The sequence below is a fragment of the Pituophis catenifer genome, unplaced genomic scaffold (genome assembly GCF_029215685.1).
Source record: "Pituophis catenifer annectens isolate HBS135680 unplaced genomic scaffold, rPitCat1.0.hap2 SCAF_4, whole genome shotgun sequence".
Taxonomy (NCBI): domain Eukaryota; kingdom Metazoa; phylum Chordata; class Lepidosauria; order Squamata; family Colubridae; genus Pituophis; species Pituophis catenifer.
This window is the reverse complement of record NW_027256884.1, coordinates 40,013,884-40,137,265: the sequence shown is the minus strand read 5'-3', so window position 1 is coordinate 40,137,265 and position 123,382 is coordinate 40,013,884. Positions and strand designations below refer to the sequence as shown.

General features: G+C 37.4%; 4 protein-coding genes across 7 annotated transcripts; 1 reads left to right on the top strand and 3 right to left on the bottom strand.

The window, feature by feature from the left end:
• Positions 1-2,014: 2,014 nt before the first annotated feature.
• On the bottom strand, positions 2,015-67,747 carry LOC139316594 (cohesin subunit SA-2-like). Of its 4 annotated transcripts, none has more exons than XM_070943403.1 (34): positions 67,669-67,747; positions 61,536-61,630; positions 61,148-61,291; positions 58,287-58,371; positions 56,845-56,991; positions 56,588-56,684; positions 55,395-55,471; positions 53,346-53,417; positions 51,755-51,959; positions 49,005-49,156; positions 47,944-48,017; positions 47,376-47,499; positions 46,452-46,550; positions 44,927-45,006; positions 42,095-42,202; positions 36,929-37,037; positions 35,967-36,084; positions 35,191-35,291; positions 31,555-31,647; positions 31,380-31,469; positions 30,692-30,895; positions 26,120-26,196; positions 24,591-24,678; positions 24,235-24,315; positions 21,480-21,572; positions 20,384-20,549; positions 15,059-15,210; positions 13,419-13,520; positions 10,290-10,456; positions 10,060-10,188; positions 4,475-4,665; positions 4,104-4,278; positions 3,276-3,357; positions 2,015-2,583 (listed from the first exon to the last, which is right to left on the bottom strand). In XM_070943403.1, the coding sequence occupies exons 3-34, from the start codon at positions 61,195-61,197 to the stop codon at positions 2,575-2,577; spliced, it is 3,597 nt and encodes a 1,198-aa protein (XP_070799504.1). In that variant the 5' UTR covers positions 61,198-61,291; positions 61,536-61,630; positions 67,669-67,747; the 3' UTR covers positions 2,015-2,574. The 4 variants fall into 4 exon arrangements, with proteins under 4 accessions (XP_070799504.1, XP_070799506.1, XP_070799505.1 ...); XM_070943405.1 differs by having other exon boundaries at positions 49,110-49,156; XM_070943404.1 differs by lacking the exon at positions 46,452-46,550.
• A 324-nt stretch (positions 67,748-68,071) lies between these two features.
• Positions 68,072-81,360, top strand: GTPBP6 (GTP binding protein 6 (putative)). Its single transcript, XM_070942974.1, has 10 exons — positions 68,072-68,526; positions 70,216-70,353; positions 71,820-71,890; positions 73,719-73,849; positions 75,009-75,079; positions 76,092-76,250; positions 76,604-76,812; positions 78,905-79,053; positions 79,972-80,124; positions 80,900-81,360. The coding sequence occupies exons 1-10, from the start codon at positions 68,106-68,108 to the stop codon at positions 81,036-81,038; spliced, it is 1,641 nt and encodes a 546-aa protein (XP_070799075.1). The 5' UTR covers positions 68,072-68,105; the 3' UTR covers positions 81,039-81,360.
• A 4,859-nt stretch (positions 81,361-86,219) lies between these two features.
• Positions 86,220-93,839, bottom strand: PLCXD1 (phosphatidylinositol specific phospholipase C X domain containing 1). Its single transcript, XM_070943546.1, has 6 exons — positions 93,503-93,839; positions 92,119-92,255; positions 91,686-91,814; positions 88,383-88,541; positions 87,391-87,574; positions 86,220-86,458 (listed from the first exon to the last, which is right to left on the bottom strand). The coding sequence occupies exons 1-6, from the start codon at positions 93,837-93,839 to the stop codon at positions 86,220-86,222; spliced, it is 1,185 nt and encodes a 394-aa protein (XP_070799647.1).
• Positions 93,840-108,168: 14,329 nt separating this feature from the next.
• On the bottom strand, positions 108,169-120,007 carry RGN (regucalcin). Its single transcript, XM_070943245.1, has 7 exons — positions 119,875-120,007; positions 116,818-116,985; positions 116,358-116,540; positions 114,145-114,360; positions 111,457-111,588; positions 109,328-109,482; positions 108,169-108,441 (listed from the first exon to the last, which is right to left on the bottom strand). Exons 2-7 carry the CDS (start codon positions 116,978-116,980, stop codon positions 108,391-108,393), a joined length of 900 nt encoding a protein of 299 aa, XP_070799346.1. The 5' UTR covers positions 116,981-116,985; positions 119,875-120,007; the 3' UTR covers positions 108,169-108,390.
• Between the last annotated feature and the right edge of the window lie 3,375 nt (positions 120,008-123,382).

Sequence of the window (123,382 nt, the reverse complement as noted above, 5' to 3'; positions counted from 1 at the left end):
CATTCCATTAATATTGTTACCAACAGTGTCAAAGTAGCAGAACAGCCTGATGCTTTATTTGCCTATATGAGGTGAGACTGCTTATAGGGAAGATAGATATTGCTATACTGGTTTTTAAAAAAGCATAACGTTTGTAGTGCCTTAATTATCCTTATGTTCACACAAGAAATGAAATACGGTAAAGCAAATTCTTGCTGTTAGATTTTCCCAATAAACAAAAAGCTATCTTGTTTGCTGTGCAGATTTGTTAAATATTTAAAATATGTTCGTATTTTCAAATAAAGTTTTTTTCATATATGTAACTCAGCAATTTTTTTTATTTTTTTATGTACCAGATCATCACAGAAGGTATTGAAAGTGACTTCCAATTTGAATACTAGAATCGTTTTCATATAATCTTAGTAGATGTACACATTTTTCATACTTTGTGATCTACAGCATAGAGTGACTTCAGTTTGCCTTCCAGAATTGGGGATTATAGCTCCCAATAATTCTAAAATATCAATTTTCACAAATTCAAAAAATGATTCTGATAAAGCTATGTGGCAAATAGTTCAGCTGTGAAACTACAAACCACCTTTTTATAGTTGAAGTTAATGGCAAAGTAGCGCAATTTAATGAAGACTGTCTCTATACACAACATTAGGATGGCTGAAACTTTTTTTTTTATATGTATGAGGTTCTTCTTTCAGAGCAGGTTTTGGTGTGATAGTATTCCTTTTGAATTGTTAAGTTTTCTTGTGATGATTCCAAATTACTGGATACAACTATGTAGAACTTAAGGGGTGCTGCCAGATGGCATTACAAGGCTGAGGGAAAAACCAGGAAAAAATTTTAATAATAGATTTATAGCCTGCCTTTTCCTGCAGAATGACTCTTAAAGTACCATGATGTGTTTTTTGGCAGCAGTATCTCTGTCTATAATTACCTTTTTTTTTCCTTCATGTGGACCACGATCAATATCAAACATTGTTTTAGAATTTGAACCGATTCCTTTGATGTTCAGCTTTTTAGTGTTTTGGCTACAAGTGGAAAAACATATTGCTTGGATCCCACGCTTATCAACTAAAAAAGTAAAACATTAAGATTTGCAGTTTTTCAGGCATGGATCTTTTTATCTTAATGGAGCAGCCCATGCAGCAAATCTACTGTCAAACAAGTGAGAGATATATTTTGATGCTACTGACTCTTTTGTTGTTCCTGTTAAATGTGCAAACAGACAAACTCTGTAGCTCCAGGAATGTAGATCCCAAGAATGTTGGTACAGTATGAATTTTAAATAATGGAACATCGCAATGTTAGATAATGGGGAAAAAATTTTGAACAACAAAGTAAATTCCAAACTCATTTCCTCTCATTCTTACTACACAAAACATTCTCGACCGAACGTTTATGTTTAAAAAAAAAAAAAGTTAGAACTAAGTGGTAGAACATCTGTTTTGCTAATTGGCCAGTTCGGACACAACTGAAAAGGATCTACCATAATCTGAAATATTGAGAAGCTGTTGCCAACAACAGAGACCAGTGGTTCTCAATCTCAGTAACTTCGCAGATGTGCAAAGTTCAACTCCCATAATTTTCAGCAATAGCGATACTGTGGGTAGAAATTTACATATGCCGAAGCTTTTAGGACAGGAAACAAGCAGAGCATAGGGTTTTGGATGGGCAAGCTCTTTGCCTTGGTGTAAGATACAGTAGCTTTTTAGGATGCTTTTCTCAGTAGGCTCAATAGCTTCACATGACTTATGAATAATGTGTTGTAATAAAATAGTGAATATTTTTAAGACTGCTATAGTCTGGAATATAAATTAAGCAACAAATATGCATACAAGAGAGATAGATTGTTTTACCACCAATGCTACCCATGTAAATGATAGTCACATCCTATATTGCAATTTAACCGTTTGGGAAAGGTTACTGTGATATCCATGCCTATGCCCTTCCTAATGCCATGATACAGTTATCTTTTTCATTTTTCCCATTATAAGAAAAAAAATGACTTGCTTTAAAAATATAGACAGAACAGATCACTCAGTTTATTTTACAAACAGCTGAATATAAAAATGTGAAATGAAATGCCTTTTTAAAAAAAAATGTGATAAACATGAGTGAACATTTTGTTGTGATATCTAAGGCAGCACACAAGAAGCAAAGTTTGTGTATTTTTTCTGATTTACATTAATTTCTATAATTTTGCTCTTCCTTTCAATCTTCTGGCTTTCTCTCTTGAAAACAGATTGTCTGCCTTATTTAAAGTTTCTTCTTTTCCATTTTGCCATAGAATACTGAGCTTCAGCTTCTTGATAGTCTACCGTCTAGAACTACATCTTGGATAGAAAGTCGAGTGTGCTTACAAAAATTGTGTGTGAGCTGGTAACATCAGAAACTATAGAAAATACTAGCTGAAGAAGCTTCCATTTTATATAAATTTATCAGTCCATGTTGAGTTCTACCGATCAGGCATCCGAATAATTCTCGCAAAAATAGTTCAAAACCCATTCTGCCTTTCTGGTTGGCTTTTTATTTATTTATTTATTTACATAAAAAGTAGAGGCATTTCCAGCAATCTTCCTCTTAGGTATCCTAAACAATATAAAAATAAGACAATTAGTGACAAAGATAGTATTTTAAAAGACAAATTTATTAAATTATGTTTCTTCATAGCCTCTTACAGTTACTATCATCCCTTGTAGATAGGATACTGTCCTGGAATATATATACCTCTCCTATTTTATAAAACAATTTTAATTATTATTTAATCTGCACTCACTAGATTACATGAGGTCCAAATGGCATATTTAATCTACATTTTCTTTTGACTAAAATTCCCTAGATTCAGTCCATTTTACTCTCACTAAAAAAAATTCCCTTTTACTTTTTTGTTATGAAAATTTCCAAGGGAACATATTAGTCTGTAAAAAAGAAAACAAGTATGCTCTGCCACAGGAAAAGCACCAAACCCAAGCCATGCTCAGCTAGGACAGAAGTATGATGGGATATATCAACTGTGGTCATTTTTCCCCACTTCTATTGTTCCAATGTCAGAGCGGGTGGGATTAAGATAATAGGAAACTGTTAAATCCAGGTAATTCAAAGCCTTTATACACTTTACACGTGCTAATATCTGGCAAGATTCTATTACAGGGATCACAGAAATGAACTTACATAAAACAAAAGTATTACTAAAGCAAATTATTTCAAAGGATTAATTGATGTATTCTTTCTATTAGTGAAAGAAAAAAATATTTTAAAACTATGTTAGAATCTTTCTTAACCTGCTCAGTGCCAACAACATCAATATCGGCTTCTTCAAGGGGAGCCTCTCCCAAATCCTCTTCCTTGATTGGAGCCTGGGTACTAAAATGAGAGGGAGGGGAAAATTGTTTCTTGTCTTCCAAGTGAAATTATTTGCTTGGTTCTTGTTAATTTTTACAATAATAATTCTGACAATATTTAATCATAATAATTTAGGAATCAATTAAATAATAGTTTAATGTAAGACACAAATTTCACCCCTAGCGTTGTGTTTCTTTTTCAAGAAAAGATCATTTCTGTCTGAAACTCGAAAGCTGTTGATGTCCTAAACAACGCTGAAGGAAATGGATCAATAATCTGATTTAGAACATGACAATGTTCTTCAACAAAGACTCCATTTAAATGTCATATTTTTTCTGTCCATATGCTTCACTTCTTTTAAAATAATTAAAGAAACCTAGTGTATTTAGATGTTTCTAAATAGAACTTTTTTGAATGGAAGAATTTTCTATATCACACCTGCTTTGTAACTTTCAAAAATGGCTTTCTATTCAGCAGAAAAGGCAGGAAGCATTGTTTAAAAATAATGTTTAAAAAATTGTCATAAATTTGAAAACCATGATGGAATTATACAAATATTAAATAATGTTTGGGACTGTGACCTGTAGATATTGTTTCAATTAACCCCCAGTATCAAATAATGTTTAAATTGCAGTCAGACTGATCTCAGGTCACTACAGAAATTTAGATATATTTCGAAGAAAGAAAACACTGCAACTTCTACTGTATGTAATGAACTAGATTTGATGACATATCCTGTTTATCAGAGTTAATCCAACAATTCTTACCTATGTTTTCTCTTTGGGGTTGCAGAACCCAATGGGAGAGAATATTCTTGGTGATAACTATCATGAGATTTTAGCCTCTTCCTGTTTCTCAGTCCCAAGGAAGACAGGCAAGATGGATGATGAGTCTCAGAAGTCCTATTTGCTCTGTCTATGTGACTCATTTTAGACCAAGATCCTGAAACAGATAATTTCATCATTCATACTTTAGCATACTTCAGCCATGTATCTCACTGAACATTGAAGTAGAAAGATACAGGTATTACTGAGGCCTAAAATCATCCTACTTGAAGTGGTATATCAGAAATGTTGACATGTCATCAATCCTATGATCCAAATGTAAGCTTTTTATACATATTTTGGAAATGTCATACCTTCAGATAATTTCCTTTTAAAAGAAGATGTCCTAGTAATGCTAACAGATGGCCACTCTTGTAAGCTGCTGATAGCAGAATTCTCATCATCATCACTAGCCAACAAAGAAGTTCTGTACCAAGCCACTGAGTACCAAGTATCTTCTTTACAAAGTGCTGTTTCGGGTACATATCTTAGCAAATAACTATATCTGAATGTGAAGATTGGGGAAAAAAACCATTAAGTTACTTTTTCCCTATTTTAATTAACATTCTTTAAGAAAAGATGCAAATACTCATATTACATATAAATTAGACTTAAAATTTGACAACCTCCAACATTGCTTCTCATCCAAAATGTGACAACAGATTGTAGGAAGTTAGCACCCACCCCTCTCCTAAAAGAATGAAATATTCTAGGAAATATTAAAAAGGCAGAATATTATACCTCCCTGGATGAGAAAAGAAAACATGCTCTTGGAAAGCAACCCCCACCTTTTCTAATAACCGCAGAAAGGCTGGCCCAGCTTATCTACAACACAAAAAACCTTCACCCTCAGGACAGAATAGGACTAGCCCCTACCCCTCTCACCACATGACAACTGAGAAAATTCAACCAAGCCTGGGACTCAAGACAACCTACAAAGTTACCCTGCATGGCCCCATGGGAGTCTGACAACCAATCAGGATACATTTCTTGCCATAAGAACAGGAAGCAAGTTCAAAGCCCAACAGAGGGTATAAAACTCTCTTCCTCTCTCACTCGTTCTCTTTTTGTCCAGGACCTTAAACCATCTGGTCCTGTCCACCATTAAATCATCTTCCAAGCAGCCTCCATGTTTCCAGTGTCTTTCTTCCCACTTGGAACTGAACCCAGATGGACATTTCTTCCAACAATTTGGCAACCCAGATGGGACTCCAAGCTGCCCTGACCAATAGACCTGACCCAGGTAAGCCTCCCTTGCCAGCAGCAGACCCATTGAGTCCGTGGGTGAGTTTTCCTGGACATTGGCCATTTGAAACAAAGGTTTCAAAGGGGTTTTGAGTTTTGAGCTCAAAGGCTGCTTGGAAAGAAGGTGAGTATCTTTAAATTTTAACTTTTAAAGCCCAGAAAAGCATGGGATATATGTCTATGCCTGTTATGTGAGAGTAAGAGGGCCCTTCTCCCAATCATAGTTGGGAGAGCCTTGGTAATACAAGGGTTTAAGGCACCCTGTTATTAAGCTGCTTAAGACCAGCTGCCTGCAATTACTGCAGGGTTCGAATCTCGCCAAGGCTCAAGGTTGACTCAGCCTTCCATCCTTTCTAAGGTAGGTGAAATGAGGACCCAGTTTGTGGGGGCAATAAGCTGACTTTGTATAAATATACAAAAGGATGAAGGCTATTGCTGAGCACATTGTAAGCCGCCCTGAGTCTTCGGAGAAGGGCGGCATATAAATCAAATTAACATAAAAATAAAATAAAATAAATAGTTGGATCTTGCTTCCTCTGTGTGTTCTACCAAGAGAGCCTGGAAAGTATAGGGGTCAGGCCAGAGCACAGGACCTTCTGTTAGGGAAAGGAGAGAGTGTGTGAAAATGGAATGGAAAAGTGAATGAAAGAGGGTAACCAGCTGGGAAGTCACTGAGCAAAGCCCTATGTTAGGAGGTGCCCATACTCAACTGCTTAGGAAAAGCAGGTCCTCCCAGACCTCCGAGGGTCTGAAAACTGACGGCTATGTTAGGAGGTGCCCATACTCGTCTGCGTAGGGGGCTCTCTCTCTCTCTCTCTCTCTCTCTCTCTCTGTGTGTGTGTGTGTGTGTGTGTGTGTGTGTCAAAGATTTTGTGTGCCCTCAAGGTAATTGTAACTGTAAAATGTCTCCAATCCAAAAGACAAAAATTTTAAATTGCTACCAAAAAAAAAAAAAAAATTAAAAGCACTGAAAGCTTTCACCCAGTTTAGTCTGGCCAGCTAGGCAGGGTGAAGAACACTGAGTTCAGTTTTATTTTCTCTCTGTACTTTTAAGAAAAGCCCAGCTTTATGAGGGAATGTTTTAAATTAATTTACAGTATGGTTTTTATCTGTCCATCCTTTTTCTGAAGCATGTGAATCCAGTTTTTTTCTCGTCTGTGATTTGTTATAACTGGTCTATCTGTTTAATAACTGCAGTAGATTTTTTTTTTCCTTCCTCAAACCCTGCCTGCAAGCTATCTACCCACCCCCACTCTATCTCTCCATCTCTTATTTTCTTACAATGCCTTTCCTCACCCACAAAGGGGGGAGGGGCCCTGTTCTCATGTCTTTCAGGCTTGCACAGACAACTCTGCAACATGTGGAAGCAGATAACGCTGACCCAGATGCTGCCTCCAGAGGAGACCTTCCATTCATTTGAGCCAGGACATTGGGTTTGGGTCAGGGGTGAAATTCAGCAGATTCTGACAGGTTCTGGAGAACCGGTAGCAGAAATCTTGAGTAATTCAGAGAACCAGCAAATATCAACTCTGGCTGGCCCCAGAGTGGGGTGGGAATGGAGATTTTGCAGTATCTTTCCCCTGCCATGCCCATCAAGCCACACCATGCCCACCAAGCCACGCCCACAGAACCGGTAGTAAAAAAATTTGAATTCCACCACTGGTTTGGATCCAGCCCTCCACTAGAAAGTCATCACAGCAAACAGAGTGGAGCAGACCTTCCCAAGCCTGACTCACCAAACTTACCACCAAGCCAAGCCTAATGACACCCAGCAGACATGAAAGAAAGGACCCTGACCTGGACAAGTAAAAGACTAAAAGACTTTTTTCAATCCCCAGAAGACAGCTGGAAAGATTATGGGGGAGGGTGGAAATTCATTGTAAGGTTTGCTTTCTTTCCTTCATTCATAATTGTAACTGATCAGTTAAATGGATTCATGAAGGGATGGCATTTGGAGTGGTTGACACAGCAAGTTCTGAACACCTTAGATTTCTATCTGGTGGGAGGGAAATTTGTTCAGAATGTCTGTATTGCCTGTATTTTAGAAGTAGCTGCATACACAAGCACACACATAGAGACACACCATTCAGAATTAGACCGAGGTTATCCCCTTCACCTACCTCCACACAAAATTGCTCCTAGCTTGCTGGGGTTTTTTGTTTTGTTTTGTTTTGTTTTGTTTTATTCTATGGCACTAAGACCCAAGCAGTCATATCTCCCTGTTAATTCCATGGGGGAGGGGCATCCCACTCAGGCAATTCTCTCACTTGAAGATAGCAGAAAAGAGATCTCCAAAACCCAAGCCCTGATTGTGATTCACAAATGATGCTGCCCAGCTGCCCAGCTGCCCAGTAAAGCAGGATATGTAGCACTGGTGGTCTCATGAGTAGGAGTCCCAGGCCTCATTGAGTGTAATTTTTAAAATAGTAAATAGCCTGGATTGCACAATGGCTAACCTCAATTTGGCCTCACAAAAGTAAGAGCTAGGGCAGGTTTAGTAACCATCCCTTGGAAATGGGCAGCCTGTAATTTAAAGGAAAACCATGTCTGTGAAGAATTTTGGGACTTGTGCTTGCTTGAAACCTGACTGGAAGCTCACAGAAAGTGACATCAAACCTCTGAAAATAATTGGCATGGAAAATTGGAGACTGTAAATTCCTTTTCAGAACTTTTGTCCTGGTTGCTAGACCTTCATGGCTGAAAGCTCCTCATTTGGGATACTCTTCTGCTGCCTCTGTAATTGTACCCACCCCCCAATGCCTGCCTGAACTGCCTTAAGACCTGCAGTCCCGCCCCTCCAAAACACAATGAAAAGGGAAAAAGTTTGCCTTAATGATGCTTCAAATTGACTATGAGTATTAAATATACTCTGACACTTCCCTGGATTTGTGCTGAGGGTGAAATAATTGGCAAAAATTATTTGCCCTAGCATTAAAGGGGGGCTTGTAGGAAGTTAGAATGAAATATTATAGGAAATATTAAAAAGGCAAAATATTATACCTCCCTGGATGAGAAAAGGAGAAACATGCTCTTGGAAAGCAGCCCCCACCTTTGCTAATAGCCGCAGAAAGGCTGGGCCAGTTTATCTACAACACAAAAGACCTTCACCCTCAGGACAGAATAGGAGTAGCCCTCTACCACTATCTCACCACATGACAACTGAGAAGATTACATCACCCAGCAAGATTCAACGAAGCCTGGGACTCAAGACAACCTACAAAGTTACCCTGCATGGCCCCATGGGAGTCTGACAACCAATCAGGATACATTTCTTGCCACAGGAACAAGAAGCAAATTCAAAGCCCAACAGAGGGAATAAAACTCTCTCCCTCTCTCACCTATGTGCTCTTTTGCCCAGGACCTCAAACCATGTGGTCCTGTCCACCATTAAACCATCTTTCCAAGCAGTCTCCACGTTTCCAGTGTCTTTCTTCCCACTTGGAACTGAACCCAGATGGACATTTCTTCCAACAAGATCATTGGTAAATCCCCGATGCTCCAGGTTCTTTGAAATCTCCAACCTTGCTTCTCATCCCAGGAACTTTCAGTCAGCACTAAAGAAGCTTCTTGGATGAGAGGCAAAACGTTTTCAAGGAAAAAAACCAAGAAAATCCAGTTGCCTTTTGGAAAAGCACCTTTGGGACAACCATGACCTGGATGATTGAGAATCTCCATAGACATTTAACTGTCCTGAATTTTAATAGCACTGTTTTTAATGTGTGTGGTCTTTTTTTCCCTGTAAACATTATGCGCTTTTTAAACAAAGTGTTATATAAATTAATAAGAAAACTTACTCTATTGTGGCTGGTTCCAAATTATATTCAATTGCTTAATTATGTATTCTAACCTAGACATTAAATACAGAATCATTTTTCATGACTTGCTCATCAACACCTGCTCTTCTGCATGCATAAATACATATAAATATACAGGCATTATTGAAACATGTTCATCTCCATTGATCTATCATTGTCAGAGTTACCAAAAGGTCAGCCTAAAATAATGGAAAACTCATCTGTTCAGTGTAAACACAAATGTATATAACCTGAACACTTTAAAAAAAAGCTAAAATCAAATAAAAGGTAAAACACAGCTATACCTTTTATTTGGGCACATGTGTTAATTTATTATTTATATCTTGCCTTTATTATTTTTTTAGAAATAACTCAAGGCAACAAACATATCAAACAAACATATCAAACATCTATTTTCCTCACCATAACAACCTTGTGTGTGGATTGGGCTGATGGCGAGTGACTGGCCCAAAGACACCCACATAGCTTTCATGGCTAAGGCAGGACTTAAACTCACGATTTTATGCTTTCTAGCCCAGTGACCAAACTAGCTAGACCACTAAACAAAACACATAGTGCAACAGCAAATGCATCATTCTTGACAATGCCTGGATTTCTAAAGTTAAATAATGTAGGTATTTTTAAATTGTTGAACTTTCAGAAAATTTTAAATATAGAATGTCATGTAAGTGCACCAGCATTTCAGGGGCAAAACTGTCGAATAGTCTCATATTTTATGCTTTTTCTGTGCACCTTCCTATGACTGTGTTCAGTCAATCCCCACTAACTTCTTTATATATTGGCTCCTGTAATACTCAACTTGTTTTCTCAGAGGAACTAAAATAAAAAATAACACTTACACAAGTCTTTTATCAGGCTTTAGAAGCTTATTGGAGAATTCACTGAGGATGATGAGAAAATTTAAGTTAGGAGGTAGGCACTTCCCTTCCATTCCAGCTGCCCCTTGGAAGGCGAATTCAATACCTTCCCTTTCAACAGGAGTAAGGAAGAAATGGAAACAGAAAGGATATTTACAACACGGACATCCTTCAAACAGAAGACTAAGGGACAACATGTAATTGGCACATACTTGTGTATCATAGCTACTAATTCTCGACTTTTCACCTGGTCCCAGCCAAATGTCAAAGAAAAGCGCCGGGCAAGCTCTTTAATGTTGTTGAAGGAGGTGGTGGAGGAATCCAAGTTATTGCTGCTATTGCTGCCATCACCTTGGCTTTCAACATGCTTCTGAAACAGCTGCAGATCACAGACATTGGTTTAAAGTTTATAGGCAATAAAACAATCCCCAAGAAGACATATCTGGCATAGAACCAACAGATTCCTTGCTCAGGATGCAAGCATACATTAATTTATACAATAATCCAATTATATATTTTAAGAATCCCATCAAGCTGAACAAGAATGTGAATGGCACAGATGAGAGTCAAGAGCAGGAAGTTTAGGGAAGAGAACAAGAGAACAAGATATCATTAGCATGCAAAGACATTAAAATATGTGCTGGAAAAAAATTGTTCCCATTTCAAACAAGGGTTCTGATTTTTGTAATGAGCACAAAATACACTCTCATAAGTACCAGAAAGAGCAATTATTTGTCTCAAGTTATGTGCTTCTGATTACAAAGACTTCTTGATAAGTACTTAATTGTTCATTTAAAAACCAGTATATTTTTCTTTTAATCTTGACGAAGTTCTGTTTTTATTTACTGTATTGCATTACAGCATACATTACTGCAGATTTAAATTTTAGTTCATGCCCTTAAAAAGTAGAGGACAGAATAGCGTATATAAATAAAATGTAGTTGATAAAATTGTTCTCTTCTAAATTTTGCTTTGGAAGTGGAATTTGTAGCAAATTAAATCTGGAGTTCCAAAACAATCTTTCACATGCAAATATATGCCCAAAATGGGATGAAACATTGAAAAATAATTAGGTATTCTTGCAGCCACTTTTTCACTACAAATTATCTTCCTAGGTGTACTATTTAGATATAGTTCATTTTATTATTTACATATATAATAAATACTTTAATTAAATACTTGTCTAAAACAGTTACTGCTCATTTGATGCATTCATTCTGATATATCCCTTTATTGTTTTAATCTGTTAGATGTATGTGATCGAAGATTTCTGACTTCCTGACAACTTCTCCATTGACTTTACTTGTGGGAAACCAGCAGGGAAGGTCACAAATTGTAATCATGTGATCATGGGACACTGCAACGGTTAGAAATGTGTGCCAGTTGCCAAGCATCTGGGTTGTAATCTTGTGATTGCAGAGGCTCTGAAGTGGCTGAAATTTCAACAACTAGTCATAAGTACTACACCACTGTTTTAAGTTCAAATGGTCACTGAACAAGGACCATCTGTGTTCAATCATGTGTTCATAAACACATAATGAAAAATCTATGCTGTAAGGAAATGACATTGCCAATATAGGTAAATTTCATTATGGACTTAGACCAACATATGAAAACTACCAGGTAGGCCTAAAAAAATTAGGCCTGCATGTAAGCCTAAACATTAATCTATTCCTATATTGAAAAGCTAATGTGCAGAGATAATTCCTGAACTGTCCCACAATAATGGAATTTCTTTCCAATAGAGATCAGGCATACAAAAGACTAAACTATTTTTATATTTAATTCAAAAACTTATACCAGGAAGATTTTTGGAGACACAAATTAAAGCAAATAAGGAAGACTTTTCTATTGGTTTATTATATTTTTATGTTTTATATAAATATTTTATTGTATCGTGTTGTGTTAATTAAAAAGTGCCAAATTAGAAGGTAGCAATACAACTATATATTAATCCACTATATATCCCAATATAAAAGAGAAGGCAAATTCCGTTTTCCCATGCAGATTGGTTAGATGGTTTATCACATTTTAATCTGCACTATTTCAAGTTCAATCTAAACTGGACCAGCTGTCCTTGCAATATGTAAACACAGGCTCCTGACTATGTGAGCAGAACTTACAACTTACTGAATGCTGACCCCCCCTTATCTCACGTTTCAAGCGATAGCTTATGAATCTTCTTAAGTTCATTTTGATAACATGTGTGAAATCCAGTGAGGTCATATATCAGCCATCTGAAGAGGGATGTTCTGAAGCCTGGAGGCTGCCATGGATATTAGCTTCACACAGCTCGTTCTGAGCAGTTAAGTAGGATAACTATGTACACTAAAGCAATACCTTCAGTGCAGCTTGCTTGGAAAGCATGTTGCTAGCAGTTATCTCAATGGTTTTGTAGCCTGTGAGATCATAATCTTCTCTCACTAGATCTTTAAAGAGACAGTCAGCTATCACCTTTTCTCTCAAAATATATTTGCCCAATTGAGTTTTTGTTGAAAGAGCATTTTTTCATTTATTTTGTTTGTTTAATTTTTATTTGTGATATGAAATAGCAAAATAAGACACTATGGTCCAATAGTTGTCATACATACACATTTTCCTTTTTTCTGTGAATTCTGCTCTATATACTTACTATATTTATGTGCCAATCAGTTATCTCAGTCAAATGGAAGACTGAGATATATAATCTGGTACAACATGTGAAAAATGGCTGGATGTATAGTTGAGAGGATGCATTACAATCTCTGTCAAGAAAGGTGGCCTGCTTCCTCTGAGAAATCTTGACAATCCACCAGATACAGCCATTTACATTCAATCTGGCTGCCCTAAGGAGCCAGTAAGGACGTGAAGTAATTGCTTCAAACCAGAAAGTTCTAACCACTTCCTTGAGTTCTATAAAATCAGAAGAATCTCAACCCTCTGCAATCCCATATATCTCCATTCTTCCATTCCAAGGATTCTTCATCAGTCCTCTCTAACTCTTACCAGGACTTTTCAACAATATTTTAAAATATCATGACTACAAGATTTGATAATCTCTGAATCAAGTGATTAAAAGAGTGGGATCCAGAAGTGCATGGAGCAGACTTCGATGATCTGGTAGCTATAATGAGTGCAGGGCAAGAAGTCATCTTCGTTTTTTTTTTTTTTTTTTAAAAACCCTTTTAATAAAAAAAGATTGCAGTTAGCTACCCTGAATCAGGCTACATTCTGCTACTGAAGCTCTTTTCTTTGTAGACCGTCATGATCTAACTGCAACATATTTTCTAAGGTTCATTACCAAAGCAATGTTCCTGAACTGTTCTCACAGAAAGCATAGCTGTCCAGAGGAATATTCTCACCTGCTGTAAGCAGAGGATCAATGTTCTTGCACTTTGAATTTTGTTGTTGTTCCTTGTCCGGCTCAAAGTCTCTTTAATTATATCTCCAAAATCATTATACACCTGTCAAATGGAAAAGAGGAACATAGCTTTTTAGATCAAGGTACAATGTCAAAAAACCCTCAGAAATCAGAAGCCTTTAATAAAAAAGGATACTATTTAATTGATAGCTATAAATAGGCAATATTAGAGGCACATAAAATGTTTCAAAACTGAAATACTCAAAACAAATTGTGCCCAGCGTAGCAGGAGTGTTTGACCTTTCTGAATTTGAAGTAGCTGTTTCAAAACAGGTGTTTTGAACTCAAAACTGGGTTGTTGCTTGTTGAGAACATTTGGTCTGAACAGTGTTGGAACATTTCCGATATGCCCAGAACAGCTGTCTCACATTTGAGGCAATGTTTCAGGCATGTAATGTTCTGGATACTATTAATATTTGTAGCACAATCTTCCCTATGACTAGATAAAAGTACACAGCAACATCCAAATTCATGGCTACAGTTTGGATAACCAACATTTTGCACCCAGATGTGTTGGATTTTAATTTTCTTCAAACCTTAAAAACAGCTAGGGAGCTAGAAGTTATAGTTCAAAACATACAGAAGGTAGGCATATAATTGTCTACTCCTGATTTACAGCCTTCCAACCTTAGATTACTTTGCACGTAACTTTATTCTATTTGTGAAGTAGCTAATTTCTTTAATTCAAAATCAGATTCAATTAATTTTAATAGAATACATTTCAATAAAACATGCTTAGAAACATATTTAAAGCAACACAAAACCCACAGAAGAGTAAACAAGAAAAAGCTGACAATGTTTGGATAATCACATAAAGATTAAAAAAATATTGCACTCAATTCTGTTGTACTGCAGATCTACAAGTTTTCCATAGAAGTTATGATGAAGTCATGAACCGGTGCTATCACCACACAAAGGACACAGTTATATAATTTGCATGATTTACTTCAGAGTTCCCCAACCTTTCCAGCAGGGGAGGGGGGAGAGGGGATGGTTCTGCATACACAGCCAGCAAGCACGTACGCACAGCTCCATTTGTGCGAGTGACATGCACATGCGCCCACCACTCACACAAATGGAGCATGTGTGCACGTGCTTGCCCGCTGCTCGTGCAAATGGGGATGCCTGCACCCGCCGATTCCACAGTCTGGTTGCACTTATTCCTTTTGCCCCCCCCCCCATTGTACAAAAACATATGTTTCCCTTTTCAAGCATTCATACTGGATATAAGAAACATGCTTTCCAATTAAAAACAATAGATTTCTAGGCTTTAATATGCCAAAGGTTTTCCAAAATACAGTATGCATGTGTTACTTCACAGATATGGTTGCAATACATATAAACCATATCAGAAATAGCAAGATTTCTTTCCATGCAGATTTGTTTCAGAGTGAAACAACAAAAAAGTTCATGGATAAAGTAAACATTTATCCAGTTATCATAAATTGGTCTCTCATAAAATCTGTAGCCATCTGTTTATATTGTGACCCTGCATCAATGGAATAACATTCAAGTATTTACCAAAAAATCAGAGGTTAATTTTATAATGCTTGGAAGACATCAAGGGGAATATGCCATTACCTTCATATAATGCTTATAGATTTCAGCAGCAGCTGTTATCTCAACAACATTACAGATGATCAATTTGCAGTAAGCTGCAAGGAGGCATCGCTTTAAATGCAAAGCATCTAGCTTCTGGTTTTCCTTTACCTTCACATCACTTTCTCTCATATCTGTAGAGAGGAGTTTGATTAGGTTTCATTCTAAAATGATAATGAATGATATATTTCAAAAATAACAGACACTCCAGTATTTCATCAGTTCTCTAAACCACCACAATCACATCACCTTAAATGTATTTCCAATAGAAGTGAATATATGCAGCTGAGGGTTGAACTGTGGAATTCTTAGTGTTCTCTGAACTTGATGGTTTGTTTGCAAATTGCATCAGTGTGTACTGATGATGTTACCTAGTCAGGTAATGAAATGTCCATAAGCAAACAACCAAGCTCAGAAAGCACTAAAGACTCCACAATATTTCTCTGCTTTTTAGATAAGAGATGTTCTTTGCAGACATCATAGTGTTAGTTTTTCACTTGCTATTATAAGTAGTTCTCGAGTTACTACAATTGGGACTGGAATTTCAGTCCCTCAGTGGTGAGTCATCACACAATCAGGCTTGATTTCACAACCATTTTACCATGGTTGTCAAGCAAATCACCATGAGTAAGCAAATCACATGGTCATTAAGTGAATCTGGCTTCCCCAACTGACTTTGTTTGTTGGAAGTTAGCTGGGAAGATCACAAATTGCAATCATGTGACTGCGAGATGCTGCAACCATCCTAAATCAGGGATGTTAAACTTGCGGCCCTTGGGGGCTACTTATAAACAACATATGGCACAACAGCCTCAAGATTCAACTCAACAAGCCCAAAAAACGCAAGCAGTGGGAGGAGCTAGGCCGAAGTCTAAAATGGCGTAGGAGGTTCAGCTGATGCTCTCGAAGCTTGGAACGCCCAGAGATGGCAAATAAATGTCTATCTTGGAATGTTAACGGTTTAAATTCTCCACAAAAAAGAAAGAAAATATTTCATTATTTGAAGCAATTTCAGAACGATGTTATTTGTTTGCAAGAAACGCATATTAAATCTTCAGATCAAAAGTACTTGATAAATTCGAAATTAGGTACACACTTTGTGGCATCAGCACCAGAAAAGAAAAACGGCCTAGTAATATATGTTAAAAGAGGCTTAGTGGCCAATTTAATTGAGGCTGATACTCAAGGTAGATATATTGCAGTTGAATTAACAACACAGAGTGGGAAGCTGCTTGTAATTGGGGTATATGCACCTAATCAACAACAAGATAAATTTTACAAACTTTTACATACTAAAATACTACAATGGGATTATAGATCCTTATTTTTAATGGGTGATTGGAATGGGGTATTAGATACCCAGAAAGATAAGAAAAGTCTTTCCAAGATCTCAATGCGTGCTAAGTTGCCTAAATCTTTTTTTGATATTTTGGAGGATATGGAGCTTAGAGACATTTGGAGAGAAAGGAACGTATTGGAGAGCGATTTTACTTTTTTCTCAGATAGGCACCAATCTTTTTCAAGGATTGATTTTATATTAACTACAAACGATCTTTTTTCTAGGGTGAAGAGTACGAAGATATGTCCAAGAACTTTAACTGATCATAGCCCGGTTTGGGTGGAACTAGAGCAGGAGAGAGGGGAATGGAGGTCTTGGAGGCTAAATGAGAATTTATTCAGATATGAAGACAATTTGTGTGAGCTTAAAAAACAAATGAAAGAATTTTTTATTAATAATATGAACAAAGGAACTTCGATGGAGATGGTATGGGATGCGTGTAAGGCTTATATGAGAGGAACATTAATTTTTTTGAATAATAAATATAGATTAAAACAACAAAATAGACGGAAAGAGATAGAGGAGGAAATTAAAAAGAAGGAACAATTGCTTATAATTAATCCGGGAGATAAAAAGGCAAAAGATATGATTAATATTTTAAGAGAGCAATTTAATATGTTAATGGCGGGGCAAGTCGCAACTAGCATACAATATGCCAGACATAATACGTTTTGTAATGCTAATAAACCTGGGAGATGGTTGGCTTACACGATGAGGAAAAAACAGAAATCACGTATTATAGACAAAATAGAATTTAGAGGTAAAGAGATTTATCAACAGAATTTAATAAAAAAGGCTTTTTTGGAGTTTTATACAAAATTATATGCTAAAGAAGCAATTCAAGATGTTGATATTGATAGATATCTAAAGATGGAGATTCCTGAATTAACGTTGGAACAGAGAGATAGATTGAATCAACCTATAACTTCTGAGGAAATTGTTGGAGCAATTAAATAATTAAAAATAGGTAAGGCTCCGGGAACAGATGGACTAACAGCTGTTTATTATAAACATTTACAATCCGAAATGTTAGAACCATTAAAAATTTTATTTAATAAAATACAATTAGGAGGAGGAGTACCACCTTCTTGGAAAACAGCCTTTGTTTCACTAATTCCAAAGGAGGACCGAAATTCCATTAAGCCGGAGAATTATAGGCCAATTTCACTTCTGAATACTGACTATAAGATTTTTGCTAAAATATTAGCTAATAGACTAATGCCAGTTATGCAACAAATAATTCACAATGATCAATCTGGGTTTATAAAAGGTAGACAAATGAGATATAATGTTAGACAAATTGTAAACTTATTGGAATATTTGGAAAAACATAATCAAGTCCCTGCAGCGTTTATATTCTTGGATGCAGAGAAGGCATTTGATCGTTTGAACTGGCAATTTTTGTTTAAAATAATAGAGAAAATGCACTTTGGGGAATATTTTACACAATCAATTAGAGCGATATACCAACAGCAATCAGCACAAATCATAGTTAATGGAGGTTTAACAGAGGCTTTTAAAATTGAGAAAGGAACAAGACAGGGGTGTCCTCTGTCCCCACTATTATTTATTTTGACTTTGGAGGTATTACTGAATAAGATACGTGATTCACAAAAATTGAAGGGTATTGTAATTAGACAACAAGATTACAGATTAAGAGCCTTTGCAGATGATTTGGTTATTACCTTATCTCAACCTATAGAGTCGGCTCCATATATATTGGATATAATTAATCAATATGGGAAAGTATCAGGATTTAAAGTTAATTCACATAAGACAAAGATGATAGTTAAAAATATGACTACATTTGAAAGAGACAAATTAGCAAGATTAACAGATTTTGAAATAGTTAAAAAGGTTAAATATCTAGGGGTATACATAGCAGCTTCAAATACAAAATTATACAAAAACAATTATGAGGTACTTTGGCAGAAGGTACAGAAGGATATGGAAAATTGGAAAAAATTACAGTTGTCTTTATTGGGAAGAATTGCAGCAATTAAAATGAATGTTTTACCTAGATTTTTATTTCTGTTCCAAATGATACCTGTGCTTAAGAAAGATGAAAATCTGAGAGAATGGCAGAAAGGTGTTAATACTTTTATTTGGGCTGGGAAAAAACCCAGAATAAAAATGAAAATTATACAAGATACACGTGAAAGAGGGGGTCTTAAAATGCCTAATTTAAGATTATATTATGAAGCAGCGGTTTTATCACAAATCAGTGATTGGTTTAATTTAACTGAGGGGAGAATTTTGAATTTAGAAGGTTATGATTTGTTATATGGATGGCATGCCTATTTGTTATATGACAAAAAAGTGGATAAAGTATTTAAGGTTCATATATTAAGAAATGCTTTGTTAAGGGTTTGGAAAAAATATCAATATAAGTTAAATTATAAGATACCTTTATGGGCAAATCCTAGACATGCAATAGAAAATATAAGTATAGAACAAAAACAGGAGGTGATTACCTATAAAGAGCTTCTTATTATGGAAAGGGGGGTAATGTACTTGAAATCTTTAGATATACTGAGAGAAGAAGGTATAACTTATACATGGTTTCAGTATGGTCAACTTCAAGCTAGATGGAAGGAAGATCAAAAAATTGGCTTTGTGCAAAATGAGGAGAATCTGGTAAAACAAATTAGAGATCAAAAACAAATGCATATTAAAAGGTTGTATAATGCTTTATTGGAAATAGATTCTGAGACGGAATTGGTTAAAGACTGTATGATTAAATGGGCACAAAATTTTCAAGAGCCAGTAATGATGGAAACTTGGGAAAAGATTTGGATTAGAAATGTGAAATTTACACAAGCACAAAATTTAAGAGAAAATTTTTATAAAATGTTTTATAGATGGCATTTAGATCCTAAAAAATTATCATGTATGTATTCTAATGTGCAAGCTAAATGTTGGAGATGTGACTGTGATGATGCAACTTATTATCATATATGGTGGACTTGTAGAAAAATCAAAGCATTTTGGATAAAGATTTGGTGGGTGATGCAGAATATTCTCAAAAAGAGACTGAAATTTACTCCACAGTTGTTTTTACTGGGTATAACTACGGACTGTACAGTTGCAGAGACTAAATTGATTTTGAACTTGATAACAGCAGCAAGATTGTTGGTAGCACAATACTGGAAGAAGGACTTTTTGCCTACTATTGATGACTGGATATTGAAAGTAACTAATTTAGCTGAAATGGCTAAAATTTCAGCATATCTGAAGGATCACACACAAGAAAGGTACATACAGGACTGGAGAAGATGGATAGATTATATACAAAATAAGTATCAGACCAAAAAACATCAAATAGCTTATGAATGATTTCTTTTATTTGTATAAGCGTTATATAAGTGACATTAGAAGTATTATGTTTAAGAAATAGGATTTTATATATGGGGGGTTAAGAATTTTTTTTATAGGGATGTTAGTTTAATGATTGGTTATGCAATTTAGATTATTGTTAAAGATCAATAGAAATACCTTGTGTTCTGCTCTGGGAAGTCGGGGAGGGGGAGGGGGGTTGGGGGGGTTGTGGGGAAAATATGTTTGTTTTTAAAACTTTTTCAATAAAAAAAAAAAAAAAAAACTTGCGGCCCTTGGGCTGGATGGGTCACGTGCAGGCCACGCCCAGCATGTTAGAGAATGGGAGGAAAGTTGCGATATATCACATGATGACAAGGTGACTAGGCAAGTTTGACACCCCTGTCCTAAATGAACTATAATGTTTTTGACTCATTTGTTTAATTGTGTTTTCTTCATCTAGTCTTAGGACTTGCGTGGCAAGAAGATCACATTTTATATAATATTTATGCATTAATATTTCAAAAGGATTCACAAACTTTTAAGCTCTATTTTTACCAATCTATCTCGCTCTGTTTATCCTGAATGATGGAATGCAAAGTGAAAGAAGCAAAATCAGCAGCAAAATGCATTTACTGAAAAATATTGCTGACCTTTGGTTTCTTCTTCTTCCTCTCCAAAAACATGATCCCGAATAAATAAGAGCATTTTTGTCTGAAGAGATGTACTGGGAAGGTATTCCAGTAACCCAGCAGCATCATTATTGCTTGAATCCTGATGACTTAGAATTAACAGTAGATCACACAGTATCATAAAAGCCTATAAGTACAAACATCAAAAATGACTTACACATCTTTTAAAAATATTCATCATAATATTATTCTGCCTTCCTTTTTCAACTAAGATGCAAAATGAACTAATTCTAAACTGAAATTGAAATTATAGGGATCACTGGTTTTTTAAGCAATGCATAATTTGTATGAATTTATATTCAACATACTACAAATTTGCATAAATAACATCAATAATCAAAGAAATCTAATCAAAATACATATCACAGAACATTGTATAAAGATATTGCTGTTTAAAAGAGTACTGATATTTCCTTCAATTCTTCACTTCATAACGATGACTGTGGTTTTTCGGTTAAAAGCAAGGAGAAGTTAAGAAAGACTTTAAAAGCCAATAAATGACTGGTTCAGCCTAACAATTACAGAATAGTTCAGCTTTGTGTATATAAGACCTCCTTAGAAGTTTCATAAGGTTCCTTGGGAATAATGGTCTATTCAGAAATTACTATGCTCCTGGTAGACCGGTACTCTTATTTAAATTATGGACATATCACTTTTGCATAACTCCTTCCATCATCTTGATGTTCTTAGTCCAGTTTACTCAAATTATCTTGGACCCTCAGACTGATTTCTTAGATTATGACTTGATTTGTTATCTTAGTATGCGTTTTGAGTGCCTTTTGGATTATCTCCTAATTATCTGGTTTTCTCTAGTTTTTTTACTGAATTATCTGGTTGAATATTGATTCTAAGATAAATTGTAGCCCATCCCAACTATGCTTTCAACTCTGCTAAGCCCACTGGGCTGATATGGGACATCTTCCCAATTTTCTAAAGACTTTAATATAGATTGAGATACCGCAAAACTAGGAGTGGGGACATTGTTTTTTAGCCATACTGTTATTAATTCAGGGCATGCTACAAATTTTAAAAGAAATCATGTTTTTACAACAATTACCTTTTCACGTAAGTCTCTGTTATAGTGGCTGAGGTAGCTTGTGCAAATATTGCAGTATTGCCTCAAATGTGTCCTCAAAAGAAATATATTTTCCTTCAAAAAATAGAAACCAGAAGAATATTTTTATGTTGTTGTGGTTAAGTATTATTGTTATCATTATTATACGTGATACGTCATATTAGATGTGATGAATTTAGAAAAGGCTCAAGTTTTATTTGACTTTTCTCGGTGCGCAAAGCTGAAATCCAGGCATTGTTCCAGTAGATAATGACCAACATAGTTCAAAGAGGACACCTTGTCAAAGATTATTTCAAATAGGATATCTGGCTTTCCTTAAGTTAGAAGTACATGCTGCCTACAAGCTTGAGATTTCAACCTTACATTTATTAAAACCATGGGAATAAACAGGGTGGTTTGGGAGGACTGTTAAGATAGGAAATTTTCTCTTTACTTAGGAAACATCCTTCTTGCTTTCTACAAGGCTCAGATCTCCCAGACCTCACTCAAATTCTAAAATATCAATATAAGTCTCTCAAATGCCCCTGATAGTTTGATCCTAAATTTATTTGTAGTGAAATTACCAGAGCCAGATGACCCTCTCATCTTCAGTGATAAATTTTTGAAATGGTGAATCATTTTCAACCAAGCAAGTTAGTAGATTATATGATTGCTTTTCACACCAGAAAATAACCATGGTGTCTTTTCCTCTTATATTAGCAAAACCATGGAAGAAAAAGCTATTTTCCCAAGTACTATGTATTTCTTAAATCAAGAGGACTTATCTCCATGCAAGTAGGTTTAAATTTAAATGACTCTTGTTATCAGTTGTTTCCAAGACAACAAGATGTTCATTGACTATTTCAATGACAATAGTAAGTACACTTTTCACTAAGAACAATCAGTTCAGTCTAATGGTTCTCACTTTTGAATATTTAAATGAACAGAAATGGAAATATGAAATACAACATCGATCAGATGGAAGGCATTGTTAGACACTTTCGTCCTGCCAAGTGGTAACTTTTACCTGCATGAAATCTCATCATTACAGCAAATCATAATGGGAAGTGCTAACCAAAACCATTAACTAAATATCAGAATGCTGAGTTTGTTTCTGAAAGGAGAACTGAAACAATATCTAGAAATTCCCTTTGAACTATTCAATATTTCATCTTTGAATGTTACTGGGTTAAAAAAGCTCAAACATATTTTTTTCAGATCATTAAATGGTTGATATAGGTTATGAGAAATCGTAGGAAGAAATATGAGGCAGCCTCATTAATGTAATTTCCTCTTTATATTCTGAAAGTTTCATTCCAAAATTGTTTTGATTGGTACAAATATTCAACAACTTTTCTTCTTATCCTACATTTAAAAATCTGTCACAAAATCCAGACTGCTCCATCATACTGTGGAACTAACCGGACAAGAAGTTCTACTTTACTTATTTTCCACAGAATTCCTATACCCATTAACATACCTCCTCAGAAAATCAAAGTACCCTTGCTAAGAACCAGTAATTTATTTAAAATATCACAAATACTTGCAATATATTTAATTGTTTAGGATACAATCTCATAACAAGACACATGAAAGAAATTGTACAAATATAAAGCAAGGCTTTAACAGGATTTCCTTGCTCTTTCCATTATACATCTACAGACTGGATACCCCACCTATTGGGACATCCATGTTGCTTACTAAAGCAGTTTATAATAGTAAGAGCAAACAATAAATTAAGAAATTAATAATGTATATCCCAAAATTATATACTTTTTAAAAATACTTATACAGATTATATTAAAAAGCAAACCTGGCATGACTTTCCACAGCTTGCAGTCAATATACATACGATCAAAAAATACCATGATCTTATCAAGGTATTGATTTGATTGATTGATCGATTGATTACACTGATTTCATAATTCATAGGTTATCTATACCTAAACTTGTACTCCTCCAAATTAAGATCAGCCCTGATATTATACATTGAACATCATTCTGTTGAACTAGCACGGAAAAAGTGAGATAGTGTATATTTTATACAAAAATTGGTGATTGCAACAGCCTCCCGGAATACCACCGGTCAGCTGTTCCAGGCTGCGGGGATTGCCGGCAACTATTGCTGCTGATCACCGCCATCGCCTATCACCACATCCACATACCCCATTTTCGCCCTCCACGGGTCCCGTTTTCGGCCTCTGTGCGCCCCATTTTTGACCTCCACACGTCCCATTTTCAGTCCTTTCCAGGCGGCGGTGATCGCCCCCACCGCTGCCTATCCCCACCACCTGTAAGGGACAAAAATGGGGCGTGCAGAGGCCGAAAATGGGGCAGATAGAGGCAGCGATGGGCAGTGGCAATCCCCGCACCTGAAACAGCTGATCGGTGGTATTCCGGGAGACAGATCCAACTGCCAATCAGCTACTCGTGCTAAATCAGGCTGTGCTGAACCTGACCAGTCTGTTTGCTATTTGCTGCAAGGAGACAAATTGCTGGGAGACAGAGGACAAAGGGTGGGGGCCAGTGGGTGGGCGGGGCTTCAGCAACATTCACTCTATGAGAGTGCAACTTATACACCAAAAAATACAGTAGTTAATGTATATAAATCACATAATAATATTAACAGTTTACAATTTTGAGAGGCTGTATTACTAGCTGTCCAGGGTCGTAGGTTGAACACCCCTGCTCTAAACTGACTAAGATAGATATGTAAAAAAAACCTTGGTAAGTAATTTCTAATCGTTATGAGCCTAACCTTGGAAGATGGAGACTCTGCCATTGAAGGGAGCTGCCAAAGTAGTGCAAAATAAGCACACTGTAAAGAAGGCAAAAGAATCTGCAAAAGAGACAAGCAAGCATAATTTAAATATGTCCTATTTAGAGCCCACAAAAACCTGTATTATTATGATAAATCTAATATTTTAGCTGCAACGGATTTCCATGAATAATACCAGCTGAATCACTGATTTAAGAATTTGTTTTGCCAAATTAATTAATTTCATATCAGCTGAAATTCAGTCTAATAAAATGCAAAATTAGGGATGTTCAAATTTAACAAGGATGTTCAAAGAAATATATTTGGGAGGGAATTCAATGCTCAGTTAAAATTACCTGAACAGGTAAAGGTCTTTGTTCCAACTCAGAAACAAGTAGTTTATACATCTTGTCATACAGGTTCCATTTGGTGAGATCATGGGCACTACATAATCCAGAAAGAAATAAAACATAAGACCAAATACTTTCAAAGAGTCTTAACAACTTCATTTTTAATATTATGTTCCTACTGACATGTCTGTTCTACATTCACTTAATTTTATCTGCAAAAACTCTCCGGAATTTCCCAGGCTAGCAATATTGAAAACACAATATAGATTAAATTAGCTTTTTTTTTAAAAAAAGAAATTATTTGTCTCAGGGGAGTAAATGGAAGTAATTTATTTAATCAGCGCCATTTATAGAAAACCAAGATCTCTCTTAATTTCAAGCAATTACATATAAGTATTTGATTTAACTTCTGCTAAAATATTTTTGTTATCAAAATTTTGTATTAGAATAAATTAATGTATTGTGTTGAGATCATCTAGCATACCATCTAGGAACTGAAAGGCTCAACAGGACATTTTTTAAGAAATTAAATAAGAACAAATATAAGCACTCATAATTTAATGCATGAATGGGGCACAGAATTTTGAAACCTTTGTCATTTTTCACATAAACTCTTTGTATATTGAAAAACAATTTTAATTCTAACACCGACATTCAAACCAGGGAACTGCACTCTCTCCTCTCTCCTTGTGTTTTGTCTATGGATCACTGATAGCATGTTAAGAGATCACCAAAGAAGAGGGGGCAAAATGTTTGGCCCAGTTTTCCAGTGCACTGAAAGGGAGAAAATGGATTCCATGTCTCAGAAGGCTCAAGCCAAAAAGTAAGCCAAGCAGACAATGAAAAGGAACATATGACAAATTTACAGAAGAAAAGCTTTTAATGAAAAGCTTTTCATTAGCCTCCACTCCTTAGCCTGAATTTCAACATATGGTATGACAATTTAGCCTTAGAAACCAAAGCTCTCTAGTGACAGCAAATCACACTTGAGCTATTCTCAAGTACCCCATTAGTCTTAAAGAATTCTTCCCCACAGCACTGTGCATTTTCTTCTTTCAGCCTTTTGATACTTAATTCTGGCTCAGCATACTCCTATGGGCATAGGGATTATGCCCCAAAATCTAGGCTGCTATATGAGATTTCAGGCTTGACAGGTTGGTTGCTCCCCAATAACCTCATGGGGCCTTATATTTTAATGGTTTCCCAAGCCACCCTTATTAGATCCTTTTTCTCAGAAGGCAAGGCAAAGTACTAAAGTTATTTTAAGGGTTGTAATGGATTTTAAACATTCATTTTCTTCCACACCATTACACCCTTCCAATTCAAAACCAAAAGGGGGGAAGGAGACTGAAAATTTTCATCCTTGTTCATTCCAGAGGGGAGTCTGTGATCTGTAAATGAGAGGGAATTCAAATCACTAGTTGCAACTTGGTTCCTTCTCTTGGACTGTGCAGGCAAAGCACCTAATTCTAACTATACTTGGTTACACAGCATTAAAATGTGAAATGAGCAATTGGAATAAAAAAAATTCTCACTTATGAAAAGCAGCTATTTGTCTCAAAGAGGAGGTCAGATGCTGAATTCCTTCTTCTTCTGCAGAAACACCATCTTCCTAGGATCATATGCAGAAAGGACAGAAAAGGCTGAGCTGTGCTTGAATTGTCTGTGCTCATTGGAGGCTTGCCATAAATGTCTTTCTATTGCTTGCAGCTATTTACATTTGAACAAAATGTTAAAAATCCTAAGAGGTGAAAGGGACTAGCTGTATCCCTGTCTCCTCTTCTCTCACACACCCATATCCATTGTCCATAGTCCACGCTCCAGACAGGAAACCAAAACCATATGTAGTAACAACTTATTGGTTGGTTACAGTACCAGAAACTTGCAAGTCTGAAATACCTTCCCCACTCACCCCTGCCCTTACTGTCCAGAGAACTAGGGAGTTTCCTTCTGAAACCCTTTTTCCACTCCCACACCTCCTCTGGACTGATTTTGTTTATCAGCCCATTGTCTAGGCCAGGGGGTCTCCAACCTTGGAAACTTTAAAACTTGTGAAGAGTTGAAGTCCCAGAGTTGAAGTCCACAAGTTTTAAAGTTGCCAAGGTTGGAGAGCCCTGGTCTAGGCTATATCTCTTTCTCCTGTCTCCCAAGGACATTCTCACAACCCATTACAAATAATTATTGTTTCTTTGGTCCAATATGTGGTTCAGCTCCCAATACCTCTTTAAAGGTTGCCACCTCTAAAGCCCTATAAGGCTTGGGGACCAGATTATTTGAAGGATCTTCTTTTCCCAGTCACATCTACCTGACCCACCAGAGCAAGGAAGCAGGGAATGTTATAGGTCTCCTTTTCTAAGGAGGTACATCTAATGGAACCAAAAAGAAGGGCCTTCTCTGTGAGGGCTCCTTCCCTATTATCCTCGTAAAGATATATGATTAACCCTCATGCTGACACTCTTTCACAAAAGGCCCTGAAGACCTAGTTTTGCCAACAGCTCTAGGAAACCCAGAGTGGGATGGAACCTATCAAGTGGCTTTTTGATTCTGATTGTTCTCACCAGGGGGTGGGGTTTTTGCTTTTTATTGTTTTTTATATTGGGTTTTTATCTTTGTAAGACTCCAGGAATCACTGAAAGTGATTTGGGCAGCCAATACATTTTGTTAAATAAATAAACATTCATTAACAGATAAGCAGTCCTCTTGTAGCACTAGGAAACCTACTGTCAAATCCTACAGAAATCCCTCCTACGTGGTTTCTATCCTAGACAGCTGATAGTTTGTTAAGATATGAGGTACCCCTGATTAAAGGATATTAAATCCCAAGACAGGTAGTGCTTCCTTTCCTCTCCCTGTTATCACCTGAATGGCACAAATGCCCTTGGGAGATCTGCATTCAAGAACTATAATACATCCAGGAAAAGAATAGAGTTATGCATCAATAAAATAAAATAAATGATCCTCCTTCCCTTTGGGGAGACCATTCATTTGAGGCGGCAGTTTTATATATTTTGGCTGATTAATCACATTGGTCAAAATGTGTGTGTCTGTTACGTTTTTAGTCATACAAATTACTCCTAAAACACTTTTTTAGAGGAGAGACTGGTTACACTTGGGCTGCACAGAAAGAAGCCTTTGAATTCCACTGCTCTAAAATTACAGACATACATGGAATTTTAAAGATCATGGAAAATGCAGTAGTTATCAACTATAAAATAGCTTAATGAACAAGGCAATTTTATTAAAGTGTTCTTTTTTTGCAGTCTTAGAAAGCAATGTCCAACTGCTATCTAATTTTCACAACTAAAATTGAATTCCTTTATTTTTTCCCATTCTGTTTCTGCCCTTGGTTCCCGAAGCTGACATATGTGGACATGCTAGATCTCTTTAAGAAAAATGCCCTCACTAGCAAGATGCAGCAAATTTGAAGAACTAGAAGTTAAAATTAAACAAATTTAGTTAATTCTCCTAATCTTCAAATTATTTATAAAGCCTTTATCTGTGTTTTCATTGTTAACTGCAATTCCAAAATGATTATGTGATCAAATTATAGAAACTAAGATATACAATGCAAAAGTGTGCTGACCTCACTGAATAAATTGCAAGGCTAATGCAAAATTTATTATTCTTTATTATCCACAGCCAAAATAAATATGGTGTCTGATTCTGCCTAATACATATTTTTTTAAAAGCTATCAGGATGAACTCTTACCCAGTGGAATGACATCTGTTAGTCATGGCACAGTTGATCAACTGTTGTTGAACTGAGTCTGCAAGCTATTCATATTTCCAACAGCTGCTCTTATATTCTTAGAACTAACTAAAACCTTTTCAAGTATTTTTGCAGTCCCGTCCTCCAACATATGCACAGAAATGGAAATGTAAAAGCCGTATTTAGCATTTAAAACATCTTTCAAATATTTTCAACCAGCAATTTACACGTACAACAAAACTTTAAAACCAATGCAAGAGAATGTTCTTATAAGCCACAATATGAAACAGGATCTGTTTTATTTCCAAATTAATTCCTCTTTTAATCTTTTCTGGGTAGATCTCAGTAGGCAATCAACAAAATACAGGCTTTTAAATAATCCAGTAATAAAATATAACTTCTTCAAAATGAAATAAATATAACTCTGTTCTTCTATTTATTCTTATTTTTAGCACCAAGGGGAAGAAGTGGTGCATTAGGGTTTTAGCTGATTTAATGTGCTTTCACACTATTGTATATACTTTATATTTTTATAATATGCTTTTATTTTGTTATGTAACACTGAACTATTTCTTTCAAGAAAGGAGGAGTAGGAAAGTCTTAAATAATACCTTTTTTTTTAATGTAAATTCTGGCAAGAACATTCACACTCCAAAGAAGCATATTAAATTCTAACATTTTTTTTTCTACTGAAATATGTAATGCATTAGTCCTGTAGCAAGTGTGCCGACATGTGCCTGAACTATCTATTATATACATAACTGGTTAAGGGTCGTCTATGCCCAAATCAAAATATGTGTTTTAATAATTTCAGGAAGGAAAGAGGACTATTTTGTGGTTTGTGGAGAAAAGTGGGAAGACGCACTTGAAGTTTGTAAAAGGGGGAAGGGGACGATCTATGAAGGAGTGCAGGGATGCAAATGAGACATGTCACACTGGGACATTGACCTAGAACAGTGATGCTAACCTTTTCCAGACTGAGTGCCCAAAGCGTGCACGGTCCCAAAATGCAATGCGTACATGGGCCCCGCGCATGCGCCCTGCCACCTGTTGATGCATGTGCGCCCCTGCACGCCCCCTGCCCCCCGCGTATGCATGCAGGGCCCCCCACATGTGCCCTGCCTCCCGCACATGTGCGGCAGAGACCCAACAACCAGCTGGCCGGCGAGAGGCACGTGTGCATGCGTGGCAGAGCTGAACTGGGGTGATGGCTTGCGTGCCCACAGAGAGGGCGCTGTGTGCCACCTGTGGCATGCGTGCCATAGGTTCGCCATCACGGCGAGCACCTTAGAAGCATCTCAAGGAAGGCCCTAGGAAGACTAGCTGGGAGTGTTAGCAGGATATGCAACCTTCAGATTAGCTGAAGAGACATTAAAAAAATCTTTGCTCTAGTTGCTCCATAAAAGGGCTAAATTCAGATCATTCCAGGTTTTATTTCTGCCAAATCACAGCTAATCCAAAATTGTCTGATATAACTTTCAGAATGTAATAGGTTATTCTTATGTTGAAACAAAACCTTTTCTGTACAATATACAGGATTCCTGTACATCCCTACAGGATTGTAATACATTTTTTAAAAGAAACAAAATAGTAATACTAAATCTTCAATGACTTCATACATGATCAGTCTCCAATATTTTTACACAGGAATTCCACAATGATACATATTTTCATTTTATCACATGAACTACAGACTTGCCTTAACATGTACAACACAGATATCTTTACTAATTCAGAGGTAGCAATAATGCAAGTAGCTAATTCCTTCATGGGTTGTCTGAGTTATCCTCAGGGAGGGACAGGAACAAATAAACTACAGAAGAGACAAGAATCTCAGTATTGTGACTGGCAAACAATCATATGTACAAAACATCAGATAACCTTCACTTCCTATTGACATATAGGGAGTGCAGTGACTCAGAAGTTAAAGACGCTGAGTTTGTCAGCTGGAAAGTTGAGAGTCCAGGTCCAAGCGCCACGCAATGGGGTGAGTTCCCATTCTTGCTCCAGCTCCTGCCCACCTAGCAGTTCGAAAGCATGCAAATGGGAGTAGATAAATAAGTACCACTTCAGTGGGAATGTAACAGCATTCCACCTGCCTTGTTGTCTAATCATGCTGGCCAGATGACTATGGAAATTTCTTCAGACAATATTGGCTCTCTTGGCTAAGAAACAGAGATGAACACCACCCCCTAGAGTTGGACACGACTTTTACCTATTGACATAATTTAATAGATTTTTTCCTAGTTTATAAATTAATTATATATGAAGATGGCACTTGCTTTTATGCCTTAGTTCTCTCCAATATAAAAAGTGTAACATTTTACCAAAAAAAACCCACTATTTTGTTCCAGATATCTAATTTTTGTTTCTGATTAAATACAAAGCTCATATTTACCTTATGCCAAAAAATGCCTAGTAGTTGATCTAGTTTCTCCACCAATTCATTCATCAGTTCAGCTCTAGCAAAAGCCACTTGGTTATGAATGGTAAGTTCTTCTCTGGAAAGAATACTGTATACCCTGGAGCAGGTCTCTAAGATATTAGTGTTGGAGTGTATCATTACAATGGCTTTTACCTCTCTCAATAAAGCATCGAGGTTCTACAAGAAAAAGAATTATTAATATTCTAAACAATAGTAGATTACTTAAACCAGTGTAGTCCACAATAGTATTGAATTTAGTTTGAATTTAGGAGCATATTTGTTTAGCCATAAATGCACTATAAGCTTCAAACAGTATAAAATAAGAAATATAAGATCTAATTCACAATTCAATTTATCATCAAACCTTGCAGAGCATCTAGCATAGTTAGATGTGCAGAAATAAAAGGTGAATAATCAAGAAGATTCCATATTTTCAGTCTGAAAAATTACCCTTCAAATTATTTCAAGTAAAAACGCTTTTGCAGCAAAGGCCATGTTTTCTGACCAGGTCCAGGGCATCACTTCAATTTTTAAGCAGGGTGATGAAAACAAACATAATAATGGCATTTTTTTCAGTACTAAAAATGAATCGATCAATGAATGACATTTTTTTTCACCACTTTTTTCACAAATTCTCTATCTTTCATAAAAGTGAATTCACCTTATTGAATGGACCAATACTGTACCGCTCTAAATCAAAATACTGTGAGATCTGCAGAAGGTTTGTCACTTTTTCTGTATCTAATGAATACTGCAAAGGAAAACAGGATATTAGTGTGCTGCTGAAATTCAAATTAGTTATTGAATATGCATTCACAAGCACAGCTGCACATTACCTTTGCCAAGAGTCGAGGAAGCACCACAATAAAGTGTTCAGTAATTTTAGCACAATCTTCCATTTGTATTTTCCTCTCTTTGGTAGACAAGATCTATAAACAAAGCACTTTGTTGTAATTAAAATCATGCCACTGTTCATGATTGAAATGAGCTGCATGATTCAAATTCTGTGTGGCAAATTACTAGGTATGAAAGTATCAAACCGCTTGAATTCTGTGGCTAATTTATTTAAAAATGTTATCTTTTTTTTTTTTTTTTTTGAGCATGGCTACGTACTGAAAGGAAAGTTAGCCACTTTGAATCCTTTTTCTATTCTAAGATATATCCATGTTTGAGCAAGGGAATAGAGAACACAGATAAAGAAACCTCTAGGCATTCCAAACATATCAGTGGCTTAGAAAGAGTTCAGCACTTCTACGTTCTAAGAACAAGCTGTGCATATCTCGCAACTCTTTCAATAGCAACAAGTTGGTACTCTTTAAGATCATGGCTAAATAAACTGTCCCAACAGCAAAATAGAACTGCTTTGAACTTGTAGTTAATAAACAAATCTTAGAAGGTCAGAGTGATTTGCAGTTGCAACATGATCATGGTTTGTTTCCTGTTTTAACATATGCACTTAAACTCGCATATTATTCCAAACATAACAATAAATTGTGATTTCATCCAGTTGGGAAGCATTCCATTAAGTTCAAAGGGGGGAGGGAACCTATAAATATAGGAAATGTTCCCAATCCCCTAAAATATCCTTCCCAATTTAGTGCCTTTAAGTGGTGTTGACAACATTCCCAGCCAATAAGATTTATTTTTTCTCAAAAAATAATAGTTTCTTTTTCATTTTTTAAAATCTGTTGTTCTCCAGGAAAGATTTTAAAATCTAAACAATATTTTTTAAAAAAGTTCAAAAAGCTAATGTCATTCATATATTATACATATAATTACAAATAATTGCCATTATTTAATAATTAAGATAACTCTCATCAATCAACAAACCAAACTGATTACACTGAAATATTTTTCCTCAACTTAAGCCTGATCATAAATATTTTTAAGATTTTAGAGTACCCTTGCCTTTTATAACTTGTGTAAAAAATGATGCATGTGATTTTGGACCTGCTCACTTCTGAAAACATAATCCATGCATTTTTTAAAGATGCATGAAATACATATAGTGCTGCTCATTTACTTGTACAATGTATGGGTTGCCTGACTCTCACCAAACCAAGTAGCTATCCAATAGGGGTTCAATCATCACTCTGCCCAGAGCCTGGGAGAACACCAGGTCATTAATAGTTTACTGAACATCATCAGGGAGAGATCTCTGGAGGGATATCATAACAAAGGCCAGGTACCAGGACAGTGCAGGTACCCTTCCTGGCTCTGACAAGTTGACACTCTTAATGGATGGGATCCAAAGCATGTCCATTCTTTCTGTTCTCACCAGATGAACAGAGACATCCAGTCCCTCATGCATAAAAGCCCTATGCCCTAAATAGCTTTATAGGTAATAACCAGCACCTCAAATTTCATGTGGGAAAACTGGTAATAAGTGCAGCTTGTAGAGTCATGATGCCACACAGTTCTAACTAGTCATGTCCAACACACAACTGTATTATAGGCCAGCTATAGCTTCCAAATAGTCTTCAAGGTCTTCCCCATGTAGACTGCATTACAATAATCCATCTGTGAGATGAGTAGAGAGTGAGACTGACTGAAGGGGTATCCTAGTCCCTGAAAGAATACAACCGGTATGCAATATATCTGAGCAAAAAGTCTCTTGGCCACAACAGGCACCTGCTCTTTGAGTAGGAGCTGTAAATCCAAGTCAACTGTCAAGTTATGCACCAGTCTTGAATAAGGAATGCATTCCCTATTCCCACAAATTCTTTGGATAATACACAGCCCTTTGAGTAAGCATTTAAGATTGCTTCTTTTTCTCAACTACAAAGCGAAAGGGCTCTACAATAATCCTGATATGGTATTGGTCATGATTTTGGATGACCTCTACTGTGGGCAGAAGGAGGCTGGGCATCAAGCCTTGATCTACCTCTTGGCGGCTTTTGATACCATCGACTTTGGTATTCTTCTGGATCAGCTCTGATGGGGAGTAACAAGCCCACTGATTCCAGGACTATGCCAATTTTATTGCTGGGTGGGGCTGCTCTGCCCCAGACAGCGCCAATGCACAATCTGGTGGTTGTTCTAGCCTTATAATTCCTGCTCGATGAAAAGCTGGCAATTGTGACTTCGAGGGCCTTTGCGTAGCTTTGTCTTCTGCACCAGTTCTGCCTATTTCTGATCAGTAGCCCTGCTTGCATTCACTTATGCCCTAGTCACCTCCAGGTTGAATTACTGCACTGTGCTTTATATGGGGCTACCCCTGAAAAATATCCAGATGCTTTAGAACATAGAGGGTGGGCAATTATGTGTGCTCCTAGACCAGTGTATGTCACCTCTGATCTATAAGACTTCTGGGTCCAACTCAATGTGCTGGTTTTATCTTTATCTTTTATCTTTATATTTTATTTGATTTATATACTGCCCTACTCCCGAAGGATTCAGGGCGGTGAACAGCCAACAATAAAATACATATATACAAAATTTAAAAAGCAGAGATAAAATCGAATTAAATAGTTTGGCCTAGACAAATTTAAAACCCCAATCAATTTAAAACAAATTTAAACTTTGAATATTAAAAATGCTAAAAAATATTAAAAATTAAAAATGTTTAAAAAGAGGGAGAAAGTTAGGCCAGGCCCGCCTGGTGAAATAAAAAGGTCTTTAGAGCGTGGCGGAAGGTGCGCAGATCCGGGATCCTCCGTATCTCCGGGGGGAGCTCGTTCCAGATAGTAGGTGCCCTCACAGAGAAGGCTCTCGCCCTGGGCGCTGCCAGTCAACATTGTTTGGCTGACGGCACCTGGAGGAGCCCCTCTCTATGAGAGTGTACCGGCTGGTGGGAGGCTATTGGTGGTAGTAGGCGGTCCCGCAAGTACCCAGGTTTTAATCTTTAAAGTCCTTCATGGCATGGGATTGAGCTATCTGAGGAACTGCCTCTACTTGGTTATATCAGTCTGTATCATCAGATCTGAGACACAACAAGTTGCAAGTTCCATCAGCTAGGAATCTACATTTGGTGGGTCCTAGAAAATGTGCCTTGTGTGCCGTGCCATCTGCCTGATGGAACACACTTTCCCCCAAAATTAGATTAGCTCCACCCCTTTTGATAGGGTACCAGAGACTTGCTGAGATGGCTATATTGTTGAGATGGCCATTTTATCTCTCTCCTTGCCCAGGATTTGCATATTTGGTTTTTATGATATTTATTAATATGAATTTTTATATTTTATAGGTGTGGTTTTTTACATTGTTATTTTGTCTCACTGTAATGCACAACCTAGGGTCTCTTTTGGTGAGATGGGCTGCTATATAAATTTGATTAATAAAGAAATACTAAGGTTCTATGGGAGTAACTATGGTTTTCTTCCCTGCATTGGAAAGATAAGGTATCACATTTGCTATCCACCCACCATCTGGTTCTATCATTGCAGAGAAATGGGTTGCTGCAACTATTTAAGTGCAACATAAAGCAGAAGGTTTTTCCTACTAACAAAGTAAAAAAATAAAGCTTTACTGACTTTCCTGATTCCTCCCCTGCCTGTGGGAGGACCTTCAACAGCTTGTCGAACAGTCGCTAAGATTATTTCAATGAGGGCAGTCTCCTGGACATCACTCAGTGCTGTAAACAAAACAATGGAGAATCTGTTTAGTCTCCCACAGAAAGAAGAAGAGTTCTGAGAATCTGGAAGCCCACAGTAACTTTAGATATTAAACCTAGGAATGTTTTAATGTAACTAAAAGACATTCTCTAAGTCTACTTCTTTTCCTCTATAAATTATTTTGGTTTGTCTGGTAGAACTTACCCTACAGACTATAATAAGAGACAAAGATCTAAGGGGATCAATGAATGCTAAAAAAAAAAAAAGATCAAATAAGTAAGATAGATAAAGCTAATAATCATTTATATGTCCTATGTGAACATACATGTTTTGTAGTTCAGGGTAAGTCTTAAAGCCTTAATCTGCTTCACTACATTTTATTAAATTAAAATACATACACACTATTGTGTCACAAATAATGGTATACAACACACTAAGTCAAACAAATCCTCTTACTGCTTTCCAAAATTCATGAACCAGTAACCTGCTGCAACAGAAGTCAAATTGGCTAAACTGCTCAGCCAAATTCTAAGTGGAGGTCTTCAGAGCACACAGCTTTTTAAACTAGTGTCTCTTTATGACAAAGATTTCCTGCTCCTGAAATTCTCATATCCAACCTGGGCTCATATCGCTGATACTCTGGTTTGCCCATTCAAAGACAGCAATGAAAGCACTAAGCTTTACAGCCCACTTACCTCTTTCATATTCTCTGGCATCCTCCAGTAAGAGAGCTGTCATGCATTCCCAATTTTTCAATAAACTCACAGCCCAATCCCACAGGCTGTCTATAAGATATGTGACGTGGTTATGAAGCTAAAAAATAAAAGAAATATTCCAAAAGGACAAGCTACCATTACTATCCTAGGAAGCAGTAAGATCAAGCAGAATCCTGCATGTTTTCAATATCTCCTCAAAAGTAGAAACTCCCATGACACCAATATTTGATCTATAAACATATTTTCTCTTTAGCTCTGGGAATATCCCTTCTATGATTGTAGCTTGTCATATTACTTAGCAGTTAAAAATGTACAACAACAATGGTAAACAATAAGAAATGCTTCTTTGGTCACTTTAAACATTCATCATTTCAGGACCAGTGATTAGAATACATTCAGCAAGAAGCATATTTTCCCAATGTATAAACAAGCCTAACTTTGAGCAGGTCTTAAAATAGCCATACCCACATTAAAATTGTAGACATTTATGTTCAACAGGAGCTTAACTTAATAACAGTGAAACAACTCATGTGACAAGTTAGTTGTCTGAATACATTATAATTTATCACATTCCTTAACAAAGAAAATGAACTGCCTTGGCTGTTTAGAAAATGTATATGTTGAAAAGTTAGCCTTTCAACAGTTTCAATAAATGATGTAATCAAGTGTTTATTATTAACTCAATCTTTTCCCTTCATTTCTTCAGGCATATTTCTCAAAACAAATTATAATTCATTGTATTCTTCAAATCTTCCACTATAACTACAATTATCCGAAACTAGCAATAACAATATGAGACAATACTTTCTAACACACTTTATTTAATAGCAAATAACTCAGTTAATATTTGCTGACTCTCAAACCTTCACATTTGCCCCTTAAATGTATTAGTTGTCTTTATTCAGCTGTTTCTCCTTTGTAGTCAACGCAGACAATTTTACCTCACTTTCCAAGAAAAAAACTACTAGTGTTTTCAGCTGGCTAGTAATAAGTTCCTGGTTTCCATTTGTTTTGGTGAATGATTCTGTCTCAATTTCCTGGATAATCAATCTGTCAACGAAACAAGGAGTAGATCAAAAGCAACTCCCAAATTCTGATTTACAGCAAGCAACTTCAATCAATGTTACTTCCAGTAGGTGGGTTTAAGATTGTAATAAAAACTTCCAATATTTCAATCTTAAAAGAAAAGTATTACTCGGGATCTTAGAGATAGTCTTGAAAACATGAGGGCAATGTCATGCATGCTTTCAGTCTTCCTTCTCTACAAATTGCTCTCTTTGGTTGAGTACAAATCTTAAATATTCTATTTCATTTCACCAGTGCAGGATTCATATAATAGGCAAGCTGAGGAGTACGGTGAACTATTCCAATACTGTAATGAAGCAGAACTTTGTTTGCTAAGAAAAATCTTGCCTTGCAATATTTTCAATTAAAGGAATGGTATAAATTCAGCATCATACAAATGGACTATATTTTTTTCTAGGGCTGTGCACACTTTGAAAATGATTCAGAAGTGCTTCAAATTTGATGTGAACACCACACTTCTTTTCATCAAAAGAAGTGCTGTTTTAGTTAGAGGCAATAAATTCATTGTAGTTCAAAAAGAATCTACAACATTCACAAACGGTCTATAACACTTCTTTTAAATTAATATTTGTACAGTCCTTTTCCTTATTATGTTACCAAGAGCAGTTACAAAGTTCTGCCTGGGTAAACTGAATTTTCATGGCTGAAGGAAACAGGGGTGTTTTATCCCATTTTCACACTGATAATCCTAGTTACTTTATTAGTAGTGGAATGTGGAAGAAAAATCCTTTGCGATTAATCACAAAGTATAAATTTTTCACAACAAGTTGTCAAGCAAATGTAGCCTAATGAAAAAAAATTGCACAACCAACACCCCAGATAAAGAGAGGTGGATGCAACATATTTGGTCCTTGTGAGGCTATCCCTGAGTCATATCGCATTGTAGCCATGACTTCAGTCATTGATCTTAGCAAAACATTTTTCTTTTATTTTCATTGTTGCATCTATTGAATGTTAGTAACTAGCCTACTGGTTCTTTTGGTGAAATATATAAAGATTTTAGTTCTGTTTGTTTGCTATTTTTTTTAATAAAAAAATGTTTTATTTATATAACATGTAAAAATTCAATTTCAATCAAACAGTGTGTTGTCAATTATTTTTACAATTATTTACAAGTACAATTATTTTTAGGAAATCATAATCAAAATGTTTACAATAATATTTATCACAATATTAATTCTATAATAATGATAATATTTTACTTGTCTACTTTAACAAATCTCTTTATAACATTAGTCCTTTCTATATCCCCATATTTCTAACTTCTGTTTTTATTATCTAACCATTGGTAAAATAAGTCCCATATCAAGAATATTCAGTTCCTTCTTTTTCCTTAATTGTAAGCATTTATCTGTCAATTTCCGCACATTCTAATGTTTTTTTGAATACATTTTTTGTTTTCTATTTTTGATGTAGCTATAGCTCTATTTTTCTCACATCTTATGGATGAGGCGTAAGATAGCCTTGGAGCATCTTTCATACATAGAAGGAAAGAACATGTCAACATTCAACATTCCTGCTTTTAATGAGACAAATCTCTCAACATTAGCAGCATACATGGATTAAATGTTTATCAGGGCAACCTGGCCTACCTAAATATGGGATGGAGCATACTGTGGAAAACGGAAGCAGTATGCTCCTTCCCATATTTGGGTAGACCAGGTTGCCCTGATAAAAAATACTTAATCTCTCCCCTGATATAGCCGACAAAGCTAGGAGAGCCTGTGGCTTAGAGGTTAATACATCTACCTAATATGTAAGCAGCCCAGGTTCAAATCCCAGAAGGATATTGCTAGCTGAAATAGCTCAGAATAGATCTACAGTAGTCTCCCCTTATTTCTTTTATCAGTAAATATAAATTTAACACACCATACATGGATGTCAAAATTAATTAGGTGTCCACAGAACTATGGTTTGCTTCAGTACACTGCTCCTCATCCCTTCATTCTCCCTCCAGAGCAAGATATAAAGATTTAACAGTTTAACTGGATTAGTTTACATTGTGCCAGTACCAATGCAAGTACTAAAGAAAATATATATAAAATATCACTAAAATTGGTTGGATGAATATATATTGAGACATTCTATTTTATTAGACTACTGATGTGATTCTTGCATTAGTTCATAAATGTATTTGTAGAAATACAAATCTCAAATACAAAAAGATGAATGATAAAAATCAGTTAGAAAAGAACAGAATTACTGTAAGAAAAAAGCCATGGCACTTTGCTTAAAGAGAACATGAAAGTAGTTTTGAAATTCCATCAAAAAGAAAAAGAAAAAGAAAAACAAAAAGGGTTGCGGCGAGACCAACTGGAAAAATAGCAGCCTCCGACAAGCTCCCTGAAAATCCAGCTGGACAAACCGCTGTCAGGGGGTCTTCGGAACAGAACCATCCTGTAGGGACAGTGAAGAAGGAGAGGTGCCTCGGACGACCAAGAGGAACAGGCAAGTTCCTCGAAAAGTCGGAGGCTGCTCTTCGAACCAGCAGCGGGGATGGCGGCCATTGAGAAATGACCGCTCTGAAGCTGGGGCAACTGAACTAAGTTTTTTGTGAAGGAGCGGTGTCTGAATGGAGTGTTGGTACCGGGTGAGTGATTGACCAACTAAAAAAGAAAATTTTTAATAACTTTAAAAGATGTCAGGAAGCGGAAATGAGTGGTTAATTGGCACTTGGGAAAGTTAATGGAGGGAGAAGAACGAAGAGGAGGTTAAAATACGAAAGCCCAAGAAAGAAAATTTTACAACTGGATTTAAAATTGGATCTGGAGAAATTAAAAATAATACAAGAAAAAGAAACCTGAGGGAAAGTACTTTTTATGTGGATTAAAAATATTTTTGATAGTTTTGACATTTGAAGAAGAAGAACAAAGAGGAAGTTAAAAAAACCAAAGGCCAAGAAAGAAAATTTTATAAGTGGATTTAAAACTGAATTTGGAGAAACTAAAAATAATAAAAGAAAAAGAAACCCGAGGAAAAGTACTCTTTATGTGGATTTAAAATATTTTTGACAGCTTTGATACTTAGTTGGTCTGAGAATATTGTGGATTTGAGAGTGACATCTGCTGGCGTAAAGAGAGTACTGCAATAGTGGTTGGAAGATAGAAGAGAAAATAACAACTGTGACGTTGACCAATAAAAGATAATTCAGAAACTGTGAGAATTTTTAAGGAGTATCTGTTTTTCTGAACTGCTTGGTTTCGACTCTCAACGGTTGTGGAAGATAACAAAACTTTAACTTGGAGTGGATTGGATAAATATTTGAATTGGATACTATTTGGAATTAAAAAGACACTATATGGACTTTAAAACTTCAATTAAATAGAAATTAAAAGTTCTAACAATTTGTTAAATTGACAACATGGAGTCTTGGATGTGTGAGGAATTAATTGAGATATTTAAAAACGTGTGAATCACTAAATGGTAATAAAAACTCAGAAATTTTGCTGGAACACACAGAACAGGAAAAAGAGAGCATAAATGAGAAGCAAGAAAATAATATTGAAGGAAAAGGAATTGAATGCCAAAAGCAGTTAGATGATTTCACTGGGATTAACAGAAAAAAGAAAAACAGGAAAAACAGGAAAAAAAAGAGTGGATAGGGGGGAATATTCCCCAAAAAGAATCAATCGAAGGGAAAAGAAGGAAAGCATGGAAAGAGATTAGGAGAAAGCCTGGGGAGAATTAATCGAGTAATACATTTAAAAGTGAGAAAAAGGATTCAGGAGAAAAGATATAATAAATGCAACAATAAAAAAAAGAAGTTAAAAGAATGGAATAAAAGGAGGAAATTATTAAGTAGTGAAATTTTGGAGACACCAAGAGAAAATGATTAAAAGAATAGTGGAAAGGAGGAAGGGAAATAAGGTATATATTAGTAGATTTAAGGGAACTGTATCAATCTTATTAATTGTGGATGGTCAATTAAATTAAAGGGTTTTAATGTAAGAAGTGAATATGATGATGTATATTGCGAATAGCAAAACAGAATAGCAGATGAAATTTTAAATGGCAATTGAGTTTAATTATGAAGACAAGTTTAATTAAGAGACAAAACTGAAATGTTAAAAAGTGGGATAGAGATTTCGAGAAATATATTCTGCAAATGGAGAAATAAGATAATTAATTGATGTTATTGTAAGAAATTAGGAATTAATTGGCAGATAGTGATATTGTTTATGTATTATGTATTAAGGAGAGATTAAGATAAGATAAAGAAATATGGAAAAAGAATATTATGGCCAAAATTGGAAATATGTAGAATGTACTTGGGGGGTGGGGGTGGGGAAGAGATGAAATTTTATTTATTTATTTATTTATTTATTTACAAATATTTATATACCGCCCTTCTCCCAAAGGACTCAGGGCGGCGAACACAAGTTAAAAACGTACAATAATAAAGAAAAATCTTGATTAAAAACCAATTAAAACAGGGACAAATAAATAATAAAACCCAAGAATCAGAATCAGCCCATTTGTTGAAACAGCCAAGTCTTTAGGCCTCGATGGAAGGAGCAGAGATCAGGGGCCGTCCGAAGCTCGGTAGGTAACTCATTCCAGAGGGCAGGAGCACCCACACAGAACGCTCTACCCCTGGGCGTCGCCAGCCGACATTGTCTGGTCGATGGTACCCTGAGGAGGGCAGCCCTGTCTGAGCGGACAGGACGGTGGGAGGCGGGTAGGAGATGGTCCTGCAAATACCCCGGACCTAAGCCATGTAGGGCTTTATAGGTAAGTACCAAGAAATAACAAAACATGATGAAAAATGATGAATTTGTGATAAAGAATTATATAAAAGGGACGAATATGGAAAAAGCAGGAAGATTGGAATAGATTATAAAAATTAATATATATAAGATGTATAAGATGTGACGCGGTCAACACTCTGTTCATAAAATATGTATGATGAAAGAAAAATTTTAATAAAACTTGTTTACAAAAAAAAAAAGGCAGATATCCTCGAAAAAAGTCACTTTTCAGAGTGAAATGTCTCAGATGAATTTAATAAATAAATAAAATACCTTTTGTAAAGTAATTCCCCAGCTGCTACAGCCAATGGTCGGTGGGTGCTATAAACAAACTGGTACAGGTTTTCACAGTCTTCAGATGATAAGGCATCTTCACAGTTCCTATACAGAAATCTAATGTTAAACATGGTTTACCAAAACATATTATGTTTGGTATTCTGACAGCATCATATGCATGTTTTCTCAGAAGCAAGTCACAATATATTGAATAGGGTTTAGTGATGGGTAAATGCATGCAAAAGTACAGCGTAAAACTACAATTGATAATTAATTTTCTCTGCCTCACATTTTATTCACTTAATTGCAAAATAAGCTAAATGTATGCCATATAATTAAAATTGTATATTAATTTAATGACCTTCTTCCCCCTGTGATTTTATTTAACAAGCACTGAAAATCAGCTACTATTATACATTTGACGCTGGTGTCTTTGTGTTGTGAGGCTGTAAACATATTTGACAGGGTTGGCTCTGGATTATAATGGTCCCAGGATTATTGATGGTCCCAGGATTATAATCAGAAGCATTTACAGATAAATTACTTCATACAGCAAAGTATGATAGTCACTGTTAGCAAAAAAGAAAAGTAAATAAATAATAGGATAAGTTGAGAGAAGTAAACAAAATTTTCTAAATTGTCACCGCTGATCAAACTTGCTTTGAAAAATGAAAATAATTTTTTTAAAGTTTTTCTGAGCTATACATGTAATGAAAGGTCAACCGTGCACTGAGATACACAGGCTGTCCTGTTTTATTTAGTTCTGTCATATTTTACATTGTTATATAAAAACGACAAAATGTAAAAATTATTATTCTGGAGTAGAACTTAAACATTTTGCAAACAAAGCATCTGACATTCTATTTATGTGCCTTGTATGAGAACTTCTTAACCATAAATACCAGTTTCACAAATGAGCAGCTTAAACTTGTTACCCACAAGACTGGCTTTTTAGAAAGTAATTAGTTTGTGCAACAAATATCTCAAAAAAGAAGAATATTTGTAGCTCGAGGTTGAAATGAGGGGTCCTTCCTGCTCTCTGAGCTTGGTTGTTTTCTTGCAGACATTTCATTAGTGAACTGATGATGTTACCTAGTTTGAGTAATGAAACTTCTGCAAGAAAACTACCAAACTCAGAGGACACCTGGGCATAGACATGTATGTGCAAATTGCTTGAGAAGACTCTCAAGGCTGATTCTTTGATTCTTTGGAATGATAAAACCAAGAAGTAACAGTACATAATTAAAGCATCAATTCAAATAACTCTCACAGGTCTAATGGAGGCAGGTCCTTGCTTAACAATCACTTGTTGAGTAACCATTTGAACTTACAAGAGCACTGAGCCAGTGGTACTTATTACTGATCCTTATACTACATGGATCACAGTGTCTCCATGGTCACATGACTGTGATCCAACAAAGACAAAGTTGAAGCATCCTGCGCTAATGCGACCACCATTTATGACTTTCTTCGCCAGCTTCTTACAAGCAAAGTCAATGAGAACGATGGCAGGAGATTGTAATTGCCCTCATTTAATGACCTGCCATGATGCACTTAATGACAGTAACTGGAAGTACCAGAATTTCCATCACTAAGCAACATGGTCATGTGATATCACATTTTACATCTGTACTGTTCACGATGGAAAGTCTGATCCCTATGACTATTGTTAAGTGAGGACTACCTATACTTAGTTTCAGGCTGCAGCCGCTCTGCATACTTATCCAGAGGTAACCCTTTTTATTTGAACAATATTTACCTGACCTGATAAGACATGAGATTTATTTCTAGACAGGACATTAGCTAATCACTGTTTAAATGAACAACAGAACAAATGCAAAAACAAAAGTGCTCAGCAGCTGCAGTGCCAATGCAATATTTGTCAGTTCAGAAGTTGAACAAGTGTAACATTAATGGATTCAACAACATTGTATGATAACAAAAGCACATTACTCCTCCTAGTACAGGATCGACATGAGTACAATGATAAGTGCAATGTATTTTGTTCTAGTTTCTAACTGCTAGAAATTAATGTCATCTACAGATGACATAATGCTGCTGTTTTCAAGAGTCCTCTGTTTCCAATAGAAATTGCCAGTACAATGCTATGCATGTCTCCGCAAAGCAGAAAAAAGAAGAATTGTAGCAAGAAACCGATATTATTCATTACTATATTTCTGAAAGTGCTCTACTTTATGTTAATACTTGACCAAGCAAAATAGGAATCAAACTAAGAAACCACAGGGTATTATTTAAAGAAATTAAAACTCAACTTGATTATATTCAGTTGTGATCTATGGAAAAATCAATATAGAAATGTAGTATATTCAGATAGCCCCATCCTGGCATTTAAAGCAGCAATATATGTTTCAGGTACTTTTGGTGAAGTGACATATTCACACAGCTAAATACAGAATATAGCAGTAACATACAGATGATGTTTCAAAACACTGTTGTGAAGAATCTCTGCAGATTAAAAAAAAAGGTAAAAGCAACTTGTCTGTTCAACCTATCTGGTTGAAATCTAAGAGTAACAAAAGCAAGTTAGAGTAGTAAAAAAAATTAAATTGCAAAAAACTTGTGCACATTTTTTAAAAAACAGTATTTGCCTATAAAGCATAATACTTAATAATTTGCAGAGAACACTTGTAATTCATTGTTATTCCATTAGGGTTCAGATTTTGATCAAATCTCAATTATGCAGTAAAACTTTACAATGATCTAAGGGCAACTGCATATTTGGCATGCTAATAAGGATTTAAGTAGTTACAAAATTGCATCTTACATGCATTAAATATCATATCATAGTTAAGTGAAAAGGTTATTTACTGTGACATAACCATCAAGAGTTTCATAGCTTGAACCGTTACTTCATGGTCCCTGTCCAGAGCCATGGACACAATTCGATCCTAAATGGATATAAAGCAACAAGAGAGAGATTGAATACTTTCTATTCAAATAGCTTTTTGCTACAGAAATGTATCCTTTTGACACAATGCTTCAGATAGAATTAACTGCTCCTTCAATTTCACTAAACTGCAACAAAAGTTTGAGATTTCAAAAGAACCATACATAGCAAAATAACTCATTGCTAAGTCATGTCTGGGGGGGAAAAAAACCTTATATTGTGTGGAGTAAAAAAACAACAATCCGCAACTGTTCTTTTATTTTGTTTTAGCTTGAATGCTGATGTTTAGAATTTGCAATGGATGGTTTGTAGCACCCCCTACAGGCTTGGAATATTTGGAGTCCCGGTTCAAAATAGACACAAATCTCAAACTATTGATTCCAAATATATTAGGTGAAACATATTGCTGTAGAAATGGTTGAAGAGATATTGGTTCTAATAATTGTAATCACTTACAACAGAAATTGGTAATTCTTCTTAATTATATTGTAAAACATGCCTTGCAGAAATAGTTTTTTTTATTTCCAGATGAAATTCCAAAACAATTTAATAAGTGATTTTGAATTAACTATAGTTTTTTTCTTTTTTTTACTAAATGAATCATATCACAACAAAGTTGAATGAGAAAAGTTACCAAATGCGTACCTTCAAAGGACAAAAGTTAATGTACAGGAACCTAATATATTAAACTATTAATTGGCTCTATCAAATGGCAGGGGGATGAAGAGTGTTAGGCAACCCTGGAGATGGTGGTGTTCTGAGAGTATACTCTCCACTTTTATTTATTTATTATTTATTTATTAATCCATTTTATATGCCACCCTTCTCCGTAGACTCAGGGCGGCTTACAATGCATTATAGCAATAGCCTGCATACTTTTATGTATATACCTGCTTACTAGCGCTTTCGCCCGCCCCCCTAAGCAGTGTTGTTCTATACAAAGCTGGCTTATTGCCCCCACAATCCGGGTCCTCAATTTACCTACCTCGAAAGGCTGGAAGGCTGAGTCAACCTTGAGCCTGGTGAGATTTGAACTCGCACTAATTGCAGGCAGCTGGCAGCTAAGTGCTAGCACTTAACAGCACTTAGTCCGCTGCACCACCGAGGCTCTTTTTAATAGTGCATGTTTAATTTTAATTCTGTTTTTAAGTTTATTCTTATTATGCTTTTATATTCTGACAATTTTTTATTGTAAGCCACTCAGAGTCATAAGATGGGTGGCAGAGAAATGTAATAAAAATACACTTATATATTATTAAGCATCCAAGCCCTGAAATATGTGTTTGTGTTTGGGAAAAAAATCACACTGAACACTCACAATGAAGGGATTTGTGTTTCTAATTTTCTTCCCAAATCTGAGGGCCTGTAGTGAGTCTAATTTGGTTCTAAAAATAATCACTCCTAATATCAACAAGTTCATATTGGGAAATGCTTATTTTAACTTACCTTGAACCTGCTAGTGAATAGATCCATTTTACAAACAACCTCTTTTTGACTATATATTCCTTGTAGTGCCTGAAGGCACTTCAGCCGTACTTCAGGATGCTACAAGGAAAAGTAAAACCGAGTGGGAATTACAGGCACAGGTGAAATTATACAGATATCAGTATTACTCAGTAGGCAATGGCAGGAGACTCATTCCTCAGGTGCCAATCTTTTGATAGAAAAACCTGTCCACACCAAAGATAAAAGATTTCAACATATTGCTTTGCTTATGATTCTTTGCCTACAATTTGGGAGGTAGCTTGGAACAAATTGAGATGTGTGTACTTTTCTGGGTAGTTTTTTTAATACATGAACATGTATGGCTTGGGGATATTATCTTAGCCAAGATTTATACAAGTGTCATTAAATTTGGGACAGCAGGGACACTTGGCTTTGGATTCACAATTTTTTTTTTTTTTTTTTTTTTTTGCATTTGCAATATTGACCTATACTCTTCCTTGTACTTGATTTTTTGGACATGCAATCTGTCTCAAGAGTAAACCATGGAAGTGTATATAGAATATTCTGAATTTGGAACACTTTGAATTTGAAATGGACTATTCTAACCTCAAGATGCCCTGATTTTTAGCAGCAGTGCTCCAACCTAAAACCAATCATATTATCAGTCTTGTAACAAAACTAGACAATTGTTTCAGCAACAGTTTTGATTTAAATTTATATTGCTTTTCTATTTGGCTTTCTAAACTGGAAAAAGGAAAAATAAAAAAAAGAATAACATTAAGTGTGTTGTCTTTAACCCTATTCTTCAGATTTAGTTTTGTTGTTCAATGGAAGATTATCATGTAAGCATGTATGAACGAAAACACTAACTTAATCTTTGAAAAAGGAGATGGATATTTTTTTTCAGTTAATAAAAGAACTCACTTTATCATACAGCATCCATCCAAGATATTTCAAGTAACTATCATTTAGGAATGTATCAGGATAAATTTTCATCCAGCTGCCCATTTCTTCAATGCAAATAGCCCGGATTTCTGGAATAATATCACTTTAAAAAAATGAAAACAATATTTGTGATCTTCCATGAGCTGGTTCATACATTCTTACATATTCTATACTTCGTACCATCTGCTATAAATAATCTTTATTAAAGGGACACTATAAAACTGTATGAAGTGCTCTGAATATTCTTGATGAAACCAGTCAAATATACGATACTATAGTCTTGTTCAGGCACTGTATTTCAATATAATACCTGAAGTCTGCAGAAGACTCTTTTTACCAAATCTCTCAACTGCCTAAGGATAAAGAGAATGAATGCAAGCTGAAATCAAGTGTCATGTGATGTCTTGTACTTCTTAATACAATTTATCCTAATGCTTGAATATTGTTAATTTTATATTGCAACTTCAAATGATTACATGCAAATAAGCTTCTCAGTCAATCTATTCTTAATAAATTAGACTCCTTGGAAACACATAAACATTCTTACCGATAACGTGGCAAAAAGGTCCCCTTAAAAATCGCATTCATCATATTTTCTACTTCCAGAGATTTCTGTTCATACTGAAATGAAAAAAATTGAGGGTTTTTTTTTTTCCCCCACATAGGAAAGGCTTTAATCCAGTGATTTTTTTTTTCAGGCCACACTTTCACTTCAGAGGATTTCATCACTGGCTACACTCTCAAATGTAGTTATATCAGGATAAAAAATGAGGTTTGAGTTCATTGTAATTACCGTACATTAAATTGTCTATTAAATGTTTTTTAACTTAGTTTACATTTACATTAAATATACATTAAATTAATATTAAATTAATGCTTTACTAGTTTTTCACATCTTCATTTTCTGTCATCTTAAAAGCTACAATTTGGCAGAAACTAAGGAGGATTGTGGAAGCTATGTTTAAAGCAGATACCCTCTTAGGGCAATTTTCTTTCTCCTTCCTTCCATTCTCTCGTGATCCCCACCTACTGGGCTATATTCAGTTTGCTAATACCAACAGAGCAGTCATACAGTAATCTGAATATAATGGACTACAATTTCCATCAACATCAGTTAGGCTAGCTGAGAATAACAGGAGTTTACTCCAACACACCTCCTAGACTTTGTTAGAAAAGCAGTATATAAAAAATCAGAAAACTTTGAAGAAGTTCTTATAGTTATCATGTTGTTCAATATTTCCTCCCTGGACAGTAATCTATGGCAGAAAGTAAGCTCAACTTCTTTTTCCGTTTAGCAAGCTATGCTTGCCATTTCATAGTATGGAAAAGGGGGGAAAGTCACAATTCTCCCAGTAGATATTAATTTCAGATATAATGGCTCAGTGCCATATAGATCTTAACACCTGCATCCCTAACTATTCTTCAGCTCTTATAACATCATATGAGAGCATAATTCTCCAATAAATGGCAGCTTTTGTAACCAGGGATGGCTGTGCTATGCAAATCCCAATCAGAGGCTTAAATGCTAATGGCACTGAATGGCAAATTTAGTAACATTGTCTCAGGTTCATGAATTACATTTTATCTCCCCTTGAAACATTGCCCCACCTCTCTCTTTTTTCTCTCAAGCTGGTCCAGTCTAGAATTGATTTTCTTTCCCACGATCCTCTTCTTTTCTACCTCATATAATCTTTCCAGGTTATCTTTACTTACTTCGAGATTTAGATTTAGATTTACAAGTGCTGTAAGAAGCTTCATAGCTGGAAACAAAAACAAATACAATACCAAAATCAAGTCTAGAATCTTAACATTACGAATTTAGAAACCTAGAATAAAAAAGAAAAGAAAGCTCAGGAATAACTTACTTTAGGTGTGACTATACTTTATGCCTATCACTGAATTATTTTTTTCAACAGAAGTTTGACACTACTTTTTTAGCTGCAAAAAACCCTCGGGCGTGTATGTGCATATGCATCTCTGTATCAAATTGTTTAATTTAAGAATTTGTCACTAAGTATCAAACCCATAAAATTCTAGCAAAAGAAACCCTTCTCAAACTAGCCTCCCCCAAAACATTATTTTTTCTGTCTTAAGCCAGTGTTGACGCCTGGATATTTGCCTAAATTAGTCTCTACAGGTTTTTTGGCAAGGTTTTTCAGGTTTGCCATTGCCTCCATTCTAGGGCTGAGAGACAACGACTGGCCCAGCTCACCAATTTGAGTTTGTGCCTAAGGTGGGACTGGGACTCAAGAGGTCTCTTACTTCTTATTTTATACTGCTTTAGCCAGTATACCAAAGTTCAAAAATTGGAAAACTAATATTTTCTTATCAAATATCTAAAATTGTTTTAAAGTTATTATTAAATTATTGATTAATAATAATGTTAATGCTACAGCATATGACATAAAAATGATTAGAACCTAGTGTCAAGGCTCCGATTAATGAACACAAACAAATCAGGACTCCAAGGCTAGGATCTTCCTCAAAGAACTTCTTTATTGGGTACATCATATTGGCATGCTTAAGTGTAAAATCAACTCTAAACATTTCCTGCAGTTTCTGTATAATTAAAATAGAAAATAACTCCTTCCTCAAATGTCACAGGTCACATTGGCCAATTAGGTCAATTGGCGGGCTCTCCAGGCACTCCACCTCAACTTTATCCATCACCTGTAGAGATGACCTTGGTTCCCACGAGAAAGTTCGGTGTTGTATCTAGCAAAGCATTCCAGCCTCCTTCCCCGCTCCCCACTCTGAAGAAGAGGAAAATGGCTTCTGCTAGGTTCAGTTCAGAGTTGACACATATTTTTTCCTTATAGTTGTATTTATAAGGGGTCATTATTTCAGAAATTATTACAATAATAATTCATTATTAAATTATTATATACTTAATAGTCTGTAACCTCTTTTTCCACTCCTCAATTGATGATATTTGGGTTGATTGCCAAGCTCTTTCCAACATAAACCTTGCTGCAATTAACATAACATAACCATCACAATACATTCTCCAGCAATCTATGTTTGATAGGACCCCATAATCGTGCTGGGTATTAATTTAAAATATATTTATTTTGAATGCCTTTTTTATAGTTTTCAGTAGTTCCAGAACAAATTTTCCATTATATGATCCATCATCTTAGATTGATGTTTTGCATCATTTCTGGCTACTCCTTCAGCTTTTTTTTTTCTTATCTCTCCATTCAGCTTTATCTACAGAGTGTGAAAATAATCAGTCAGCCTAAGAACCATAACACACTGTTAACAAATCCAACAGCCTTCTTTAATATGGAAGAACTGGAAAGTACCTCCTAATTAAGTGTTAGTTCTAGAGGGTGAATTCATGACACATGAAGCTGAGGCCCATAGTTTGAGCAACCTGTCTCAATTTCATTCTCTCTGGAATAAAACACACAGGCATAAATCCTTTAAAGGTGCCAAGAGAAATTACACACTGGTTGGAATAATACCAGAAATATGCAACTCAAATCTCCAGGAACTGGGACGTGAAGCATTCCAACTGGCCACATTCTCGAGCTCTGAATTTTTTGAAATGCATTCTGAGATTTCAGGATCAAAAATGGCAATGAGTCCTAGCTAAAGCTCAGACCTAAACCTGAGGTTATACCATTTTAGGCAGTATGAGTTCTTCCATTAGTCTGAAGGCTATTTGAGAAAAAGAAAAAGTCAGAAAGAGTTCAGGTATGTAGCCTGAAGGTATGGCTTTCTTACTATAAACTCCAAGACAAAGAATGGTTGAAAGAGTAAGCATAAACATTTCCATGTCACAATGATCTTGACTATCTATATTTCTACTTTATCTATTTGTCTGGACAGCATCTGTTGTTTCATCAGTGACGTTATCGATCATGTATCACTAGGTAGTTCCTCCAATCCGCAAACAGATGGAATCTGAGTTCAACAGGATCATTCTTTTATAATAGCAAATAATAGATGGGAGACTACCCCAGTGTTTGAATCAGTGGGTAACAGCCAATTACAAATTTTAGAAAAATCTTTTGGTTAAAGACTAGATAATGTTTAAAGAGTCTAGAAACTAGATAATGGTTAAAGAGTCTAGAAACTAGACTCAAGGATGATAACATTTTCCATATTAGCACTATATTCCTTAGTTTGAATTGCATAAAGTTCCATAAAGAAAAACAGATTTACAAAGTGCTACAATGCTCCTGTTAAAGGGTCACCTGATGAATTCTTTTCAGACTGCTATGTACCTGCCACCAGAGGTGGGGTTTTTTAGTCTAACTTTACCAACAATCTCTATTTTTTCACCATTTCAACAGTGTAGGATATCAAGCTTCCAACTACTAAATAGTAATAGTGCATACTGTTGTCCATACCTGCCAATGTACTGGTATGCCTGAACGCTCTGACCATGGAGTCTGCCAAACCCGTAAGGAGAGAGATTATTGTGTCCATCAAATAGCTGTCATACAAAATGCTGTACTGACATTGTTGGACTAGTACTGCAGTGAATTCACAAAAATTTGTTCTGAACTTCTTCCAATAGGACCCTGGTTTGATGAGTGGATAGTCTTCATTGCCCTGCAAGAAATGTAAAAATAGGCTATGATCTGAGAACATTTGATACAAAGCTGTTCAATTTGATGGAAAAGAATTTAAGGCATCCAGAAATAGTGCAGAAGACAACACTTTGGCATTAAAGTTCATGCAGGGCTTTGACATCTAGAATCACACGTGAAAGCAATTGTATTCAGTCTGATGGGGCTAAAACTTTATAGACACTGAATTTTAGAAGATTCTCCCAGTTGGACTTGCTAAATGCCTTTAATAACATGCAAAATTATTACTGTACATAGCATACAGTTCTTTCTTGAAATGAGTGATTGCCAAAGTCAGCATAAACCAGTGGTGGGTTGCCCCCGGTTCGGACCGGTTCGCAAGAACCAGTAGTAAAACTGGCGGGAGGCCCCACCCACCGCCCCAGATGTCATCATCAGCGATCTGCGCATGCGCAGAAGCAAGGTGCACGCGCGAGCAAACCAACGGTACGATCCCGTTGCGAACCGGTAGAAAAGGTAAGTAGAATCCACCCCTGGCATAAACCATGACTGTAATGTTAGACCCAGCTTTGTCAATCAGTTCAAGCTTTCCAACCAATACTCAGCAGTAAAGAAGATCTCCTTATACTTCACAACTTGGCTCCTTACTTCATTTAGCAGAAGATTCACACTTATGCCTAGATGAGTTATAAGATTAAGCTTAAACTGCAGATGAGAAAAAAGTCATACAAACAGTTGACTTCTCATTGCTGATTTTATATGATGAGGTTGATACATCTACAGCAACTGGGTATATGCCCTACATGCCTGGGAAAAGTAGTCTATTTGATAGACAGCCACTACCCACTTTATTAGAGAGAAAGTTGTTGTTATCTGTATTAAAGGGTGCCCTCAACCCTCACAATTAGCTCTGAGAAGGCTCACTTCAGATCCAGTATTTCATACCTTTCCTACATCTCCAAGTTGTGAAGATATGAGGTAGAATGAACAGTACAGCAAGGTAAAATTAAAGAAGCCTGCATGTATTTTTCTTGATTTTGTTAGCAATTGACCACATGTTGCCAGCACACATAAAAATAATTGCATTTGATTCAAGGGAGGAGGAGGAGGTGCATTAAGCAATATAATTATTTTCAGTTAATGGAGAAACATAAAGAATATCATTCGTAAGAATTACATTTAAAAATACATGATAAAAACTGACTAATCAGTGAAACCCTACTGGTATTTTAGAAAATGCAAACTTTTTTATCATATATTAAACAGATCCTGGAATCTTGTGAAAGTTTGAAGCAATCTTGGTTACTGTCACTACATGTATTGCATACGGTCTAAGAACCTTATTGGGTATCCCTACATACATTCCAGCAAAATAACAGGTTGAGTATATATTGAATAATTACTTTACCATGTCCACTGGCCAAGTAACAGTCAAAATCCAGGGATAAGCCATAAATCTTTTATATTGTAATCCTGTTTCCTATAATACATAAAGGCAAAACAAAACTTAAGCAGTGATGTTTAATAACATCAATGTTCTCATAATAATTAAATACAATTATAAACATCCATAGCTAAGTTCAAACAGTTTTTGTGTATGTTGACATTTCTGTATAAGGATTTCTTTATCACCTCCAAGGTATTGGCAATATACTACATATATCTTCAATTTTCATGAGTGAAACTGCCATCAATATTTAAGTCAATAAAGAAGCACATATTATGAGCTGTTATATAAAAACATCCATGTAAAGCTTTTAAGGAATAGAAAGCTAGGAGATTTGGAGGAATAATTCTGGGATTGATACATTTTATTAATAATTGACTTTTTGGGAGTTTTTAGATATTGGGATACTGGAATATTAGAGATATATTGAGTCATTTTTAATATATTAATTTGGTACAAAATGACTCAGAAGGAGACAACAAAGTTCTATGAAGAAATGTTAATGATGGTTAAAAGTTTTTATGGAAGTGTGATAAAGAATCATAAAGAGATGATGGATTGCCAAAGATTCCAAAGAAGTGAATGTAGAAGACCCTCAACAAATGGTGGGAAATGATGAACAAAATATTCAGAAGATAGATGAGAAATCAGAAGGAGTGGTAGAGGAGACAAATCAAAATAAGCTACAAGAAAACAAAAACAATGAAAAGACAATAACAATATATATTAAGAATTGAATAGATAATTCCTTAAGAGCTTGCAATAGCACAGAGGGGGGAAAAGGAAGACTTCCCAAAAATAATGAAAGGGTTATGGATGGGCATCCAAATGATGCAATAGAAGGAAATAAGGGGTAAGGCAGAGGGAACATTTAGTCTATGTAAAAATGTTAGAAAGAAATATAGGATCCCAAGAGAGAAATATAAAAGAATCACCAAAAAGTCAACAATGATGAAATTCAAAAAAGGCTGAGAGATGACAGAAAGACACATAATATCTTGTAATACTGTGATTGTATTAAAAACTAACAGAAACAAATAGAAAGTATAAATTGTGAAAATAGTAACACATATATAGATATATAATAGAATTTATTATAACCATAAAATATACTAAGATTAGGAGATGGAAGACTGTGATTAGGCATATTTAAATGTATTATGATTAACAGTGTGCCAAAATGTATTGGAATTTATAGCTTTTAAGGACTACAAATTCAGGGGATCTAGAGATATAATCCCAGAACCAATTAAGTTTTATTAATAATTGGTTTTATTGATGTTTATAGAAAATTGAGATATTAGAAATTTGGTGGAACTTGAGTAATATTTAAAATATTAAAATATTGGTGACTTAACAGGGGTGAAGAAAGGTAATTGATGTTTAAATATATTTTTTGAGAAAACAATAAAGAATCATAAAGAGAATAATACTGTTAAAGATAAAGAGGTGAATATGGAAGAACCCCAACAAGTGAAGGGGAAAAATAAGTACAAATTGGGAAAATAGTATTATACATATTGATATATAAAAGAATATATTATAATTATAATGAGCAAATCAAGGTTATAAGTTGGAAGATAAAAACTATGTATATGTAATTGTATTATTACTGTTAGCACTCTATAAAAAATGTATTGACCCAGTCATTACACTGTCCACAAAATATGTTGGTTGTTAAAGGAAAACTGCAAATAAAACATATATCAAAAAAAATATTATCCAGTAAGCTTCCATGACCGAGGGTGGAATCTGGATTTCCTAGACTTATTTCAACAGGTAAACGTCAGTGTGCCTGTCACAGTTACTTTACAAAGCTGCTACTTTTATTTATTCTGCTATTGAAGTCTTACCTAAATATAATTAAAAATAAAAGCTATGTAGTAAATTAAATTATAGATTAAAAATGACTCTCAACAGTTTTGGACTATAGCCTTCTACATGCCTCTTCCATGTGTCCCTCAAACCAATGAAGCTGTGCTCTCCTGCCTTAGGAAAGGAAGGACCTACTTCATCGAATTTCTCTGTCATTTTATGCATCACTTCACAGTTCTGTAAACTTTGGAACATCTCTGCAGTAACCATTCCTATGGAAACAACAATAGGAAATTTAAATGAGCCTTTAATGTATTGCAGTAGTATGCACATAAACTTTATTTTAAAACAATGATGGGGTCACAGTGTCAAGAGATTCAACAGTCAACAAAAAATTAGCATCCAGCATAATAGATATTCTGCACCATTTTATTATGTTGCCTTTTATTTAATTATTAGATTTAATTACAATTGTATTCTCATTTATGAATAATTCAGTGGAATGCACATCCAGGTGAAACATGCACAGGATTGATAACCTCTTGTACAATATTCATAAGCATATCTCAGATATGCTTAGCACCTCAGAATTTCCAATGTTTTCAACATTCATCTTCAGGATTCAGGATTTTGCTTATAATACAAGGTCACCAATAAAACATAACTAGATAACTTGTTTTACTGCAGACAAGATAGAAGCCATTTGGTGCAAAAGAGCTGCATATGACATAACCCAGACAGTGCTCTAGACTTGCTTGCTCCAGTGTGTAAATTCTGTAGCTCTTCTTCCACTTTTTTAAGTCAATAGAAATTTGGCAATTCCTTCTGGGAAATCTTGAAAAAAATGTTTTTCAACATACAAGCACTAATTGAAAACCATAATAGAATAATAGATTGTTAAGGGGGATTTATAATATAACTTTGTTGTTGAGTTTACCTGTTAACTGTTTTGTTTTTTTTTAATATAGTAGATAGATGCCAGGTCAAATTAGCTGGGTAACAGATATGTAGAAGTTCATAACATTGTGGATCTGTTTCACAAGGGGGGAATCTATTATTGCTGAAATATATTTATCAGTATTCAACTAGGGATGACGTTCTATGTGTATGTGTTGGGTTTATTTATGAAAATTTTTCATGTTTTGTTTAGTTTTGTTTTGTTCTTCTAATTTTTCCTTTTGTTTGGAGTACAATAGTACGCATACAGTAGTGGTTCTTCTAGTCTAAGAATGGGTGCTTCCCATTTTTGCAAGTTTCTGTCCACCCTTATATCTACCTGGAACAATCATCAACAAATATAATCTTGCACTGTAAACAAGAATTGAATGTATAATGAAAATATATTTTAATCATTGTCTCTCTTTGTAATGTAGAAAAGGGATTTTTACCTTGACAGCCTGAACACTGAATGAAGAAGTTAATGAGATCCAGAAGTGCCACATCTCTATCTTTTTTGTAGGCTTCAATCCAGTCATCTACCACAGGCTGAACCAGATTGCAAAAAAAAAAAAAAAAAAAACCCGTCAGATTAAAAACTAAAAATGGCATATTTCAACCATGAAATAAAAGAGAGCAAAGCAACAAGGTTTTCATAAACAGTTTAATTTAGAGATGTCCAGTCAATCCAGAAAATATGTAGATGTACCTGCATAGCTCTTTTCCCCATACTGACCACCTCAAACAATGTAACGGCTTCAACCACTTCTCCATTTTGCAGCTGGCTTGATCGTTTACTACTGGAAGTGTTTCTTCTTCTGTTTTCACATTGTTCTCGGACTTTTCTTTTCCCTTTCTAAAATGATAAAGATGAAAGGAACAGTATGCAAAGGGACAAATTCCTTGACAGAACTGCTATAAAATAGATACAGAGGTGTTGTGCCTTCGACCCCAAGCCCATCTTATCGGAGGAAGAAGGCTCCGAACATGAAGGAGAAGAGCCGGCCAGGCCTCCCTCTCCAGGCCCCTCCTCTCTGGCTATGCCTCAGGTGTCTGCCGAGGGAGAGGAGACTGGCCAGGAGCCAGGTGTCTCCGATGACAGCGATGACGGTGATACATCGTTCCTGGATCCATGCCAACGAAGGCGAGATAAACGTTTGCAGCAGATGAGGTGGTGTGCCAAGGATTAAGCTGAATCACTGGACCACACCCCACAGGCTATATAAGAGAGTGTGGTGGCCATTTAGACTCTGTGACAGACAAAGTTAACTTCTGGCTAGTCACTTTGTACAACACCTGAATCTGCTGAAGGTTTCTGTTTGAGCTGGACTGTTTTTGAAAACTGTGTGTATTTGTTGGTGATTATCTGGTGGAGGAACACTCCCTCTTCTTGAAGTAAAGCACTTGGCAGACGGTTATTGTATTGCTGCCAAGTTCCTGATAACGAACCTTGTGTGTGCCAAGTAATTCTTTAACCCCCGGCTGGCTGTTTGTGTGTGTGTGGGGACGGGGACAGAACACAGAGGTACCAACTACATTGATCCAGCATTATCAGCTGGGAGGAGTGCTCAATTTCACTGGGAGGGGGTATAGATATAGGAAATATAATTACAGTCCTCACTTAAACATTCGTTCAGGAATTTTTTGTAGTTACAATGCTGTTACCAGAACTGCTATTGCTAAATGGTACAGTCAGGTGTTTCACTAACAACTGCTTCAACTTACTGAAGGAAAGTCTTATTTCCAATTAATGTCGTTAAGTGAGGACAACCTATATGGGCATTTACAAAATGAAACCATTTCACATTAATAATAATATAGGTCAACTTTAGACCAGTGATGGGTTGCCCCCGGTTCGCACCGGTTCTATAGAACCAGTAGTAAAACTGGCAGGAGGTTCCGCCCACCAACTCCGACGTCATCAAAATGCTTCTGAGCATGCGCAGAAGAGCGCGCGCGTGAACAAAGCAGCCCCATTGCGAACCTGTAGTAAAGGTAAGTAGAACCCACCCCTGCTCTAGACATACCCTTGAACTTAAATATATTAATTTGACAGCACCCCCCAATATGGTTTTAAGCTATAAACTGCACCCAGATCAAATTCAGTTTTTTCCCATCTAATTTTATGAAATTAGAAATCATAGCACTTACAAAAACTTCAGTATTGCTATTTCTCAAGCAATTTCCATTTGGTGTAGTGGTTTCAGGGGCAGCCTCGTCTTGGATTCCATTTTCTCTGAACATAATTTTAAAAACATAAGAAAAACTCTTATGAGTATGAACATTTAAAAGAGTAGAGAATATTATTCTGTAATCTTATGAAAGAGATTGCTAGTTAAATCAATGTATCCACCAAAGAGAAAAAATACATTAGAAGTGATACTCAAAAGCTACTTTCTTAAAACAAATAATGCATCAATATTTGCCTAGAGTAAAACTATATACATAGCAAACATAGAGCCACAATAGATATTCCACAGAACATGCAAATAAATTTCTAACATTTGTTTTAATGAAAATTAACTAAAAGCTAGAATTAAGTTTTCCTCTACTGCTAAATATCTGTGAATGTGATTTTTCTCTCTATGAGAAATCTGAAAGAAATATTTACCAAACAACTGGCACCTTTCCTGTTATGTGATGCTCCTACATTTTATTGAAAATCAAATGTACATGAAATAATATTTTCACATTATCTGTACTGTTTATTGAAATGACTGTTTAAGTCATTGCAATAAAGCCATTTTGAAATCTACCAAACAAGGACTTAATCTTTTACTATTTATTTATTTATTTATTTATTATTTGGACTTATATGCCGCCCTATCTCCGAAAGGACTCAGGGCGGCTCACAACAATAAAACACACAAAGTTCAATTGTTTTTTTAAAAAAATACCCAATAAAACTATAAAAACCATTAAAATCCCCTCTAAAACCCCTTCAGTCCAAGCTGGCCAGGCGAAATAGCCATGTTTTAAGGCCACGGGGGAAAGAGCGAAGGTCAGGGGCCACCCGGAGCCTCAGAGGGAGTTGATTCTACAGGATAGATGCGCCCACAGAGAAGGCCCGCTCCCTAGGGGTCGCCAGCCGACATTGTCTGGCCGACGGCACCCCAAGGAGGCCCTCCCTGTGGGAACGCTCTGAGCAATGGGGAGCTGTCGCTGGCCGCAGATGGTCCGCCAAATACCCCGGGCCTAAGCCATGTAGGGCTTTATAGGTGATTACCAGCACCTTGAATCTCACCTGGAGAGCAACTGGTAGCCAATGCAGGTCCCGCAGGAGGGGTGTAACATGAGAGTGTCGGGACACTCCCATCACTACCCGCGCGGCGGGTATATATATATATATATATATATATATATATATATATATATATATATTATATATATATATATAATAAAATAAACTCCAATTATATAAATAGCATTGGTTCCATAATAAAATTATGAACACTGTTGTATTAGCATTTAAATCAAATTTCCCACAAATTTGTTTAACGTAAGCTAATATGCAGGTAACAATCTTTAATTCGGGCTTGATTTCCTTTTTGGGAGAAAAATGAGGCAGCAATTCCAAACACTAACTGTCTCACTGTCCAATTATCTATTTAATCTGAAGAAGTGTTTATATACATTCAATCAGAATAAATTAGGATAAGGTATGTCATTTGCATTCAGCTGACCTGATAGTAGGAATATTATAATTGATACTTAGTCAAGTTCTAATTTACTGTATTATTAAAGACAAAAGCAATGACATCTGTATGCAGATGGTAAAATCCCAAGAGTACAACCAAAAATAATTCTAAATCTGAAGCAACTTCAAAATGATTTTTCCCAATCCATTGTTTTGAATGTGCTAGATAAGTTTAAATTTCATATTTATTTCACAGTATGCTCAAGTGCCACTATATAGAAACTTATGATGATGATGATGATGATGATGATGATTTCTTAAACTTTTATACCGCCCTTCTTCCGAAGGACTCAGGGCGGTGTACAGCCATATTAAAACAAACATATACCTAAAAATTTAAAAACAATTTAAAATATATGAAAATTTGGCCCTTATGTTAAAAACTACAGACACCCAGTTAAAATTCATTTTCTAAGCCAGCCCGGCCTGTTGGAACAAAAGAGTCTTAAGGGCACGGCGAAAAGTACGTAAGTCGAGGATCATGCGGATCTCCGGGGGCAGTTCATTCCAGAGGGAAGGCTCTCCCCCTCGGTGTCGCCAGTCAACATTGTTTGGTATCTGGGACTGCTTACAGTGTTGTTCTTATTGCAAATAGAATTGCTGAATTATGAGTTATTAAAATAAAAGAGAGTCAAACGAAGGGTCTTTTCCACATCCCCATTCAATTTAGGTCTGTCTTTCATCAAGGTACGCCATTTCCTCTGGTTAGGTTTAGGGAGACAGAGCTGGAAATCATGTAAGACAGCAAGAGGAGCCCCGTCTTGCTCCACGCGCCCCAAAATAATAAGACCTCCCCGAAAATAAGGCCAAGCGCTTATTTCAGGGTTCAAAAAAATATAACACAGGGTCTTATTTTCGGGGAAACACAGTGTGTGTGTGTGTGTGTGTGTGTGTGTGTGTGTGTGTGTGTGTATCTTCATTCAATCTGTCCCTATCCATGTATTCTGTATTCCTTCCTTCTTCTGGCCACAGACAAAACAAGCATATTTAGGCAAAAGGTCCAGAGAACCAACACTGCTTGTGTCCTATATATAATCATCCCTCTATCTCCTTCCCTGCTGCAAATTCAGGATTGAGACATCTATTCTAAGTGGTATAGCAAATGTTCACAACCAGCTCCAGTGTGAGTATAGTGTTGAATGTAGGCAGGGAAGTCATTGCTCTTTTCTCCTTTGAGAAAAAAGCAATAACCTTGAATGGCTGGTTCTCTTATTTAAAGTAAATAAAGTACTTTTTAAAAACAGAGCTTTATTTTTTTTTTCCCCTAACTGAATAGAATGGTGTATTTAGGCATCAGGGTTGGCTAAGTACTCACCCATGATCCTCTCTGACATCATTGAACTGACATCTTTCTCCTGGAGACATTCACACTCTAAGTATGTGAAGAACAGTCTTTGAAGGTATGGAATTGTGAGTGCTGGCATTCACACAACTTTACAATAGCAAAGTACAGAAATACCTGGAAGACAAAACATATACATTATTCACCACAACTTCTCTACTGTAGAGCAATTTCAGAGATGTTGGTGGGGATTATCTGAAACATTAACTGAAAAAACTCTAGTTGTGTAAAAATTGAACAGGTCTATAAATAGATGTACAGACATTTACCCACATTTCCAAACCATAAATATAACTTAATGAAACATAGTTTTAAATAAAAATGCCAAGGTAATGTTTGTATGCTATTATTAGAGACTTACTTGTGGTTAGAGAAATTGGCAAACAAACCGGATTCTGCTATCATTAACACTACATCCTCTCAGCAGGGCAGAAAGCAAATCATCCAGAGCAGACACTTAAATATGAAAAAGAATATAAAAGAGGAAATTTCAGTTTATTCTCTGTAACATCCCTGCAAACAGCAGTCACAAAACTTCAACAGTGAAATACACAGTCCCATGAAACATTTAAGAGATACAAAAGTAGCAATTCCCAAGGAAAATGTATAATTAAATTTTAGCAGAAATAAATTTTAATCAATGTTACTGAATTTAGCAACATTTATGATGAAAGCCAGTTATCTAACTGCAGACAGCAGTCAGTACACAAATGAGGAAAAATACTACTGTTAATACAGTAGATCACATTTTGAGGTGTAGAGTTGATGTGTAGGGTGTTTAAGAGAAAAGTATGGCATTTAATATTGTAAGGAAAAAACAGGCTCTCTTTGCAAGGATTATAAACATACTCAAGCAAGATTCTCTGATTCTGCGATCAACTGATGTATATAATTTGTTGAGCTATCCAAAGGGGGTTGGAAGAGGAAAGAATGAGAGGGAAGGAAAAAGAAAGAAAGGGCACTATTTGAGGTAAATACACTACAGTACCTTAAAAAAAATTGCTTTCAATAACACATTTAGTTCCCTGTGTTCATGGTTGTTTTGCCAGACCCCCTCCTGAATAATTGAAGATGAGCATCCCATCCAAAGAACATTAGATATGACAATTTGTCAAGGGTCCCCAGCAGTCCTAGGGGTTTGAGACATGCCTCCTTTGTAATAAGCAGCATATATTCCTCAGTGCTTATCTGAATTTAATTAAAATATGGGAAAGTATGTAATTGCTGCAGTCCACCTGTCAATCTGTCTGAGTTTTCCTTTCTGAATTAAAGCTGCTTACTTTTTCTTCTATTATTGTTTCAAACCATGTTGCATCTTTACAAATTGTAGCCCTTCCAGAGGTTTCTCACATTTTAGCACTTTTTAAATTAGAAAATATTTTGTCTACTGCTAGTCTTAACTGCTAGTCTTAATCCAGGTAAAGATGGGTTGAGTTCTCATTCCCTCCCAAAGGCAATATCCCGTTTAATTCTTCATTTAAAAAAATAGAAGCAAGCACAGTCTCCATTTATTAAGGTCCCTTACCTTTCGACTTACATTATGACTTGAGCTGATTCCCTATTTATTATATCCCTTAACAAAAACCATTTCATTTTATGATCACAAATTTAATCCATAAACACAGTCCTCTTTTAAAATATGCTCTTGTGGGCAAAGTTATTTGCTATATTATCATAAAACAGTACTATCAAGAAGGATCCTTTAACATATAACATAAGAAAGTAAGCTGCTCAGATGTATGTGTGAGAGCAATCCACATAATGACTAGGGCAGGGGTTCCTAAGCCCTGGGCCACAGACCAGTACTGGTCCGTGGCCTGTTAGGAACTGGGCTACACAGCTGGAGGTGAGCAACTGAAACCATCCCCCCCCCCACGATCCATGGAAATATGGTCCCTGGTGCCAAAAAGACACCTCTGGAATAGAGGACTGTATGTTCAGACTATAGCAAACTTGCTACAATCTTGCCTTCAGCAAATTACATGAACATCAAAATGATGTGCATTATGACAACATCACACAAATGCTAATAGTATGTACTTGTATCCTAATATCTGACACAAGAACATGTCATTGTATCTGAATGACATAATCAACATGTTATTTAGCCCTGCAGATGTCTTTCCACTAAGACCTTCCATTATTTAGTCAGGTACACACCATGTTTTAGGTTAGAGGACTATCTTGGTAAATATGTACATGAATCACATGAATCAGGCATAATTAAAGGGAGTTGGAAAAATGATTTTTTTTTTTGTAATGTTATTCTTTCAAAGTTTCCATATCCTCCCTCACTGTCATTTCTGATGCAGAAAAGGTGCAGTGGCTGCTTTTTGCAGATATAAACTAACATGTACGGCAAGGTCAGACGTCAAGACAATCATAAAGAAAATATCAGGACTATGTAGCAGGTATTCCAAGATAAGTAGAGCTTTAAGATACTGTGGAATACTGATGTTGCCATATTTTATTAAGGAAGCCTTCTTGGGAATTCATTAATAAAATCAAAATTAGCATGTAAATATTGAGCATTTTAGGTAAACAAATCTGGAGACTTTGAAAAAACAGGAGAGGTGAGTTTTAAGCACTATTGTGGATAATGCTCCCGCTCAGGAATGAAGTGTAAACCCACTGAAACAATGACAACACTGTAATGAAATGTGACAGAAAAAGTGGTCCTACAAGTTCCACTCAATCACATTTAACAGTGGCTTTCAAAATGGAAATAGCATTATTAAAACAATCTTGCGATGAGATTTCTAAGAGATTAAGCCTTTTAAGAAAATCTGTTTTACTTAAAACCATAGTAATAGATGCTCTACCAGAAGGTGCTACACATTTTAGGAAAGGCAGCAGTAGGTATGAAAGCCTCCCAGTGTGGTTAACAGGCACAATCAATGAAACTATAGAAGGGGAAAAAACAATTTCCTACAACAATGGAAGTCTTGTCCAACAGATACAAAGTAAGGCAAGTTTTTTGCCAAGATAAAAAAAGATATGGAAAAATAAAAAACCAAGGTATGCTTTGTTAATAAAGTAGTCAAGGAATAAATTATCTAAATTAGTTTGTGTATTCTGCAGAATAAAAAGGAAGTTCAAGTTAAATATTGTTATAAAACAATATTTAGGACTAGGAAAGGATTAAATCTAGAACAGGGGTGTCAAACAGGGCGTTTTAATTACGGCCAAAATATTTAATTATTTTAAACAGTTTTTAGATTTTGTATGTCTTGTTTTTACTTTGGCTGTTCACCGCCCTGAGTCCTATATTGGAGAAAGGCGGTATAGAAATTTAAACAAATAAATAAATAAATAAAACTGGCGGCCCACGGGCTGGATGCGTCACATGCAGGCCATGCCTATCCTAGCTCGGCAAAGGGGAAAACGTCTTGAAACATGTGATGGCAACGTGACACTGTGAGTTTGACACCCATGATCTAGAACATAAGCCATATAAAGATGGTATATAAATCTACGACAACATTTGGAATATTATATTCCATTCAACCCTACGTAAATTTGGCCAATATATAGGAAACAATGACTAATAAAATATTATTAGCATATGGCACCTACAGAGGTCATGCAATCACTGGTATACAAATTTAGTTTAACTAAAGCGTCAGCAAATACACACACACACACACAAAATACAATATAGGAGATAAATATATTAAGATAAAACCATAATAAAATCACCATAATTTGGAGCCATCAAATTACAATGGATAGATGCTATAACATAGTATCTAAGGAAGCTAACCCTCCAACACCTTTCATATGAATAAAATCTAAAATATTTGGAGTTTTGGGGGAAAGAAGACTTATGGTATAAACGAAGGTTTTTATTCATCTACCTCTCATTTTATTTTGATCATTTATTTGATCAAATTATTTGATCACATATACTATATTCAGAACAAAGAAAATGTATCGTACTATTCTTAATGGTAAAGTATTTTCACAATGTGTCAACACTCACAAATATAACAACCGTTAGTACCAACAATAACTAAAGGGTGTTTCCAAGTGGTTTAGAATCAGGATGTCACTAGATATCATATTCTCAGAAAGGAAAACTGTAAATCTGCAGATTATTGGTCTAAAGTTTTTTTTCCCTCTGCACTCACATTCTTAAGTGAGTGTCTATTGGAAATCTCTTACCACGATCATCCTAATAATTTGTCTATGGAGATTCTCAGTCATCCAGGTCATGGTTGTCCCAAAGTTGTTTTTTCAAGAGGCAACTGGATTTTCTGGATTTTCTTTGAAGATGTTTTGCTAACAAAACGTCTTCAAAGAAAAACCAGAAAGTCCAGTTGCCTCTTGAAAACACCTTTGGGACATCCTAATAATTTGTTCTTGATGAAAGACCGAATAAAACTGTGTAACATGAAAATAAAGTCCTTAACTGTGTGCAAAGCTGGACAAAGTACAGTAGTAGCCAAAATTGTGGAAACCTTTTGGGAAAAGTGTATTTTTGAAGTTTGATGGCTTTTAGTAGTACCATAAAGTTATATATCAATAGAAAGATAATTTCATCAAGAATGTAATGCTTTTCAACCTTTGTTTTAAAAATAAAAGTGGCTTTTTTTGGTGGAATTTTAGATTTTAGCCCAAATTCCTGCAGTCTTCGCCTAACAGTCCTTGCACTCAACTTCACATTGCATTGCGCCATTTTGTCTTGTATACACCCAGATGATTTTCTTCTGTCACGCAGGCATAGTCTCTTAATTTTTCTATCATCACTTGCTGTTGTGCACCTTTTCCTGCCTTTACCAGTGTGGTTTTGTAGTGACTGAGTCTCCTTATACCTCTTCAAAAACTTAGAAATGCTACCTTTGGTTAAATTTCCACCAATTTTTCTTCTAATTTCTTTATAACTATAGCCTTGTTCACTTAATATTTTACAGTTGACCAGTCAACTGTATTTGACCAGTAAAACAGTATTTGACCAGTAAAACAGTTGACCAGTCACTATTACTTTAATTTTATTACGTTTTACAAGGTCACTAAATGAAAGAACACCAAAAAACCCAACCAACTTGATAGCGATCACATAACACACTGACAAATATCCTCCTCTCAGCTTCAATACAAGAAATCAATAACTGAATCCTACTGTGATCTGATTGGCTCATTGCCAAAACAAGATGACACCTGATTGGCTCTCTAAACACTCAGGCTACAATCAGACGAAGGAAAGCTACCTGATATCAACCTAAGCAAGTTGTGCTTCCTTTTTCTGGTTATTTGGCTATAACTTTTCATAGAATACAGATAACTGAACAAAGTTTGTTGCATTAAATTATTGATTAAATTATCTTTCCATTGATATATAATTTTATGGTACTACTCAGTGGTGGGTTGCTCCTGGTTTGCAAGAACCGGTAGTAAAAATTTGTAGTAGTTCGGAGAACTGGTAATAACATTGGCTGGCTACACCCCCGAACCGGTCCCCGGTTCTGTCTCTGCTCGCTTACCCTGCCCACCTCATCAGAGGCTTTTTTTTTTTTTACTTTTAAAAGCATTTTTTCTACAACCTCTTCAGCTGAAAAAATGCTTTTAAAAGTAAAAATAAAAGCCTCTGATGATCCCACGGCTCAGCTGGGATCCTCAGAGGCTTTTAAAAGCATTTTTTTCTGCAACCTTTGGCCGAAAACATTGTAGGAAAAAAAATACCTTTAAAAGCCTCTAGCGAACCCAGCTGAGTTGCCTAATGGTCAGAGGCTTCTAAAAGCATTTTTTTTCTGCAACCTCTTAAGGTTGTAGGAAAAAATGCTTTTAAAAGTAAAAAAAAAAAAAAAAAGTTGGCCACGCCCACCATCACATTACCCTACCACCAAGCCACGCCCACAAAATAAGCCACGCCCACAGACCGGTAGTAAAAAAATTTAGAACCCACCCCTGGTACTACTCCCAAAAAAGTGGGGTTAATCACCGTGGAACCTCAAAAATACACTTTCCCCAAAAGGTTTCCACAACGTTGGCCACTACCGTATAGTGCAGACTCTGCAAGAAAGGAGACATTTCATATCACAATGAGCGCAAATCAAAGACAAACATACAAATATGGCAGCAATGTACATGAAGGAAGGAGTTTACCCTGACCTGTCAAAAGTCGGACGCAAAAACAAAAAAACCCCTCCCAAATTACAAAGACTCTACCGCCAGCTTTGTTTAAGCTTTGAGCGCAATTAAACAAAGCCTCAGCCATGGAAGTTTTTGGATTGCAAGAGAAAGAGCCTTGAAGGGGAAAAGGAGGGGGGGGCATCCATTGCAAGATATTAAAGCCAGTGTAAAGGAGGGCGGCGGGGCAGCTATAGAAAGACAAGGAGGGAGGAAAGCTGCAGGGAACTGGACGCCTATTGCAAACCCCGCGGGATTCAGCCCCTGGCAGAACCAAAGAGAGAGCAAAGCTCTGTCCACAGCCGGATCACCCCCTCCCCAAGACCAGCCCTGCGCCCGGACAGGGACCAGCGTGCACCCCCTACCCAGCGGGCTGCGCCGGTCCAGAGAAGGACCCGATTCGGACCCAAAAGAACGAAGCAGGGCGGCCGCAGCGTCACTCTGAGCTGCCGCTGATTCAACCCCTGGCGCAGAGCCAAAGCCAATTCCCGCCCTCCTCCCGTCGCTCTCCCTTCACGCGCCTCGACCCACCCAATGAAAAAGGAATGTGACAGCCGCCCGGAAAAAAAGATTATCTGCTCGTTATCTGGAAGGGTTAGGCTTTCTTCAAACCCCGCCCCCTCGGGTTTTGTTGCTGTTTTTTTTCCTTCGCCGGGAGGGGAAGAATGGCGGAGAGGGGCGGGGCTTCTAGGCGTGGTGCACCAACCGGTGGGATCAACAAAGAAGGCACTTCCGTTCCGTCACTGATCTTGTCCTTAACGGAGGTAGAGCCCCTTGGGGAAAATAATGAGTGTTGCACATAATGATTGCCATGGGTTCCCAGTGGCGGCAATTGCAACGCTTGGTTCGGATATTGCGCCCAGAGGTTCGCCTGCTGCCAGCTAGCTGTCAGTGGCGAAATTCCGCTAGATTTTGGCACAACTCGGCTGTCCATTATCGCCAGCCGCCAGCCGGCAATGGATCGGCTCGGGGAAAGAGCGGGGCTGGTGGTACGCTCTCCTCCTGGGGGACGGAAGACAACGAGGAGGGGGACCTCGTAGACAACGACGACGATGAAGAAGAAGAAGACGACGAGGATGACCTGGACGACGTCGAAGACCTGGATGTAGAAGACAAGCTGTTGGAGGAGTCGAGATTACCTTTTGTCACCCTGGAGGCCCAAAGGGTGTTTATTGTACACCCGGCTGTGAAATGGGGACCTGACAAGCCGAAGCTGACCACAGGTGTGATCAAGATTGTCGCCGTGAGCTTGTCGATCAGAAAGGTCGCCAGTTCGAATCCCTAGTACAGGTTCTCCTGCGTGAGGAGGGGGTTGGACTAGATGACCTCCTAGTTCCCTTCCAGCTCTGTTACTGTGACTGCATAGAGTGGCCAAACCGAGATGCAGCTGAGTCTGGCTGCGTGCATGTGCCACGCTTGGTGCATTTGGACGCTGTGCAAATGCTGAAAACTTCTCCGAAGCAAGAGCCCGTTACTGAGGGATTTCATAAACTGCAGTCATATAATGTGATGATGATTGGGAGGGGGGGGGGATTTTCAGTAAAAGTTGCAGTATTTCTCCTAATGAGGGTTTTTCCCAAAGTTGCATGCATAATATTTCTAGTAATGGAAAGATGGTGTTACTATGATGTTGCAGTGGTTTTTGTGGACATTCTAGGATCTAGGGTTTTTGTACCTCTGGTTTAGAAAATGAGGCAATTTCAAGGAACACCAAGGGTAGGACTATGACCTCTGAGATGCAGAAATCCAGAGGATGCCTAAAAGACAGTATACTTTCTAGTGATCATTCACAATTTTTTGCAGTAGGTTGACCCTGATCTCTCAATACCGAAAAGGGATATCAAAGAAGCTTTCATTTAAAGTTAGTAAAGCTAGTTAACATTCTTCTGTTGTGATTTAATTTTTTTATCATATTACATTGCACTTTATTCATACTTGATGGTCTTTGGGGAAAGAGCATAGTTTCTTTTGTCCCAAATTCTTTAAAATGGACAAAGCATAAACTTTTTTTTTAACATTAATCAAATCCAAATGTGTTCATACTCTTTACCCATTCTCAGCTACTCTACAAAAGGCAGGCCAAAAATTGACATTTTAAAACAATTTTTATTTTTTAAAGATTACTACAGGTGAGCTTGTCGATCGAAAGATCGACAGTTCAGCGGTTCAAATCCCTAGTGCAGCGTAATGGGGTGAGCTCCCATTACTTATCCCAGCTTCTGCCAACCTAGCAGTTTGAAAGCACGTAAAATATGCAAGTAGAAAAATAGGGACCACCTTTGGTGGGAAGGTAACAGCGTTCCGTGTGTCTTTGGCGTTTAGTCATGCCGGCCATATGACCACAGAGATGTAAAAGGGGGGGAAATATTGAGAGGCCATATTTTAAAAGATTTGGGATATTTTATTTTATTTTATTTTTGCTACTATTATAAGATTCTAAACGAGACGAACATCAAAATCTCATGAAATTTGGTGATTTGTGATTTCAGCCATTTCATTTTTTTTAATGTAGCCATTTTTATTGAATGTTGGTGTTCCATGGGTATCATCTTTAGGAATCATATGCCATATTGCCAAACTGGTTTATATGGTGTTTCTCAGAAATCTTTGTTGCTGTTAGATGCTTATAAAGGAAAAGATAGAAAACCACTGATCCAATTTGCGATTTATCATTTAATGCATTCAATCTTGAATGAACGCATTGACATTTTACTGATGACTGTGCTATTGATATACGGAAATCCTGCTAATGACATTCCGTATTTCTGTAGTACTTCCCCTTAATTTCAAAGAAATAAATATTACAAAGTATCATTACATCCATTTTAATGCAGTTGTTTATATATAGGCAAATGTTAGAAGTATGTCATGTGCAATTATTGTTACAATTAATTTTTTTCCCAATGTTACAGCTGAATTGCAGCTAGCTGAAGCTGTTACTCTAATAAACACCCTTCAAAACTGGACCGTGATAGATACAATCATTCTGCCTATACAAATTCCTGACAAGAAATTTATCTTTCACAAAGGAAATTTTCAACTTCTAACTGGTAAGAATGTATCTCAAAACTTTTCTTAATGTATATTCCCAGGTTACGAACATTCCCTTAGTGAGCGTTTGAAGTTACATGATAAACATCCCCTAGTGTTTACGAACAAGTCCCGAAATTACAAATGTTGCAGCACCGTGGCAGTAGTTGGCCCAGGTCTCCTGCGTGAGCAGGGGCTTGGACTAGATGACCTCCAAGGTCCCTTCCAATTCTGTTATTGTGACATTTGCCTGGCCTATTCACACACACACCTGGCCGGGTCTTCACTGGCACTCCACCTGTGGAGACTCACCATGCAAAGATCTCTCTTTTGTTACTTCGTTGCTTCCAGCTTTCGGTGAATTCATAGAGAACAGAGACCTAACGTACCCTGAGATCATGTGAGATCAGTAGTGCAAGATCTCGTGCTACTAATCTTTCATGATCTCGCACTTTAAGCCTCTATTCTCTGCGAATTGAGGCCTGGATGTTTGCAAACAGACAGAAGACTTCGGTCCTTCAGGCCTTCCCTCCATTTGCCATTTCATTGCTGAAGCCTACAGGGAGATTGCCTCCCTGTAGGCTTCGGCAGTCCTTTGTCGGCACCAGAGAAGCTTGGGAGGGGCTGATGCCTCCCTCAAAAGCTCTGTTACTACCAGCAAAGTCTTTTTGCAAAGGGCTGCCAAACACTACAGGGATGCAATCCTCAAACGTTTCAGTGATGAGAAAGGAGGCCCAGAGGTGCGTGTGTGGCCCTCCATGCCTTTTTCATTGCCAAAGCCTTCCTCAAGCAGTTTGGGGGTGAGAAAGGAGGCCTGGAATGGCACGCATGGCCCTCCACACCTCCTTTTTCATCGCTGAAGCAGTCCTCAAGCGGTTCGGCAACAAGAAAGAAGGCCCAGAAAGACCTCCAGGGGAGGGAAAATGAGGTATATGTGGGTCGGGGGAAGTCTTGAGTAGTCGGAAGCAGATGGCTTGTTCCATCACTAGGCCCCCCATGGCCTTCCCCACCCCAAAATACCTCACGTGCACTTAACAAGCCTCTCATTCGATTAGCAAAAGCGTGGGCGAAAGGAGGGGAGTGATTGTTTTCAAGGTACGAGATTCACTCCTATGAATCCTCAGGTTACAAATGGAATGGGCAGGCTCCATTCCATTTGTAATACATGGACTACCTGTAATTAAGTTCCTATGAATATTTCTATTTGTATGAAACCTGGGCCAAATCCTTGTTTGCAGTAAAAATACAGTATTGTCATATTTTAAATGTCTTTAATTTCAGATAAATTAGAAATAGTGGATATTGTACATCTTAATATTTTTTAACATGAGTGATGTTATACCTTGCTTAAGCTATCAGAGATTTGATTCATAAATATTTGAAACATGGTTTGACTGAATAATTGTAGTGTTTCAATATTATTTCATTCATAAAAATAAAAATAATTAGATCTTACTTTCCAAATATAATAATCATTTTCTTTCAGAAAAAATTAAAAGATTGCCTCTTTTATCATCTGTCTTCGTAAATGTAGAAATGCTCTCTCCTATAACTAAAGTAAGTACATTTTAGTTTGAATATATCAATTCTTTTAATTCAACTTTTTGGAGTTTTTATATGAATATGGTGTGCATGTTTCCAGTAAACCTGACACCAGCCATAGCATTAAACAACTGAAAGAAGCCATATAAGATTGGAAAATGTGAAGAGGCTTGGTCCATAGAATTATCAAGAATCAACTTTAAAAAAAAATTTAAAAAAATTGATTTATATGCCGCCCTTCTCCGGAGACTCAGGGCGGCTTACAATGCGTTAAGCAATAGCCTTCATACTGTTGTATATTTATACAAAGTCAGCATATTGCCCCCACAAACTGGGTCCTCAATTTACCTACCTTAGAAAGGATGGAAGGCTGAATCAACCTTGAGCCTGGGGAGATTCGAACTAGCAGTAATTGCAGGCAGCTGAATGATAATAACAGGCTATTAGTCTGCTGCGCCACCAGGCTCTTCAACATGATTGAATGGATAGCATCATCTTTATAATAAATGCCTGACCAGTAATGATGCCAAATGCCAACCATAACATGGCTCAGATTTTCTGGTTGTAGTGAGATAAGCAGGATAATAACATAGAAATCAACATTAGTTAGTTTTTGTGGTTGGTTACTTCCTAATTCCCACTTAAAAATACAAGTGCTGATTTCAGATAACTTGTGAACCAACATCTGCAAATGCCTAAATAAGCTATTAAGGAAACTTACTTGAGTTCAGGGGTTTTGGAAGTTTAGAGGTTTTGGTTCAAGTATTTGTATTATTCCCATGATTGAGATGACCAATAGAGAAAGCAGAATTCATGCTGGTACTATTTTCTGCCAACTCCAAAATGAAACAATTTAAATCAACCAAGGGGAAAAATCCTACAACTTTCTGTTGTTATCAGGTCAAAGGCAGCTGTTCTCCACCATCATTTATTTCATCTATCCGGGGCGTGGGGGGTGGGGCGTCTGCAAGACAAGTCAAAAATTTTCTAGAAAGGCTCTGCATGGCACAGCTTGTCTTCCATCAGATGCCAGGCTAATTAAAGTCCTCCATCATGTACCTTCTGGAAGAGTGTGTAAACAGATCTGCTCAGTAGCAATATTTTCTTTGGAATAGTTTCCCCACAAGGTGGCCTCTTTCCTGTTACCAGTTTGGAAGAATGCCAAGACCAGTGGTGGGTTGCCCCCGGTTCGCACCGGTTCTATAGAACCGGTAGTAAAACCGGCGGCAGGCTCTGCCCACCAACCCCGACGTCATCAAAATGCTTCTGCGCTTGTGCAGAAGAGAGAAAGTGCATGTGCGCACCGCCCCATTGCGAACCAGTAGTAAAGGTAAGTAGAACCCACCCCTGGCCAAGACCATAGTTTTCCAATAGCCCTTGAGGTTGGAGAGGGAATTTCTATTATAATAGAAAATATTGGGAGTAGGTATTTTGTCTTATCTCAGAGGTTACATGATGTATTTGTATTTATTGAATATATTGTAAATGTTATCTCAATAGCATCATGTTTTATTGTCAGCTGCCTAAAATAAGAGTAGGCATGTTCATTTATGTAAATAAATATTTAACTTTGTATCTATAATTATTTGATCTAGTTTGGCATGCTTTACTTTTCTGGGTTCTTTGTAACTTTTCACCCTTAGATACTGCATTTATGAAAATAGGTCACCCGGCACACCAAATGTTTCTTTGTAATTAGAATGCACTGTATGATGATAACATACAATGAATTATCCCCACATGATCTGCTTTGGCTTTCATTCATTATAGGCAAGAGAGAGGCTTGAATGCAAGTAAATTTGCAGAAATATTAAACATTTCCATTTATGTTATATTTGTATAGAAAGAACTTGAAAAGGCCTGGGGCTTGAAGGTTTTTGACAGATACACCATTGTCCTTCATATTTTCCGATGTAATGCTCAAACAAAGGAAGCAAAACTCCAGATAGCTTTGGCTGAACTCCCACTTCTAAGGTACACAAAGTAGTAAAAGTAATGTTAATATCAACGACATGGAAAATATATTTTCAGGTAATTAAAATAATACGTAGCCTACTTACGTTAGATTATATGTCTGTACATTTGTACAATGTTTCATATAAGGAAATTTAGATCAAACATGGAAACCTGATTATTATAATTCCACATAATAATATTTTGTTTTATTCTGTGGCTTTGTGTGTGAGAGAGAGAGAGCTTTTGGAAATCCTGAAATAACTTATGGTGTCAGTTTCTGGACTAGTTCTCAATATATTTCTCACATTGAAAGCATCATTTTGAATGTCAGTGTTCTCCCAAAATAGATTTTACTCCAAATTCCAAATTTATTTTAAATTATTATGAATGTCAACTAGTTGCAATATATTTATTAATAATAACTAGAGTTACATAACCATAATTGTATTATTTATTTATTACTTTCTATATTAAATAGTATTTACTTGTGTATTACTTTGGCTTAAATGCTGCTGTGCTTTACTTCCAAGGATTCCAAATGGCTTATGATTAACAAGATTTAAATTAAAATATAGGAAATCAATAGCATAATTGTAATAGCAACAAGGCCCTTATGTGCCACAATTTGGGCAGCAAAATCTTTAGGAATATTTGAAAGTCTATATTCATTGAAATCAGTTGAGCTTAATAAATATATTAGCTGAATTGGAGCTTCAGATGGTCTTCAAATTACAACCATTAATTAAACAACGTAATTTAATTACGTTGGTGTTGAAAAAAGTGACTTATAACCCATCTTCAAAGTTACGACTATTGTGCCACCTCTGCAGTCACATGATCATAATTTGAGCACTTGGGAACCAGGTTGCAATTATCTTCTCACTGAGCTTTCAACAAGCAAAAGCAGTAGATAAACTGACAGGGAATGTCGCAAATTGATATCATTTGATGTCTCAATGTTGGTGGTGATTTGATTAATGATCATGTCGAAAATTCATAAAATTGGTTTTATTCATAAGACGCCTCACCTAATGGCCATACCACTTCGCAACAAATTTTCTGGACATAATTGGTGGACATAATTCAAGGACTGCCTGTATTACCATTGTATTATAAACTTTCAGTAGACTAGTAGATCCATTCAAAGGCTTAAAATATTCCTTCTGTCTTTTCCCAGAACCAATGTAAGAAATGAGGTTGCTCAATTAGATCAACAGAGAGGTGGCTCAAGATACATTATGGGATCAGGTAGTATGAATAAGTTGGAAAAGAAAATATCTCAATAAGCAATCAAAACATTCAAAAATATTTTCCCATAAAAGAAGCTATAAATCACTTTACTTCAAAACAATAATTGTGTCTGTTTACAAAGTATTTGACCTTGTACTTAACTGACATGCCTTTTCTCTCTATATAATAGCAAACATTCTTGTTAAAATCTAACTGACTTATAGGTTGAAACAGTCTTATAATATTTGCCCATCTACATGTATGGTCCTAAAATAACAATTCAGAACTAAGTTTTTATAGAACTCTTCTTATAATGGTAAGCAAACTTATATTAAAATATTTGCTTGGATCTGATTCTGAGGATTCTCCATAGAAAACTCCAAACAGGAATACAAAAATATTTTTTATTTTTTCCATAGATTGTTGATTATAAAAATGTCTTAGTGTAAATCAGTTAATGTTTAGAGATTGCCATAGCTATGATGAGGGCATAACTAGCCTTAAGGAATAGGGTGTATATTTAAGGAATATACATCTTCTGTGATATTGTACAGTGGTCCCTTGATATTCATCGTTAATTGGTTCCCAGGGGCGCGATGAGTACCAAAAAAATTTGTGTCAAAATGCCTGGAGTACCAAATTCAATGAGTTTCAAAACAATTGAGTACCAAGGAACCATTGTATACGATCAGCTTTTGAATTCTTGACTCCTAAAATTCCTGGTTTCCATAGTATACATTCAATTTTAATCATCATCAAAATTTATAAGATAGAATTTCAATAAAAGTATAAAGTTTTAGTAATATATAATTTTTGAGATTTTGAGAATGTAATTGTCAGAACTATTATTGGCAGAATTGCTGCAAATCAGCATAATATTTCATATGCTCATTTACTCTGATTAATGTAAATATTACAGGCTACTGATGGCACCAAAATATTGGTGCAAAATATGTTTACAGCATTTTTATTTTTATACTGTATATAGGTATAAAAATAAAAATGCAGCAATTCTAACTGTTTTTGACAGGTGAAACCTTCATGGAAATTCAGCTTCGTCTCTTAAAAGAAAAAGAAGTTAAAATTCGAAAGGCTCTAAGGAAGCTTAAAAAAAATAGAAGTTTACTCAGAAAACAACGGAAGAAATCTGAATTTCCAATTATTTCAGTAATGGGCTATACTAATTGTGGTAAGGACCATCATACTGGATATTCACGTAAACATGTGTATGCCTTTGTATAGCAGAATGTTTAAATTTGTGGAAAATAAGATGGGGGATTTCTTGACTGGAAAATTGGCATGCACATTCTAAATTGTAGTTGTAGCTTTTGCTGTCCTTTCCACATAGAAGACTACAGGAAAAATTAGGTTTTAAATTGGGAGGAAATTTCCCAATTTCAAGTACATAACATATGCCTTGAAGCTAGAGAGTGATATATATGCATTCAGTAGTGATTTTCTATGATCGTCATTATTTATCTCTTAACAAAAGTTTACATGAAGCAAACTGTTCAGTTTATATCACTTCTGTCTTTATGTTAGGGAAAACCACTCTAATCAAATCCCTCACAGGGGATGCAAAGTTACAGCCTCGGGATCAACTTTTTGCCACATTGGACATTACAGCTCATGCTGGCTACCTGCCATCTCGATTGACTGTTCTGTATGTTGATACCATTGGATTTCTCTCTCAGTTGCCCCACAATCTTGTTGAATCATTTTCAGCTACATTAGAAGATGTAGCTTGCTCAGTAAGTACCACAGCAATTACATATTTCTTTGTTCATTTATTCATTTTATTGATTCAAAAAAGAATAACAGGTTCATTTCTAATTTAAGAGTAAAAGGTACATAATACAAACAGTAGCAAAACATAATTTGGCAGAACTGAATGTGGGCTTTTGAAAGGCAGTAAGCATTTTTAGTTTAAACTATGTTTCCGACTCATGCAGCCATACCAGTCCTTCTGTAATGTATGTTTGTGTGAGGAATTCAATCTTTTATTCAAACACCTATAGGAAAAGCTAGTATTGTAATATAGTTTTATCAGTTTAAACTACACATTTTGGGAGTAATAATTGACTTTCTGAGGATTAGCATAACACCATGGTTAAGAAGCTGGATTTGGAGAGAGAAGAACGTGGACAGCTGTCCTGGAAACAGTAGGGGTCCAGTTCACATCACTTCATCCTGGCCCAACCCATCCCGGTGGACACACATATGCACAGGAGGTGATGGGTGCATGCATGCAGGGGTCCAGCCCCTGCCATTCCAGCAGGCACGCGTGAGCACAGGAGGAGGCAGGCGCACAGGAGAAGGCAGGTGCACACGTGCACAGGCCATCCCATGCCATCCCGGCAGGCACACATGAGCACAGGATGGGGTGGGCCAGATGTGTGCAGACATGTGCCCACCACCTGTGCGCACACATGCCTGCCCGGATGGCATGGGCCGGGCCGAAGCAACGCATGCGCCCGCCAGGATGGGATGGGCAGGACTGAAGCAATGGTAAGGCCCCTTACCATTTCCAGAACGGCCGCCCTTACCAGTCTTTCAGGTGTGTGTGCACGCACCGGGGGGGTCCAGCATCAAAACTAGCCCTCCAGGAAATAGGCATGGCGGCAGCAGCATTGGCAGCAGGCAGAGTGGAGGGTGGGAGGCACGTGATGCGGACCACCTGACACACCTGCTCTATCCCATGTGGCTGGGACAGGGCAAGTGGCTTGCCTGGCACATCCAGCAGGCCGGACCGCGTGCTTCTCCCCTGTGCCTCTGCCTTTAGCTATTGCTTCCGCTGCAGGTGAAGACAAGGTGAGGAGGGTGTGAGGCGGCTGCTGCCTACTCTGTCCCATCTCTTTTGGCTTGCAGTTGGAGAGCAGATCGCCGCTAGTCAGCTCCTTGGTCTTGCCCTTGGCCATGGGTGGAGTGTGCTCCCCTCGCACACCCAATGCACTTTGGCACCACTGAGATCACCAGCAGCTCGCGCAGGTCCAGTAGGTTTCTGCCATCGCCACCTGGAGCACCAGATCCACCCAGCCCGAAAGAGGCAAAGCTAGAAAGGGCAAGTAGAAGTGGTAAAAGCACGCCCATTTCCTAATATGATTTGATTGCTTATTTGTTCCCTATGACTATCATTAAGTGTTGTATCTTATGATTCTTGACGAATGTATCTTTTCTTTTATGTACACCTAGAGCGTATGCACCAAGACAAATTCCTTGTGTGTCCAATCACAGTTGGCCAATAAAGAATTCTATTCTATTCTATTCCCAACAAGCCAAAGGCAGCCACCACAAGCAGGGAAGGCTCGATCCGCATTGGCATTATTGCCACCAAAACCCAGCTGGGATCACATGTCCCCCCCCCCCCCCATCTCTGCTGGGCCTGGGTGTGCTTTTCCACCTGTTGTGTGTGGTAGCGGATGGAGAAATGCCGCTCCCTCCCCCGCTTCCTGCAGTGACTGCTGGCAAAGCGCCCCTCTCATGCACCCACTGCTGCAGTCGGGTGCGCAAGAGGAACACGCAGGCCAAGGGCAAGACCCGTGAGCGGGCTGAGGAGAAGGTAACCAGCAGCAACCTGCTCTCCAAACGCAAGCCAAAACAGACAGTGGGGCAGAGTAAGCGTATCCAGCAGTCCGCATCATGTTCCTTCCCACCGCAGGCTGCCTCTACAGCTGGAAACCATCCCCTCCCCCCGCATATTCATGCTAACTATCAGCCATCTAACACCTTTCCAGTATAATTCAGTTTCAGTTTTGCAGCTTGTATTGTAATGCCCGCATAAAATCTACCTTTTTTTCTTCCTATCAAACCACTGAGTAATATCTGTGTGTTATTTGCTGCTAGGATTTAATTGTTCATGTGAGAGATGTTAGCCATCCAGAAACCAGCCTCCAGAAAAAAACTGTATCATCAGTTCTCAAGAATCTTAATATTCCCAATCATCTACTTGAATCCATTATTGAAGTACACAATAAAGTGGATTTAGTAGATAGGTAAGAGATAACTTTCAAAATGCTATTGTAGTTTATGTTTTGACTATCTTAGTTCATAACAAACTAAACCCAAAAGTATTTAGAATTATTATGGTGGCACCACAAGTTTATCATTGAACTGTAAGAAGCAGAATATTTTTTATCCCAGACAGGAATTTAATTAATCTGATCAATGATTCGCTTATAATTGGACAAAATTAGTTTCTGAAGGATACATTTTTTTAGCCTAAAGATGCTTCTAGAAATGACATAGTCTGTGGAAGCATAAGTGGTGCTGATAGCTAAGTGTGCTATTTTGCCAGCTTTGGCTGATGATATTATTTCGTTATTTAAATTTATGTTAGCTGCATTCTTCTACAGAGAAAAGGGATCTGTTTACATGGTACATTTAAGACTTATTTAAAAGAAATAAAATACTAGGATTCTATCCAAACAGCAGAAGTAATAACAATCTTGAGTGGATCTGGGATGGAAGAAATCAATGTAACAAGTTTCTGAGATGACTGTTACCTGTTTTACTTCATCTTACATGGCAGTTGGTGTAATGGTTCAGATTTTAGAGAGAGAACGAGGAAAAACAAAGACTCCAAATGAACACATTCATGGTTTCTTTCCCCCTTCTGATCCTCTCTGGATCAGAATTAAATTATCTTCCAAACAAAATTATATTAGTATGTACCACTACTACACACTTAGTATGTAATGGAGATTGTTTTTTCCTACTAAATGATATTAATATGATATGATAAATACCCATCAGAAAATAAATGTTTTTTACTTATTTACAACAAACTAAAATATGAAATCTATAGTTGTATAAAATGTGTGTGTGTTATATAAACAAGCTAAATTTCTATAGTTATTTCACAACTGTCTGCTGTGCCAAGGTCTATTTTTATGACATCTGTTTGCTGCTAGGTATCAACCTGAAGAACAAAATGCTATAGTCACTTCAGCTCTCCTTGGATATGGTTTAAAAGAGCTGAAAGAAGAAATTGAGGCAAGAGTTTTGAAAGGAACTGGGAAAAAAAATATGACAATTAAAATAAATTTATCTGGACCTCAGCTCAGGTCAGTGACAACTACGCACCAGCAATGGCTGGAAAATCATGCCAATTAGTATCAAAATTCTACTTTTTAGAATCAGTTTGCTTTTGTTTCTTTTTGCTTCTATTGACTCTGTAAACAAATTTAATACTACTTGCTCATCCAATTTTTTTATTTGCTAAGCCCATTTAATAACTAAAAAAATTTCTCTGTTAATTTATTGGCTGTGCATTTACACAAATGCTGCCCTGCCAACAGCAAAAAACCAAGTTATAGATAAGATAGAGTAAACTGTAGAGCTGTGGTCATGCATTGTTAAGCTGTTCACTGTGGTGCAGTTTTATTAAAAATTGGAAGTACCAGATTTTGGTTTTCTGCAAAACTATCTTAAAACATGGTTACAGGATTGCAGGATGCTGCAAATGGCCATAAATGCCATGTTCCTGAGCACCCGAAGAGCAATCACATGACTGCAGGGAGGGCAACTCTTGGAATTTAGGATCTGGGTTGTAAGTCCCCTTTTTGAGGTAGGTGATAACTTCAAACAGTTGCTAAGCGAATGGTCATACATTGAAGACTACATACCTGTGTTTATAAGTCTCAAACCTCAGGAAACCCATTTCAAAAAGTCTTCCAAATTATCCTTGCAGATTAAAATTATTCAATTTTACAAAAAAGTAAGAGAAAACATGCAAGCTTGGAATATATTTCTCATCCTCAAAACCATGGGATTTGTGATACTCTGATTAATAACTTTATTTCTTTAGTAATAAACAACAGTTGTATTGTATCATTGCAGTTGGCTGTACAAAGAAGCAGTAGTACAAGAAGTTGATGTTGCTCCTGAAGATAATACAGCTAAAGTAAAGGTCATCATAAGCGACTCTGCCCTCTGGAAATGCAAATGGCTATTTCCTCAGTCTAGTTATTTGTCTTGATAACCGCAGCCTGCTTTGCTTCTGGGAGAAAGGTCCTCCAGCAAATTTTTAAGAGACAAGAGCTCCATTCGCAGTGATGAGACTGCAGACACAACGTTGACTCCAGTGGACTTAAAAATTAATGTAAACATGGTTAATAAAACTGTTACTCCTGATATAAAGCTTGTCAACTTTTCAACACCGAGTTAATGATGACCATGAGAAGAAAGCTGTTCCAGGACAATTTTAAATTTTTGTACAGGAAGTAGTTATCTATATGCGACAATTATATTGAATAGAGGTTGAGGTGTTTCATTTATTTATTAAATTCATATGCCACACATCTCATTGTCAGGCAATTCTGGGCAGCTTGCAACGTCATAAAAACATTAAATACATGTTTTACACAGCAATATAAAACATTAAAACACTGGGCATTAGCATAAAACTGGGTGAACCAACAACCTGGGGTGTAGATGAGATCGTCTTACTAACCACCTATAGCAGAGGAACCTCCATCAGGACCCAAGCCAATTGGCAAAGCCAGATTTCCAGCCCTTTCACAAGGCCAAGAGAATTAGAGTTAGTATGCTTAATGCTGGAAAATATACACTTATAGGAGTATATGTGACTTGGTTTTGATTATGTGATGGATGTTGATATTATAACATGTCATTTGGAGTCTCTTCAACTGTTGGAATAATGTGTGATTGCTTTACATGAGATTCAGAGTCTTACAGCTAAAAAAAAATCTATAGCTGAAGAGGAGGAAAGAAAATAAGCAGCTCAACCCAGAAAAGCACAGCTCAAATGGAAATATCTAGGATAATATGCTGTATGCTTTTCCCCGGAGGTTGGAGGTCTCAATGCATAATATTACCCATTAGTTTAATTCTGTTTTTGGGGTACAGAACTAGTTGTCACTCCTGCTACAGGTATTGTGGAAGATTCTCAGAGCAAACATCGCAGCAAACAGTTATTTGGGATGGTAGATCAAGAAAGTGGCAGGAAGGGTGCTATTCACAGTCCACTTCCCATTCCAAATCCATTGCCTGTGAAAGAAGATATACAACCTCATAAACCTCAGCCATCATGAAACATTTTCCTTTCTTCAGCAGAGTTAAGTCCTGCTTCTTGTCAGCACTTCAAGCTGCATTTACTCTAGTGCTGACATAAGAAGGAGAAGCGGAGGCGTCTGGAAAGGGACATTTGACTTTTCACCTACTTAGTTTCCCTGGAGATAATATCCCCTAGGAGATGGGATGGGAGGGGGGAAATTCCTTTGAGCTGGAGCAGTAGATTAGGGGTAGAGTAACTTGGAAGATGGCCAATGAGTGCAGGGGAGTGGGGAACGGAAAGGGAGGGTTTTGGGTCTGGAAGTCAGTGTTGGCTGCGATGGAGTCGGAGTTATAATGTCGTGCTTAATAAATGGGAGTTTTTCAAAAGAGACTTTGTTTGAAATGCAATTTATTTGAGACGACCTCGAAACTGACACTTCTTTGTTTTTTCAAACAAAATTCCCAGGGCAGTGCTGAACTAGACTTGGAAAGAACAAGATTCTCGGCTATTCCCTCAGCCATGAAAATTTTATTGACTTTGAACTAGTCAAACATTCTTGGTCTGATTTGTCTCACCATATTATAAGATCAAAATATGGAGATAAACTGATGGGCCATCCCATGTAAACTATCTTCTGCTGGAGGAAGAAAGGGCTATAAACCTAATATTAATACTTAATTTACCAGTCTACTACTTACATCACGACCAGATCAACCTTGGGTATATTAAGGTATAAGTAGCATTTACTGTTATGTCAACATAAAATTTATATAAAGTCTCAACCTAAGAATATAAAATAGAATATAATTTAACCAAAAAAAATAGCGATTTCAGCCACATTGCACCTGCATGTTATATTAAATTCTTAACTCTGAACCACTTTGAGCAGACCTTCCATCACCCTCTATGATGGTTAATTGTAGAAATATTGTATATTTTATTGAAGCTTTATTCTACCTTGGCTTTGAGAACTTCTTGTACAGCTAACTGACCAAACCAGAATTTATCCTAGACCTTCATCCATCATTGCTACTTCTCTTATTTGGGCTAATTTCTTGCATGTTTTTTTAGCCCCCACCCTTCACCCCCTGAAAATTTAAACCACTGAAACCCATCTGCAGTTACAGAATACAATGTAGGAGCATAACTTCCAGAGTTCCATGTGCAGCCTTGGCATTCCTCCAGAAATCACTACTGAATTGTATGTTTCACTGCTACACAAAAGGAAAATGATTAAATGTACAAGAAGTAATAATATTAACTTTAGCTAATGTACTATTAATACAAATTAATTGGTTTTAAATGTGGCTTTTATCCTGGTACCAACTTGGGGAGTGTTATCCACAGTATATCACTCATAAACCAAGTGTTACCTTGAACTGAAAAGTGCTGGCCAAATAAATACTTAAAATTTAGAGCTGGTTGCCCCAGAGATTTTTCTTTCTCATTTTATAGCTGCAATTATAGAAAGTTTAATACAATTTTCCATTTTACAGCTGCCAATACAGCAACAAATATCCTGGAATCCTACCCTTTTTATACTTGAAAAGGTTAGCCAAACCTGAGAGAAATTAAAAAATAGAATTAAAAAATAATGTGTTTTGCTTTCTGCATCTTGCATACTGCTAAGCCTCTGGCCTCTTTAAACACGGTTTTATAGTATACAGGTAGTGCCACTAAAGATTTAATTATATTTACATTCAGGTCATTTGGCTAGATTTTCAATTCTGCCTATGATTATCCTCTGTATGTAAAAAGGACACCCTAAGCCTTCCCTCCTTTGTTCCTAAAAGTTCATCAGAGCTCAGGAAATGTAGCTCATTTGTAGTAAAAACTTTGCATACATAAGATCCCATATACAATTATTGGACCCTACAAATAAAAGTTTGCTTAAAATCCTAACTGGTACTACTTAACATCAACAGGTTTTGGGCTAGATGCATAAACAATTCAATAATACTCAAACTTGGCAACTTTAAGGCATGTGACCTTCAACTCTCAGAATTCCCAAGCCAGTCTGCTGGCTGGGAGATTTTGGGCATTGAAGTCCATATGTCTTAAAGTTGCCAAGTTTGAAAAATACTGATTTAACTAAGTGGTTTGAGTTTACTTACTGTGCTTATTACAATTTTGTCAATTAACCAGAAGTGGCTCTTTATGTTATGCTAAGCCAAACTATAGTTTGTAGATCACAATGACTGAACCAAAACTAACTATATTGCAGCTTTGTCTACGTTCTTTGTACTAACTCATATTTGTCAAGTTGTTATGACCCAGGTCACCAAGGCAGAGGCAGGTTTCAATGGGTTCCTTTATTGCTCTGTTAAGTCCACAAAAAATTGACCTACAACATTCAGCAAAGCTCCACCCCAAACTTCCCTGAAGGCAGCCACTCACAGTCCCACAAATAAAAGCCAATAATCACCAGAGCTGAATCACAAAGGCAGAGAGGAAGTCCAAAAATAAGGTGCAAATCCACAAGACAAGGTCCACAAGTCGTACACAAGATTCCAGGTGCACAGGACAAGGTTAAGGGTCCAGAGGCAAGGGTCGAAGCCCACAGGTTAAGAGTTAAGAGGCAAGGGTCACAGTCCACAGGCAGAAACAGAAATCAAACCAGAATTTTTCCAAGGCCAGGGAAGTGCATGCCAAAGCAAACAATTGTTCCGAGCAAAGGCACTCTTCCTGGCCTCTGCTTAATTCAACCCAAGCCGGGTGTTCCTTGTGAGGAGTGGCAGGGTGACTTCTTGCAAGCAACCTCACAGACCTCCTTTGAGTTTGCCTCTGCTCCACTCTCCATGCCCTTGGATTGAGTGGGGGAGGCAACTGTTCTTCATCAAAGGGGATCTACTGCCTCTCAACACCACTGCCTGTCTGCAGACGATCCTCCCCCATGTTTGTGAGTTGACTCAGTTGAGTCACTCAGTTGACCACCTCCTCCAATGCCTGAGATATCTGGGGCAGCAGCTTTCTCAGCCCCTGGCCTCTCCAAGCATTCGAGAGGAGATGTGCCATCCCTGTCGGATGGTCCCAGTTCCAACTCTTCTTCCTCCTCTGAACCGGGATCTGATGGGGCCATGACACAAGTGTATATGAGAAAAGCATTACTTGCTAAAATGCACAACTTCTTTTCAAGCATGATCTTGGATGGTATGATGACTCCCCTGGTTGTGTTACCAGTTACCTCTCCAGATGTCAGTTTGGAGGAGATGAACCAGTCCAGCCATATTAGGAGGGGAGTTGGTCAAGCTCCAGGCAGCTGGCTGAAAAGGGTTTGGCTGAAGTGCAGCTGCAGCATGGCAGTCCTGAGGCCTCAGGTGGGAAAAACATGCAGCTGCAGCCTGTTAGTGATGATGAGGAACTGCCTTCTGCACCTGATCCAAGAACACATAGGACAGAGAAAAGGCAAGAGCAGTGAAAGTCAGCAGTGAGGAGGTAGTCTCATCCCTCTTGGTGGGCTGCACTCTTTGGCACAACAGGCCAAACAACAGGGAAACAATGGTGGGGACATGATGTTCATTCCTTAGCTACATGTTTCCTGGTCGTTGAAATTCCTACCTTGCTTTGGACTGACACCGTGCCTTGACTTTGGATCATGCCTTGTGAACTCTGGATTTTTCTTGCTTCATGAACCCTCTTGTGTTGTGGATTTAATTTTACCTGGTGGATTTATCTTGCCTGGGAAACTTCCAAGTGCCCTGTGTACTCATTGGTCATTGCTCTGTGGACTAAAATAGGTCTGCTTTTGGCTGGATTTAACTGGAACATTCTGAGGTTTTGGTGTAGGGAATTGCCAGGAAACATTAATAAACCTACTAAAGCACCATTACATGTGCGTGCAAGTGAGCGGGACAGCACAGAGGTAGTCAAACATACAGTACTAACTAGTTGATCAAAGTTCTCCACGTTTCAAAATTCTGTAGATGCTGCACGTTTTGCAGGAAAACCATTTTTTTCCATAAAATATTTTAAAAAAAAAAAACCTTATGACATTTTCTACAGTGATGCATAAATACAGTTTTTAAATAAATACTTAACTGCAGGTTAAAAATATGAGGGAGGTGAATTATTTGCTGTATTATATCCTACTTTATCCCTGCAGTTAGTCCCATTGTCTCCTTTCAAAACATGATCAAAATAGAATTATTGTAAAATCAGTTTGCTGTTAAGGTTTATCACATTCTCCACAAAATTATTTTTTTCTATGAAGTCTCCAGCAATGATGTTAATGCAGTCCTTTTTTGATCCAGGATGCTGTTTCTTTACCCACAAATTTAGGAATGGAAGAGCCTTCAGAGTCATTTTTTTAACAGAGCTGTTTATATTTTTCAAAATATATCCTAAATCTGCAGTAAGATTGATTCCTGCGACAAATAATCCATCTGGAAGGAGGAAAAACAGGAATAAGAATTGTCATTTGATTCTTGTAACAATTACCAACAATTTTCCAAAGAAGGGAATGTCTCATCCATTTATTTTAGTAGGATATGGTAACTCGCTTTATTTGCAAACTATACCCATTATAAACATCCCTCAGGTGATTTGCAGTTAAGGGGCAGAAAGAATATACTGTTGTTATTAGTCATATTTCTATGCTGCCCACTCTCCGAGGACTCTGGGCGGCTTACACCAAAGACAGTATACTAAATAGCATATTGCCCCCAACAATCTGGGTCCTCATTTTACCCACCTCGGAAGGATGGAAGGCTGAGTCAATCTTGAGCCAGTGAGATTTGATCCGCTGATCTGCTGAACTAGCAGTCAGCAGTCAGCTAGTGAACTAGCATACTGAACTAGCATACCTTTCTTACATCTTATTTTGGATAAATCCCAAATTCAGTCTAGAAATGTCTGGCTGAGTATCCCCAAATCAACAGAAATTAAAACAGTTGTTTTCAACATCCTTGTTATTCAGTATATCAAATGTTGTTCTGCTCATATTAAAGCTTTTTTCATATAAAAAATATTTCTATATGCTGTATATCCATCTAACTGCAAAGATAGAAACACATTTCTGAATAATGTGAAAATTTTGGAACCTTGTTTCCAGCCAAAAAAAAAAATGGGCTGCAGGAAATCTCATCAAATTGGAGTAATATCCTTAGGGACAGAGGAACATTGGTGACTTCCTCTTGATCTGACCACTAGACCTAAAGCAAATCCTCATAAACTGAAGATTACTTGGCTTTTCTGGTTTTGGGCCCATCACAAAAGCTGGTTGCTGAGTTTTGGTGGATATATGTGGAAATGCTAATGGAGGGAAACTCAGGAGTTGATTCAGGATATACACCATATATGCAGAAGGGACAAATACCTGGACGCCCACTTTGCTTCCTTTTTTCCAAAACCTCAATAAGCTTTCGTGCTGTATCCTTATTTCCCCACCAGTACGGAATTGCAGGCCACAATTCACTATGATGTATCACTTGAATTATTTCGTCATAAGACACAATAACTTGGTAGCCATTTGACCACATATTGCGTAGGGTTGGGATAACCTGAAAGGAAGAATAAGATAACATTTTGCATATCATTTATTTATATCCCACCTTTATTATTTTTACAAATAATTCAAGGCAGCAAACATATGCAACACACTAGAGGTGGGTTTCAGCAGGTTCTGAACAGTTCTGAAGAACTGGTAGTGGAAATTTCGAGTAGTTCGGAGAACCGGTAGTAAAAATTCTGACTGGCCCCACCCCCATCTATTCTCTGCCTCCCAAGTCCCAGCTGATCGGGAGGAAATGGGGATTTTGCAGTAACCTTCCCCTGGAGGGGGTGGGAATGGAGATTTTACACTATCCTTTCCCTGCCACGCCCACCAAGCCATGCCACACCCACCAAGCCACACCCACAGAACCGGTAGTAAAAAATTTTGAAACCCACCACTGCAACACACCTTCCTCCTATTTTCCCCACAACAACAACCTTGTGAAGAGAGTTAGGCTAAGAGAAAGAATGACTGGTCCAAAGTCATCCAACTGGCTTTCATAGCTAAAGTGGGACTAGAACTCACGGACTCCCATTTTCTAGCCTGATGCCTAAACCACTAGAGTAAACTGGCTCTCTATTATTCATATCAAACAGATTTGGGATACAGCTGTGATGAACTCTATTGGACAAGTTCTGCAGGGGTCATTTAATATTACCCAGGAACTGTTCAAATTTTGCCAAGTATTACAGTATCACTCAGAGTTGTATATGATCACTCCACATTCCCTCAATACAATATCTGACCATACGAAAGTGAATATAAGTAATCTCATAGACTCAAAATCTTAAAACTTGGTTTTCTAAGCAACTCACATTTCTAGGACACAATCTGGAACTGAAGATCTTATTTATTATGCAGGAGACCAAATGATTGTGATGATTTTCATCCAAGCCATCAAAATTTCTGAAAGCTAGAACAACAACCTCCCAAGGATGGTTTCTCAACCATCGTAAAATGTCCCACAGAACAACCTATAAAAATCAATGTAAGATTGATAACATGCAGTGTGAGACATGGCTTTGTGACAGAAGGAAAATGAATCAATTATAATTGGCAAATTTCTCAATGCTATTTATTATACTATCAGAACTGGAAATGTTCGTTGTACAGGATATTCCATGTGAACTGGAAACTTGCTATTTGCATATTCTTTCCTGTTTGATATAGATAAAGTTGTAATGGGTAGTGATCCTCTAGCAAACCATACAAAATCTAGCTAAATGTTACCATAACTATGAAATATTATCTACATTGTGATTCCTAGAAAGCTTAGCTTCAATTTCCATGTTTTATAAGTATTTGTAATCCAACAAACTGAAAATTATTATGTTAAAAAAGGCTATCCTTCTTAACAATAACATTATCCAAAGAGATAGGAACAGCACTACTCTTTTTCTACAGAATTGTTAGTGTGCTCTTTAATTCCAGCCCTGATCCTAAACAGATTGTTGATATTCTGCAGAATATTCCTGTGCAAAACACTCCTTGGCCAAACATTTGGGAGTCACTTTCTTGACCTGATCCTCAAAAATCAGTTGTCAAATGTGCTGCAAAATGATGAGGGAGGGAGGAAGGGAGGGAGGGAGGGAGAGGGAGAGAGAGGGAGGGAGGGAGGGAGGGAGAATATTCCAGCCTAACAATGCTGAAATCTATTAAAAAATAAAGTTGAAGACATTGTTCAAAATTGTTTGCACCTAGAAGGTACATAAAAGCATGACCAAATGAATTTTGCTAAAGATAGTCATGTTATTCAGAAGAGTTGGGTTTTTTTTTTAACTAAGTAGGAATTTATGCTATAACTGTTGTTCAGTGCACTGTGAAATCTTAATAATTTTACAACAGAGCAAAATATGTAACTGGATGTGACATGGAGTTGCTGTGGCATGAATGCCTAAGTGAATATGATCATTTCTGAATCTTTACTAAGCACACGTTTTGGAGTTGATTCAAGCAGTGATTATCAGGAAATACATCTCTTGAAAGCTGGCCACTTCCTGACGAAATGCATTGGCTTTTATCCAAACCAACTTCATTTAATGTATATCCTATTGAAATCAATGGGGCAAATTAGTTATGGGTTGATTTAAATTCATTTTAATGGAAGCTACAGTAAATGAAGTATTGATCCTGTAATAGAAGTATTATATAAATACTATTATAGTATTTCTATAATACTAGAAATTCTAAACCTCATCATTGAAAACCATGTCAAATTCAACTGCATCTTCAAAATTTCTATATCTATGCATTAGATAATACTGTAATCACAAAGGTTTTGGTTCATAAGTAACATGTATTTATGTTTCATTTAGAAATCATCACCAATTTTAACAGAAATAAGCATAGCTAACATTTCTGGTCTCAGCTATTCCTGACTCTCTCCAACCTCAATATCAGAGGCCAACATTGTTTTGCTATAAAGCCCCATTAACTACAATTTTGTCAACATTATACATTTTATCATTATTCTTAGTCATTTAATGGCTTGGTACTACCTTAAGCCTTCAGAAGATATCATGAGTTGAACAATACAGATAACTCTTCCTGTCACAAAAAATGGCAACCCAATATACATATTTTGAAGCAAATAATCAAGCAAGACAACCTCACTTTGGAACCAGTGAGAGACTGATACTCTTAACATATATAGCAGAACAGTGTTTGCAGTATCTATCAAATCTGACGTGCCTTTATGTTAGCAAATTAATCTGGCATTTTCCTAGTCCATTTAAGATAATATTGTAACAAAATCTGCCATCCAATTTTCCAAAAGGTTTTCTTTCTTCACAAGATGGTTTCTATTTCTATAACTCAGTCTTGGGATACTTTAAAATTACTTTTGGTGGAGAGTTTAAGCTTATTTTTGCGCACGGTCACTCACGCCCTTGTCACCTCCCGGTTGGACTATTGTAATGCTCTCTACATGGGGCTCCCCTTGAAGAGCACTCGGAGGCTCCAACTGGTCCAGAATGCGGCCGCGCGGGTGGTTATGGATGCAACCCGTTGCGCCCACATGACACCCCTCCTGCGCGAGCTGCACTGGCTCCCAGTGGTCTTCCGGGTGCGATTCAAGGTGTTGGTTACCACCTTTAAAGCGCTCCATGGCATAGGACCCGGGTACCTTCGAGACCGACTTCTGCCACCAATAGCCTCCCACCGACCAGTCCGCTCCCACAGAGAGGGTCTCCTCCGGGTGCCATCAGCCAAGTTATGTCGGCTGGCGACACCCAGGGGGAGGGCCTTCTCTGTGGGAGCCCCAGCCCTGTGGAATGAACTGCCCCCCGAAATACGAAAGATTTCCGACCTCCGGGTGTTTCGCTGCGCTCTGAAGACCCTGTTGTTCCGCCAGGCAGGGCTATTAACATAATGTTTTAAATTGGGGTATTTTAAATTTCTGGGATTTTAATTGGAGCCTAATTATTTAATGATTTTAAATTTTAAATTGTTGTTGTGTTTTTGTGTTTTTAAATAGGCTGTACACCGCCCTGAGTCCTTCGGGAGAAGGGCGGTATAGAAATAAAATTATTTATTTATTTATTTATTTATTTATTTATTTATTTTGTTGCTGCAAAATGGCGGCACATGGAATGGATACAATCTATAAAAATCACTGACAGAACTACAGGAAATTCCTGCTTCCAACATTAGTTTCCCCATTATGTTTTATGCTGGTGAACAAAGCTTCAGGTTGGTTCACAAATTTTTAAAAAATCTAAAAATATCTACAAATAAATCTAAAAATGCCTAACATAACACAATAAAACTGGAATGCAAAATGGCAAATGTTTATATTTCTATAATTCTAGATATGATGGTGTTGGACAAGAAGTCAAAATGGAGATTCTGGACCAAAAGCAGTTGTTCACAGTAATGGGTTATCTATATGAGAGATCAATATCTAGCTTTTAGGGAGAAAGGAAATAGTTGTTTTCTAATTCTGATAACATAAATGACATTAGTCTCCATTCTGCCAGAACAGGAAAAAAAGCCAGAAATATATTATTACCAAAAACCTGGGTTTCTGCACAGAAGGGACACTTCACAACACATATTTTTTAAATAGTGTATTTCACTTAAAACAATGATTTCAATAGAATTCAGTTAAGAAAACGTACCTCTACTTCCACTGTTGTATATAACATATGAACAAAGTATAATTTCATGGAAGGATCATCAGGTTTGTGAGCTATTCTAAAATCGAAATACCTAATTCCAGCATCCAATTGTTCCAACACAGTCAGATCCTGAAAAGTTAAAAAAAAAAAAAAAGGTTTCCAAAATGTTTGAAAGAAAGATATATTTAATTATGTTTCAATGATATACATTTCATAAATTTTAAATAGTTTTTGGAAGACAATGGTTTTGGTTTGCAGTCTACAAGTCTTTGGTAAAACCCACAATGTTTCTAACACAAAATAAATGGAACATAGACCACTTTCATCCAATGATTTTGCTCTTTCTTATGATACCTGTATTATGTATAAGCAAATTTAATGTTGTAAAAACAAATCTTCAAAAAGACAAAGTGGGAAATCCAAAAATATTTACCTGTGTTATTGACCATCTCAAAATAATAGGGTGCACTATGCAATGCATATGTTTATCCAGTATCTGCAACAATTTGGATCCATTTGCACTGACTTCTGACTTCTTATCCAGACAATATGTCATTGCATCATGACTACCTATATAGGATTAAAGACAAAGTCAACCTAATCCTAATCATTTGTCAGCCTTTTCAAATCTTACCGCTGCACCAGACTTCACTCTAAAACTCTTCTTACTCTAAAGTAACCAGAGAAAGCTGACTGCAGAAACAGATCTAGTGATCCATCAAATCTGCCCTTTGAGTTTGTTTGTTTATAATTCCCAGCAAACCATCAAAGATTATTATAAGAAATAAATACAAATAATACATCTCACCTGAGAGCAAAGAAGTGGCATGTGATCAGGTAATCATCAAGAAAGGATGACTTCTTTTGTAATGTTAAAGTAAGGTAAAACACACTTCTCTTCATTAAAACAATCCTTCTTTAATCTCTGTAACAAATATGGTAAATGCTACCTAAGAACTCCCTGGATGGATCAGGTGTGCTGTACCTCTGGCACCAGTCATCCCTTGCGAGGTTTATGGTGCAAGGATTTGTTTCAGTGTGATCTTCTTGGGTTCTTCTTTAATGTATTTCTTGAAGCATCATCCCAATGGGGGTGATTTTCATCACACCTTAATTTAGTGATTGATGGATTTGGAACAACTTTTATTTCATAGGGTTCAATTAAAGCTATCCTGGAAAATCTTATGCATTTCTTTAAATCAGGGTTTATAGAGGTTGGAAAACTAAACTGGAAAAAAAAAGTTCTATCTGATTCTCAGATTCAATGGAATGAAGGATATATCCCACCCATCCAACTGGATGGGTTGCCACTACAGACTGAGCAAGGAAAAGAAAAAATCCTTGTGCGGCCCTAGTGATTTTCTTTTCTTCAAGAGGTGGTTTAAAGCTTGGATTTCACTAACATCCTTTTATTTTAGATACATTTTGACAAGATGCACAGAACACAATATAATGTTCTAAAGCTCTAAAGTTCACGCAGATATATCTGTGGCACTGGGCAAATCCACCATTTATTTCTACACTTTTTGAAGAGATGTGTTGCAAAAATATTAAGAAGTTGAAAAAGTAATGCTAAATATGTTACGTCACATTACATTTCGTTACCTTACTTTACCTTACCTTACCTTACGCTATACTATGCTACGCTATGCTATATTGTTATGTTGTGTTGTGTTGTGTTATGTTATGTTATGTTGTGTTGTGTTGTGTTGTGTTGTGTTGTGTTGTGTTGTGTTGTGCTGTGCTGTGCTGTGTTGTGTTGTGTTTAAACAATTCTTTCCAATTATCCAAATTTTGTTTCAAAATGCATTACTTACCTGGTAATGACAGATTAGAGAGAGGTATAGCCCAAAGACTTTCTGGTAAAACAGACATCCACTGATCAGCTTCACTGCCCAGGTTAATGGATTTTCTTTTTGGCTCTTTCTTCCTTTTCCCCATTTTAAATAATGTCCTAGAAAAAGGTCTAAACAAAAAGATGGTTTTAACTCTGTTCTGCAGGTGCAAATTTAATTCACCCAGTATCCTCACGTCGCCCATCCAGATGACATTCTCAAAATCCTTCAAAACCTGGCTATTCTCCCAAGGTCTTGAAGTGGAATAGACACAAGGTGTTTTTCTTGCTATGTAGAGCTTTCTCTTTTGGGTGTACATAATCTGTTTCCCAGTTCTTTGTTTCTTGCTTTTCAAGTGCAAGCTACTCAAAATAGTGTGTGTGTGTGTGTGTGTGTGTGTGTGTGTGTGTGTGTGTGTGTAGAGTGGGGGGAGAAAGATTGAAGTGATAACAAACCTGCCCAGAACTACTTACAACCTATTTCTAAAGTTACAATGACAGCACATACACACCCGCAGTCATGTGATTGCATTTGGGGTGCTTGGCAACCAGCTCATCTTTTATGGCCGTTTGCAGCACCCCATGCTTATTTTGTGACTTTTTTGCCTGTTTCCAATATTTACTTCTGATTTTGGCAAAGATCATTGGGGATATGGATTTGTTTAATGACTGCAGCATTCATTTATAAACTGTGCTGTTCATAATTCTACTCCCCAAAATGTTGAAAAATCAGGTTGAGTCACATAATGCCTTGAGTTATGATCACAACCGTAATTCCAAAATACTGGACAATAATTGCTAATTTATACAACTCTCATTCTGGTGTCTTCCTCCCAGTTTTAGATCTATAACCTATAGATTCCTTACTCTTTACACGATTCTGGCTCAGCATCAGTGATGTCCACGCTGTGTGTGTGGAAGGGGGGAGGGTTGAAAACAGGTAAGGCCTCATGATCCAAGCCCTTCCTATTTTGTTATATGTATAATACAGGTCCAAAAGGGGCAGAATGTGGATTGTGATGGCACACTTACCATCTTGCAGATTTTGATACACACACACAGATGGTCATGGATTCTGTTCCTCAGGTTTTCTGACAGCTGTATCACAAAACGTAGAGAGGGTTGCCCTGTGGGCTGTGGTAAAGGAAGTAATACAGTGGTACCTCGGTACTCATCATTAATTGGTTCCGGGAGGCATGATAAGTATAAAAAACGATCAGTACCAAACTAATTTTTTCCATAAGGAATAATGTAATGAGTCACAAGGCAGGTGACACTGACAATTTCTAGTTTGTGCATTTAGTACCAAACAAACAAGTGCTGGGACAAAATTTTCAAGTCAAAATGCATTGAGTATCAAATTCAATGAATTTCAAAGCAATTGAGTACCAAGGAATTAGTAATATCATCATCCCAAGTCATCCTAATAACATCATCGGCCCAACTCCTTTCTATAACTGATACACATGGAGACATAACCTTCAGTGACAATCCAATAGATAGATCAAGATAAGCTGAACCCACATAATCAGGATCAATATTTGTATTGCTGGTTCCAAAGCCAATTCACACGAATAAGCTATCCAGCGAAAACAGAGCTATTTCTTAACAAAAGATTCAGACAATCATTTTCAATTGGTTTTCCAAATGGTGGGTTTCTGTGAACTGATGGTTTTCTATGAGAAACTAGGGACAACTCCTCCCACTCCACCCCACCCCCGCCAAAGTAGTTCACCTAAGCACAGACAATTTTCTACTACTAGATTTGGTTTCTTAACCAAGATACTAGTTTTTTTTTAAACTAACTGGTTCTGTGATTTGAACATACCATCCCCAAGGATTACAGAATAATCTAAATTAAACAGATGTTCATATCTGTCACAACCTTCCATAGAAATTCTATTAATACATATTGCAATTGTTAATTTCATATTGTTGATATTTTTACTTTATGTTGTCCAAGGTCACAGTAAAAACATTGTATAGTATTGTATATTTTCACTGAGCTACAAAAAAACCAAATACTACAAACTCCAATATGATTAAATATCTGTAATTTGGAGAAATTGATTAGAAGGCATGCTGTTGTTCAGTGTAGTCTAATTTATGTCATGTACTTTGTTCAACAAGCTCCCTTGAATCTAACCTCATGCCACATAGATATTTTATGGCTTTGCCAGCAGAGTCTACAAGATGTAAACAGATGCAGCCTGATTATCTGTTGCAGGTCCTTCCTCTATTGACCTATTTTTATATAATCCTCTTGAGTGTTGCTTATTGTTTCTTAAATGGGTCATTTTCCTGCCCCCATAAACTGTCAGTTAAAAATACAATTGTTAGAGGAGTGTATCACAGAGATACAGCCTTCTTGATCTTGAAATTATCTTGATGTGCCAAATTCCTGTTATCATACACTTTCATGGAATCAGCTGGTTGCAGATTAAAGAGAAATCTACCAGATTTCTCTAAAAATTGTTCCAGATGAATTTTTTGAGCCAAAGAAATAACTCCACCATAGACAATCTCTTCCACAGATACCCAGGTTAAAGCAGTAAGAATGTTATCAATTTGATTTACATCTATATAACCACATGCAATTAATTTTATCTAGAAATAATAATCATTACTAAAAATTGTTTCCCCCCGCCCCCGGGAAATACATCGCTTCTCAATCTGGATCCAAACATGTAAAACAAAAGAAAGAAATGCTCTACATTCAAAAACACCTTCATGCATGCAGTATGTCAATATTCATGCAGGACCCAGCAGTTGGAACTGTCAGCTGTAAAAATTATGTTTTTTTTTAAATAAAGAAGTTGAATCCAAGCAATTTCTACAACTGTTTTTCGCAAACTGGTGGCTCCCAGATGTGCTATACAACAGCTTCCATCACCCCAGCCATCAAGAGTCAATGTCCTTCCAGCAAGGAGCTAACAGTCCCATTCCCATATTGACAGAAACTTTAACTAATTAAAATAGTTAAATATGGAAAAACATATCTATTTTTTTTATCTGTATATTCAGGACATTGTTTACATTGATGCAACCTGAAGCATTAGTGCAACCTTTTTCATTTTGTTGGAAAATGTAAAGGTAGTCTGCTTCCTCCTTCTGGTGTCTGTTTCCTCCAACTTGCTGCAGTGTGCTTGTGGTCCTCTGAATAATGTTCTTACAAAGCTGGGTTATTATTTTAATGGTGGAGCACTTGTTTGATAGGCTTGTGTTTCTAATTTGCTACCATTCTCTTTGCTGATTGAGATATCAAAATGTAGTGTGTGGTTGTCGTCTTCTTGCCTTGTAAATTTTATCCCTTTGAAGATGTTATTGATGGTTTCATGGGTCTTCTCTAATTGTCTCTTTTTTTATTATGATAAAGGTATCATCTACATTCCAGTCCCATTCTTTTGATTGTGTGGGAGTACTATAGTTTCTAGATGCTGCATTATAGTCTCTGATATGACTCCTGAGAGTGGTGATCCTATGGGTGTTCCTCTGATTTGTTGACATATTTGCCCATCAAACTGAAAGTAGGTAGAGAGGCAGAGGTTGATAAGGTCCATTTTTGTGGGTAATACAACCTTAGTTGAAGGCTAGGTGTGCTATGTAGTATTGCTGCCATAGATTCTTTCATTAGTTCTGGATCTATGGATGTAAAGAGCGTTATGACACTGAATGAAACCATAATCTCATTTTCTTCCATTACTGGAGGTCCTGTAGTGAGGATTTGATAGAACATTCACTCCCTTCTGTGAAGTGTTCAAGCCATTCTTTACCTGTGTTGTACTTTGGTGACCCTGGTATAACAATACAGTTGGATAAAGAAGTATCAATAAAGGAGAATATTTGTAGCTCAGGGTTGAAATGAGAGGTGCTTGGTGCTCTCTGAGCTTGGTAGTTTTCTTGCAGATGTTTCATTACCCAAAATAGGCAACATCATCAGTGCTAGACTAGCACTCAAAGGACCCCTCAAAAGAGGTATATTGGGCTTGTGTATTTGGGGTATTCATGGAAGTATGGAAGGATGGATTCACTGTTTTTCATCTGCCACTTGTTTTATGATTGGACTTCTTGTGTTTAGCTCATTAAGGGTTCTCTTGATCAGGTCGTCTAGTTTCTGCACTGGGTTGGTATTTATAGAGATGCAGTTCCTTTTGTGATCTGACCATGATAACTATGGTACCGCCTTTGTCTGCTGGGAGGATGATGATGGTTTGGTCCTTCTTTGGGTTTTTGAGAGCGGCTCTGTCCTCTGCTTTGAACTGGCTCTAGTTCTGTGTTCTTATGTCTCTGATATGATCATCTGTCTTACATTCTCTTGGGTTTCTGTGATACTTCTTTGGTTTTAAATGCTGTTCCCAAGGCTGCAAAAAATTCTAATTGACATCATTTACAGTATGTTATAATTGAAGCCTTTGTGTAGGGTGTTGTGTTTTGTCGTGAATAGTGGGCAGCTGGACAAGTTGACAACTCAGTCGAATTCAGGTATCTCTTTCCTCCTGGGGTTTAATTTGAGCAGTGTGCTTTGAAGCTCCGCTTTCCTCTTTCTAGCTGGCCTTAGAAATGTAGTCTTGATGGCAATTGTCAACATTGCATGTTCTGGGACATAATTCTGGGACATCAGTTGCTCCTTGATGTTATCTATGGTGTGCTGGTATTATTTTTTAATATAAGATGCACATCCATGATCATTATAATTATTATTTTTTGCCCACTTTGCCAGTTTCCATCCAGTTGTGCCATTTATTGGAGTCTGTATCTGACACTCGTGGACATGCTATTGTAGGCATTCATGCAGAAAGAACAGCTGTTCCTGGGTAGAGGTTTATCTGCATGCAAATTTCTCTTATTTGTATGCTTTCTGAAGCATTTGATGCCTATATGGGAAACCCCAATATCAGTGGGGAGCTGGCAAGGAAGAAAATATATGCAGCTCAGAATTGTCCTTTGGAGTCCTGGTGCTCTCTGAGCTGAGTTGTTTTCATGCAGATGTTTAATTGCTTGAGTAGATAACATCTTCAGTGCTGGAACAGAATTGGGTTCACTTTCTTTTATATAAACTTGCTTGTCCTGTCAGTGTAGATGGGGTAATGTTTTCTCCTTGGTAGTTTTTTCATAGGGCTGTTGGTCCACAAACACTACATTTGTACATATTGTCCATATAGTCATTATTTTTAGCAGATGTTTAGTACAGGCAGTCTTTTTTTTTTTTTTAATTTGATTTATATGCCGCCCTTCTCCGAAGACTCAGGGCGGCTTACAATGTGCTCAGCAATAGCCTTCATCCTTTTGTATATTTATACAAAGTCAGCTTATTGCCCCCACAAACTGGGTCCTCATTTCACCTACCTTAGAAAGGATGGAAGGCTGAGTCAACCTTGAGCCTTGGCGAGATTCGAACCCTGCAGTAATTGCAGGCAGATGGTCTTAATAACCAGCTTAATAACAGGGTGCCTTAAACCCCTGTACTACCAAGGCTCTCCTTAACTTACAACCATTCATTTAATGACTGTTCAAAGTTACAACAGTGCTGAAGAAAGTGACTTACAACCGGTGTTCACACTTAAAACTGTTGCAGTGTCCCAGCAATCACATGATTGTGATTTGGGTCCTTAGCAACTGTCACACATTTATGACGGCTGCAATATCCCATGGTCATGGAATTACCCGCTGGCTTCCAACAAGCCAAGTCAATGGGAAAGCCAGCAGGGAAGGCTGCAAGTCACAGTAATGTGAAGTCTTGCTTAACAACTATGGCAAAAAACAAGTTGTAAAATTGTGTATAGTCAGGTGATTTCCCCACTTAATGACTGCATCACTTAACAACAAATTTTATGGTGCTACTTTGGTCATAAGTCGAAGGCTACCTGTATTGGTACTTGGTGGTTTCCCATCCAACTGTTAGCAAAGTCCAAGATCAGCTGAGTGCTGTCAAATGACAGGACAAAGCTATAGGCTTTTGGACCAGGTTCATACATTGAACTATAATAAACCACTATGAATTTTTAACCCATTTCAATAAGTTGCTTAAGCTAAAATCAAATGTGCCATGTTATGGCTCAGCAGTATTTGGGGACCAGATCAAACGCAAGTTGAGTTTCTCAGAAAGCACCCAAAGAATCTGAGGCTTCTAATCACTAATTGGAATCAGGGTCATTTCAAGGGATTTTTTAATGTGCGGTTGCCCTAACAAAGAGCATCTCATATACAGCTTCCATCTTTGAATGTTTGCCCATTCTTTTTTCCCCAAAGAAAGTTTGCTAAGAAGGGGCAAGTGGAACACTGGTCAATAGGAGTAACCCAATGAAAGCATCAAATTGCAAAGAAAATATTAAGCAATATATTCCGATTCTTGTTGTTATTATTATTACCTTGCCATATTAATGCTTCAATGGCAAAGTGAAATATCCCAGAACACAAGAGTCCGATTTCCCCTTGTGAAATAAAGTGGCAAATCTATTCACACATTCACACAAACCATAATAAGAATTTAACTCCGAGTAATCAAGGATAATAAGATCAACAACTCTTCTCATTCATCTTATCATTATTAAAACAAAAGAGGAAAAAGGAACCCCGTTCTGTTACTTACTGACAGCGAATAAGCGAGCGGACCAATCAATCAAAGCCACTCCGTTCCAGGAAACAGACTGAAGAGTTTCAAAACCCGCTCCTTTCAAAACAGATCCCACGATGCCCTCGGGGATCCGGAGTCCTCAAATCTTTGTTTTCCTCCCCAACACGAGCGCAGCGCTTTGGGATTTGTGTTGGTTTAGTCACCGTTTTAAATCAGCACCTGAGCAATCTTTGCAAAGGGACAGAGGGAGCGACCCGAGGGGATGGATCCGCATTCCCTTCAGAGGAGTCGGCTCGGATCTCCTGCCGCAGCGCCTCGCCGCGAATCTTCAGCTTCTTTGCATACCAGCCGCGCGATTGGTCTGCTCCGACAGTTCGGCTCCTCCTCCTCCTCGGCTCGAACCTGGCGGGAAATGCCGGCCGAAGCGCAGGTGTCAGTGTGAGGCGAGAAACGGGAGGCGTGAGTTTACAGTAGAGGTCTTCAAACTTGGCAGCTTTAAGACTTGTGGACTTCAACTCCCAGAATTCTCCAGCCAGCATAGCATAGAGTGGAGAATTCTGGGAGTTGAAGTTCACAAGTCTTAAAGCTGCCAAGTTTGAAGACCTCTGGTTTACAGTGTGTCTAAATACGGTAAATGTGGACTGCATGAGTCGGGATGCACCTCTGCAGTGCAAAAAAGTCAGGCAGGCAGCAACCCAGGCTGATTTCCGAATAAGGGACATATGAAGATCCAGTTCAGGATGTGTTTTCGGGGGCTGATTCTGTACCTGTTGCTGTCTCCCAAATCAACGTGCTGAAATCATCTGAAACAGGGGTCTCTAACCTTGGCAACTTTAAGCCTGATGGACTTCAACTCCCAGAATCCCCCAGCCAGCAAAGCAAAGCTGGCTGGGGAATTCTGGGAGTTGAAGTCCTCCAGGCTTAAAATTGCCAAGGATGGAGACCCCTGATCTGAAGGCTCGTATATGAAAAACACAGAAAAGCTCTCAGGGACAGGCAGAAAAAAAAAAAGCTAGCTCGTAGAGCCGTTACTGTCAAAGCTTCAGGCAAAGGCTTCTGTAGTATATGAATTGGCAGGGCTTGTGTTCGCAAGGCACACTTCAATTTACGTCATTTATTACTATTATTTTTTAATGCCCTTGAGACTGGAACTGTGGGCTGTGATTGTGCAATGTTCTAAGGTAATAGTGTGGCTGAATGGTTTGCATAAACACGGAACCTACATTCCTTATGAAAGTGGGGGAAGGGAAAAATTGGTTAGAAATATCTGGGTCAGACAGCACTGTCAATTTTAAGATGAGTGGATTCAGATCCCAGAATTCCCCAGCCAGCATGTTAAAGTTGACACGGTTGAGAAATACTGATCTGGTTTGAAATCTTTCCGAGTATGACTATATAAATCTTTATAAAAGTGTGTTAAAGTTTGACAGATTATTTAAGATTTTCCTCTGTAAGGGAGTGGGGAGGAGTTCTTGGGTATGTAATGTGTATCCTACTTCAGTAAGAGTGCATTGGCTTGGAAGTCATTTGGACATCATTCAGTACGTCTCCACTATTGAATGACCTGAAAGACCACGTTAGAGATTGTCATGGAGAAACTCTATCTAGGTGGTTGGTAGGAGTCAACAACAACACTTGATAGCATGTAATCAATTAAAAATTCTGTGTGCCTTACCCTGGAACCATGGGTAAGACACACACATGGGACAGATCCTCTGTTCCTTCCTCTGGAAAATCAGCCAAACTTGATATATCAGAAATGCAAAAAGACCTGCAGATATCCAGTTGGAGAGGGAATGGACAGAGAGGATCTGGTAGGAAGGGGAAAAGACCTGTGGAGACACAAAGGGCGGTAAGCGGAGCATGGAGCGTTTTGGGGGTGGGAAGACCTTGGGAGGCCTTGGGAGGCACCCCATGCTTTACTTGATGACACATGCAATAGCACTAGCAATAGCACTTAGACTTATATACTGCTCATAGTGCTTTACAGCATTCTCTGAACAGTTTAGAAAGTCAGCATATTGCTCCCAACAATCTGAGTCCTCATTTTACTGACTTCGGAAGGATGGAAGGCTGACTTAACCTTGAGCTGCTAGCAGTCAGCAGAATTAGCTTGCAATACTGCATTCTAACCACTGCGCCACTACAGCTCTTTTACATATATAGTTCATGGCAGTTCAACTTAGAAACCATAATTGATATGACAGATCTAGTGGAAGGATCTATAAATAAATAGAATCAAGGAAAAAAACAGTGGGAAGAGCTTGGGCGATGATGTGGCTCTCCATTTTTAATGTGCCATTTCCTCTACCTCAGTCTGTTCTCAAAAGAGTAGATTAGATTGGCATCTTTTCCAAATTGCTGTTGATGAACTCATTTCCATCGTATTGAACAAATTATATAGTCATACATCATTTCTAATTTGAATTATTGAGCTATTAGTACGTATAGCACTTATAAGAAAAATGTAGGTGTAAAGCTGCTATTCTTTAGAAAGCCATAAAAGTAGAGAGCAATGCAGTCTGTCACAAAACAAGTATGTACTACATCATCCAGGTTCACCTGACTGGAGGACACAAATCGGTAAAGTGACTTTGAGGAAGTGCTGTCAGAGACTCAAATTAGCATTAATTCTAAGCTGCTGGAATGGAACAAGGGCTGAATCACAACTATGCCTGAAAAAGAAAGCAAAAATTTCAATGCTCATGATTTTTAATCACAAACTCATGATGTGATGCTGGGGGGAAGAACCTGGCCTCCTTGCCCACAAGAATTCAGAGCAGCCATGAGAATCATACTAAAACTGCCTGCAGATCAATGATTGGTTTCTCAAGATGTGAGTCTTGTCAGCACAGAGCTATTAAGAAACCTCTTCCTTGTCATTCATACCATGGTCAACGAGACTTCCTGACTAGCATCTACTGTATATTATGCTATAAAACTGTAGAAGGCCATTAAAGACCTAGAATTGCAGGAAACAAGTGATTTGATAACCCATAATAGTAAAGACAATTAACTGTAAAATCATTAACTTACTGAGTGACTTTGGTCAAAGTAGAATTTTAGGGAAGAAAATGTTCCTCTATACATTAGGAGAGTGTGCTACAACTCTCAACCCTAGGCCAGTCTTCCCCAAGTATGATATTAAAAAGATTAGTAGAAACGTATCTGAAGTAATGGGACTAGAAGGGGGTAGAAGCATTTAGAAAATGTGAATGTAAATGGTTTATTAAGGAGAAAAATTGCATTGATTCATTTTTGCAAAATGAAAAAAAAATATTGTGCCTTAGAGATTAATTGCTGTTTCACTAGCAATTACTTGTTAGCATTTTATGATCTGTAATTCATGGTTTAGCCAATTATGATTTGATAAACCATGATTATGTAGATTGTGGTTCAGTTAATTGTATGAATATCTATTTTGAACATAAATGCTAATAGTAACAGCAAGAGAAACATGCTCTACCATACAATAAACTAATAAGATATAAGGTGACTTCAGGTTAATTCCATCAGACTGAGCTATAATTATAATTGCTTTAGCAGAAGTTGGTGATACTATCTAGCAATTTCAAGTGTATATCCAAAGAAATGAAGGGAGAAAGCAAAATGCTTTCTGAATTGAGGTTTCAAGTAGCAAAATAATGATTTGAAAAAGTTGCAAACATTAATTTCACAAGCATCAAAAACAAGACGGAAGCAGTTATGAAAATGATGAGCAAAATTATTTAAAGATTAAAAAGCAAGGAAGTGCACAGCTTCCTCGTTTTTGTTTGTTCCTAAATTGCTTTAGCAAATTGAATTAGCTAGATTGTTATATAAATTCTCCAATATCATATTTGGAATGTATTCTCTTTGCACAAAATGGTAATGTGATTTGTTGGATTATGGTTCAATAGGATATGAAACTCAACCACTCTAGCTCACTCAGTAAACACAGTTAAACAAATATTGGCTTTGTGCAATGTGGGAACCTATTTGTATAGAGCCAGAGAAAGAAAATCCTCTTGATGGCATAGCATTCAATGGGAATGTTCCAAACCACTCTCTGTTCCTAGTTTAACAGGGAGAGAATTTAGAATGTGTTATGCTGTACAAGCTCCACATCCACTTCAGTAGATTGCAAGATGACTGTCATACTTACTGTATTTTTGGGTGTATAAGAGGGACCCAATTTCTCCCCCCCAAAAAATGGGTGGAAATGTCTGTGCATCTTATACAGCGAATGTTGCCAAAGCCCCACCCACCCTCCGGGAGGCAGAAGCTTCGGCTTCTACCTCCTGGCAATTCACCTCCTTGCAGCAAACAGCCTGGTCAGCTTCAGCACAGCCTGATTTAGCACGAGCAGCTGATTGGCGGTTGGATCTGCCTCCTGGAATACTGCCTTTCAGCTGTTCCAGACTGCAGGGATCGCCACTGGCCATCACCATCACCACCCTCACCGCTGCTGCTTATTGCCACTTCTGCGTGTCCCATTTTTTACTTCCGCGCATCCTGTTTTCAGCCTCCGAACACCCCATTTTCGGCCTCCGCATGCCCCACTTTTGGCCCATTCCAGGCGGTGGGGATCGCCACCGCCTATCCCCCCACCTGGAACAGACCAAAAATGGGGTGCACAGAGGTGGCGCTAGGCGGCAGCAGCAATGGGCAGCAACGATGGTGATGGGTGGTAGCAATCCCCACAGCCTGGAACAGCTGGTAGGTGTATTCCAGGAGGCAGATCCAACTGCCAATCAGCTGCTCCTGTGCTGAAGCTGGCTGTTTGCTGTTTGCTGCAAGGAGGCAAATTGCTGGGAGACAAAGGTAGAGGCAGATTTTTTTTTCTTATTTTCCTCCCCAAAAGCTAGGTGCGTTTTATAGTCCAGAACGTCTTATAGTCTGAAAAATATGGTAAATGAGAAGGAAAAAAAATGTTTTATTGATAAAATCATACTCTTCATATTCTTCAGAGAAATATCCTGAGCTTACTTTGTAAAGAGAGCTGCTTGGACCTGGTGCATCACTTTGGAGGCCATGGATGAGTGCAGCCCGTGCATTTGGACAGGATTTTATAGGTTGATCATGCTAAATGAATCACAAGATACGATTACTTATCTAATAAGTGCAGATTTGATAGTAGCTATTCAAGTTTCTTTCAGGAATGTGAATAGCTTGCTCCTAGTCACCTTGGAGTCAGCTTTTTCTTCCCTCAGGGTTGTGATTTAGGACTTTTAATCTTGAATATTTTAAAAATCTTAAAAATCACAATCATTTTTGTCACCACTGCACTAATCCAAAACAGAATAGGTTTATGATTAACAAAGATATATGTGGGCCATTGGTTGAATTTACATGAAGCAGTGAACTGGACTGCTATGTTTGGTGTACTTGTTCAGAGGCTGGCCTAGTAACTAGGAGACTGAGTTCTAGTTCCACTTTAGGCATGAAAACTGAATGGGTGAATTTGTGCCTGTCACTCTCTCTCAGTCCAATTCACCTCGTTGCTATTGTGGGGAAAAGATAGTACAGGTACTCCTCGACTTACAATCATTTGGTCACTAATTCATTCAGATGCTTGGCAACTGGCTCAGATTTATTGCAGTGTCCCGGGTTGCTGGCGCTATGCAAACGAGTAGTAAAGGTAAGTAGAACCCACCCCTGCCTTAGTAGTATAGACCAATATATTGGTTTTAGCTTTAATAATAATTATATATTTTGTTTGTAAAAGCAAAGGCCATGATAGTAAAGTTATGCATATTAATCAACATTAAAATTTCCCCAAATTATTTAGACATACTTAGTCTATGGAAACTTGCTACTGTAGACTGAGTCTAGATACAGCCCTTCAAGAACAGAGCTAAAAAGAAAGGTTGATTCCATGCCAAATTGTTAATGTGCAATTGTCCTGCAGTACTTGGAATTTTAGAGGAATCCTCTATTTATAATTGATTTCCCATTGTTTCTTCAATCTTTTCACCTTTTTCTTCAGAAAATGAAATGGTAACAAATTATGAGTTTTTAATGTGCCATACTGTAATTATTGCATTTTCACTGCCAGGGAAAGGAGAGATACCTGTTGGAATTATTCTTAGGTACCAAAGACTTAGATATTTGTATTAGATATTGTGAGAACAATCAGCTTATTAATATCAATAAACAATTAACATTTAAGAATATTCATAAAGTCACACATTCAACATATCAAAACATAAGACCTAAGATAATTAATGGAAAATAATAATAAAGAAGCCATAAGTAATTTATACTCAAGGCAGTGGCTGGTTTGGTTAACTTAATTATGAATTACTCAATATGGTAATTTAAATAATGATTGATTCATAATTATGTGGTTAATACTTTGAATAATACACTGAACCATAAACTTACTATAGGCTAAAATGTGATTCAATAATTTGTGGTGTGGTATGCAAATACAGATGTTAAAAAAACTATTTGCTAATATGGTACAGTAATTCTTGATCAGACTCTTCAACTTAAATTTTCTGCAGTGGTATTATAAATCTGAAAGAAAATGGGATATAGTGATTTTTTAACATTAATAATCTCCTTAAATGATTGGTTAATAATTAATTAGTTTAAAGTGTTAGAAATTAAAATAATTTATTATCAATATCTTCGCTAAATGATCTGTATGTCTACAATACTTACTTATAATAGGATGAGAACGTGTTTTTATTCAGGCACAGATAAATGGGAGTATCTAATGTAGAAGAATATCTAAATTTGGAATATCCAAGAGTGATAATAAAGTAGGGTTTTTATGTGTATGCAACATCAATGTATGAACAAAGGATGGAGCTTGATTGTGCTGCCACACACACCATCTCTGCTGTTTTGCTTCTCCCACCCTCCTCGCTGCACTTCAACGCTGCTGTCCTGTTCAACTATGAACAGGATCATTTCTGTTCTGTTATCTACATTAGGGGTATCCAACCTTGGCAACTTTAAGACCAGTGGACTTCAATTCCCAGAATTCCCCAGCCAACATGGCTGGGCGGAGAATTCTGGGAGTCAAAGTCCACCAGTCTTAAAAGTTGCCAAGGTCGAATATGAAGAAATGAATGAAAATATTCCGAAATGTGTATATGTAGGTATGTATTTATAAATTGTTAAATTTATTTGTCTCCTATCTCGCTATGGGACTGCTGTAGGCAACTTAAAACCATAAAAAGGAAGAAATGAAAAGAGTGCAAACAAAACAGAAGTAAAATAATAGAACAATATAATAAATAATGAAAAAGAAAATGAGAATCCATAAATATGATAATCAAAAAGGACGGTTGCAGAGCAGAGAGCAGGGAGGAGGGGGAGTCTGTTATCAATCCAGCAGCCACTTACAGCATGGAACTTCTCCATTGGGTCCCCAGTGAATATACTAATCATCCCTTTTAGAAATAAGCCAGAAAAGCTCAAATTTTTATTCTTGTGGTTCCCCAGCATAGGAGATGCTCTCTAACCATGGCGAGTAGCTGCTAGAACATAAACCAAAAAAATGTGGGGGAAGAATTGTGAATTGTGGAATCTTTACCGCCAGTATGTTCTTACCTCTTTCCTGTAAATGGTCAGCAAGAGACCTATTTGGGGCACACATTCTCTGCACATAACCACTTTTGAGTGCCAGACTGAAAGGGGCAGATGATGGCTAATGGAGAAGGATGGCTCCTTTTGACTGCATTCCCTGCTTCCCCCCAAAGGTTCTGACTCTGAACTCTGAGCTGGGTTGTGAAGGGAGCAACATGTGATGCATATGTTGGGGCCAAAGGGATTGTAGAAACCTCTGCTAGAATAAAAATAAAATATCTTGGCTGGCCAATGAAAAGGGAGGGAGGGAGGGAGGTTGATAAAAGTGAAGACAATAATAGCTGATACTGGATGGGATCCACTAAGATGGGAAGGTAAAATTTTGTGTGTCTGCAGAGAAAGACTTGTGGATGAAATAGAAAAGAAAGGAGCAGAGTTGGGAAAACAGGCAGCATGTATCTGTTATAGCTAAATATTCATTGGCTTTTCAATCAGTAAATTGATAAATTCACACATATACAATAATTATATATTTGAAACTTTATTAAAAATATTGATTTAACAGAAAGGAAAAACATTTTTTTACTTAGCTATAATAAAAAAGCAAATTGGGCACAATTCAGATCTGAATTCATGGCTTGGGAGTTTTTTCCTGTACTTGTTGGTCGACCATCCTTTTATAGCTTCTAAAAAAGAGACAGATAAACTGTGCAGTGATGCAATGCTGTCATTTCCTTCCATCCTTGTTTTGATACTTGCGTCTTCAAGGGTATGTATTAACCTGCATATGAATATGGTGGGATTCCTTTCACCCCAAGGCCAGTAATCTGTTTTTAAAAAATGAGGATATGAACATGATACTTTCAAAATTGTCTCATCTTTCCTAATAAACACAAAGCATTTATTTCAAAAGCAAATATTTGCCTGCATATGTTCATTTGTTTAATTAGATTTGGAGAGTTTCTGACTCCCAGATAACATTTTATGCCTTACATCCAAGGACAAGACACAATAACACAGTAAAAAGAAAAGAAAAAAGAACCACACAAAACATCCCAAAAATCCAACAAAATAACCATCAGGAGTTCAACAGCCGTTCTAACCCTAAACCCAAAAGCAAAGCTAGGTATCTAAAGACATAGCATTGAATCTGAAATGCTCAGTTTGATTCTACACAATACCCAAGCTGCTTCTTTTTTATATACATTTTTTTAAAAAATCATATTGGAACTTTACTTTTGTTAAATATACTTTTTTTAAATGAATGCTGTTGTTGTTTTTTAAAAAAAGAAGATATTAATGGAAAATTTAGCTCTTAAATCAGTCAGTTACAGAGATCAATAGAAGAGAATATTTGTAAATCAGGGTTGAACTGTGAGGTCCTTGACTCTGAACTTGGTTGTTTTCTTGCAGACTTTTCACTACTCAACTAGTAACATTATCAGCACTCTCCCCTCTGCCCTCTGCCTCAATGTACTGATGATGCCTAGTTGTGTAATGAAATCTCTGCAAGAAAACAACCAAACTCAGAGAGCACCAAGGACCTCACATTAAATCAAAAATGCTGGAGGTGGGAATAAACATTATTAGAATAGCTGCCATCTTGACTTTATTGATCCCCAGATGCCCCTTGGTTAAATTAATCAAATGCTGCCCCCCAACCACTGTATCGTGCATATCATGATTTCAAATGCACTGTAGCTCTCAGATTACCTTGAAAACACCACCAGCCTGTGGTTGTCGTATGAGAGACGACTCATCCAGTCCAGTAGAAGCTGAAGTGACAAACAGTTCTGAATAATCATATCCACCAAAAGCACAAGAAGTTGTATTGTCTACAGGCAGCTTCACTGTCTGAATTCTTTTTCCTGTTAAAATAAATCAGGTTGTTTCCTTAACAAAGGGCAGCGGGCCAGCAGAGTGGAACCAGTACATTTCCCTCCTTAAATTTGGGAAAAAAAAGTAAACACCCATCCACCATAAATGAGGGCGCGAGAGCCTCAAATGGCGAGCAAATCTGCAGGTTACACACTCCATCCTAAAGAAATAAAAGGTAGGACCTAATGCTGGAAAAAAGAACTTCATAGTCTCTGCAATTTTTCGAAGGCAAAATACTGATTGGATTCATTGTGCATGAATGTGATCCATTTGTAAGAAACAGGTCTTTTGAACCAGTTGTCTGATTGTTCTTTCACTACGGAAGGTAGGAATATTGTATGCTGTATGCCAGACTATGGAATGGGATAACTCACCACGGACAACTCACCATGGGACAACTCGCCACAGGACAATTTAACAGTTTAATTTAATTATTTAAAATAAATAAAAAATATATTTTAATTTTTGACATTCATATTTTATTCCGTCCTTCCTTTTGCATTGTCCCTTTAATAATTCTACTCCGCCATTTCTTTGATATTAGTGTAACTCTTGTCCCACAGCGAGTTGTTCCATGGTGAGTTGGCCGGGGCTAGTTGTCTGCAGTGAGTTGGCCATCGTGAGTTAGCCATAGTGAATTGTCATAGACCCTCAGACAATTTCTTTATCTATCTGGCAAAGTCTACAGAATCTCACTGGGCACAGAGAGGACTTTCAAATTCTTTGATTCTTTTACCTGGCGATGTCGGGGATTGAACCCAGGGCTGTTTGCACCTAAATCTAGCTTCTGGATCACATGCAGGAAGGCATGGCATTCGTGGGATGACATTATCACACCAATCACCAAAGGTTTTCCATTTCCATTAACAAGTAAACTAAAGCATGGGCTACTTTGCATTTCAGATGAGATAAGGCCTTTTTATACATTATACATTATAATCAGAGGTGGGTTCTAAATTTTTTTACTACCGGTTCTATGGGCATGGCTTATTCTGTGGGCGTGGCTTGGGGTAATGTGACTGGGTAGGCATGGGCAATTTTTTTTAACTTTTATTTTTACTTTTAAAAGCATTTTTTCTACAACCTTAAGAGGTTGCAGAAAAAAAATGCTTTTAAAAGCTTCTGACGATCAGGCAAATCTGCTGGGATCGCCAGAGGCTTTTAAAGGGATTTTTTTTTCTACAACCTCTTCAAAAAATCCCTTTAAAAGCCTCTGACGATCCAAGCTGTTGCCTAATTGGCAGAGGCTTTTTTTCTTTTAAAAGCCTCTGGTGATCCCAGATGATTTGCCTGATCGTCAGAAGCTTCTAAGAGCATTTTTTTCTGCAACCTCTTCAAGCTTCTGCCGATCAGGCAACTCAGCTTGGATCGTCAGAGGCTTTTAAAGGGATTTTTTGAAGAGGTTGTAGGGAAAAAAATCCCTTTAAAAGCCTCTGGCGATCCCAGCAGATTTACCTGATCGTCAGAAGCTCTTAAAAGCATTTTTTCTACAACCTCTGAAGAGGTTGCAGAAAAAAATGCTTTCAGAAGCCTCTGACAATCCCAGCTGAGCCACATGATCATCAGAGGCTTTTTTTTTAAATTTTTAAAAGCATTTTTTCAGCCGTGTAGAAAAAATGCTTTAAAAAGTAAAAAAAAAACAAAGCCACTGATGAGGTGGGCGGGGTAAGCGAGCAGCGACTGGGCCGGGGACCAGTTCGGGGGTTTGGCCAGCCAATCTTATTACCAGTTCTCCGAACTATTAAAATTTTTTACTACCGGTTCTTGCGAACCGGTGCGAACCGGGAGCAACCCACCACTGATTATAATATATAGGCATCTCTACATGAGCAAAGGAATGCTCTGGAACTAATAAAACACACATATTGTGTTTGCTCCAGATCTCTTACTCCAAACAGCTTGATCTCAGGGAAGAAATGTGGACTATCAGTGGATTCCTCAGCCCAGTCCCCACAATTGCTAACCTGTTTCAGGATCTATACGGATTACCCGTCCTCCACCAAAACAGGCCACCCAAAGCTTCCCCTCTGTATCAATACACATCCCATCAGGAATGGACTCTTCCTTTTCCAATTTGTACATGCTCCTGCGGTTGCCTGAAAAAAGCCATTGAAAGATATTACAAGCTAAGCCACACATTTGCTAAGTAATATTTTTACAAGAAGAAATGCAAAGGGAAACATCATAAATTTATTTATCTTGGAAGGAGTCCTTGGGCTCATGCTGGAGAATATTCTAAACTGTAAATCAGAGTCTTAGGGAACCAGGCTTTTATTTGTAATTTAATATTGTAGCAAAAGGATGGCTAGAGGTCGACTTCTCCGAATTACTGACATTATCTTCCAGCATGTATATTTATTTTAAATGAGTAAGATTAACTGAACTATATAGTTAGGAAAACAAATATGGATAAGAAACATGTTTTTGGATATCAAGTTCAATTTAGCATGGATGTGCTGTATCTATGAAAATGGATCCATTGAGCTGTTCCTGAGATGGGGAGATCTAGATGAATGTTTTCTCCTCATAGCTATGTTATTTATTTGTTTGTTTATTTAATTCTGATGCCACCCATCTCTGGGTGGCTTACAGACATGATACTGGCCTCACACAGTAGACTCCCAACCCATCCATCTAAAAGAGGATTGAGGCTTTTTTCTTCATTTTTTGATTTTTTTTTCCAGAATAATTTATACTGGTACATTTGTTTTGATTTTTTTACATCACATTTTTACTTTTATAGTACAGAATTTGTACTTTTTTACTTTACGTTTTTACTTTTATACTACAGAATAAAACAATGTTATTATTGTAAGCAATCACAAGATAGAGAGGGCAAAATAAGACTTATATTTATTGCTATATTAATAGCAAAAGAGGGAGAAGAGATAGAGCAGACATGACACCATAAGCTCTGAAAGGGAAGAAAATAGAGCAGTGATATTAGTGCTTATTGCTTTCTTTATTAAAGAAAGTTTGCAAGTTTTATTATGGCTGCAACTAGCATCTTAAAGAGGCCTATCACAAAATGCATAAGTGAAACATTCCTCCTCAAAATATTAAAACACCGAATCTTCTGAAAGGCTCAGAATAGCTGCTTCAAAGGCTTCTCCAACTGTGTGCATGTGCATGCCTGCAATGACACTCTGCTGTGGCTACCAGTGAAGTGAAACCATTGTGTGCATGAACAACCAGATGGCCACAGCTGGGGAAAGCTTTAGAACCAGTTACCTCACATTTCTGGGGTTAAGGAGTTGCAAGCAGATGTGTGTTATGTTGTGCTTTATATTAATGTTGTATTTTGTGTGGTGTGTCTTGTAGTGTGGTGTGTTAATACATACAGATCAGTGGTGGGATTCAAATAATTTAACAACCGGTTCTCTGCCTTAATCACCAGCTGGTAGGCATGCCTTGGTGGTCATGTGACCGTGTGGGTGTGGCCAATGTCACTCATGTCAATGGGCACTTCGCCTTAGCTGTTACAATGTAATAAGGGTTAAACCAGAGAGGCAGTTTCTTTATTGCAGGGCAATAAAGATTAGGCTAGAAACATCACCAGAATGTTTCTTTCCTGCCTTCCTTACAGGATTAGCCCTGTAAAGTGGAAAAAAACATAATAAGAGTTCTTCCAACAACTGGTTCTCCAAACTGCTTAGAAAGTTAACAACGGGTTCTCCCGAATAGGTGCAAACTGGCTGAATCCCACCACTGACACAGATTATATCTCATCCCCTATCCTTTTGTGAACAGAAAACTATGTTGCTGAAACTACAGTCATTTCTAATATGCCCAATAAAAGTTAAAGCTGTGTTTTAAACATGTAAAATCAATCTGAATTTTACATAAAATTACTTGTGACTCTAGGTATTCTACTACAGTAGAATGTGTGTGTTATGCAGGGGTGGGCTGCTGAGGGTTCGCAGGGGTTCGGGAGAACCTCTAGCTAAGATTCTGTGCAGTTCAGAGAACCCCCAAATCCCACTCCTGGCTGGCCCCGCCCACCCTGCCCTTCCCACACGACCTGTTTTGGATGCAGCTAACTACAGGGCGCACACGGAGGCTGGGGTGTGTATGTGAAAAATGGGCCTACCGGAAGTTCGGGAAGGCCAGAAATGGGCCCATTTCCGGCCCCCCAGAGGGCCTCCGGAGCCTGGGGAGGCAGTTTTCGCCCTCCTGGAGGCTCGAGGAAAGCCTCCAAAGCCCAGGGAGGACAAAAATGTCCCTCACCGCCATGGTGCAGGAGGCCGACTAGGCCACACCTACCATGGCCATCCCCATCCAGCAATCAGGCAGAGAACCCCTTGCTACAATTTTTGAAGCCCACCCTGGTGTTATGTGTGTGCACGTGAGTGTACACACCCCTTCAAGTCAGTGCTGATTTCTGTCAACAGCCTGGATTAGCCCCTACAGTTTTATTGACCACATTTCAGAAGTGCCTTGCCACTGCCGCCTTCCTCCTCGAATGGAAAGTGACTGGCCCAAAGTCACCTGGTGGCTATGGGCCTAAGACTACAACCCATAGTCTTCCAGTTTCTAGTCTGGTCCCTTAACTACTACACCAAGAGTGGGAGAGAGAGAGAAAGCAACAATTTTAAAATGGTGATCAAAAATCAACTTTGGTACACATTTCAAAACATGGAAAGCAGGCATACAAAGCTTCCCGGTTTGCAGGTCATAATCAAAGGCATCAACGTGGTATGAAAGGCTGTCGATGTAGAAGAAGGTTCTGTGATCTAGAGACCAATCCAAACCGTTGGAAATGTCCACCTTGTCAAAATGTTTCACCACAGAATGGTCGGGAAAGAGAGTGTAGAGTGAACCCTGGTGCCGTTCAACCACCGCAGGACGAATCTCCTGAGACATCGTACCTATGAGAACCAGAGAGTTAGCAGAAAAAGATAACAAAGCACCACAGAGACCAGTCAGCTTATTTTCTTCTCAGTGGCCTGTCCATAATAAAAATACAAGCAGTCCTTGATTTACAGCAGTTCATTTAGTGACCATTCGACATTACAATGGCATGGAAAAAAGTGATATATGACTATTTTTCACACTTATAACCAGTGGTAAAATCTAAAATTAGTTACTACCGGTTCGTGGGGGGGCGAAGAGGTTGTAAAAAAATGCTTTCAAAAGGCTCTGATGATCCCAGATGAGTTGCCTGATTGGCAGAGGCTTTTTTTCTTTTAAAAGCCTCTGCTGATCAGGCAACTCAGCTTGGATCATCAGAGCCTTTTGAAAACATTTTTTCTACAATCTCTGAAGAGGTTGTAGAAAAAATGCTTTTAAAAGCCTTTGATGATCCCAGCTGAGCCGTGCGATCAGCAGAGCCTTTTTTTTTTTTACTTCTAAAAGCATTTTTTCGGCCGAAGAGGTTGTAGAAAAAATGCTTTTAAAAATTAAAAGAAAAAGCTTCTGATGATTGTGTGGCTCAGCTGGGCATGGGGGGCGGGCAGGGATTTTTGCTACTGGTTCTCCGAACCACCCATCTCCATTGCTACCGGATCGGGCATCTGGTCCAAACCGGGAGCATTTCATCCCTGCTTATAACCATTGCAAGATCCCCATGGTCACATGATCAAGATTCAGATGCTTGGCAACTGACTCATATTTATGACGGTTCCAGTGTCCCAGGTTCATGTGACCATCTTTTACGACCTTCTGACAAACAAAATCAACGGGGAAGCCAGATTCACTGAACAACCATGTTACTAACTTAACAACTGCAATGATTCATTTAATAACTGTAGCAAGAAAGGTCATAACCTGGGGCAAAATTCACTTAACAACCATTTCACTTAGCAACAGAAAATTTGGGCACAATTTTAGTCATAAGTTAAGGGCTACCTGTATGCATATGATGTTATCCTTGTATAGCATAAATATGAAAACTGAGCCTGTCTTTTAATCTTTCAATATATATAAAATTCAGCAGTTAGGTAAGGAACAGTGCTATTAAACTGTAATCATAATCAAATTGGAAGACATATTTTAAACTCCACAAATCCAGAGGAGTCTTGTAGTACTTTTTCAGACTGTGACATGTTTTATTAAAGGAACTAAGCTCCCATGAATGGTAGTTCATTTAATCATATGCAGGGATTGGATAAACTACAGGATTTAAACCAGGATGAGGTGGGGAGAAGAGAAGATGGGTTTGTTATACAGAGATAGATTACTTGTGAGACAAATTACAAGTACTTTGTAAATTAACAATTTAATGCCTTAACAAATATTTGCTGACATTTTCTGTGGTGCTGGATATAGTCCCTGGTTGAGAAAAAAAATGTACTAGGAAGATTTTAAAATTAAAAGAACTGATTTCAAAATACAAGCTACCCCAGTTAAAAATAAGTTTTTATGGACAAAAGAAAAATGCACACATATCCATTGCTTGGAACTTGGTAGGCAGATAAGATCATATGCACACACCCCAGCAAGTAACTATAATAGGGGGAGGATTGATACAGCTCCTGAACATCAGTGTGAGATGATCAATGAAATTTGCAGCAAACCACAGTGACACCAAAAGGATGTCACAATGACATTTTCCTAAAACGCTCAGTTATATGACTGAGTCTTATAGTCTGATGCAAGTACATAAGCCACAACATTTGACTTAGACATTGTCATACATTCTTCATCATTTGCCCATCCCATCCCTCAAATAACCCAGGTGCTTAATGGTATGGAAGTATAAATGTAGGACCTCATTTTATCCTCAGTAAGTCAGCCCCCGCTATGGAAGGAGCAGCAGATATCAAGATTCTACTACATGGAACTAGAAACTATCATCTTACAAAGGATACAATTTGTTGAGAAAAAAATGAATATTTTTTTATAGACTGAATTAAGACCTAGTTACCTGCAACTAGTCTTCCTGCAGGATCCACTTTCCCATCATTGAATCGGTTGTTGGGTTTTTCGTTCTCCACATCAGTAATGGTGGTAACGGACTTCTTTTTCCAGTCAAGAGCTGCAAACTGGGTTCCCTGTGTAATAATGTAGCCACCAGATTTACGAAGTGATATAATGCTCACGGGGGCATCTGGAAACCATATTAAGCAGATTAGGAGGGATTAAGGAGAGAAGAAACGGTAGTAACAAAAAATAATAACTGTATACCTAACAATTTTGATAACTTTCTTTTGAAAGTTATCATGTAGTACTTCAAAACAGCCAGCCTGATCCTCTACCCACGATACCATGCTGGTTTTTAGTGGTATTCAACTTTAACATGCTTCTATCACTTAAGCTGTAGAACATTAAATATTCAAGAACAAAGGTAAACGTTTGGCTTATTAAAATGAAACAGTTTTACTTACCCACGGAAATACTTTGCACTTCTTTAGTGAGATAATTCCACCGACAGACCTTTTGGCCAGTTATATCTACATAATGAAGGGAATTTTCCTTTTCCTCCCATAGAGGTGATTCTCCAATTTTGTAGTTCACTGGCACAATGCATTCAACTTTGACAGACGACATTGTGTCTTGTTTTCCAAAAGCAATCAAGGAATAAATGCAAATGTTACCTTAAATTGGCCAAAACTGGATATCCTTATAGACTTCAATAGCAGCTAAATATAGAAGGTCTAGACTTTTGGTTGTTCAGCTCAGCAGAATTTCAATCATTAATCTGGTGAGTTAAAATGCAATTCCAAAAGTTTACCCAATCAGTTGCCTCTGCTTTTCCCTGACTTCCAAAATCTCCCCAAACTTAAAGCAGCTGGTATTGCTAATCTTTATTGGTAACTGTATCTTCACAGTTAAACATTGCCAAATTCCTGCTGAATACACTTTTTGTGTGTGTTTGTCTGCCTGCAAATACTAACAAGTAGGTCAAACTTCAAAAGATCTTTGGTCAGCATTCTTTTCAAAATGCTTGCCTGCTAAGGAGAAGACAGAGAAAAAGAAAGTATTGCATATTGTTATGATGTTAGTTCAGTGGAAATGTTCTGTGTAAACGCATGAAAAATAACTTAAAAGAGGCAGCAGACATTGCACTAGAAAAAATGGCCACATGTACTGCAACATCTAACACTACTAACTATGTGATTTCATTAAGCTCAACATGTTTGCTTTCTCAATAACACTTTAGCATAGAAAAATTACGGGTAAAAACTCTACTGTGTCAAACGTATGTGGAAAAAGCTATATTGACAAAAAAACACTGAGCCAGAAGGATTTTGCAGAGATCAAGATTCAAAGGGCAAAATATTATTCTGAGTACATTGAAGTACACATGTAGTGTCTTATAAGGAACCACCTAAACCAGTGTTTCTCAACCTTGAGAACTTTGGGAACAGCCAACATGGGGAATTCTGGCAGTTGAAGTCCGCACCCTTAAAGTTCCCAAGATTGAGAAATACTGACCTAAATCAAATGTGTCTTTCACTGGGGTTATATAAGCATCCTTGGGGGCCAGCCAAGGATGCTCAGGGAAAGTGCAGCTAATATGTTCATTATATGCACTTTGTTGTGGGCCTCTGTACAGACCTACAGTATTAGAGAATTGTTCAGTGTGTCCTGAGATCCTGATCTATGGATTGTGTTATGGTTCCCAGAGTCATGCAATCACAGAATATAGGACTCTAAGATATGACTATGACTAGATGTAATGCAAATATGAGAGTCACTCTGTTGCAGAGATTGGAATGGGACCTTCAGGCTCTAAAATTAGGAGACTCAGAGTTCTAGTACTGTATTGGGTACAAAGGGTGACCCCATGATCAGTCACTTTCTCTCAGTCCTAGGAAGGAGCCAACTGCAAACCACCCCTAAAAATAAAACTGCAGGAATCCTGGCAGAGTCTAACAATCAGGAAGTGTTAGGTATTGAAATAAGTAGCTTAAACTAGTTGCTGAAGTTCTCACTTAGGTTCACTATTGAAGGTGGGGAGGGAATACTTTGTTCTAATTGGTTGGCCAGCTGACAGCCTCCTATAAAAGGAGCCAGGCTAGTAGTTGTTGTTCTAAATAACAATTTAGTTGTATGAACTAAATAAAAAGAGCTTTGCTGAAATCGCTCTGGCTTTGCTTCCATTCTCACCCCGAACTTAACACTTTTATATACACTGCTCAAAAAAATAAAGGGAACACAAGCAGAAGACATCCGAGATCTGAATGAATGAAATAGCCTTATTAAATACTTTGTTCGTTACATACAGTAGTTTTGTGTTCCCTTTAGTTGTTTGAGCAGTGTATAAACTACTGTGTGTAAAGAACAAAGTATTTAATAAGGCTATTTCATTCATTCAGATCTCGGATGTCTTCTGCTTGTGTTCCCTTTATTTTTTTGAGCAGTATATATATAACAAATATATACTTAACAAATATATATATAGACAGACAATCCCAACAGAGTACACATGCACAGGGCTACACTGATATCGTTTTAATGTATTTGGTATATCCTACTCGGGAATTCTGCCGGGCAGGAAGCTTAGAATATATGAGCGCTCTAATAAAAACCAGGATTGTTTTTCATGGCTACTAAAAAATTAAATACATCGGTTCGGGCTACCATATAGCGCTGAAATCCCAACGATCAGTAGTAAGCAAAGAGGTACTTAAAACACGGGAGTTTTCTTGCCCAGCGACGGTAGCCAGACAATCCGCTCCGAAGGGGGCAAAAACGTGGAGCCCAAACATTATAAAAAAATATGTACATTGGACTAAAGTCTACCCCTTTAGTTCCTCCGGGGAATTAGGAGGTGTTCTAAATTCAATTATTTCTCTGCACTGCGGTGAATGCTCGTGTTGATGCTTGCAGAGAGAGAGAGAGAGAGAGAGCGAGAGCAAAACGCTGCCTTTTTTAAACCGAAGCTTTCATTCTCCGCGAGTGGGAAGCCACATAAGTGGGAGATTTTAATGGATTGTTTTAGTAGTTATTTTGATTGTTTTCAGCGTTGTTTTTCTTGTTTTCATCGTTTTAATTTTTGTGAGCCGCCCCGAGTCTTTTGGGAGAAGGGCGGCATATAAGTATAATAAAATCAATCAATCAATCAATCACTATTCCCGCTTTTCACTAGCGACAAATACACGCGGAGTACGAAGATCGTCCCTGCTTCAACTTTGGGGAGAAAGCGCATTGGAAGTCACATTGAGGATGGGACGCCCACCCTATCACCCATCAACCTCCAGGCTGAATCTACATGTGAAAAGAAAGCCTTGAAGCGCCTTCCTTCCCGGGATCCCGGAAAGTAGGAACAGATGGCCTAGTTCAGGGGCAAGCTTTGCTGGCTGAGGAACTCTGGGAGTTGAAGTCCACAAGTCTTAAAGTTGCCAAGGTTGGAGACCCCTGGCCTAGTTAGCCTAGGAAGAAGCGCAGAGAGGAGTCGCCGCCTTCGTTCAGTGCTCCCCGGGCTTCCCAGGACTCACCCGCGACGAGGCTGCAGTGGTGATGAAGTTCCGGATAATCTCCGAGGACAGCGACTGGGAAAGGCCCGACCGGCTCTCCTTCTTTGTAGGCGCTGTTGAGTTATTTTTGTTGCAACGACGCCTGGGAGCAGAAAGTATCGATTTTCCAACGCCGCGATTTCAACTTTGGAACTTATTCTTACTCCCGAGGAAGAAGTGACTCTGCTAAAGTGCATCAAACTGTGACGAAGGTGGATCCTGACGTTTCCAATCTCTGTCCCCGTCCCTCTTTTCACTAGAGACAATTACATGAGTACGAAGATCGCGCCTGCTCAATTTTGGGGAGCAAAGGAATTTGACGCTGATCCTATCACCCATCAGTCTCTAGGCTACTTATAACTTGATAGGCTAGCACATTTTTAAAAATACCGGTTTGGCAACACAATTATTTTCATCTTCTTAATTATACTCCTTAATTATACCCCTTAATTATACTCCTTAATTAATTGGTTTCCCCTTTTTAATTACATTATACTATATAATATGATTATATATTATATTTGGGCGGGAAAGGATCGAAAACCCAAGAAAGCAGGGGCAAGTTTAAACTGAAGAGCTGTAAACTCTTTGGACATTTAGAGCAAAATCTTAGCTCATCATTTTGTAGTTTGAAATGCATAAATATGTCCATAATACTCTGGGCTGTGATTGTTAAAACTCCGGCTGGTAAACAAGACAACATCCGTAAGATGCTTACTTATCCTTTATTTGGTAACCATCCTGCAATTTTTTTAAAGCAGCTTTGCAATAATTATAATGCTGAGTAGATTAAATTGCGATTGTATGACTGGATAAACAAATATATTTAACTAAATTTGCTTGCTTAAATTACATTTCTGTATTGACCAAGTTCAAATAATGCACTGAGTTGAAACCAAATGTACCCCTTAAGTGAACTATTCCAGCGATTTGCCTTTTGCCCCATTGAAAAGGGCCTGGTGGCTCAGCAGACTGATAGCACTGTGATTAACACCAGCTGTCTGCAATTACTGTCCGCAATTACTGTAAATTCGAATCTCACCAGGCTCAAGGTTGACTCAGCCTTCCATCCTTTCTAAGGTAGGTAAATTGAGGACCCAGATTGTGGGGGCAATAAGCTGACTTTGTATAAATATACAAAAGTATGAAGGCTACTGCTTAACGCATTGTAAGCCGCCCTGAGTCTCCGGAGAAGGGCGGCATATAAATCAAATTAAAAAAAAAAATTGTCTGACCAGATTGGTCCATTATGCTAAGTAATGGTGCCTTCAATTGTAATTCAATACACTCAATTGTTGAGTTTGCATAATAAAACTATAAACCATGATTTAAAACCATACTGTTTCAACCAATTACATTATAGTTTAGGAAAATGTGTAAACCAGGTCACTTAGCTGATTTCTAGATCTAGACCAAGAGGAAAACTGAAGCTAAATTAGCCAAAATCTTTTTTTCTTTCTTGGAGGTGGAGAAAGCATCTTACAAATAGGCCAAACTTGCTTGATCTGCAGCATTCCCAATAATTTTTGTACCCTAATAATTATGCAAAGAAAGCCAGTACCATGTTTAAAAGAAGGACAAAATAAGTAGTTTCCCTAAATCATTAAGCTTGAGTTAAGCATTGGAAATTAATGTGGCATACATGTGTTGTTATGCTACTGCACCCACTAGTGAGGTTTGGTAGCTTACCTGGTACTTTGCTTATTGTCCACGCCTGAAATGACTGACATTTTGGATTTGTGAAACTGGAATTTGAGACTAAGGCATGTTACTGTTCTGACCTAGCTCCCCAAAAACGACAAACCCTCTGATGTGAACTCAAAAGATTCCTTTATTAGGAATGCCGGCAGTCCCAGCAAAAAGTTTTTCTCGCAGGATCACACATCTATTCATCTCTGCCCCCTGCCTTTTATCCCCAAAGCTAGAGTGGAATCTTGTTAGCAGCGGTGGCTTTTCCTTCCGCAGGATCGGCCCATAGCTTTCCATTGCTCTCTTCTTCTCTGCCTTCTGCACAGCTGCGCATCAGACACTGGACCCAGCTGTTCTTCTTCTTCATCATCAACTACCTTCAGACTTGGGGGCTGTTGACTCTCCATCTGAGAGATGACGGAGGTCCCAGACTCTGCTTCTCTCTCTCTCTCTCTCTCTCTCTCTCTCTCTCTCTCTCTCTCTCTCTCTCTCTCTCTCTCAACAGTTACATGGAAGAGTGTGAGATGGCTATGTGCATGGTCCTAGGATTAGGATGATTTGAAAATTAGCAATCTTTTCACTGCGCGTGTCATTAAAACTATTTGGGTTATCTGTAGCTTGGGATGGACTTAATGTAACATGAGGCTGGGACATCTGTAAGTTCTTCTGAAACAGGAAAACAGGCAGCAAACTAGTTGATAGTAGATACTAAGAGGTTTGATATTAGTCTTTCTTTATACAGGATGAATGTGCTCCCCTGTGATATTTTACAAACCATCTACTTTGAGGCCTGAGAAGTCTACTACTGGCTTTAAACTTTCCATTTCCAGTAACTTTTGCCAAATGGCCAATGAGAAAATAACCTGAGAGTTGTATTACAGCAGTAACTGTAGAGTCACATGTTCTTATCTCTGCAGGATACAACCCTTCCAAGGTTAGAATTTGAGAACGACTGCACCGCACACACTTCCAGAAAATTAGTCAGAAATCATTCAAGAGTGCAAAATTCAACATGTTACTAACCTAAAAACCAGAGATCAGCATTGCTTGTGTTGTTTGTTTTAAAAAAAACAACCCTCACCTCCAATAGCTGCTTTATGCACCATTGAACTGTAACACAATTTCCAATTTCTTTATTCTAATACTATGCATTTTTTCCCCTTAGCATGAAGTTTCCTTGGATAGAGCCAAGTGATCAGAAAGAGAGCAGTCTGAACTAGCAAAAAGAGCAGATTTTTATCAAGTAGCCCATTCTAGTAATTTAATACTGTATTACACAACTGTTACATATAGACACAATGTGTACTGTATGTGTAACCAAATTAGCTAGAAGAAAACTTCTAATTTAATGCAGGAAACCACCAGAAAAACAGAACAAATTACAAATATTCTGCTTTTGTTTCCATTAACAGACTATTATTTATTTATATTTCATATTTCTAAATGACCCATCAGCCTCAAGGAAGGTAAAAATTAACATTAGAAATTAAAAATTAAATTAGGGTTAAAAAATTCAAAATTAAAAAGAATAATGACAATTAAACATAAAAAAGGGGATGGAATACTAAGATGGCCATATGGTGTTAAGATTATTACAGGAAGGGGGACTCTGAAGGGACTAACCAGCCCCATGGTTGCATAGCCCTCTGTACTCCCTGCGCAAGGCCACGACGTGTTTTGACCCTTTGCGGAAGGCCAAGTGATTGGGGGCTTTTCTCACCTCTTGGGGCAAGATATTCCACAAAGCAGTGGCAGTGGCAGAGAAGGCTCTCTTCCTAGACACCACCAGTCAAAATTCTTT

What these genes read in the sequence shown, in the direction of transcription:
- LOC139316594 (XM_070943403.1), bottom strand. Translation starts at nt 61,197, where the DNA reads ATGTCTCCAGGAGAAAGATGTCAGTTCAATGATGTCAGAGAGGATCAT. An exon ending in GTATTGGTCCATTCAATAAG is followed by an intron (nt 30,896 to 31,379) that starts GTGAATTCACTT and finishes TTTTTCTTGTAG; the next exon opens with AACCTCGATGCTTTATTGAG. An exon ending in TGATCCTCTGCTTACAGCAG is followed by an intron (nt 10,457 to 13,418) that starts GTGAGAATATTC and finishes TGTGATCTGCAG; the next exon opens with CTGTTTCAGAAGCATGTTGA.
- GTPBP6 (XM_070942974.1), top strand. Translation starts at nt 68,106, where the DNA reads ATGATTGCCATGGGTTCCCAGTGGCGGCAATTGCAACGCTTGGTTCGG. An exon ending in AATGGGCTATACTAATTGTG is followed by an intron (nt 76,251 to 76,603) that starts GTAAGGACCATC and finishes TCTTTATGTTAG; the next exon opens with GGAAAACCACTCTAATCAAA. An exon ending in TAGAAGATGTAGCTTGCTCA is followed by an intron (nt 76,813 to 78,904) that starts GTAAGTACCACA and finishes ATTTGCTGCTAG; the next exon opens with GATTTAATTGTTCATGTGAG.
- PLCXD1 (XM_070943546.1), bottom strand. Translation starts at nt 93,839, where the DNA reads ATGTACACCCAAAAGAGAAAGCTCTACATAGCAAGAAAAACACCTTGT. An exon ending in CTCTAATCTGTCATTACCAG is followed by an intron (nt 92,256 to 93,502) that starts GTAAGTAATGCA and finishes AATCCTATATAG; the next exon opens with GTAGTCATGATGCAATGACA. An exon ending in GAAGCAAAGTGGGCGTCCAG is followed by an intron (nt 86,459 to 87,390) that starts GTATTTGTCCCT and finishes TCCTCCTTCCAG; the next exon opens with ATGGATTATTTGTCGCAGGA.
- RGN (XM_070943245.1), bottom strand. Translation starts at nt 116,980, where the DNA reads ATGTCGTCTGTCAAAGTTGAATGCATTGTGCCAGTGAACTACAAAATT. An exon ending in TGCAGGAAGACTAGTTGCAG is followed by an intron (nt 114,361 to 116,357) that starts GTAACTAGGTCT and finishes TGGTTCTCATAG; the next exon opens with GTACGATGTCTCAGGAGATT. An exon ending in AGGCTGGTGGTGTTTTCAAG is followed by an intron (nt 108,442 to 109,327) that starts GTAATCTGAGAG and finishes TTTTAAAAACAG; the next exon opens with ATTACTGGCCTTGGGGTGAA.